The sequence below is a fragment of the Ochlerotatus camptorhynchus genome, unplaced genomic scaffold (assembly GCF_037179485.1).
Source record: "Ochlerotatus camptorhynchus isolate MF236.1 unplaced genomic scaffold, CSIRO-AGI_Acam_v1.1 ptg000149l, whole genome shotgun sequence".
In the NCBI taxonomy this organism is placed as follows: Eukaryota; Metazoa; Arthropoda; class Insecta; order Diptera; family Culicidae; genus Ochlerotatus; species Ochlerotatus camptorhynchus.
Genome location: NW_027040639.1, coordinates 1,568,157 through 1,712,335, shown reverse-complemented (window position 1 = coordinate 1,712,335; position 144,179 = coordinate 1,568,157). Strand labels below are relative to the sequence as shown.

At 41.0% G+C, this 144,179-nt stretch overlaps 1 protein-coding gene across 1 annotated transcript; it reads left to right on the top strand.

Moving 5' to 3' along the window:
• Nucleotides 1-26,362: 26,362 nt before the first annotated feature.
• On the top strand, nucleotides 26,363-143,028 carry LOC135701083 (leucine-rich repeats and immunoglobulin-like domains protein 3). Its single transcript, XM_065221796.1, has 8 exons — nucleotides 26,363-26,453; nucleotides 41,421-41,564; nucleotides 41,764-42,134; nucleotides 65,119-65,269; nucleotides 92,857-93,011; nucleotides 138,565-138,711; nucleotides 138,814-139,276; nucleotides 141,097-143,028. The coding sequence occupies exons 1-8, from the start codon at nucleotides 26,363-26,365 to the stop codon at nucleotides 141,309-141,311; spliced, it is 1,737 nt and encodes a 578-aa protein (XP_065077868.1). The 3' UTR covers nucleotides 141,312-143,028.
• Nucleotides 143,029-144,179: the final 1,151 nt, after the last annotated feature.

Sequence of the window (144,179 nt, the reverse complement as noted above, 5' to 3'; positions counted from 1 at the left end):
TAGATTGTATTCCTGGCCCGGTGTGCATTGGTAGCAGTGAACATATGAGCAATGTTTCATTTAATTGGGAAACACTCATGTCCAAAGGGATTGCGTTTTGGGCTGGAAATGCTCATATACGGTTAGTAGAGCAACCAAAATTTGTATTTAGCCTTATAACAGCGATATTTTGCAAATGGGGGAATTTTTCAGAAAGCTAAGCATTCTTCAGATACCTCTCCAGGTACCGAATAAGTCCTCTCCAGTGCAGTGGTGGTGTGGTTTAATTTTGACGATCATAATAGTTAATTGCAAAGGCAACACACGAAAATGTACGAACCCACGTGGCATGAGAAAACACGTAGGGTTATTTTATAAGTCATGTAGCAACTTCAGAGTCCATTATGAGTCAATTCCGAAAAACTTATGGGTTAAGTACCTTTTAGGGTAGCTTCTTGAAACAAGGCTTTGAAAGCCCCCTCCAATTATCTCATGAAGAAGCTTCAAAAATTACTATGAATCAAAGGTCTAATGCGATAACTTTTGGTACAATTTCAGAGGACTTATGGAGTATATCCTAAAACCTATGGGACATATGATATACTGTTTCTCATTTCTTGAACTGATTTAAGCTTGATACGGTGTATTTGAATAATTACACGACTAATTCACACAATTTTATTTTTACCCAATTAAAAAACGAAACACATTTTCCTCCAAACGCGATCCGATAGACCCTGTAAAATATTCCTAAGCCGATCTGGCTTGTAAATCTGGTTTCCTCCTCACGTTCGTCCCCTGTGTCCTGTGTGCAGTGTAAATTCCTTTCCCTTCAAGATCGTAAAAATAAGATGTAAATGTAGCATCTCTTTATAATAAGATTTCCTCCGTACTGCCTACACCCCATATAACCTTCCATTCAGCTCGTCACCAACCAACCGTGACTGCATACATTACCGCCACTCGCTGACACCACGCTGTAGTCAGTTAGTGAGTGCCAAATTCAAGGATGCCCGGGCATTTCTTATCTTGGATTAGAGGAGAGTTGCAATGCCGTAAGTCGGAGTCGTCAGAGTGAAATGGCAAGCAGAGGGCTCCACTCACGAAGGGACTCGTTAAAATGTTAAATGACCTTCGTGAACGAATGAATGAATGCCAAACAGAGAGAAGATGTGCGTAACATCTTCCGCATCCGCCCACCGTCGTCGACGTCGTCGACATCGTCGTCGTCGTTTTTGCTTTCACTTGCAAAAGAAAAGCTGTTTCGCAACGAGGAATTTATGTTGTTTTTATATGTCATTAGGACACGATTAATGTCTTTTTCAATTACGAATTATGGGCTTTTGCCGTTGCTATACAACTTTTGTGCGAATCAAGCCGACGGGAAGGCGCTCATTTAGCAGCAGCAGCAGCAGTCACCACCCCCTCGGAACATTGGTCGTTTTTTTTTTTTGTGGCATTCCTGTTCGAGAACAATTCCAAAATCTAGCTTCTGCTACTCTTTCCTTCATTGCGGTTACTGTCATTACGCAATAGGTCATCCGGCCACGAACGAACTTTCTCGATTGTGACGCACCCAAGCCTTCCACTTATCGGAGTCGCCCTCCTGACCCTAAATCCAACCGAATGGACCAATATACCTTTCCGCGCTCAACCCATGGAATGGCTGACCACAAAGTTCAGCTAAGTGCTCTGTTATACCGAGATCAAAGCGGAGAGCCTATTTAGTTGCAGAAGATTTATTACCGAACGAAAATGGTCCATTTATTGAATTTTTTTTTCGTCGTTTTGTGATACCACTTCGGTCAGTCCGACGATTGTATTATAAGTGAAAGCGGTTGCCACCGTGTCTGATGGGGTCACAGGCTGGAATTATGGCCCCGGAATAAACGATCGACGCAATACCATTCGGAATGTGCCATAGCCATAGCTAGCCAGTGTACGAAAGAATGCCATTGGTATAATGCGTTGAACTAGTGTTAAAGGTCGTACCCTCCACATTCAAGACGGCTATGTGTCATCAATCAAAAAGTGTGGTCGTAAATTGAGTTGCTTTCATCCCAATCTAAGGATATTTCATGTTGATCAAAACTATGGTTTTCTGATTTTCTAATTTAAATTTGTGAAGTCTGACGATTTTCATTATATCCTCTTCCACCCCTTTTTGAAGTTAAATCAAAACTTATATCACTCGCAATCGGATCACGTCTTCCGCATGCCAGACTCTACCGTCACCGTTTGAGTCCACCTCCCATCCCAGAAGTTCGCAAAACGAAAAACTGAATTCAATGATCACCGAAAGTTTCACACAACTAGCACACGCCACACAAAGACTATCATCCACTCCTATGTTATTTCCCCAAGCACCGAATCAAGCCACATTTAATTAAACTTTAGTAGTTTTTCATGAAACCACTAAACTTCCGATATGAAAAAAAAGAGTGGAATATCAACCGAATGCCACATGAGCACAGACCAAGCAAGATTGTGTCACACGTACACAATTTCCCGCTTCTTCTCGGCACGTTGAAGAAGCTCTGACAACCGAAAAAAAAGCCGGTGTTGAATTTTTCGCAAGTGACATCGAATCGAAAAGGAGACCTAAAAATTGGAGAGAGAAAAAAAATGTTTGGTATCGATTGTTGCATAAGTGTGTTCTCGGCAGTTTCATTCTAAAGGGGACGCAGTCAGTGATGCCATATTCACAGAATTATCTGTAATCATACAGACTATTCTGAATACTTTGATACGGATTACTGATTTGATATTACAGATTTTTCAAATAAGTGAACATATTTTATTATATTTATTAATTCCGATAAATAATCGTTTCTTCCATTTGAGCAACTTTAATTCACTCTTCGATTACCAAACCAATTGCATTTTTCCCTAAATAAAATATTATTGTATTATTTTCGATAACTTTGAAAGGACTTCTGAAGTTCAGATATCTTGATTTCGGATTTCTCATTCGAAGGAATATTAGTTTCCTTTTGTAATGTTTTATTAACTATGTTACATGGTGGCAGGTGTAGTAGATAGGGTTAGTGTGGAATAGAAATGAGTAGAATCGAGTGAGCGTGAAGCGTGATGTAAACGGGAACTAATTGGTTCGGAAATGTGTGATACAGCTAGTACAGCGGTATAAATATGAAGTAAAGGGTGTCCACGATGAAATTGCCACACTATGAAATTGCTCTAACTTTTTAACCATTGGGTAGAATTTAATGAAAATTTGGGTGGATTTAGTTCATAGTGCATTATTTACATCCTGCAAGTTTTAAAGTCCTGTGATCAAAACTCGCAGAAATTGAGTCGAAAGAACAACTCGTGCGTGATAAAATCTTGCGCATTCATCACGAGAACAAGGATCTCTCGCATCGTTCCATCGCTAAAACGTTGGGAATCGCGAATTCCACGGTGTCGCGAGTGATTAAGGGGTTCGAGGAACGGTTGACCACCGATCGGAAGCCCAGAAGTGAAGGAAAAAGTATTCCGGACAACACCAAAAATCACAACCGCGTAGTTGGGGCCTTCAACCGAAATCCGAACGCCTCCGTTAGGGATGTGGCTAAGAAGCTGCACCTAAGCCGAAGTTTTGTCCAGAAGGCCAAAACTAAGGCTGGGCTTCGAACGTTCAAGGTACAAAAGGCCCCTAATCGCGACGAGAAGCAGAACAAGTCCGCCAAAACCCGTGCCAGGAAGTTGTACCTCAACATGCTGACGAAAGTTGAATGCTGCATCATGGACGACGAAACATATGTGAAGGCCGACTTCAAACAGATCCCCGGCAACCTGTTTTTCACGGCCAAGGATAAGTTCAGCGTTCCGGAGCATGTCCGCACTCAGAAGATGTCCAAATTTGCGAAGAAATTCCTGGTTTGGCAAGCCATCTGCACGTGCGGGAAGCGGAGTGCACCTTTCGTGACCCAGGACACGATGAACGGACAGGTGTACATAAAAGAGTGCCTCCAGAAGCGGCTGCTTCCTCTCCTGAAGGCCCACAACGTCCCAACAATCTTCTGGCCGGATTTGGCCTCACGCCACTACTCCAAGGACGTGCTGATGTGGTATGCGGACAATAAGGTCAATTTCGTGCCGAAAATGTTCAACCCTCCCAACACTCCGGAGCTCCGCCCCATCGAGAAGTACTGGGCGATTATGAAGCAGCACCTTCTTAAACGACCTAAGGTAGTGAAGACAGTCGAGGAACTGAAGAAAGTATGGGTTTACATGCAAAAAACGGTTGATTCACAGGTTGTGCAGAATCTTATGGCCGGGGTTAAGGCCAAGGTGCGGGCATTTGCGTATGGACTGTAAATAAAATACGAGTAAAATGGTAAAATGAAGTTTAATAGTTATTTCTCAATCCCTGAAAATTTGATGGCAATCGGATGAAAACTCGAATTTTGCGAATCAATTTTGTGTGTGGCAATTTCATCGTGGACACCCTTTACCTAAGCTCGTTGACGTATCCGTAAACCTGGAAAGGATCCTTCCTCTCCCTCCAGCTACAGACCTATCAGCCTTCTCTCAGGGTTATAAAAGCTTCTTGAAAAAGCAATTTGCCGGCGTCTTCTAACATCTGCCGACGAAAATAACATTTAAGCAATATTCTCAGCCGGAATAAGTCGGTATCTTAAACATCTACCATGGCATAGTTAGACGTAGAAAAATCGTTTAATAATGTCTGGCATGATGGCCTCGTATACAAATTACAACGATGCTTTTGCTTTTGCTGGTCCGACATCCCTTAGGATTTGACCTACGTAACAATGTTGCGCCAACTAACTCGATCCCTGGCTGCTTGTCTCCAATTCCTCGAGCGTCCCACACTTCCTAGATCTTGCTCCACTTGGTTCAACCACCTAGCACGCTGCGCTCCTCTGCGTCTTGTTCCAGCTGGATTTGAGGTAAACTCCATTTTTGCGGGAATATTATCCGGCATTCTTACAACGTGTCCTGCCCATTGTACCCTTCCAGCTTTAGCGACTTTCTGGATACTGGGTTCACCATAGAATTGAACCAGTTCGTAGTTCATTCTTCTCCCCCAAACACCGTTTTCATATACCCTGCCAAAGATGGTCCTAAGCACGTGTCGTTCAAAAACTCCCAGTGCTTGCAGGTCCTGCTCGAGCATCGTCCATGTCTCATGCCCGTAGAGTTCTACCGGTCTTATCAGCGTCTTGTACATGGTACACTTAGTGCGGAGATGAACTTTACCCGACCGTAGGGCCTTGTGGAGTCCGTAGTAGTCAAGACTTCCGGCAATAATGTCTCTTCAAATTTATCTACTGCAGTCGTTATTTGACGTCATCAATCCAACCTCTTCTGCTTCACATTTCAGCCTGGTGTCGAACGTTCGACTGTTCTTCCGACAATGTCCACTTCGCAAAGCAGATGAACTGGCGGGACTTTGTGAAGATTGTGCCCCGCATGTTAATGCCCACACGTCTCATTAGTTTCGGAGATATTAATTTTGCTCCGCTAGATTGTATTCCAGGCCAAGTGTGCATTGGTAGCTGTGAACATATGAGTAATGTTTCATTTAAATCGGAAACACTCATGTCCAAACGGATTGCGTTTTGGGCTGGAAATGCTCATATGCCGTTAGTAGAGTAACCAAAATTTGTATTAGCCTTATAACAGCGATATTTTGCAAATAGGAGAATTTTTCAGAAAGTTAAGCATCCTTTAGGTACCCCTTCAGGTACGCAATAAGTTCTCTCCAGTGGTGGTATGGTTTAATTTTGACGATCATAATGTTTAATTGCAAAGACAACACATGACAATGTACGAACTACGTGACTCGACTCTAGAAAACATGTAGGTTTATTTTATAAGCCATGTAGCAACTTCAGAGTCCATTATGAGTCAATTCCGAAAAACTTATGGGTTGACTATAGGTACCTTTTAGGGCAGCTTCTTGCAACAAGGCTTAGAAGGCGCTCTCCAGATAGAGCAGCTTCAAAAACTACTATGAATCAAAGGTCTGATGCGATATGAGTCCGTAGTAGGCTCGACTTCCGGCAATAATACGTCTCCGAATTTCTTTACTGCAGTTGTTATTTGACGTCACCAATGATCCGAGATACACAACATCATCCACCACATCGAACTCATCTTAGTCTATTGTCACACTTCTGTCAATACGAACCCTATCGCACTCGGTTCCTCCAGCTAACAGATTCTTTGTCTTCGACGTATTCACCTTTAATCCAACCTTATCTGCTTCACGTTTCAGCCTTGTGTACTGGTCCGGTACCACCTGAAACGTTCTTCCGACAATGTCCACATCGTCAGCAAAGCAGATGAACTGGCTGGAATTATTGAAGATCGTGTCCCGCATTTTAAAGCCCACACCTATAACACCTTCTAGCGCAATGCTAAACAAAATACAGGAAAGGCTATCGCCTTGTCGAAGTCCTTCGCGTGTTTCAAACGGTTAGGAGTGCGCACCAGATATCTTCACGTAGCACTGTATACCATCCATCGTAGCCTTATTCAGTCTCGTCAGTTTCCCGGGAAAACCGTTGGCGTCCATAATATTCCATAGCTATTCGCGGTCAATAGTATCGTAAGCGGCTTTTAAACCGATTAATAGGTGGTTTGTAGAATCTTGATATTTGCGGAATTTTTGGAGGATCTACCGCAACGTGAAGATTTGGGCTGTCCACAAAACCGGCATGATAACTTCCCACAAATCTGCTTGCTAGCGGTGATAGACGCCGAAAGATGATCTGGGAAAGCACTTTGTAGGCTGCGTTGAGACTGCTGATCGCTCGGTAGTTCTCACATTCTAACTTGTCACTCTTCTTGTTTATTGGGCACTCTTTCAACTCCTCCGGTAGCTGTTCTGTATCCCAGATCCTGACTGACAGTCGGTGCAGACAAGTTACCAACTTTTCCGGGCCCATCTTGAAAAGTTCCACTCCGATACCATCCTTCCCAGCTGCCTTTTTTTCTTTTTATACAGGGAGAAATCTGTTCCCAGACACCTGAGAAGATAACTCAGGGAGTGGGGATGGGAGAAGTAGCTCTCCCGACCCACTAAACCTTACCCTGTGCTCTTGGCCCTTGCCCTCCCCGGAACCGACCGAAAGCATTACATCATGGGAGGGGGCCGGTTGCGCTATGGCGCATCACACTAGTGATGTGGTGTGTCACAGACGTGACACTCGCTACTGCACAGTGAGCAGCTGTGCACTGTTAATTGTTCACCTAAGTTCTAGAGCAGACGTGATAGCCAGCCAACTGTCCACGGCAGGACAGGGCAGATGTGACCGCTTACCAGCTGCGTGTGCTGCGTCTTGGTCAGAGTCGTCTACACTCTAAGAACCCGGTGTCACTCCTGCCTTTGCACAACGAGGGTTTGTGCAGGGCTTATCGACCTCCTGGGACGAGCTGGATGGGGCTCCAGCGTCCGTACTCTGCTGTAGTTCGTTTAGCCGCAATATCTCTCTCCCTTGGGTTCGATAATTAACGTGTCCAGGGTACACACGAGGAGGCGAACTCCTTCATGTCCCTTCCCAGCTGCCTTGTTGTTCTTTAGCTGTTTGATAGCACCCTTAACTTCACTTATCGTGGGAGTTGTTACTTGTACTTCATCCGCCGCACCGATGAAGCCGTTCCTTCTGCTGTCTTAGCTCTTCGCCTCTGTGCCATTAAGGTGTTCATCGTAGTGCTGCTTCCACCTTTCGATCACCTCACGTTTGTCCGTAAAGATACCTCCAGCTTTATCCCGACACATATCGGCTCGCATCACAAAGCCTTTGCGGGATACATTGAGTTTCTTGTAGTACTATGAACGATACAGCTGTTCCATTTCTTCGCACTCCGCCTCTTCCAGGCGACGCTTCTTATCCCGGAAAAGGTGAATTTGCTGCAGCTGCCTTGCTACCTTGCTGCAGCTACATCACCCACGCTGCATTCTTCTCGCCTAAAATAGTCTGACACTCCTTGTCAAACCAATCGTTTCGTCGATTCCGTTCCACAAACCCAATGGCACCTTCTGCTGCGCTGTTAATGGCTGCTTTGACACTATCCCAGAAGTACTCAAGAGGGGCTTCGGTCAGCTCTCCCTCTCATCCGGCAGCGCTGCTTCAAGGTTTTGCGCGTAGTCAGTTGCGACTTCGGGTAACTTGAGTCGTTCCAGATTGTACCGTGGCGGGCGTAGGTACCGAATGTTGTTGACCACGGAAAAATTTTGGCGCACTTTACAAGGTAGTGGTCAGAATCGATGTTTGCGCCGCGATAGGTCCTGATGTCGATCATTCATTCAATCAAAACGTGGTCGATTTGTGATTCTGTTTGTAGTGGTGATCGTATCGATATGGGAGACGGCGAAATTTATGAGTCTGAGGCCGTTGTCGTTCGTAAACTGGTGAGCACTGACCTTTCCGATAACCAGTCTAAATTCCTCCTCCTGGCCAACCTGAGCGTTTCGATCTCCGATAACGATTATGACGTCATGATTTGGGCAGCTGTCGTATACTCGTTCCAGCTGCGCGTAAAAAGCGTCTTGGTCATCATCGTCACTTCCTAGGTAAGGGCTATGCACGTTTAATTATCATTAGCATTAGCATCGAACAAGTTGCACAATATCGTAGGTGGTACGAATTCAAAACTATTAAGACCAGTACGGATATCTATTACTGGACAGATAGTAAGTAGGAAATAATTACTATCTTCCAGATAAGACATATCCCGCTCCAACAGTTAAGGATTATCCTGGTCACGTCCTTACAACTGGTAGGGATAGAAAAAGTATGTTAGTCCAACATTTACTTAAGAGAGATGCAGAGAACTTTACGACCCCTCATAAATGTCTCGGGAATTTAGGAATTATGTTAGTAGGGAAGGTAAGCCATAGGATACACCCAGTCAGTGTTTCTGGCAAATTTAGATTTTTTTTTTATAAATGTTGAAATTGCTGTCCAGAGCTTCTGCTGGAAGATTAGGTTGCTGAAATAAAATGAAGATATAACATAGTGAACTCACCATCGTTGTCACACCCGTAGCTAATTAAAAGGAAGGAATTATGTCGTGTTTTATCATTTTTTTTTTATTGATTGAGGGCAAAACCCGCGGGAGTGAAAATAATTTTACTACCTCTTCTCCCATAGGCCCAAAACCTCTATGTCTTGCAATCGACTAAATTAACAATAGCGACCAAAAATATCCATTAGTACCGTCCCAATGACGCGTTCATCTAGATAAAATTGATAAATAGCAGATTTTTAGCGATGGGCCCAATCTTAGATCCATAGGCCAACATTAGAGCCATTTCCCCTAGATCCGGCCAAAACAGAGTGTCACCTTCGTGGGACCAGAAGAATGTATATTTGGCCGTTGATGGTGCCGGTCGTTATGAGCGGCTTGGTGAATTTGCCACACCCACATATCGCCTGTCACACTAAGTACTTCTTGGCAAATGTATCGACCTTCTTCTTCCGGAACATCCAGGCGGAACTTGCCGACGAAAAACTCCATGCCGGGCATCTGCTTGGCGTCCGCTTTAATGTACGTCTCATCGTCCATTACGATGCATTTCGGCTGCACCAACCACTTGCGGTAAAGCTTCCTGGCGCGGGGTTTGGATGTCCTGTCTAAGTATTTCAACAATTGGAAGATCCGTATCAACGCGGCGAAGACCCAGGTCATCATATCTCCACATTCCAAATCACCAAGACTTGTTCCGTCTGAAAATAATAAGATATGCTTAATCGGCTCAGTGGTGGAATGGTCCAAAGAGGTTGTGTACCTCAGACTAACACTAGACAGCAAGCTTCTTTTGAGGGAGCACATTGACAAAACTAACACCAAGTGCAACATTCCTGAAAAATAATTACTGTCTATAGACAACTAATCCTACCTGTTATTGAGTATGGTATACCAATCTGGGAGAATTGTTCCAAATGTCATCACCTTAAACTGCAAAGGATCCAGAACAAGATCCTTAGGATGATCCTAAACAGTCCACCGCGGACTCGAAATTCAGAGATCCACCTTCTGGCTGGAATTCAGACCTTAGAAGAACGGAGAGTATTCATCATGGAATGGTTCAGAGACACCTGTCTGAGATCAGATCATCAGATCATACGTGTCTAGGTTAAGTTATACTCGTAGTTAGGTAGCCCGAAAAAAAATAACAACAAAAATACATTAAAAAACAATGTAACAATAAGACGAAAATTATTGTCTTAACAATGATTTATATTGTTACGTCTACAATAAATTTACCTTGATTTATGTTGTACAAAACAATAAATTTCATGGTAAATGGAAAATTTACAATAAAAAAGGGGGGTTGTTAAGTATCTTAACAATGAAATTTTCGTGATTTTCCCATATAGTTTTTTTTCAATAACATTATATATTATTGTTATTTTACTGTTGGTTGGCGAATTTATTGATTAAAAAAATAACAGTGTACTTTAGAGTGTATGTGTTGGTTTGACAGATCTACTTTATCGACTTTAAAAATAAATCGAAATAATAAAACCTTGCCCCGGGAAGGGAAGGGGGTGGTATGTCTGTTACGGGTGGTCCTTTTTTTACTGGTTATGGATCGAGATTCGATCCGGAACTTGTGAGAAATGCAGGCCAACTCCCCTGCGCTCGATATCCCTAGGTCACGTCTCCTTGGTGGTTGAGCGTCGTTGATAAGTTAATGCATTCGACTGGAGAGAATCGCCCATGAAATATGCTTCCACATGAGAGTTCCTTCTTGACATCTTCAAGTGGTGGAATTTTTTATTATTATTGATGATTATTGACTGCACGGAAAAGGTCTCCATTAAGCTTTAGAGAGGGTCTAGGATAAGATATGAGCGGACGTGGACTGCCTGGTTTTGAGCCAAACGAACTGTCAAAGCCAGAGCCATACGAGCAGCGCCTATCTTAATAGAGCATTTTATGAGACGTTTCTGGTTCAACTCATGAATGAACTGCAGGAGGCGGTTACCTAACGGCTGTGAGAAGCAATATCAATATCATCAAATTCTGGCAGGCAAACCAGCTCCTGTCATTTCATAAAATGGACTATTACATTGGCAGTGTTGCTGACAATCAGATTTATTTTTATTGTTCGTGAAGTAACCCACAATGAAAATACACCAATATTTAATGTAACAACAATTTTTATTGTAATAGAGTTGTTCATTATTGTTCATGATCGAATCATGTTAACAATAAAATAAATGAAAAATACGATAAAAATCATTGTAACAACATTTTATTATGTACATTCATTGTACAGCTAGGTAGCAGTTTTGCCGTTTTCGGAAGAGTACAACATTATAACAATCATTTTTATTGTCGACAATAAATATTAATGTTAGAGCATTGTTTCCACTGAAAATTTCACTGTAATTTTTTTTTCGGGAGGTTATCACATGTTTTCAAATCAATGTACAACCATAATCAACAGAAATTAACGTATTTTTACTCCTTTAAATTTGTCGAACCTCTTAACGGAATGCCAAGTGGTGTTGAGTACTTGGCACTGATGGAGTCTGGGGCCTCCCTTAGCTCAGTCGGTAGAGGCGCAGCTACAAAGCAAGACCATGCTGGAGGTGGCTGGGTTCGATTCCCGGTTCGGTCTAGGAATTTTTTGGGTTGGAAAATTTCTCGACTTCCCTGGGCATAGAAGTATGATTGAACTTGCCACACAATTATACCAATGCAAAAATGGTACAGGCATCGAAAGCTCTCAATTAATAACTGTGGAAGTGCATGTAGAACACTAAGTTGAGAGCACGCAATAAGCTAATATGCGATATGCAATAAGCTTGAAATACGAAGAAGAAGAAGAAGACTGATGAAGTCTGCAAGTAGTAGACGAAATACGCGTACCTGTCAAAAGATAAGTAATTATAACGGAATTTAAAGGAAATAAACCAACACAGTCAAAGCTCTTCGTATTGTTACTACTTTACTACTTACTACTCGTTGACGGGGTTCGTGTGATGGACTTTGGACCGTGACTAAGGCTGAAAACATCGGCCCGGTTACAACATCCAGCTGAGTGGCAAATTCGTGGAACCGTGATCGAGGCTGCAGACCTCGGTCCAGTCACGACAATGGCGCAGATGAAGTTCCCCTGAGAGGGTAGATGAAATTCTTCTGAGAGGGTAAATGAAATTCCCCCGAGAGCGTATATGAAATTCCTCCGAAAGGGTGAATGAAATTTCTCAGAGAAGGTAGTTGAAATTTTACGAAAGGGTAGTTGAAGTTCCCCTGAGAGAGTAGATGAAATTCCTCTGAGAGGGTAAATGAAATTCCCCAAGAGGTCAGATGAAATTCTCTCGAGAGGGTAAAAGAAATTCCCTTGAAAGAGTAGATGAAGTTCACCTGAGAGCATTGATGAAATCCCCCAAGAGGGAAGATGAAATACCACTGTGAGGGTAGATGAAATTCGTTCGAGAGGGTAGATAAAATTCCCCCCCCCCCCCTGGGGGCGACCCCGGCGTAGTGGTTACATCCATACCTCTCACGCCAAAGTCACGAGTTCAAATCTCACCCCCGGACAAGTCACGAATGACCCAAGAGTGTTAAAGTGACTATAATAAAAAAAAAAAAAAAAAAAAAAAAAAAAAAAAATCTTCCGAGAGGGCAGATGAAATTTCCCAGAGAGGGTAGAAGAAATTCCCTCGAGAGGATAGATGAAACTCCCCCGAGAAGGTTGGTAAAATGTACCCGATCCTCAATTAAGAAGAGTAGGAGAGGGGAAGAATGTAGAAGATAGAGTTAGTGTGGAATAGAAATGAGTAGAATCAACAATCAATACGAAACTAACGATTTTAAAGTGGCTCACTACTTGACTAGCCTATAGGTGCCAAGCGAATCGATTAACGTACCCCATTCTAGTATAAATTCCAGTACTACACTATGTTTGTTTTGATTCGCTATAAATGTTTGACAGATAAAATGAGGGTGTCGTGGATTTTCCTATGTTTCGAGGGGTGCATCGATTAGCTTGGGACCGAAGAAAGTTAAAGAGCTGAGTCAAAAAGTTGAGCTCGTTTCTTCGGGACCTTCTGGTCTTAGAGTTACCTCTATGGTAGAATCGAGTGAGCGTGAATTTGAAACTCTATCTACTACAGCAGGTACGAAAATTAATTCAATTTTTGGTTTTGTCGAATCTGTCAACAAGCCGTTTTATCAAACCGCAAACAGCTTGATAATAGTTGGTGACCGAAGAGTTAGCTGAATATTTTGGCATTTGGATGGCTTCAAATTTGAAAAAATAACAATGTATGCAAGTCGACTAAACTTCCAAATGAAAGCTTAGTGACAAAATGCAAGACAATTTCTTGACACTGACTTTTAAAAACTCGCAGTTTGTTGGAAACAGCTTTAGCTGCAATTTCATTTTTATTTGTAGTAATATTATCAATTTTACAATATTAATTACCCTACAATTTTTCAGTTTTTCCTTCGACTAACTTCCTTTCAGAACCGCACTACCATTCATACTGGCGACAACGCTCTGACGAGACAAGGAAACCTTACCCCCAAGCTCCTCCCCTGAGCCTATCCTTCGACAATGTACCTCTCTAACCTCGAGTAGTAAGCCGCGAGTATTCGACGCAACTCCTACTAGACATAGAATTAAGTGAATTTTGTTACAAACAAAGAACAATGAACTATCGGCTCCGTAAAGCTAACGCGATTGAGCCTTCCAAATAAACATACTAATTAAAAAAAAAAACTTCCATTCGTGTAAACCAATTTTAGGTTAGGTGTTTTCGATACAGGAACAAATTTATCATTGGAATGCCATGGTCACACTTGTATAGTTTTTTTATATTTATTGATTGAAGCGAATGGTGAAAATTTATACAATTAGTGTTCAGTTAATAAACTGTAAGTAAATAATTTATTACCTGATGAATTATAATATTACTTCAAGTATTACTTATGCGCGGATACACTTGTATCTATGATAAACTATAAGCATGAGCATTATATGCATATACATAAATATACATAGACCAACAATTGAAATGGCCTTAACTCCATTTTGTAAACAAACCTTGTAAGGCCATTTTCTCGCGAACTGAAGTCCGCAAAGGCAAACCAACATAATGAACAGATCAGGGGATGGATATGGCTGTCATTATCGCTTAAGTTTGCTGCGTACCGAACATCTGCAACGTTGTCAGCGGTACCATGATGTACAATGTTGTTTTGATGTTGAGTACGTCTATTCAGCTATATGTCAAACCCCTGGAACAGGTAGGGGAAATTCTCTTTAAGCGATTGTGGGTTAGGTTTGCGAACGAAGGTTTCGGTTCGCGAGAAAATGCCTTACAAGGTTTGTTTACAAAATGGAGTTAAGGCCATTTCAATTGTTGGTCTTGAATTATTATATGTATGTATATTTATGTATATACAAATGATGCTCACGCTCATAGTTTGTCATACAAGTGTATCCGCGCATAAGTAATACTTGAAGTAATATTATAATTCATCAGGTAATAAATTATTTACTTACAGTTTATTAACTGAACACTAATTGTATAAATTTTCACCATTCGCTTCAATCAACTATCTTTAATCAAATAAACTGCCTGCGGAATACGTTATTTCCATGCGAGCTCGTTATTAGCCATTTTTCGTTTCTTTCGCCTGATCTTCCGTGTCCCATCGTGATGACGTTTATTCTTTCCAGTAGGTTCGACGATGCTCATCGATGCTCGTAGCTACCCTGTGGTAACTAGTAAAGAGCCTGAATTTATAAAGAGGCGACATCTTATCCATTTGACAGGTCTTCTGCTCGATTGGAATGACTTTTCCTATGACTTTGACAAACAATCGATTGTTCCAATTTTGACATGTCTTCTTTATAAATTCAGCCTCTTTAGTAACTAGCAACCGTTACGCGCTGAAGGGTACTCGTCGTCACACACATAAAAAAAAATGTAATGTCGATCAATGTAATTCAAGCTAATGTATGAAATAATGATGTAATAGCAAAAAGCAGATACGATATTACATCAATGGATGTAATTTTGTTCGAAAATTCGATGTATATCTTACAACGTTATATCACACAACCGATGGATTGACCTGGTTGCAGCAGTTTGGATGTAATATTCAACAACTTTTTTTTCTGTGCACAATTGATACACGCTTATTCTGGTCAACTCAAAATTGAGTCGAATGTACTCATCCCAGCGGCAAGAAGGGCTACTCAAAATTGAGTAGCATTATGTTGACTCACTTTAAAAAAAAAACGTTCTCACGTAGACTGAGTCAAATCCACTCGCCGGTATTTTCAGTTGCGGGGAGGGTTTTTGTTTTGATTTGTATTCAAGGAAATGGAAATTGCCTGCTCCTGATTCATTCTACCGGAGCAGAAAATGGTTCAACACCGTTTCCCTAAGCAATTCGTACTTACCTCTGAAAGCATTTCAGCCGGTTTTGAGTAACATTTTCTATGAGGTTTCCACCGACCGCATTTTTTTTCCTAGTACAGGATTTTGCTAACTGAGTGGCTTTAACTCAGTTTGAAATTTCTTGTTTACTCAATTTTTGACAACTAATCGGACTACTCGGACGAAAGTGAGTACGATCGACTCACCTGGTGAGTAAGCAGAAGTTAGCGTGTAAAACAGAGAGTACACATTGAGAAATACTAATGAAGCTAGCTAATGAAAGATCAAACATTAAAATTAAATGAACAATCACTGGCCTTAAAAACTATACCCTGATAAAGAATTTCGTAATCTCGAACTTATAACAAATTGTAAAGAAATGTGATTATTACTTTATTAACTAAATTAACAAGACCATATAATATAAATAAAACAGATTTCTTTGTAGATTTTAATCCACCGGAAACAGATAAAAAAAGATGTTTAACGGTGAAAATACAGATTGAACTCAGAAAAGAAATGTGGCAACACTGGACGCAGTGCAAACTATCAGAAAACTATCATCGGCAAGGACCTCTCGGCAGCTGACAGCGATTCAAGTTCGGTGAGGAAGGTTGAAATCGAGGGAACGCTGCTGGCTCGAGGAGTTCGGTTGCAGGAAATTGGATTAAATTTCGATGACTGCAGCTCGACGCTCCAGCTGTGAGTACCTACCAAAGTCTGTACAAAGCGACGTGTGAGTTGTGTACGGGTAAAGTTGTTCTTTCAGTCACTAGACAACATACATACACAAACCATCGACCGGGTGTCTCTTCGCCCATTATAGGCAGGCAAAAGTTTCGGACCGGGAAATAACTTTCATCGAAGCGAAATTATTACCAAGTTCAGGAGGAAATATAAGCCAAAGAGTTATGATGAAGCCGGCAGCCGAGCAGGCCCCGAGATAGGGGAGGAAACCTACTGCTCTAGTTTGGATGCAGTAGCATTATAGTACGACATGTCGAACGTGCTGCATCGATGCTTTGGGCAGAGGGCTTCAAGCGATGGGAAAAGTTCGATGGACATCATTAAAGTAGACATCGTCTATTCGAAGGCTAGGTGCCGGAGGAAAGCAAAACTAATTTCAACTGTGCTTAATTTCAAATGCAAATTGATTTGTGGCGCTTGCTCTGGAATAGCAAATATTGATAACATTTTCAAAGTTGAACTTTTGCTGCTGAAGATGACTCGCGGGATGTCTTCAGCTGGGTCGCAGGAGTTTTGACATTTTTTTCTCGAATTTAATGTCGAATCGATATGTTTTTATCATGCTGGGATTATGAAAATTGTGCTAAAATAAGAATCTTATTGATTATAAATACTGTTTGTGCGTAAGCCCCCTGCTTCCAACTGCTCTTTCGATGCAACAGGACGAATTGACAAAAGGTCGAATTGAACTTAGAGAGATAAAATATTGAATCGACATAGCTCGACCACCCGCAGATGCTACTCCGTAGTTGCCAGATCAGTTGAGACTAGCAATCATCCTCAATGTGTAATAACTGGTGTTCTAACATTAGACAATACCAGCACAGGTCACGTCCGAATGCAGGTCAAGAAAGGATTGGATAGAAATGTGTTGATTTAGCACTAGCTTTGTTGGACTTGCACTTCCACGAGAAATCACTGGGACGTAGGATAAAAGAGTTGGGTATGCAGCAAGGTTCGTTTTGGCAAACGGTACGCTAAATTACAGTGAGGGGTTCGAGTTAAGAAAACAAAGCGACTAATGAATCTTGAATGTGGTTAAACACATTATATTCTGCTCAGTAGGTAAATTCGGGCGCTCTAAGGCCACCGAGCCCCTCACATCACATCACACCACTTATGATCGATTTGTTTTTGGCCACCATCATTCACTCCGATCAGCCAAAGGTCAAGCATGATCGCATCATCGCAAAAACTACGCAAAAACAGCGTAGTCGAGGTCATACCGGGTAACAAAGGGAAGCGAAAGCACATCAAGCACTTCAGCAACATAAAAAAACATCTACATCTGCAAGCTATTGGGCACAGTCAAGCTATTGGGCACAGAATACAAAACTATCAATTTGTAACCACCGATCAACAAAAACACATCCGAAAAACCAAAGCTTCTCGACAACCAGGCAAAACAAACCTCTCTTCTATGCTTCTCAAGCACACACATCACACTATGTGTGTGTGTGTGTGTGTGTATTCCCTCTAACCCCCACTGGCCGGCAGTGTTATTATGGAAGAACTCTCTCTAAAATGTCGCATTTATGGTCATTGTAGACAGCTTTAGTCCGGGAGTTAGAAGGTGATAGCTCTATTGCAGATCCAGCAACCCATTTCAGAATGTCTGGAGAGTCACGCCCATTCCGAGGTTACTTTCACTCACAATAAGCCCCGCATGTATGCATCACCGTTATCAAATGGATATTGGTGATACATACACACTTCCAGGTTCGAAAATATTATTTTCAACCCTGGTATGTATTTAGTGTAATTTTGATATTTTTTTTTTAATAAATGGAAAGCTCTCACCATATTCTGCTCTTCCGCCGTCGTTATTTGCTTCTTTTGGAATCCCTTGGACTTTTTCTCTAACGCCTCGTATTTCATTCCGTGCTTCACCGGCAATTTCCTTCCGTAGACCGTTCTTGGTTGGTTGGTTCTAATATGATTCCGCCTTTTTTGGTCGGTTTGATGTCCACCATATGTTATTGAATTGCCATGGTGATCTGGGACAAGGCTCACGTTCAAAGTCACTGGTCCATCGAGCGCTCCGTTTGCGAAAGGACAATGAAAGAAATACGAAAGGATCAGTTTTAAGAAGTGACAGCTTCATCAGATTCCCCAACTAACCATACTCAAGCAAAGTAAGAATATACAAGCTATATTGCGACTATATCACACACATCACACTATCACGCAAAACAAACGACGTCGAGTCATCACACCGCCTCCACCGAACAACACATCACAAACGATCAAGGCCACACCTGGGAAACAAAATGGAATTAACTTATTTACTTAGGTGCATAGTGCCAACGTGACAGATTTTCATCCTGGTGGCTGCTCGCTGCAATCCAGCGATTGCTTGCAGATTTCATTTCCACCCCTTCGTAGTGTGTAGACGAACCACATCCACTTACAACCTCAAACTAGATATAACTGTTGATATCGGTTTCTGATGACATCGACGATGAAGCTCAGCTTTCGAGATCCAGTTGCTTGGCCACCAGGCATGGATTATATACCACTGGCATCGATTGATGAAGACCTGCAACTTTTTGATTGTTCTCCGCTGATATTAACCACGACATGAATCCGATCAACGTTGTTCATTTGTCAACTTGTCACTCCCAACACCTATTTACCCATTTTTGGATAGGTTCAGTTTTTACCGATCTGGGTGGATTCTACCCAAATTTGGATGGTTTTGAAATAGCGTGTACGGTAGCGGTGCAAGCAGTGGAGAAAGTCGAAAGTTTCCAATATCTTGGCAGCCAGATAGCGTCAGACGGTGGGACCAAGAGTGACATAGGAGCACGAATAAAAAGAGCTAGGGCTGCTTTAGAAAGTTTACGAAACGTTCTCAACGTTCCAAAATTTGAATTTTCAACTCAAATGTGAAATGTGTGCAGTAATTCACCACCAGCGAGACGTGGTTTATATCAGCGGAGAACACTCAAATTCGTGCATAAATTCGCCGAAAACTCTCCCTCACTCGATCTCTCCTTAGCTCGATATTTCCCTAACTCAATGGAAATCCACGCTATTTTGAAAAGAATGCGACTTTTGAAGATTCCGGACGCAGAACCACATGCTACTGTCTTAGTAAATACCCATTTAGCTAAAAAAATTTGGCTCAATTGTATTTGGTTTTTGCATAATTTAAATTTAAATCGCACAATCCGTGAAGTAATGAAATTGGGTTGTTAGCGGAATGCTAAATAAAACAGCAAAAAAGGTTATCTTCCATTTAATTCCACTTAATTAATTTTGTTATCCATGACAGATACGTATTTCGACTACAATGTGCAGTCTTCATCAGTGTCATTCCCACTAAAGAACTTATCAAAATCTAAACCCCTTAAGTACTCATCCGCTAGGTAAAAAAGTCAAGATCATAGGTATAAAAATGAAACTACAATGTGTTGAATCGGAACCTACCTAACTAATAAAAACCAAAGATTTAAGTAAGCTAAAGGAGAAAAATCTATACAATTCTCTAATAAGGAAAATCCGCACAATCCGTCAAATTTCCAAACTTCCGAGAAAACTCCGGAAAAAACCCGGAAAATCGCAAATCGAGGCGATCACCATGGCTTTATGAGGTCTACCTTTAAATAATCCCTCCAACATACCACCTTATGACATATGCACTTTTTGAATGCAAACTCTAAAAAGTAGACGATTGATGCTTAGCTTTCAACATTGAATGTAACAAAATGCTTCAAAATGTGTTCAAACGTGCACCAAGGTCGCCAACTATGCGATAGCAATAAATGCTGTAGATCCCTAGTCAATCTCCTGACACCCCCATTGGTTCTTGGAGCTGCCGTCAGTGAGAGCAGTGGCATTGTTGATTAATTTTACTCGGTGTTTGCCATACAAAAGCAAGCATCGACTTAAATGTTCCGATCTGCACGGCTCCAGGTTGACCGGATTTGCGCCCCCAAAAATACGGAGCAGATGATGCTACACTGAACCGTGTTCTTAAGGCTTCCAACTGTTCTGTCCAACGCTCCACTCACACAGCAAAAAGAGAGAGCCTTCAAACGTGATTGCAACATTCCATCAATCACCTACCATAAAAACAGTTCCAAACTCTGCTACAGTACACTCTGCTCTCCGAACCGAATCGAAAGCTACCGAAAGCACTGCCACCCCTTCAATCCATAGAGCCCGAGCCGACCTTCAAGCATCACCATCAGTGACTCACATTGTTTGTCGTTGCACTTTTCGGTAATTATTTATTCAAAACATGCCAACAAAAACAGCAAGAGCACCCCCGGGCCCGTCATCCACCGAGGAACGTATGGCAATGATTTTCCGGCTTAAAATAATCAATATTTGTATTCGCGTCCATTATGGAAAAACAACGAACGAACGAGCCAAACAGAACGTGAAGCTACAAACAAAAAAAAAAACTGTTCCAAAACAGCATTCTGGATCGGATGCCAGCGTTTGCGGAAACAGATGGTTCTGGGGGAGGAAACACGTGAAACGATCGTTGGCCATTCTCCGTTTCATCCATTTGGAGGGATTTCTGTGCGCCACACACATTGGCACCGTCAACGGTCGGTGGCAGAAGAGCAAACTTCGCTTCATCAAACTGATAGGATTCATTTTCGGATACGGTTCGAATCGGTTGGCAAGAAAAAAGACTCCCTGTCCGTAACACAATGGAGCTTCACACCACTCCATGGTGGAGTTGGGAAAGCATACAAATGAGCAAATGCCACACAGACTATAAGGATGAACGTGATATCATAACACTCATCTCGAAGGATGGTGGTATGCACCCGGACAGGATCACCAGGTAGGTTGAAGCGGCACTAATTCAACACAATATAGCAGCTGGTAACCCTATGCAGAGGATGGCTTGAGAACGTGAAAGCTGCTCCACTTGATTGCATTCATGCGGAAGGCGGGGGAGGGGGGACGAAGGGATCGAGGTGGCACACATACATCACATTATGTTCGATTCCACTCCATTTTTCATTTTCCAAATTAATCTACATCCGCTCCGGACGACTACTGTCTACTGCTTGCAATGTATCCTTCGTTCTGCACTACAGGATGATACTAAGCTCGGATGTAGCAGCAGCATGTGCTTTTCAACATTCCACAGCCGTTTCTTTTTCGATCGATCCTCTATAGTAGCCCCCAATCCGCCGCCGGAAGAAGAATTCGAACAATCGACGATCCCTGTTTTCGTTCGTCTTTTTCTCAATCAATTCCGTCTCAGTTCGTCCGAATGTATTCGATTCCAACACTCAAAAAAAAAAAAAGAACAATGAAAATTCCAAAAGTGCGGTCCATTGTATCTCGAACCCTGAGCGATAACCGTTCGTCCTGAAGCACACACACAGGCTTAAATCACTGGTAATTGTAGCCGAATTGACTCCAACCCCCATCGCTCGTTCGTCTCCCCGGAACTTCCACGGGCGTAGAGTAGGATGTTCGCCCTACTCCCGGCGGATGAATTTCAACTGTTTCCATTCAATTATTTTATTACCCTGATCCAATTTCCAATACACCTACGTAAGAACATATGAGTTCAAGCTACCTTCTCGGATATAGACCGGCGGCAAGCGAACGACGCCTGGAATGGAAATGGGATATTTTCGGGCAACCGAATGTGAATCGATAAGCTTCAACCGTGCGGGCATCCGAGGTTGAGTGTAGAATTCCACTGTCCAACGATCCGGGTCGGTTTAGTCGCCTTCTCCTGGCAGCAATCCCAGAATAAAAAAAAAAAAAACAACACAATGGGACTCGAGCCGTGTGTTCTAATGCGATTAATCGAACCGTTCGTTAGTCGAGTTGACGATTGATTTCGTTTTCTTTTGCTATTCAGTCGTACGCGTTGAAAATGGTCGAGTGAGGTTTTTCTAATCCGATCGAACGTGTGATTTAAGGTGTGCATTGTCATCTGGTTGGGCTCACACGCCGGGAAGTTGACAGGTTTCCTCCGCATTGATCTCCGGATTACGGCTGTAATTTGATGGGCTCAATGAGTTCGACCAGGGCTAATTTGTTGTTCTTTTACGTGTCATTACTAATTTTTGGCTGCCAGGTTTGAAAACACAAGGAAAGTAGGACCGAAACAGGTTGATTTCATTTACAAGAATGCTGATTGGTATCCAATCAAATCGCAACAAATCGAAACGAATTACATTCTTATTGTTAAGACTAGTCATCATTAGCAGCAACGTGACTCCACTGCCTTGACCTCTTAGGTCTGCCTCTGTTGTTATGTCCTGTTGGATTATAAATAATTGTTTGATTGCAGATTTCGTTTCCCACCCTTTCGTTGTGTGTGGCGGACCCACCTTCACTTGAGTTTTCGAATTTTTGTCGATATCGGCCTCTGATGGCTCAATATTCGAGATCCAGTTGATGAATACCTGCAGCCTTCTCGTGGTCCCTGCTGGTGTATAACGACACAGATTTTACGTTGGAATAGAAAACCCGGATTTTGGGTGGGAGTTACTTTCTGGATTCGCCTCAATAATTTCATGAGACGCTTATAGCGTATATAGTATTCCTTTGAAATTGTCTACATTGAATTCTTGGATTTTTTCGTAGACTCCTTTTCTAATCCCAGAAAAACCTTGGAATTCTCTATACAATTATCATCGTATTCTCAGTTCAACATATTTTTTTTTTTTAATTCCCTTTGAATGTTCCTCAGAACGTACTTGGTAAATCCTGTAGAATATGGAATCCTGAAAGTTCTCCTAGGAATTCTCTAGAAGTTTCCTAAAGAACTGATCAGAATTATCGAAGAATTCTCTTCATAATGTTCTTTTCTTGTTCTTTGCGCAAAATTCCCTTGGAATTGACCTCAGAATTCTCAGGAAATTCTGCTCAAAATTCCCTTAAGATTCTCTATGAAATTTACATGGTGCTCGCTTTGAAATCCCTTTTTTTTCCTCTGTTCGGGACATAAATCCACTGCGACCAATTATTTGATCTATTGTGGTATACCCAGTGTCCTTTGTTTAGTGCATGTCGTATTACTCCATCACTATTGAGAAATGAAGAAGTAAGCGGTTTTGATACAGTTGTCATTCTTGCATTTATTGCAAGGATCCGACTTTAATTGTAAGGTCCCGCTCTTTATATCCTTTGGAGTGTTGGAACACCCTCCAAAGGCGCGCCTCTTTTGCAGTCAGAAACGTATTCCTCAGCAACAAAATCAAGTAATAACACCGATAATGACCATGCATCAGAATCCTAGTCTTAACCACTTCAAACTGGAGAACAGCGAATAAAATATTAGGAATCACGTAGATGAAAAATAAGTTAAGTTAAGTTTCCTTTTTTTCTTGTTTCAAGATCATCCTCGGTGGACAAAGCCGAATCTTTCCACTATCTTGAGCTTGAGCTTGAGCTTGATTGACCGCCCACGGTTGCTACTCTGTTACTGCCAGATCAGCTGTAATTACACAGAGAACCAATAGACGATGCTTGGGACTAGCAATCATCCTCAATGTGTAAAAACTGGTGATCTTAAGAGGCAATACCAGCGCCGGCCGCGCCCGAACACAGGTCAAGAAAGGAATGGGAAGGATTGTGTTGACATGACACTCGCTTTGATGGAAGCCGAGAACACCTCTGCACTTCCACAAGGAATCACTGGGATGTTGGATAAGATGGTTGGGTTTGCAGCAGGGTTCGTTTTGGTAAACGATAAGCTGAATTGATGTCCTAACGATCATATAACGCGAAAGAGCTTGGGACTAAACCCACGGTCTTCTGCTCAGTAAGCAAAAACGTTTGCCACTAGGCAGACGAGCACCTTTTTAATCACCGAGTTGCTGTTATTACCATGTAGTCATATTAACAAATAAAACGATTGACGAATCTTGAATGTGGATGGGCCTAAGATTAGACTCATGATGTTCTGCTCAGTAAGCAAAAACGGTTGCTCTAAGGCCACCGAGCCCCTCATATCACATAATACCGTTGCTCAAATTTGTGTAACCATTCAAACCCGGAACCAACGAAAACAACGAGTTTCGCAAAATACACGATACACAAGCGATTTTACCATAAATCTCTTTGATATGTAAGGACCTGGGACCGCGTTTTTCTGCTCAGTAAGCAGGCCACTGTAACCGACGATCTTTCAAATCCGAAAACTAAAAACTACGAAAAAGTACTTAGGCCTTCATTAAGTTCCACTTTCACGCGACGTTCAATGACAGGGTCCAATCCAGGATTACATCTGAAAAATCCAAATCTGGCCAACGCCCACCCTAAACTTAAACCTGTTCTAATCCACCTGAAATGACTAACGAATGGAAGACTTTGACTACCCAGCCATGCAATAGTCTCATTCCGTGCCTTATGGCAACTTGATGATTCTATTGCGCTCATCTTTTGGCACCACTTAGGGGAGACTTGGTCCTGTACCCAATGCTTAACTTATCTCCATTCCACTCAGCTACTCGCAATTTCTTGTGATATAGTGGGTGGAATATTATTATATGAGACAATTCAATGATAATTTCCCATTGCAGACGCCAACGAAATGACGTCATCGAGCTATCGATCAACTACCCTGGTTATCGCCTGGTACCTTATAGCACGATGCTAGAAGGCGAACCGGAAGAATCGATGAGCTACCTCTCCCTCCGAATCTTTCCACTATCACCAAGGCATACAAAGTAAAAAGGACTAAGATGTGTTCCTTTGATTACAAAACAATTTTGTTCCCGTAGTTTGAAGTAATTCGAACCAGGCTTCGATGGTAGATCTTAATGTCAGTAACGCACCACGTAAAGGTAATCTACCAAGCGTTAATGGGCTTGAAATTCCCTTTACACACTCCTTAGAATTCTTTGCTGAGAATAATATTGCTTTGGAATGTTTCTCGGAATTCCTTGGTACTCTTTTCAAAATTCCCCATGGAATGCTACTCAGAATTCCTCAGGAAAGATACTCAATATTTCCTTTGAATCCTTGGTATCAACCCAGAGATTCCTATAAATTCCCTTATAATTCCTTATAATTAACTTTGTCAAGCAGTTTTGGTGTGACTTTCTACCAGCGATTTCACAAAACTGGACCAACTAATTTCTATCTTTTTTTGAAACGCACAAATGTTGGCTACTTTTCTCGTGGTTCTAGAAGAAAAAATCTTAAATTAATGTTTTATTTCAAAGTTCGAGTGATAGTAAACGTCATTTTAACTGCTCGAATGAAGTGGGTAATTCTTCTAAAAATGCCCTTGCGACTATCTTCAATGGTTTCGATTGATAAACATTTTAAAGATTTTTATTTCTGGATCCCCTGTACCCTGCTGCTAAACGGACGCGAACATTTTTCTGTTTTCAAATTGTTCGTCTATGAGACGCTCTGCTACTTGATAACATGTTTCTAGAGAAGAGTGCGAGTGCAGGATTCTATTCTAGCTTTAAGCAGTGGAACACTTTCGTCGCAATCTCCATCGATGTAAGCAACTTAACCGCTTCTCGTCAAGATCGTTCACATTGAGCACCTCAAACCGTGAATCCGTGTTGTCCCGGTCTACTGCCAGGTATTCATCGTTGATGGCAAACATACTTTTGAATATAAAAACCAATAAATGATCCATACAATATTGGAAAACGGTCCATAAAAAACATCCAAATGGTCCATAAAACAGCGGAGAAAATCCTTAAAAAAGTGTGAATGATCCATAAAAAATATCAATATGATCCATATTTAATGTAAAATTTAGCAACAGAATTGAAAAAATGTACCGCTAAATTTCTAAAGAATGAGCATTGAAATAGTACGAATTACCCATAAACATATTGCAATTGATCCATAACACATTCAGCAGTGAACCTTAAACTAAAGAAAATGATCCAAAGAAAATCAAGTTTGCACACTTAAAAATATAGGTATGATCCATACATAGACGTATATCATTCATGTTTAGGACACTACTGCTTTAGAAATTTAGCAATTGCAAAATTTAGCATTTTTACAATTGCGTTGCTAAATTTTACATAAAATATTAATAATATTGATAATTTTATGGATCATCCACACTTTTTTCAGGATTTTCTCCGAGGTTTTATGGATCAATTGAATGTTTTTAATGGAACGTTTTTCAATATTTTATGGATCGTTTTATCAATTCTAAAGGTGCATACTTAGGGCTGTCATCGTTGATCACCGTAGCCATTTTTTATTCCCGCAGAGTTCTAGCGATTTCAACAGCAGCAGCTTGGGACAGTGGTTGCAGATTTCAAATGCCATTATTGTAAATGCGTTTCGATGTTGCCTTTGCCGAGTTCTTTGCCAAGCTTTTGCTGCAGCAGTCGGAGGAACTTGATCGCATTTTGAAAGGTTGCTCAAGTATGTCCAGTATCAGCTTGTCCAGCTGGGGTGGCGTTAGATCATGGATGGATGGATGGATTTTACTGATTGGTTGTGTTGTTCCTTCAATTGGCGACTCCAGAGCCTAAAACCTCAATATTATCATCAATTCAGCATGAGGCAATAATGTTCCATCAATCTGTGTATAAAAACCAACACAGCACGTTCTCCAGCGCTATATTTGGGTAATATGAGAATAATGATTTTGCATTTGATCCTCAAAATCATCCCCGCCAAGATGAAGATGAATGTTGATATTGACATGACAACAACACAGGCGACAACAAACCAAGACCAACAATTGAAATAGCCTTAACTCCATTTTGTAAACAAACCTTGTAAGGCCATTTTCTCGCTAATCTAATCTAATCTCTCAGCGGTGCCGGTGGTGTAGTGGTAAGCGTGATTACCTCTCACCCCAGCAGGCCTGGGTTCAATCCCAGTCGGCGTCGCCGGGATGTTCTGAGGCATAACATCTCTGATCACGTCTTCCTTCGGAAGGGAAGTAAAGCCGTTGGTCCCCAGTTCATGAGTTGATGGATCGATAGGTAGGGTCCAGGTGTGGGAGCTGCCTCCCTGGCGTTGGTAGCATTTTGGTGCTCAGCACGGAAAACAAGATCGACGGAAAACAAACAAAAGAAAAAAATAATTAAATAATCTAATCTCCTAATCTAACACCAACACAGCCAGTTCTTGAAAGCATCCTGGAAAACGATGGATATACTTCCATAATTTTTCTTGTCTATTTGATATATGTTTCACATCAAAGATGCGTCACACATATCAAAACGGCCAGGCCTACTGTGCAGCATTTAAGGGGCAAGATGATTCAGAAAACATCGGGCCTGTTCGAAGATTTAAACACGATACTTCAGAATCCAATAAATGGATGAAACGTGGACATCTCGTACCGTACGTTCCGATTTTGGTAATTATATGATTGGTTGTTTGTTAGAAGAATCAAAGCTAGAAAGGTTAAGTGATGCTCCATTTTCTTCTGACAGTGACTACTTCAAACTAGTGGAACAGGATTTTTCAGTAATTCAAGGAACACATCTTAGTCCTTGTTACTTTTTATGCCTTGTTGATAGTGACAAGACTCGGCTTTGTCCACCGAGGATGACTTGAAACAAGGAAAAAAAACTGAGTTAGTTGTCTTCATCTATGTGATTCCTAATCCTCTATTCGTTGTTCCCTAGTTTGAAGTGATTAAGACTAGGGTTCTGATGCATGGTCATTATCGGTGTCATGCCTTAATTGTGTTACAAAGGAATCCAATTTTGACTGACAAAGGGGCGCGCCTTTGGAGGGTGTTTCAACACTCCGAAGGGTATAAATAGCGGGACTTTTCAATTAGAGTCGGATCCTTGCGATAAATGCAAGAGTGGCAACTGTAAAAAAATCGAATACTTCATCATTTCTCAATAGTGATGGAGTAATGCGACATGCACTAAACTAATGATACGGGATATACTACAATAGATCAATTTACTGGTCGCATTAGTGTTAGGTCCCGAACAGAGGAAAAAAAAATGATTACCCTGAAAAGAACCTATATGAATTTCAGTTGGGACATGTTCAGATATTTAACTCTTTTGGAAGATCTTGGTGGCCCTGAAAAGTGCCGATGATAGCACAGACTTAAAGTCTTTGGAAGATGATGATGACGTGTAGGCAGCAGGATCAGCAAATCGGACCGGACAATCCCATATTCTTCGGTTCAATCATTGAGCACTCGCAAGAGTCTCGGCCCGTCTGGGGTTGAACTGGTGTCTGCGACAGGTTGGAAGGCCGCAGAATATCAGTGTCCACCCAGCTAAAGCTCCTCTCCTTTTAAGTTTTTCTCGTTTCTCACCTTTGCCTTTAACAGAAAGACGCTTAACTCTTTTTTCGGCGAATTGATGATCCTGTTTCACGTCATGGTTCTATGCCTGTTCAGATAAATTAGTACTTTTATTTATTTTCTCTACTGTGCAAAATTAAACGAGTAGAAATAAGAAGGGATGATGATACTACAATAGATCAAATTCCTGGTCGCAGTGGATTTATGTCCCGAACAGAGGGAAAAAAAAGAAGGGATGTCAGCTACGCGCTCGAATAATTGAAAATTTGGTTCTGGAAAAATAGCTGGAAAAATATGTACGATTAATCGTTAATCGAATAATTGGACTTGTAGGCATCCCTAGAAAATAGTGCAATTTCATGTTTTTCGTGGTCCTTCGAAAATGTCGAACAGCAGAATTGTAACCAGCAAGTGTAACCCAAGAACTAAAAGCGGTGCGATGCTAGTTTTCATTGCTATGACGACGACTGAATTGAGGGGCTTAGAAGCACAGGGGTGAAAGTCAATTATCTTCATCGATTTCCTCTTGTGATGACCATGGCTTCACTAACCTATTTTGCAGTATTTCTGCCATGCTCTTCTATCATCCAGAACAACAAACGTATCAATGAATGTGTTTGCCGTCGAGTAATCAACAGAAAGTTGATGAAAAGAATCGCTCAAAATCACTTGCACCCCTGCTCCAAGTTTGGTTACAAGATTTCAACTCTGGAGAGCATTGTGTGTGGTCGTTGTGGGCGCGTGGTTATGAATATGGCGATGAGTGTGCACAATTTTACGCAATTGCATCCTCGCTATTCGCACACACCCGAAGATCGGAGGCGGATACCACTTCGACTTGTATCGTATACTAACGGCTCTCTGATGACAGTGTTGGGGAAGCAGCAATGCTTCATCGACATGTTTCGTCTAGAAACGATTTGCTGATTACTGTGTTGGGGAAGCAGCATATGCATGTACGTAATTGGTGGATTTGTTAGTTATTTCGACGCTTTTGGATGATGCTTGACATTTACCATAAATTCAATAGTTTCTTGTTGAAAATCATCAGTCAAAAGCATTGTTGTCGATGCTTGGAAATATGTCTGATCAATTGGTGAAAAAACTATTGAAATTGGTCCAGGGGCAGCTGAGTTATTAACGTTCGAAATCTTTCATAATTTCGTTACATGTACCATTTTCGGTTTTCCCAAAGTGTACTCCCATACAAAAATCACAAACGTAGTCATCCCAGCCCAGAACGCGCTGCCTGCTGCCTCAAGGAAGCCCCTGAGCCAGTCAACCCATCGTAGTCGTTCTGGCCCTGTGGTTGAGAATGGTGAAGGGGTCTTCCAACCTTCTACATCAGGCAAGTATGCGTTTGTTGAAAACAGTTCTTCTCCTGATCCGTCTCTGTGTTCCAGAGTACCACCATGCTCGTTTCGGCTGATCGATCATTCTGCAGACCTCCAACCGACTTCGTTCGACCGTCTGTTGGTGTATTACCAGAACGTTCGTGGCCTGCGAACAAAGATTGATGATTTTTTCCTAATTGCCGTTCACACTGACTACGATGTCATAGTTCTTACGGAAACCTGGCTCGATGACCGCATTAATTCATCTCAATTATTTGGCAGTCTATTCACGGTATTTCGAAACGACCGCAACCACCAGAATAGTACCAAATCGCTCCTGCATCGATCCTGCTCCAGTTTGCACTTCTCTAGAGCAGCTGTGGGTCAAGATAACGACGCCTCGTAGATCAATAAGTATTGGCGCTATGTATCTACTTCCAGACCGGAAATCTGATTCGAGCAGCATTGCAAACACATCAGTTCGATTGGTACCGTGTCCTCTCGACTAGAACAAAACGTCCTAGCTCTGGTATTTGGTGACTAGAATCAGTCTGGGCTCTCATGGAACGTTCCTGCAAACGATCTTCCTAGCATTGATGTTCTTCGCTCGAACATGCCCGCATCCTGCTGTGCTCTCCTTGATGGTTTCAACCTGCATGGCTTAACGCAAATCATCTCGATACTGAATAGCAACTCTCGGCTGCTTGATCTCGTTCTGGCGAACGAAGCTGCAGGACAGGAATATTCTATCCAAGAAGCCCCACAGCCTTTGATTGCCATCGACACCAATCATCCTGCGTTGTAAGTTTTCATCAACCTATCTGTTACTGCATTCAACTATACGATAAATCACCAACTTCTGCAACGTGTGGACAATGCTCGTGACCTAGGAATCACGCTAGACTGCGCCTTAACATTTAAGCTTCATTACTCGGGCATCGTTGCGAAAGCTAACAGGCAACTCGGGTTCATCTTCAAGATCGCTGACGAGTTTCGCGATCCTGCCTGTCTAAAAGCTCTATACTGCTCTCTAGTGCGATCGATCTTGGAATTCAGCTCGGTAGTATGGTGCCCGTATCAAGCAGTTTGGATAGCGAGGATTGAATCTGTTCAAAGGAAATTTGTTCGGTATGCCTTTCGTCACCTTCCTTGGAATGACCCTGTGAACCTTCCGCCGTACGAAGATCGTTGTCAACTCCTGGGTCTTGAAACACTAGAACATAGGCGGACGATTAGTCAGGCCGTGTTCGCAGCGAAAGTACTTGTTGGTGATATCGACTCTCCTGGTATCTTGGCTGAATTCGAAATCTACGCACCCGAACGAGTTCTTTGGTCGAGGACTTTCCTGCATCTTGGACCTCGTGCTGCGAACTACAGCTTGCATGACCCAATACGGTTCATGTCTGGGCGTTTCAACGAGTTTTACGAGTTTTTCGACTTTAACTGTGCAGCGGAAACCTTTCGTCACTGTATTCAACGCAGACTCCTGAGAAGGACGTTGACTTCTACCTGATTCACAGACAACTCTATGCCATAGGAGGATAACTTTTTTTATGCTGTAGACTTGATTAATGTTCGTTGTAATTGTATTGTATTATTGTGATTCATGTATTTCGAAAAGATATGGGGTTTTTACGCCTTTTCTAGGCTTTTCCCCATCAGGCCTCATTTAGACACGTTAAGTCCGATGAAGAAAACCAAATTTAATAAATACGTCAAAACATTTGAACTGTCAAATTAACCGGGTTGCCAGGCATGTTGTTATTCACAAGCAAGCAAAGTTAGTCTGGTGACTGGCACTCTCAGCACACTAAGAAAAAATTAAAATAAGTGTGTAGGGACCGTCCCTTGATCACACTTGCTGTTAACGCTAGATTTGGCGTAAAGTCAATCGATATTTCATGTAAATTTAGGCGCAATATCGCAAAAATCTGCAAGGTAGTGTATTGACCTAAATGTATGTGCTTTCTTAAATGTACATGAACCACAAAATAATTTAATATTATAATATTTTCGTACTTTTTGAATCACCCTACAAGTGAAAACACGCAATTTGATTAAATTTTATCATCAAAATTTAATTCAGCATCCAAAAATTATCTTAACTTATGAATAAGTAGTAATTTACTTGCCCTGTCCGATTTTTGTAAGAAGGTCCGACCCGGGAAAAACCGGGAATTTAAAATTCCTTAATACAGTGGCCACCCAGGTGTATGTCTAAATTCATCTTTATTAACTATAAATTCGGATGTCAAGAGCGCATTAGAATTAAATTCACAAGTACTTGATCATTTAAAAACGCTCATGATGGGTTATTTTATAAAGAGGACCAGTTTTCTCATTCTCACATAACAGCCATTTTAGAAAGTTCTTCAAACAACTTCAACAAATAGTGAATCGCCTGTAGAAAATTAACGAATGACTACTACATAATTCTACTTATTCGAATTTGATTTAAAATGTTCGGCAAACGCTTCTTTCCACATCATTCCCTTAAAGTTCAGTATAGATCACGACCATTCGATGCAAGGATTTTCCAAAAATACATCCCATCCCCATCGGCGTCAAACCAAAAGCCTTCGCAGAAATGTAGCTTCAGGTTTTAGGCTGTGTTTGCATTTGTTAATGGTGTACAAAACCTACGTAGGTAGACGTACACATTATTGTACATCCTACGCTCAAACCAAAACCACCCAGTCATCAGCTTTACGCTCTGCCTTCCCAGAAAACAATCCTGAATCGGTTGAAAGTTTTCTTTTCGTCTAATGCCCGTAGGCGTAGCCAGAGGGGGGACATTTCCCCCTAACTTCACAACGAAATAAATTTCTTGACAAATTGTCTAAGTCTTAAAATTATGTAGGGGACATGGATGTAATGTCGGCCTAAATGCCTCTAATTTGGACCCACACATAAATTCAGCAATCGACTAAATTTTCAATAGCGAGCAAAAATATCCATTATTACCGTCCCAATGACGCGTTCATTTAGATAAAATTGATAAATAGCAGATTTTTAGCGTCGGGCCCAATCTTAGATCCATAGGCCAACATTAGAGCCATTTCCCCTACTTTTTTTTGTCAAGGTCTCCGTACCTAAAATTTTGCTTGAGATGCGGATCAGTGGAGAAGGTCATTAGATCGAACTTTATTGGGCTACTGACAGAAATATGCAAGGTGTTGGACTCAAGAAACTGCATTTTAAAACACAATCGAAGATTCTGAGGTTTGGAATATTTTGAATGTTCTTAGAATTGTTTTTTTTTTAAGTGATTGCAAGGGATTATAAAACAAAATCAGTCCACGGGAATTTGGAGCAGAAATTCTAATACATTATTATGAGAATTTCAAGATAGTTCTGAAGAAGACTCGATGAGTATTTTGAAGACAAATCCAAGTGAGTTCTAACAGCAGCAGTATTATTATAAGTAAGGATAAACACACCATTTCTTGTAGAATTTCACTACCACAAGCAGTTGGCAGTAAACCGGTTGATAAATAAAATCATTAAAATGGGGGGAGGTAGCTCATCGATTCTTCCGGTTCGCCTCTAGCATCGTGCTATAAGGTACCAGGCGATAACCAGGGTAGTTGATCGATAGCTCGATGACGTCATTTCGTTGGCGTCTGCTATGGGAAATTCTCATAGCAGGCGTTGACGATGGGACGTTGTCGAGTTGTTGAATAGCAACTATCGTGGTAGCTCACCGATTACCTGTCGATCTGCCAAATTTGGAAAGACGTCTGCATTGAATTGTCTCATATAATAATATTCCGCCCACTATATCACACGAAATTGCGAGTAGTTGAGTGGAATGGAGATAAGTTAAGCATTGGGTACAGGACCAAGTCTCCCCTGGGTGGTGCCAGAAGATGAGCGCAATAGAATCATCAAGTTGCCATAAGGTACGGAATGAGACTATTGCATGGCTGGGTAGTCAAAGTCTTCCATTCGTTAGTCATTTCAGGTGGATTAGAACAGGTTTAGGTTTGGGGTGGGCATTGGCCAGATTTGGATTTTTCAGATATAATCCTAAATAGGACCTAGATTATTTAATACACTAGTAACCTCAACTTCTGTCACAATGTTTCATTGTGACTAATCAACACTCAATGGGTAAAATATCAAATTTGCGGTAAATTTGAAAAAAAAGGGAACTTGGAGTGTAGAGTGCACTGCCCACTGGACGATTCTGAAGCCTGACCAAGTGAGTGGGTTACGGGTTTATTTGATTGTACGTCATTTCCAAGTTATATATAGATACATTCATACCATTGGCATTTTGTATTTGAGATAAGACAGAGACAGGATGCGGGGGCCCGCTTAGGGGGAGCGTAACCCATGTTATGGCTTCCATTTATTAAATAGTTCAGATAGGCTGGAAATGATAGGTTCATGGTGAGAAAATGTACCATATGGTGCCCGTTCACTGATCAAAATTAGAGAGAGAATAAGGGGATTGACGATGATTTGTCAAGTTTCATTTTGCATTTGCATATAATTGTAAGTTTAGGTTTGCTTTTGTAATTGTAAGATAGATAGTTTGCCTCAATTGAAACATTGAGTTAAACATGACGAATCATACCTCTAAAATAGTAGTAGTTACAGTGCCGCATTATCTAACTTTTGTTTTGTTTGTTTACATATAACTAATACTAATACCTCCTTGTTTTCTCTCTAATTTGTCTACTATGTCCCACCATCACGATGAGAGATGAGCTACCGTACATGGTACACGCTCATATACACTCCCAAAATAGTATGCCGCAAGTAAGTATATCACAGAGGCAACTAAAGATCCAGAAACAAAAACCGAAAACGCTGAACGGCAGATTGGTTTACAGTGGTCGACCAGGGTGTGTGCTGATAAATAACAAAATTACAATTAGGGTAGATGTACCAGTTATGGCTGTGCGTTCCTGTTGTGGTGTGTTCCAATCATGGCCTATGGAAATCCTATATGCCATGATTGGAGCACATCATAGTAGGAGCGTATAGCCATGACTGGCACATCTACCCTACATCATTATTCCATACATCAGCTTGAATTACGTTGATCGATATTACATTTTTTTTGCTGTGCACTACACCACCGGAGCCAGCAAAGTTCAACAATCCATCGTTGCTTATGCCTTTGTTGTCGTTTGGAACCAGTTTTGCGAGGTAGGTGACGATTGTGCGTATTTCTCGCGTAAATTTTGAAAAGGGCCTAGCCTGAACAATACGTAAAGAGCAAATTGAAACATTGTACGTCGCGTGAAAGTGGAACTTAATGAAGGCCTAAGTACTTTTTCGTAGTTTTTAGTTTTCGGATTTGAAAGATCGTCGGTTACAGTGGCCTGCTTACTGAGCAGAAAAACGCGGTCCCAGGTCCTTACATATCAAAGAGATTTATAGTAAAATCGCTTGTGTATCGTGAATTTTGCGAAACTCGTTGTTGTCGTTGGTTCCGGGTTTGAATGGATACAAAAATTAGAGCAACTGTATTATGTGATATGAGGGGCTCGGTGGCCTTAGAGCAACCGTTTTTGCTTACTGAGCAGAACATCATGAGTCTAATCTCACGCCCATCCACAATCAAGATTCGTCAATCGTTTTATTTGTTAATATGACTACATGGTAATAACAGCAACTCGGTGATTAAAAAGGTGCTCGTCTGCCTAGTGGCAAACGTTTTTGCTTACTGAGCAGAAGCCGGTGGGTTTAGTCCCAAGCTCCTTCGCGTTATATGATCGTTAGGACATCAATTCAGCTTATCGTTTACCAAAACGAACCCTGCTGCAAACTCAACCCTCTTATCCAACATCCCAGTGATTCCTCGTGGAAGTGCAGAGGTGTTCTCGGCTTCCATCAAAGCGAGTGTCATGTCAACACAATCCTTCCCATTCCTTTCTTGACCTGTGTTCGGGCGCGGCCGGCGCTGGTATTGCCTAATTCAAGATCACCAGTTTTTACACATTGAGGATGATTGCTAGTCCCAAGCATCGTCTATTGGTTCTCTGTGTAATTACAGCTGATCTGGCAATAACAGAGTAGCATCCGTGTGTGGTCAATCAAGCTCAAGCTCAAGCTCAAGCTGATAAATAAAATCATTAAAATGAGTGAAATCTTAGAAAATCTAAAAAAAATCCATAGCAATTCTGAGCTGATTATAAAAGAAATAAAAGTCCAAGGTGCCAAAACTCCGAGAGAGAGTCAGTGTTCACTCGGCTGTCGACAAAAGCAGGTCACTCTCAAAGTGTGCCACGCGATCGTCTGTTTTCTCGGCAGCAACCATTGTGTGGTCCTTCTCATTGTTCTTCGTCAGCAGTTCTTTCGGTCGATGCGTCGTTGACTTTGGAAAGCAACTGTTTCGTGATGAGTGTATGAGTGCTGACCAGGGTTACTTCCACTCACTTGTAATAAAAAAAAGTTTTTCATAATTATGAAATCATGAGATGGTATAGTGATAATTAGAACTTCTAAGTAACAATATGAAGACGTGAAGTATGTGTTTGGAACATAAAATCTGTTAATATTGCTTTCAGTGCGTCACAATCAGCGATTTTACGACTCGTGAGTGCTCACTCTGAGTGAACGCTCACGAATCATAAGATCGCTTATTGTGACGCTCTGAAAGCAAAGTTGACAGGTTTTATGAGTCAAACACATTCTTCAAACCCTCTTCTCGTTACTTACAAGTACAACATATCATTTTATCATCTAATGATTGCATAAATCCGAAAAATATGTTTTTATAGCAAGTGAGTAGGAGCAACCCTGGTGCTGACCACGTTTTGCGTCCATTGCTGCAATGGAAGCGCTCGGATCCCCATTGGCGTAACTGGCATACAATGAAACCGCTGGAAGTGGCTCCAGTTCTGATGGAGGAGACTTTTTCAATAGCGGAAGATGAAGTGTTTATTGTGTTGTACCTTTTGACTATAGTTTTAAGATGTATTGTATAGTGACCAAGAATCCTGGGCTCTGTAAAGTTAATTCGTTTGAGGCTTATCAAATAAATTAATAGACAACAAAATTCCGAGAGTGGTTTAAAAATGAGAATGATTCCCAAAGAATCGAACATGGATTTTTGAAAGAATTTCTTATAAAAAATTAAAACAACATCTACGGACGTATTCCTAGAAAATTTTGCGAATATTGAGCAAATCAAGGCCAACCTGCAAAACCCAATTCAATTTTTGAATCGATCTCATCCGATTTGTTTGAAACTTTGCGTAATTGTTTGTTATGGGCAATGAATCACAATTCAAATCAGATGCCATTTTGATCAGAAGTGCGGTTCCTGAGCTACAATTTATTTAAAAATGTCAATGACTCCATTTTGAATATTTTACATGATCCAAAATGGACGAATTTTAGCAAAAATGGGAAACATTGCCCATAACAAACAATTATGCAAAGTTGAGTTTTCCGATTCGTCATTTGGCGTTGAACTGCTCTAATTTGCAAAGAGTGAGAATAATTCCGTGAAGAATTTCAAGGCATTTTGAGAAGAGAATTTAAAGCATATTGGGGGAATGGCTCTAATGTTGGCCTCTGGATCTAAGATTGGGCCCATCGCTAAAAATCTGCTATTTATCAATTCAATGTAGATGAACGCGCCATTGGGACGGTACTAATGGATATTTTTTTGAATTTTGGTCGCTATTGAAAATTTAGTCGATTGCTGAATTTATGTATGGGCCCAAATTAGGGGTATTTAGGCCGACATTACATCCATTTCCCCTACTAAAGAGAATTCCATTTTTTTTAGGGAAGTGGATTACAAACTGCTTAATGGAACCCTAAGTGCTTCGATAAGCATCGAAAAGTACTTCGTGGTGTTCAGGGAAGTTAAAATTAAGGGAAGTTTAGAGACTTTAAGTAGAGAAGAAAGAAAAGCCAAGATGCTTAGGGTGGTTACTATAACTTCAGGAAAGCTCCGATTTTTTTGGAAACACTTTGCATTCAAGATAATTTAAATATTTTGAAGGATTGGTTCCTATAAATTCAGGGTAGATCTATGAATTTCGATAAAATTTTCAAAACTTCGGTTACAATCATGGAACCACGTGAATTATATGGATTAAGGAATTCAGGAAAATTCACCTTAGAGAATTCCTGATAATTTCAGCACAGACAAACAGACGTAACTCTTTGAAAAAGTTTTCACATTCAACATAGTATCTCTAAACATAGGACGTCAGTAACGACATCTCTCGGGTTTCTCGCGGAAAAAAAACTTGCGCTCTAACTCGCAAACAATATTGCATAAAAGTTCTATAAAATATATAGACACGTCAAAGCGATCCGATGCCAGCGCTGCGGCGAGTAGTTCGCGGAACTGATAATATTCAAATCAACCATTAAATGCGTGAACGAAGATACACACTGAAGTGTGTTACGTATGTTTTTCTGTGATTTCGGGGAAGTTCAAAGAACTCGAAAGAAGTTAAGAAAACTTATAAAAAGATCGGAGAACTTCACAGAAGTTCTGAGAATTCCAGGAAAATAACGGGAACGTAAGAGAAGGCTCATGAATATTAGAAAAATAAGGCAATTTAAAAGAAGATCGGAGAACATCAAGACAATTTTGGAAACATCAGAAAAATCTACAGAAGTTCAAAAAAGTTTAGCGATTTTGAATGAAATTCAGGAAAGATCAAAGACCTTCCAGACTGTTCCATTAACCTCAGGAAAATTGTGAAAACTTTGATTCTTTGAGTTATGTGGAATTCAGGGAATTTCTGAGAGTCCAAGTAAGTTCTGGGAAGTCCAGAAAGCTTCAGGGAAGATGGAATAATTTCAAGGAAATCCAGAGACCAATCAGGGAAATCCAGAGACCAAGTACAGAAGTTACCTGAAGTTCGGGAAATTTCCGAGAACTTCAAGAAAATTACAGGATCAGCTCAATGGAAGATTTTGGGAACTCCAAAGAAATTCCTGTTGAGTCGCTTTCGAGAACCATTTTCACTGGGTCGTCGTGCTGCATTCCTACAATGTGTCCAACCCACCGTAGTCGCCCAATTGTTGCGATGTGGACGATGGATAGTTCTCCCAGCAGCTGGTGCAATTCATGGTTCATTCGCCTCCTCCACGTTCCGTTATCCATCTGCACTCCACCGTAGATGGTAGGCGACACCTTTCGTTCGAAAACACCAAAAGAACCACCGGTCTAAACAGCGTCTTGTAGATAGTCAACTTCGTGCGGCGGCGAATTTTATTCGACCGGAGCGGCCTCTGGAGCCAAAGTAGGCACGATTCCCTGCCATAATGCCTCTTTGAATGTCTCTGCTGGTATCATTATCGGCGGTCTCCAGTGAGCCCAAATACATGAACTCGTCGACCAACTCGATTTCGTCACCGTCGGTCTGAACTCGGGGTGGGAGGCTAACATTGTCTTCCCTAGAACCTCTTCCTCTCATGTATTTCGTCTTCGATGCGTTGATGGCAAGTCCAATCTGCCTAGCTTCAGCCTTCAGTTTGATGTACGTTTACGCCATCGTCTCAAAGTTCCGTGCCATGATGTCGATGTCATCGGTGAAGCCAAGAAGCTGAATGAACTTCCTGAAGATTGCGCCACTCGTGTCTATTTCACCTCTTCTTACCACACCTTCTAACGCGATGTTAATTAGCAGACACAAAAGTCCATCACCTTGGCGTAACCCCCTTCGAGATTCAAAGAGACTCGATACTCGAACAACGCACATCCTTCGTCGCCTTGACGAATCGTGTTAGTTTATCCGGAAATCCGTACTCGTGTATAATCTGCTACAGCTGATCTCTATCGAATGTGTCGTATGCGGATTTGAAATCGATGAACAAATCATGTGTGGGCACGTTGTATTTGGGACATTTCTGCAGAACCTTCCGAATCACGAAAATTTGTAGCGCGGGCACCCCTGAATCCCGCCTGGTATTGCCTCATGAACTCTCTTGTAAATGATGACAGGTGGCGGCATAGATTTTGGGAGAGTACCTGCAGCAATCCAACTTGTTGCCCTTTTTGTAGATTGGACATTCGACACCTTCCATCCACTCCTTCGGTAATATCTCTTCCTCCCAAATCTTGGCAATTACCCAGTGCAGCTCTCTAGCCAGTGCTTCACCACCGTATTTTAATAGCTCACTTGGTAGTTGATCTACACCAGTTGCTTTGTTGTTCTTCAGTCGACCGATCTGTTCCTCAACTTCTTGAAGATCAGGGGCCGGTAGCCTGTCGTCTTCTGCGCGTGCTCTAAGGTCTGTTGCTTCTCTTCTCTGTAAGTAATTTTAAGATTTATGGCGAGTTGAATACAAACAAACTATACCCATACCTCAGTATCTATTAGAGGGAACTAAATTGTGCTTAATACAAGTATTTATACGTTCCTTCCTACATTGCAAATATGCACCTTAATGAAAGGGGTGCATGAATTTACCATGACAGCACTGGCAGTGTTTTGTATAGAATGTTTGGACTATTTGGACCACATTTCAAGGAAATACCATACCAGAGAAATACTTAAATTTATTTAAGAGGAGTTCTGAAAAGAACTTTGGGAAAGGAAATGATTTTAAAGAAAATTCATTGCACACATACAAAGTCCTCTAAAAAGCTCTATGCGAATTTTCAAGGTAGTTAAAACAATGACAAATGTCGCTGTTTTTGTAATAGCTTATTTGAATTAGTGATCCTTTCGGTTCAATTGCATTCGGTTTTATGCTAAATGCATTTTGCCCAATCCACCATTTAAAAACAAATCCCCCCCCCCCCTTCCATTCCTTATTTCGAAACCTGGATACACCCATGCTAATTCCTGAACCGGGTGGTCTCTTTGTCTCTCTCTCTCTCTCTCTTACTCGGTCGATGATGAGGGTCTTGTTCGACAGTTCCTTCCGACAACTTTTGCTCTTAAAGTTCTGACTTTACCCGGACCTGCTTCAGGAGCTACCAAAATCGAAACTCAACTTTTTCCATAGTCATTATCATCTCGAACTACTACCTTCTACCAGCTGGTGGTCGTTGTCGTTGCCTGCGGGAAGTCTCACCCTCGCACACACACACGCACTGCATAGATTTCGCCATTGTTGATGGTGGTGACCGGGAGCTGGTCCATCTCTATCGGTCAGAAACGTGCTTCTATTGCTAAAACGTCGGCAACCTCGTCGACAGTAGCGTGTGTGAATAGAGAGTTTTTCGAGCTCCATAGATCGACGCCGTTGCCGCCGTCGAACGTCGATTTGAAAGTGAAAAGAATTCTCTATCAGGATGTAGGAGAGTAATTTTTCCTTCTTTATACCAAATCTGTTTTTTTAACACCCCCCACCCACCCGCTCGACCTCCATCATCTCTAGTGCTGTTTCTTTCCAAATGGAAGAGAAAGTTTTGTGCTGATGTTGGAACCATGCCCGTAGGTACTTCTGTTAGTCTTTCTTAAATCGAATGGGAAATCCATTGTGACGTAGAGTTTATTCTACAGAACTACGACGTGGTGGAATTTGAAAGGATTTCCTAAATTGTATGGCCATTGAAATGTGCTACAATTTGGAAACGACTTGAAAATTGAAGGATGCCATTGTAAGCATGTTGTCTTAATTCTCGAATATAAATAGATCATAAGTATCCAGTTAATCATTAATTCAGAGCCATCGTAGCCAAACGAAGTCCATTCATCTAAGATGACGTACTCCGAACAAGCAACCTATTATGCCTGTCATTCACCATTTGAGAAGACCGAAAATTTTCATTACTTTCAGAATTTTCGCCCCCCACTAAATTACATTTCCATTTCTCTTCCCACCCAACAGGAACAGCTCCATCGCCCTCGCACTATCCGGACGGCAATTACTTGGAAGAAGACAAATACTCGCCCGGATTCCTGACGTTGGGACAAAAGTACAGCATAGCCATCGGCTCGACGGTGGTGTTGCCGTGCAAAATTAATGAGACAGGTAAGAGAAATTATTCTTTTGCCAACCAGCCCCGGTCAGCCACCCACACTCGGTATGATGGCGATGATCTTCCCAAAGATAACGAGCAGTGCCAACACACCACGGCTCGCTTTTGTGTTCGGCCCGATAGACGACAATCTGCCAGCTAGCCAGCCCGATTGCTATAAATCAGTCCACTCTTCTTTCCTCATTCACACAGAAAACTCCAGCCAGTTTGTGCTCGCGTGGAAGCGGGACATTGCGGTCCTGACGGCGGCCTCAGTCAAAGTCACCGTCAACCCCCGGATACGGCTGATGCCGGTGCAAGGTCAGTCCGAACCGCACGTGAGCCTTTCCACCGGCTACAACCTGGAGATCCGGGACGTACGGATTGGCGACGCCGGTGACTACATCTGCCAGATAGGCTCGATGGAACCGAAGGAGATTGTCCACACGCTGGAGGTGCTGGTTCCGCCCAAGATTGATTACATCTCACCGGCGAACAAACTGGACGTTCACAAGAATGCCCTGGTGCGGATGGAGTGCCGAGGAACGGGCAATCCCACGCCGAGAATCATCTGGTCCCGACGGGTAAGTCTAACGTGTGTGCTAGGGCGTGTGTGCGAATGATTTACGTGCTAACTAGGTGTTGGTATTAAATATCCCTAATGTACCCCGGGGACCAGGCCTTTGAACCTATCAATTTTTTAATGTGACATGCAACGCTTTACAAATCAACCCGGTATAATTTTTAGGTTTCATGTTTTTTGGTTCAAACTGGAGATTTTGACAATATACGGTTCTATTACCTAAGCCAATGATTCCCAAGTAATTCTAAATCTTTTATATTTGTCGAACCTCTTAACGGAATCTCTTTATGAAGAGCTTTGAGTGTGTTGGTTTGTTTCCTTTAAAATTCCGTTACAATTGCTTATCTTTTGACAGATACGAGTATTTCGTCTAATACTTGCAGACTTCATCATTGCCAAGTACTGTAGTGATATTGAATACAACTTTCTGGTTTGGCTAGATTGTTGATTTAATTTTTGGATTTTCCAGTTATAAATCAATCAATTTTGAAACTAATTCAACTACTTCTGAAACCACAAAATACGATATCATACACGTCCCCTTTAAGTTTTAATCGCATTGCAACACCACAAATCGTAGCACGTCCAACTTCTAATCCAATCGCATTACCCACCTTGTAAGCGCTCTGTCCCTCCGCGGACAATTCAACCTTCCAACCGAAACTACCATCGAATCAAATCCTCCCGCACCAAAGCTGACAGCTCAAAGTTGTCCCCCCGAGTATCCACAGTGAGACAGAGCACCGTCGACAACCATGGAAATCCATTGCGGTATCCATTTAATCTTCCAGAAAAACCAATTATTTTCCCTCGGTTTTCCAGGAGGGGGTAAACAACAAATAAGCACGCACATCCACAGCCAGCGTCAGTGTGCCACAGTGGTGGCAACACGATTCCAATTATGTAACCTCAAAATTGCAACCGAAAAACCGGCGACGGTGGTAGCGACCAGCACGTCAGATTCGCATCGCCATCATCGTCATCATCATCATCATCATCTGAGCAGAATTATGCCATCGTTCAAATGTCCCTACCACTGACTACAGTGGCCGTTTCAATCTTAATCAGCTAGCTCTCGCGCTCGCAACAGACAGACAGATAGACAAACCACGATTTGGACCGCTCGCCCATTCAACCGCCGGCCATGAATCGGACACATGAAAATTGGTCAATGGTAGCAGAAACAGGACACATTCGGACAGTAGCGAGACGGGCATAATAAACTTGAAAGTGTCACACGTGTCCTTCAATCACCGTCACGTCGGGGTGGTCTAGACAAGCCTGGATCTACATTGCTTCATTTGATGCGACGCCAATGGCAACATTCCAATGCAATCATTTTTAACACATCAACAATTAAACATTAATCTTCCTTTCGAAGTTCGGAACTAGACTCTTCTCCAGGGAATCAAAACCATCTTTATCATTTGTGAATGACATTGTTTGTCATGCCTGTCGTGCAGATCTTGTCCACCAGAACAACTTTACAGAAGACTGCATCCTTTTATCGACTTCCAGATGGACATAACACAGTATGGAACGAACGCTAGGGCCACCTAGTGAGAAAGATCCGTTCTGCATCGAGAATGTTTTGTGCATCTGCACACGGCCGTTGAATCTGACTCGAATTTGAGTTCCGTTTACTCAAATTCGTAAAAACCACGGATAAAAAAAAAACCCGACTAAAAAAAAATCTCAAATATGAGTATGTGTCAATGAGCAAGTGTTACTCATATTTCGCTTTCCACGGTAGGCCATGCTTGAAGAAGAGTGACGTGTTTGTGCTTGCGATCCGCGTTTTTTTTTTTTTCAATGTAAGGTGTTGGTGAGAAAAAATAGTTCAAGTATGGAATAAAGTGTTGCTGCAGCTGCTGAAAATTACTCCGAGTTAAGAGTCAATTAGCAGTTATGAACAAAATCTCCATTGCACTTCCAACTTCCTATCGTTCGATGCAAGTTTACATCATGAAGAAATAACTGAAGGAGGTCTCCATTAGTGAAATTTCGTAGCAATTTTTTAGAGACTGGAAAAGTTTATGATGATCACATGCTGGACTGGTCGGACTCAATTGTTTTTGTCCATTCAAGGATGCGTATTCATTATTGTGCACAGAGTGACTTTAAGAAGAAAAGTGATATTTAGTTATTGTGTGGTTGGATTCGCTGGAGGAGGAATTGTTTTAAAATGACTAGAGAAAATTAAGCATCGGTAATGCGCTCCCAGATATATTGATTGATTGATCTAAATAACCCTTTTTTGTATACATTTCATTAATCAAACATTATTATATGCTGGGTTTGGGGGGCAGCCTAAGGATTTCAAAGGATTTGTAGACTGGACAAGGGTTCGTGGATTTGCCAGTCCCTTGTCACGTGTTGATAGACGTACATCTTGTCGTTTGTCTTCCAAAGGTCTTCAATGAAGTTGATTCACCCTGCTGCAACAAACCATCAGGCAGAACTTTACAACCAGTGAAGTATCTGCAGTCATAGGTAATCCTTGCACTGATGGTGGGTTCTATTCACATCACATTACATGAGGAAGTGTCACTCATATTTGAATAACATTTACTCACATATGAGTGACATTTACTCATATTTAAGTAAAAGTTTTCTCAGTCTATGGGAGACCGTGATTTTTGGGAATTTGAGTAAACGCAACTCAAATTTGAGTCAAATACAAAGACCGTGTGAACAAATTTGCCTTAGGTAGTCAATATTTATCTCGACTGTACCATAAGATACAGGGTTTTTGATCTAATTGCCGTTCTACTATGCACAACCCGTGCTTAACCTTTCAAATCCTGGTGGATGTTTAGACGAAATGGATTGTTTCTACTACAGATGATTTCTAAATCAATTTATATTTACATATGATGGATTTGATAAAGGATCACAAATTGTTTATATTTTGATAAAAATGTGATGTCACTGATTCCAAATTTGGCCTTCAATTTCGTACGAACACAAAGTAACGTCATTGAATTCATACTGATGTTTTCTGCTCGATTGGCTAAAAATGGACGATAGGCCGAGGCACAATTTTACCCTATTCAAATGATCAGTTTTATGAAAGTCGAAGCAAGTTTTAAAAATTTTTGCTCCTTCAAGTATCGTTGGACTAGTACGATTGGTACATATTATGAAGGCGTACCGATATATGCTTGACTGATGTTTCATAAATTGAATTCTACACAATTAGGTGGTAAAGGGTGGAACAGCCAAAAATTGGTCGACTAAAATTTGGTGAATTTTTTAAATCATGCATTTAAAAAACTTGAGCACCTCTCATTTTGTAGATATGTGCGTACGAAATGTTGCCTCTAGTTTGCTTTCCCGTTTTCCATTCAGATATCAAAATGGCGTCGAAGCAAGAGCAATAGCGTATCAAAATTTTGCGTGCTCATTAGTGGAATCCAAATTATTCCCACACAGATTGACCGCGTCAGATTGCGTTATAATGAACGATATGAAAAAAACGTCAAGGCGGATTTCAAGCAGCTCCCAGGTTAAGAGTTTACACGGCTACCAGAAAAGGAAAGGTTCAAGATAAGTTTAAGCAGAAATAGTTGTCAAAGTTCCAGGCGATTTACACCTGTGGGCTGAACAGCGAAATTTTCGTGACAACTGGCTTTGTCAACCAAGATATTTATGAAAAGAAATGTTTGCAAACATGGTACTATCTTCGGTCCCAAGCTAATCGATGCACTCCTCGAATCATAGGAAAATCCACCAAACCCTCATTTTATCTGTCAAACTTTCATAGCGAATCAAAACAAACATAGTGTAGTACTAGAATTTTGACTAGAATGGGGTACGTTAATTGATTTGCTTGGGACCAATAGGCTAGTCAAGTAGGGAGCCAATTTAAAATCGTTAGTTTCCACCGGTTGGTTGTTCCGTGCTGTTTTGGCCAGACCTCGCTTCCTATCACTACGAGAAAATGGCTTAGGAACGGTATACCGCAAACAACGTGTCGATATCAAAGTAGAGAGCAGTAGAGGTTTCAATTTACTTCGGGCACTTTCTTCACAGATCACTCAATCTTCAGTTTAGTTCAGCTCATTTATTAAATTTTACTTCGTTTCATTTCATTCACTTTATTTGCAGTTCAATTCATTTTACTTTTAGGTTAAACTAAGATAATCTACTTTTATTTTTGCTTAATTTGACTTAATTTCAATAATTTCACAAACTATGGACTTGGTTCACTTTGGTTCTTCACAATCGGTTTCGTCCTCGTTGTCGTAGTCGAGAAAAAGAGAGTTTTTCCCATGCGGGATGGTCCTTTTATACAACGGGGCTATTCATCGGCGGCGGAAAAAGGAAGTAAACAAACGACAACACTATGCTGCATGAGTTACTCTGCTCCGTTGGGACGACAGCGGGGATGACATCTTGTTGGGACGACAACTCGTAGAAACTCAACGAACGAGGGATCTTTATTAAGGGTGATGATCATTTTCGACAACTAGGCGGCGCTAGTATATTCGTACGCGAACATCCTGGCCCCTTCAGAAATCACTATTTCTGATGGCATGTTGTTGTTGTTGCTCCCGTGCTGGTGATGATTGACGTTGGCGGATGACGTTTACTCTTCCTCGATGTTTACTCTCGTCAGGCGATAGAAGATGATCCAGTCCGGCAGCGAATTGATATTATGGAAAATAGAAGACCCGGTAGAGGGGTTTTACGGATATAATTTGTTGGACAGGGGCTTACCTTGTCCCTAATTAATTAGGGCCTTGTATTTTTATAATTTCAGGTGACTCCGGATGGAAACCAGTGCAACATCGGTGACGGAATTGGTTGAAACGATGACTTATTGTTGGTGTTTTGATTCTGCTTCTGGACGAATGGTTTGTTTTGATGATTTCTCGTCGGATGATGGAATCGGTAGTAAGCAAATCTTGCTAACGGGGCGAGTGTAGGTACCGTGGGCGGTGCGGAGAGTGACCACCCGTGTGTTTCTGTCTGCTCCAGGATGTAATTCTACGATCCTCGCTGTTGGCCAGGCCATAGGCGGAGTTTTTTCGTTCATAAGGAGGACTAGTTGACCCTTCTCCAATACGATTGGCGGATTGCACCACTTCGTTCTCGGTTGCAAGGTGGCTAAGTACTCCAAATGCCACCTCTTCCAGATGATTTGGAATATCTTCTGGATTTGCTGCCACTTGGCTAATCGGTTGCTTGGGATTTCGGAGACATCAACGTCTGGAACAGATTTGGGCGCAGACCCGATCAAAAAGTGTCCAGGAGTAAGCACGTCGTAATCTGTCGGATCGTCGCTCAGAAGGATAATCGGGCGTGAGTTTAAGCAGCATTCTATCTGCGACAACAGCGTCTCCATGTCGTCGTGAGCGAGTGTGCTAGTGCCAAGAACCCGCACAAAATGCTTCTGCGCGGATTGGATTGCTGCCTCCCACAGACCACCAAAGTGTGATGCCTTGGGAGGGTTGAAGCGCCATCGGATGCCGTGGGATGCACATTCGTCTGCGATAGCTCTATGGTGTTCCTTGCTTTGGATCATTTTGCGTAGCTCGTTAGCTGCACCGATGAAATTCCGCCCGTTGTCGGAGTAGATTTCGTTGCAAAGTCCTCGTCGTGCTACGAAACGTCTGAGAGCCTGCAAGAACTTGGCGGTAGTCAAATCGGCAACCAGTTCCAAATGTACCGCCCGAGTCGAGAAACAAACAAACACCGCGACGTAAGCCTTTCTGGGAGCGGCGCGACGGTGTGGGGGTTGGAGTGAAATTGGACCCCAGTAATCGATGCCGGTGATGGAAAATGGTCTGCTTGCTGTAACTCGTGAGGCAGGTAGCTCTGACATAAACTGCTGCAGCAGTTTTGGACGGGCTCTTACACAGGTGACGCAATTGTGGACGATAGTTTTTGCCAGGTTTCTGGCCCCTGTGATCCAGTATCGCAGGCGGAGGATATTGACCTGAAGCTGAGGGGCGGCGTGCAGATGCTTTTCATGCAGCGAACGAAGTAGAAGAGTGGACAAACCGTGCTTTGCTGGCAGGATAATTTGGTGCTTACTATCGAAAGGTTGAGGGGCTTGATTTAGGCGGCCGCCAATTCTCATCAGTTGATCGCTGGCGATAAAGGGTTGAAACCAACGGAGTTTGGATTTGAGCGAAACTGGTTGTAATTTTTGTAGAGTTTTCCATTCTTCGTTGTAGGACTGTTGCTGGACCAATCGGATGACGGTAGTTTCGGCTTCTCCAAGTTCTTCTGAGCTGAGGAAGGAATGTGTTGTTTGTGCAGATGGCTTGCAGTTCCGTATGAACCGGCGACAATATGCGACGACGCGTAGAAGACGGAAGTAGTTCGAAAACTTGCTCACTAGTACATCGACGAACGAAGGCTCGGTGGTTATTGCAGTCGCTGCCAGTGGTAGTTTGCGTGCTTCGGGAAGCGCAATTTCGTTTGTAATGTTGCTCGTCAGCTGGTTGGGCCATGAAGAGGGTTCGAGATGCAGCCATGGTGGTCCGCGCCACCACAGGTCGTTGTGCAGGATGGTTTCCGCCTCTGTTCCTCGGGAAATGCAGTCCGCTGGGTTGAGTTGACCAACGACATGATTCCAAGCACAATGCTGAGTAGCTTGTTGTATTTTTGAGACGCGGTTGGCGACGAATGTGACCCAAGTTGTAGGTGGTGCTTTCAGCCAGCTGAGCACGATTGTTGAGTCCACCCAAAAGTAGACTTCGCCGGTGTGGTTCAGTGATGCTCTGACCTTCTGGAACAGTTCCGTTGCGAGGAGGGCTCCACACAACTCCAACTTGTTACCAATTACTCTGGTAACATGCCTTTCCAGTTTTGAAGTCCACATGCATGTTAGTATTCTTCTGGGTTTTTTTATTCATCTTATATATATAGATTATTTGATTACATTCGTTACGCTTTATTCATTGCTCGTATTAATATTATTATTTGATTCTTTGAAACTATAATAAAAATATCGTGATGAATTAATGAAAACAAAATAATGAAGTGCTTTGTAAATTAGTGTTAAGAGTTATGTGTCCTTTTCCATCATGGGATTTGGCATCTCCTCGAGTTAGAGTGAATTGGATGGCTTTACGTGACAATCGAGGAGGCGCCAAATTATATAAAATAACTATTTGTTCGGCGCCCATGGCGATACAAAAAAAAATGGTGAAAGGACACTTAAAACAAACTGAACTAAAACCTAAATAAATATCCTTACAAATTACAAATTACCAGCAATAAAAATAAAACACATTTGTGAACCTTTGCATGTACACACCAAAAAATTATGAATTTTAATGGTGATGTAAATATCCATGCATGCTAAAATTGAAACATGCAAACTTCCTTTTCACGTAAACTAGCAACTTGAAAGAAATTTTGCTTACGAAGATGAATGGTTGCATACAATATTTAGAATATTTCATTAAATGACTCATAAATTTACACGATCTATAATGTGAATTTGTATGATATGAAACGCTCCATTTATGTGCATCATAGTGACAGAAATTTACACTACTTTTTCAAACTGTGTAGGGCAACATAAAACAACAAAAAGAAAATAAAACGATGAAATAAACACACGAATATAAAGTACGTGTTCTTAGTTTGTTCCATCGTTCAATTATGTAAATAACAAAGAAGACGGCAAAGCTCCGCAACTAAATTTTACAATCGTATTAAAATTTACACAGATAAAAATTCTGAATTTTAATTGTGATGTAAACATTCATTCACATAAACTTGTATTTCATCTCACGCAGCCGAGCAACTTGCAAACAATGTTTGCTACATTGCATGAAATGTGTCAGAACTTTACATGATATATAATTTAAACGTATATGATATGTGACGCTCCATTTATGTGCATCATATTGAACAGAATTTTACACTACTTTTTCAAACTGTGTAGTAACGCCTGGACGGTTCGCATCTCTACCTCATCATTGCCGAATTCGAGAGGATATATGGATACTCACTAACCCGCCACTTCGGGCGAAAAGCGATTTCGCCGCATCGAGATCGAGATAAAGGAAAGAGAAGGAAGGAAAGAGGAGGAAGGAAAGAGGAGAAAGGAAAGAGGAGGAAGGAAAGAGGAGGAAGGAAAGAGGAGGAAGGAAAGAGGAGGAAGGAAAAAGGGAGACCAGGCAGTGAATTTTGGATGCCCGACCAGTGAAGACGTCAAAAAGTAGCTGTGCAAAAAGATCGAGTATGTTTGTCTCCGAGTGCGGAAAAATAAAGGTTTTGGAGACCGACCGCGAGTGTGTTCCGCCACGTTTGTAAACTCCGTGATGAACACGATCAGCGAGTTTCTCCTGTTTCCGATCGAGTCATCCAAACCAGCCGTGTTACAAGGCCAGCAGTTGCCACGTTTTACCACTAGCGTGGTGGCCACGTTTTACCGATAGAAGCCAGCTGCTTCAGGATTTTGGACGAACAAGTTTTGAGTATCCTTGTGGATCCGGGTCCGACAGTGTGGCTACCCAGCTTATTCTGGACCATTGCACCCGTTCCCAGCCACGCCAGTGAAGTTTCGAGCATCCGGCAGGACAAAACTGAAGCATCCCCGTTTCGTAAGTAATGTGCACACGTAGCTACGACACGCCACCGGCTCCGCCGGCCAACATCAAGTGTCCCAAGGAATTTTGAGGACGGAGAACCACATCCCGACCGCGTGAGAACAGTACGACAACACGACGAAGACTCTTCCATCATCCTGGTCTCCGGCGTACGAGACGTGCTAGCCATTGGCCAACGAGACCCCCTTGCTATCGTTGTGCCACACGCGTTCGGTTTGGTGTAACGGATGTTTCTGAGACAGAAGTACAGTGAGTTTCCCATCCATCTGCGGGCTAAGGTAGAGTTGCAGCCAACATCCGAGGATCCTGCGATCGCTTTTCTTGGACAGCACCCAACCTCGAACAGCTGTACTCTTCCTTCCAAGCCCCTGCAGGGCAACAGGTATGACACAGAACCCTCCTTCCTATCTCTTCGCATGTAATCAAGGGCCCCAACTTTGTGTGATATGTCCCTCAATAAAATTTAAGAAAATGATACCTATTTTGTATGTTATTCCTTTTGTGCTACACGAGCCCATGCATGTCGATTTAGGAAACTGTATTGTCCACTTCGCTTTAGTGTTGGGTTGTGAGTCCGAATAAGTGGATGAGCCGCCCTAGAGACAGGTAAGAGTACCGGTGAGCTAGCCGTTTCTTACATACTCAAGGACAAAAACCCTCTAAACTTGCCGGAGCTGCACTCAATTGAAAGTGGAACCTCAAGAAAACTCAGAAAACAGTTGGAAATGAGAAACAGTTTTAAGAAAATTGACGTTCAGCATCAAATAAGGTTGATACAACAGCGGTACAAAATCTGATGGATGGTGTGAAACGTAAAACCCAACCGTTCGCATTTGAAAAACCGGAAGCCCAATCAAATAATTTTCCTGTATTTTGTTGTCATTGAACTGCAACAAGAAATGAAATTTGATCCTTTAAACAATAACATAATCAGTGTGCACTTTATCATGATTGACCAATTTTTGAACGTTCCACCCTTTAGTAAAGCTTTCCGATGACCACATTTCAGAATCTGTTTTGCCGTGATTCTTTTCGGATTCTGTATTCCTTCTAAAGTTTGGTCCACATGCAACCTGGACACATTGAACCAGGTGTTTCTCGGGATTGATTTGACGTAGAAAAATGTAATTTAATTAAAATGCCGCCATCATCTGTCGCTCACTGGACTGGTCAACTTCAGCGGCCATTTTTGTTTCCAATATTGAGCCATCTGTGCTGCATCTTGAGTTGGCAATCCAGTTTTTTGTAACTTCCGCTTGATAATTGCCAATACTTTTCGATTGGGCGGAATTGCAGGCAGTTGGGTGGATTGATATCCTTGTCGACGAAATCCACCTTATTGTCATGGTACCACTGTAGCACCTCCCGGATGTAGTGGCAGCTTGCCATATCTGGCCAGAACGTCACTGGACCTTTGTGAGCCTTAATGAAAAGTAGACCATCGTTTTGTTGATGATTAATAGCTTGGTTTTGATGCTTGCCATATCATCAGTTTCCTGACGAAAACAATCTTGAATTTGCTGGAGACTTCACTCCGTGCTGTGGCCAGATAAAACTTTTGATCGGGAACCTGCCTAAAATCGCCAATTTTCAACTTTTTCGCAATATTTCGAATTGACCTCGTCGGGTTTTCGATGTAGATGTGCAGGATCGATTTTCTTTTCTTGTCTTCCATCTAGTACAACTTTTTCAATACTGCACGTATCAAGATGAAACTTTCCCCACTTAAAACAGATCGCTGTCAAAACATTTCAAATGCGACTACTAGAGGCGCTGCTTTAGAATAAATAAAGTGTCCAGAAGTGGACCAGACTTTATTCTAAAACTGTAAGAAAATCCTGTATTCCCCGGTTTGGTGTTGGAAGGTTTCAAAGGAGCATCCAAATCCGGGTGAGGTAAATGTGTTCCTCGATAGTCAATATTTCATTCCATGATCTTCTACTTTTTGAAAACTGGTGTGATTTGATGTGTCGCATTATTTATTTATGTAGTGCCCTAAGTTCAAACAAATCAAATGCAGCTCTAATACTAAATCAAAGGGCAAATCAATCAATCGTATTATTATTTAAACCTATATCTACCATAGGCGGCCAATGAAATGTGTGGGGAAAAAGAAACCATCTAAATTTAGAAACGGCTTATACAAAAAAAATGAGGGGCCTCCCTTAGCTCAGTCGGTAAAGGCACAGCTACAAAGCAAGACCTAGCGAGTAGTGGTTGGACATAAGCCTTGACATCACGCGAATGAAGCCCCGACTTACATCCAGACCTTTGAACCACGTTCTCGAAGAAACATTTGGAATAATGAAATGTCACCACCGCCCAAGAGAATGACTTGTCCAATCGTTTTGCCAACTTAAAAGAGAACTCTGACGTACTAATGGGGAAAAATCATCATGTGAAATTATTCTATCATAAATCTCGTCTTGTTGTGCGCCCACCTTTGCGAGAGAGTCTGCCTTCTCATTGCCTGGGATTGAGCAATGTGAGGGGACCCATACAAAGGTAATCATATATGATCTTTCGACCAGCAAACTCATCTGCTCCCTTACCTTTGAAAGGAAATAAGATGAGTGCCTACCTTTTTTCATCGACCGAATAGCCTCAATCGAACTGAGACTATCCGAGAAGATGAAGTAATGGTCTGTGGGCATATTGGAAATCATCCCCAAGTTGATTGTTGCTAGCACAGCAACATCAACGGAACAAGCTTCCTGAAGTTTCCGTAAGGCGCTTGAGTGTTCATTGAAGACGCTGAAGCCAGTGGATCCATCAATGCGTGATTCATCTGTGAAAAATCTTCTATTGCAATTGACTTGTTCGTACTTTTCAGCAAAAATACGGTGAATTGAGAAAGTCGAAATTGATCTGGAACTCCTTGAATAGCCTGTTTTATGAAGAGATCATAGTCAATAGGGAAACTGTAGTTAGTAAGACATACACGCGGGGGGTGATAGCACGGAAGGCTAATATCCGATGACATATAATTAAGATAGATTCGCACGAATCTAGACTGGATGCTCAATTCGAGCATTTCTTCGAAGTTTTCAAACACAACATTTAATAAATATTCTTAATGAGAGCTCCCAGAAACGGTTCTGCAGGGGTTTTACTCCCGCTAGAACCGCTAGGCTCATATTGTTTGTTGAATGCATACAGCCAATGGCAATACGTAAACAACGATATTGAATGCGTTCCAATTTAATTAGGTGACTGTTTCTTGCTGAGAGGAAGCAAAAAGAGCCATACCACCGGTTGGAAACTAACGATTTCAAATTGGCTCACTACTTGACTAGCCTATTGGTCCCAAGCAAATCGATTAACGTACCCCATCCTAGTTGAAATTGTAGTACTACACTATGTTTGTTTTGATTCGCTATGAAATTTTGACAGATAAAATGAGGGGTTCATGGATTTTCCTATGTTTCGAGGGGTTCATCGATTAACTTGGGACCGATGAGAGTAGAGCCAAAAAGTTGAGCACGTTGCTTCGGGGCCTACTAGTCTTAGAGTTACCTCTATGGCCATACTCAAGATCTGAAAGAATAGTCGTTTTATACAGTTTAATTAGGTCTTCCGGGTGAGCACCCCACCATGTCCGGGAAATTGATCGTAGAAAGTTGATCCTTTGTTGACACTTGTGTTTCAAATACTTAGTGTGGGTACCCCAGGTGCAGTTTGAATCAAACCAGACTCCAAGGTATTTGCAGATTAAAGATTAGGTAATGTCTCTGCCCAAAAGATTTAGACGCAGTTGGGCTGGAAACTGCTTCCTTGTAAACACTACCAACTCAGATTGAGTTGCGGTGAAAACTCGATCCCCAAATTTCTGGCCCAGAAGTACAGATTATCTATAGGGAATTTTGCAATGGTCTTTGCAAGATTTCCGCACGTGGACCTCTCAGGGAAACCACGGCATCGTCTGCAAGCTGCCTAAACGAGCATCGATTATCTGAGCAGTTATCACTATCTTTGACATTGAAATTATAAAGTAAGGGACTTAAACATGAACCATGTAGCTAATTCTAGAAGTTGTCAGTTGATCTAGATTCAAGGTCTTTTGTTTTTCTGACAGAAAATTATACAAGAAATTATTTAAAATACCAGGTAATCCACTACTATGCAGACTGTCTGACAGTATGTCTATTAGACTGATGCAAAATTTGACTTTTTCGCTCCACAGTGCTTAAATGGTTTCAAATCGGGTCCTGATTAGCCTCCCAAAGTTACAACTCATTTGGTTAGAAACAGACTTCGCACAAGTCATTTGAAGTTTACATGTTAATTACTATGGGAAATCTCAACTTTTTGTTCATTGCCTTTAAGTCTTTTTCCTGGTTGAGCTGCGAAACAGTTCGATAGTCATTCTTATAAAAAAAGCTACAACTTTGCTCAAGATCGTTTCTATGTAAAACGAGACAGGAAAAAGTTATTAATTATTTAAGAGATTGATAAACTTATGACATGATCAAGCAGCTGCTCTGTTGGCAACACTGTATTTTGCAGTGTGACATAGTAGCCATGATTTTTGTGTCCTATTCAACGCCCCAGAAACACCAATGTTGCCTGCTGAGCAGTTGATTGAGCATGATCATAAGACATCAGCGCATTGAACCATTGATAACTTTTGATCCTTGAATTTAATCAAAAAGTGATCTTGAGCAAAGTTGTAGCTGGAAAAATCTCCTACAAGTACAGTTGAAAGCTTTTGAAGCAAATCGATATGGTGAATTATAGACATGAACAAAAATCTTGGTTTTACCATAGTAATTCCCATACAAACTTCAAATGGTTTGTGCCATCTCAGTTTCTCACCAAATGGGTTCAAATTTTGAGAGGTTAGTCAGGATCCGATTTGGAATCGTTTAAGTATTGAGGAGCGAAAATTTCAAATTTTGCATCACTCTAATGTCTATGGAAACAGATTCAAATGCGCCCTTAACATCCAGAAAGACTGAAGCCAATTGCTCCTGATGCGCAAAGGCCAGTTGAATATCAGATGAAAGCATCGCTAGACAATCGTATGTTCCTTTACTCTTTCGGAAACCAAACTGCGTATTTGAAAGTAGATTGTTTGATTCAACCCAATGGTCAAGTCTTGATAGGATCATTTTCCTAATACTTTCCTCAGGCATGATAACATAGAGATCGGATGGTCAGAATTGTGATCAGACGCTGGTTTCCCAGGCTTTTGAATAGCTATTACTTTAACCTGTCTCCATGCTGGTGGAACTATATTGAATTCCATAAATGAATTATATAGGTTAAGTAATCGTCTTTTAGCGATATCGGGGAGGTTTTTTAGAAGGTCGAATTTGATCATATCGCTTCCCGCAGAAGAGTTATTCGATGAAAGAAGTGCCATTGAAAATGGTTCATCCAGAGAACCGTTACTTCGAGCTGTATCCCGTAAAGTTGGTTGTGCTGGAACAGAATCTGGACAAACCTTTTTAGCGAACTCGAATATCCATTAGGAGGAGTATTCTTCATTCTCATTGGAAGATGAGCGGTTTCGCATATAGCGAGCCTTTTTTCCAATGCGTTGTCATCGAGGTTTCTCTAGAAAGTCCTCGATAAAAGTACGCCTGTAATTTTGTTTCTTTGCTTTTAGTAAGTTTTTAAGCTTTTTTTCAAGTTCAGTTGAATTTGTTTATTTTATTTTTTTTTTTTCAAAATTCGTCTTTCTGGGATTTGGTGAGTTTTGGGAAATTGAAAAAAAAATATTGTTCATGCCAAGTGATAGTGGTTCATACTAATTCGCCAATCCTTTTATTAATGTATTTTTTATTTGGATAAAAATTTTTCAGAAACGTTCCTTTTGTGCAAAAGTGCCATTTTCCATCTTCCAAGCGCAATTTTTGATCATGCCCTAATTTTTAAAAGGGTCTATACAAAATATTAGGCTCATCTTCAAAAAACTGTTGCTCTAAAATGGTTTGTCCAATCGGTTTGGCAATGATGTAGGTAATAGCTAAGAATATTTGAAAAAAAAAATATGTACATTAAAGTCTGGAACGCGCAAAAATTGGTCAACTTCAAATTGGTGTATTTCTGTTAAAACTGTATTTAAAAAAAAACCTGAGATGCTGCATTTGGTAGTTGAGTGTATATACATGATGCTATGATGAGTTTTCACCGTTTGCTCTGTAGTTTTCAAAATTACGTCCAAGCAAGAGGAATCCGACCTTCTCACACCCCAAGTTGGCAAAATTGCTGGATGTGGCCAAATCGGCCGTGACAAACGTTTTAAAGTGTTCGGGGAGCGTCTGTCGACCGCCAGGAAACCTGGAAGCAGCGGCAATCGTAATCCGGACGACGAAGAAGTTGGCTTTGAAATATAAGCGAAATCTTAACCTCTTCATCCGGGACTTCGATGGCAAGCTCAATGTCTCTCATACTACTGTGCAGTGGGCCAAGAAATGAGCCGGGTTGTCGACTTTTAAGAAGGTGTAGGTGGCGAACCGAGATTACAAACAAAACACGTCGGCAAAGCAGCGGTCCCGAAGGCTGTATACGAATCTGCTCACAAAGTTCGACTGTGTCGTCATGGACGACGAAACTTATGTGAAGGCGGATTTCTAGCAGCTTCCGGGACAGGATTTTCAAAACCATCAAACTATCGAAGTTCCCGAAAAAATATCTCGTCTGGCAGGCCATATGCACGTGTGATCTAAAAAGTTGCATTTTCATTACTACGGGAACCATCAATCAAGAGATCTACCTGGTACCTGGAAAAGCGGCTACTACCATTCCTAAAGCAGCATAATAGACCTGTGCTGTTCTGGCCGGATTTGGCGAGCTGCCACTATGGGAAAAAGGCAATCGACTGGTACGATGCGAACAACATGGTTGTAGTACCCAAAGACCACAACCATCCCAACAGCCCAGAACTTCGTCTTATCAAAAAATTAATAAATCGTCTCAAAAAAAATTAAAAAATCCATGGAAAACGAGCAGCAGTTTAAATCTAACTGGCGTTCGGCGGCGAATAATGTCGATGAGACCACTGTGCAAAAATTAATGGAAAGGGTTAAGCAGAAGGCACGGCAGTTCGGATTCGGCAAACCAAAAGTATAAACGAACATTTTTTCCTTTAAATATATGAATGGAACTAGCAAAAGAAAAATAAGAAGATTTTTGTGATATAAATTTTGGCTGAAAGAAACGATTTTTTTTTGTCGACCAATTTTCGCGCGTTCCAGTCTTAAAATGCCATCTATTGCACTATAGTTCATGATGTAAAAATGGTGGACAACAATTAAATAATAAAATTTACAATAAAAAGTACTTGCATAAAATATTTCTTAGTGGCACCATTTTTGAGATGTAGAGGTTTGAATGTTATTTTTTTAATGTTGATAAAGCAGCAGTTTGGCACATTTCGAATGTATTTCGTGATTCTCTTGTTCCAAGAATATTTTTTTCCTAAGGATCAGAAATTTTCTAAAGGTTTTTTTTTTTAAAATAAGGCAGATAGTATGCAAGCTCTATACAGATAGACAGAGTACTAAGACGTGTGGAATTCGGATTGTTTTTCGGAGTGTTTATAGCCACCGGGCTATAATAATTCAAAGTTCAGTTAGTTACTGAAAGTGTTTAGTGGCACGAGAAAGTGAAGTTTACTTTTGCCAAGATTGTGGAAGACAGAGTGAACTTATTAAAAATTGAGTAAACAAGAGCATCTGAAGGAAAGTGGATTACTGTTTGACATTCCTATAGCTTGCGTGGAATAAGCCGGCTAGCGCAAGCAAGATTGCATGCAACAACGCTTGCAAGCAAAACTTGCTCCAACCGTAGCAAGCTGCCAGTGAGAGCTCCTCACAAACGCATTGCTCTATTGTCAAGAGCAGTGTCTATCGTTAGGCGTGTGGAGAACGAATCTACTTGTTCGATATTGAACTTAACTGGACCTTTGGACGTGTTGGGTTAAAACGTCCCTATCACAACTGGACCTTTAACGCTTGGTTGAGATAGTACTAGGAGAAAGCGTAGTCGTCTCCCACTTCGGTGGGGCCGCAAAACTGTCCACCTGGACCTTAACCCTTGGGTGGTTCAGATAGAAGGTGAAAGGGTAGTCGTTACTAGTCTAGGCTAGGGCGCAAGTTGGGAAACAGTTTGAACTATCGGTTAAAATACAAAACGATTCTGAGCGTTGCACACGGATCCTGAACCTCCTGTGCTCCCTGGCCTCATGGCTACAGCACTTTCCGCACCGGGGGACCCCCTCTTGGGTGATCCACCAGACGACAATAATGAGCAGCATAGTAACGAAAATGCCCGCACTATACCAGCGTGGATGGACCGCCTTGGCTTGCATGGAGAACGTTTAATTCTACAAATGTCTGCTGTTGGCGAAAATTCAAAACTACCTGTCCCGTTCATTATCGGAAAGTCCATTGAAGATGTATGTGGAGGAAAAATCGAATCAGCAAGCACAGAGGACAAAGGAAGGAAGTACGTGCTTAGAACCAGAAGTATTCAGCAAGCGAAACAGTTAATCAACATGAAGAAACTAATCGACGGCACAGAGGTTGTAGTAGAGCTCCATCCCACTCTAAGCAGGTGTCGCTGTGTTGTGAGCTGCCACGAGGTTGTGGAAATGGCGGAACAAGATCTACTAGCGGAGCTTAAAGATCAAGGAGTAGTTGAAGTTCGAAGAATATCTCGACTAGAAGGGAAGAAAAAAATCAACACACCAACACTGATACTTACCATTGGACGAACCGTTGCTCCTAAGTATGTCTACTTTAACCCATTACGATTACCAACGAGATTGTACTACCCGAACCCGATGATTTGCTACAATTGTTGTAACTATGGCCATACCAAAACCAAGTGCTCAAACACTGCAGTCTGTAAAAATTGCTCTGGAGTACATCCAGAAGGACTCGATGACTGCGATCAGGATCCGTTCTGTAAGAACTGCCAAGGAAACCATCAACCAATCAACAGAAAGTGCAGCACGTATGTCAAGGAGCAAAAGATCATCAAAATGAAAGTGGAAACGGGAATGTCATTCGCAGAGGCCAGGAAGGAATATGAGAAACTAAACGGGGAAAATACATACGCTGGAGTGAGCGGTGTACAGGACCGGCTTGAACGTATCAGAAAAGAAAACGAAGTGGAAATGTTAAAAACGGAAATCATCAAGCTAAAGGAAGCTGCAAAGGAAACCGAAAAAGACAGGGAAATCCAAAGGCTACGACGTGAAGTAGAGCAAATGAGAACCATCATTGCGGAATTCCAAAAAATGAAGGCTGACCTAATGGAAATTAAAGCAAATCGAGCGATAACTAAACAAAAAATGGGGATATCCGAGGACGAAGAAGACGCTAACATGACAGAAGCTGATCAAGGACACGAAGAAGACATAATACAAGCGACACCTAGTAACAATAAAAACAACGCAGAAGGTAATGAAGCAGCCAGAAGACGCAGGAACGAACGTAAGAAGCAAAACTCGGAAGTAACAGCCATACGATCCCGGAGCTTATCTCGAATTGGCCAACCCGAGAAACAAAACAAAGAGAATGCCAAAAGTAATGGTGACCAACAAAGGACTATGAGAGAAAGACCACCAAAACTGAAAAATGTCTAGAAACATAAATTCAACAAATATGAAAACGTTGAATAATGACATTGGCAACGAACACGGATACGAATATCGGAATAATCAACAACATAATACAATGGACAGTAGAAATCTTACAAACGCAATGGATATCCCAATCTCATCACAAGGACGACGCAACACCGCAGGTTGGTTGGGGCAGTGCGAAGAGAAAGTAGCCTCCCCGCTTCTCCTTGGAGAAGAGGACGATTCGGGGGACGGGAGCGAGGACGTTACAGCCCAACCTGTGCTCTGTCAGTCGCCTCGACGTTCTGCCAACAAAACGGTACCAGCCGAGAACCACCCGATCGCAATCTCATCCAAGGACTAAGGACTAGCAAACCTGATCTGGACATACTTATAAAAGAGAAGCAACCAGCCATCATTTGCTTGCAGGAGAGCATGTGTTCAGCACGGAAACCACCAGCCATCAATGGTTACAGAATATTTCACAGACAACGAGAAGGAGGCAGACGAGCAGCAGGAGGAGTACTAACGGCGGTCAAAACTGAAATCGACGCTGAAGAAATCCAATTCGACACAAATCTGGAAGTAATAATAGTAAAGGTAGGTCCCCCACTCAATGTTCGTGTCGTAAATGTTTACTTGCCACCCAGAGAAGAAATCTCCATCTTTCGGACATAATCACCCAGACACCTAACTCAGTTCTATTAGTGGGAGATTTGAATGCCCATCATACTATTTGGGGATCCAGGGATATATCTTCGCGAGGACGAATCGTTATGGAGTTTATCGAAGAGAACAGCTTAGCAGTACTGAATACCGGAGAACCAACGCATGTGAACCATTCGAACGGATCATTTTCCTGCATCGATGTTGCAATCAGTTCCACGGACCTTGCAGGACAATTGGAGTGGACCGTATCCGAGGATTTCCATGGCAGTGATCACTCCCCGACCTTTATAGCTTTTCCAGGAACTACAAGGCCACGGAAAACCTTTCCTAGGTGGAAAATAGAAGAAGCCGACTGAACGTCATATCAGACTGACATCAAATTTGAACGAAAATACGGTGCGGAGGAGCAAATACAAGAGATTACTCGGGCAATCCTTAAATCAGCTGAAAGGTTCATCCCAAAAACAAAAGGATTTTTAGGAAAGAAATGTGTTCCATGGTGGAATGAAGAAGTGGCTGCAGCTATAAAAAACCGAAGGAAGGCTCTAAGAAAATTAAAATCGTCGAGTTCCGGATTGGAGGAGAAAGAACAACTCGCCAAGCAGTTTCGTGAGGCTAGAGAAGCAGCTCGTGATGTTGTATTCAATGCAAAAAAGAAGAGCTGGGTAGCATTAGCTGATACTTTCACGGTGCAAACCCCAGTAAAAGAAATGTGGAGCAAATATCGACTAATACAAGGGAAAAATAAAAACGAGATGGTCAATGCAATAGTGTGCGATGGCGAAACAGTAATAGATGATAACGGTATAGCAAATTGTCTTGGAGATAGCTTTCAAGCTATCAAGCAGAGTGGAAAGAAGCAGCGGAAGCAGAGGAGTTTCAAATCGACGAGGAAAATGATTCTGAATATAATCAAACATTTCAGTATCACGAGCTAGAAGAAGCCCTCGAAGGCCTACAGGGTTCGTCGCCTGGACCGGATGGAGTGCACTACGCGATGATTGCTAATCTACCAATAGATTGCAAGACTCAGTTACTCGAAGCATACAATAGATTATGGGTTGAGGGCATATTTCCTATAGAGTGGACACGTTCCATTGTGGTTCCTTTATATAAAGGAAAAGGAGAACGGGTCAATCCACGAAACTACCGCCCAATATACTTAAACAGTTGCGTCGGAAAAGCATTCGAACGAATGGTTAATAATCGCTTGGTGCACGTTCTGGAGTCTAATGAACTCTTGAGTAAGCACCAGTATGCGTTTAGAAAAGGTAGAACAACCGTCGATCATTTAGCTGTACTCGAGGAAACTATCAGGTAGTCACTAAATAAGAAAAAATACGCACAGGTTGTGTTTTAGGATGTAACAAAGGCTTACGATACGACTTGGAGGAGACTTATACTGCAGAGACTGAAAGATTGGGAAATTGATGGATCTATGTTACGGTTCCTGCATAAAATGCTGGAAAGAAGAACGTTCAACGTGCTGGTAAATGGCACACTTTCAAACGAAAAGAGCATGGAGACGGGATTATGCCAGGGCTCAATTCTCAGTGTAACACTGTTCCTAATCGCGATCGATACAATCATGCAATACTTACCACCAGATGTAAAATGCCTTCTACGCAGATGACGTGATCCTCATTGCAACTGGAGAAAGCTCTGAAAGCATCAGAGATACACTTCAAGCAGCGCTAACGAAGATCGAAGATTGGCAGTACCAAACAGGATATACAATATCTGCAGAGAAGAGCGCAACGGTAGTTTTTCATAATCCGCGTTCACGTAAACCCCGTCTTTCAGGAACACTGCACCTGAACGGAATCGGTATCCCTCTTAACACAAGCCCCAAATGTTTGGGAATTACACTGGATTGCTTCATGAAATTTCGAAAACACGCTGAAGAAGTGAAAGCTGTCTGTCAACAAAGAATCAACTTCATTCGTAGCATTGCTGCTAGGGCTTGATGCGGTGATAGGAACACTCTACTTAAAATATATCGCGCTACTGTTTTAGAAAAAATACTTTACGCTGCTCCAATATTGTCAGGACTAGATGAAAGTGCTTTGAAGTACCTTGAAACGACGCATAATTCGGGACTTAGAGCATTGACTGGAGCTTTTAGGACGAGCCCCGTCGTTAGCTTACAAGTAGAGACGGGAATACCGGATTTAAGAACATTACTAGAAGAGCGGACGGCAATTTTCGTTGCACGCAAAGCAAGATTGAGTGGATATCACGAAGTTCACAATGAAGAAAACAACAGTGAGAGTTCTTCAAATGCCTCGAGCGGCGAGGACGATAGCTCTGGTGAAATTTGGGGATCTGAACCGGCTAGGGAAGCGAATACCGTGACTATCAGGGGAACCAGAGTACTTCAAGAACTGAACTTGGTATTACCACCAACGAGGACTTTCACTCGAGCAAAATGTCCACCCTGGGAAAGGAAACCGATGCGGGTTGACTAAAGTTTACATTTGCTTTGTAAACAAGGGACGAGCTCTACAGAACTGCAGCGAACATTTCAAGACCAACAATTGAAATGGCCTTAACTCCATTTTGTAAACAAACCTTGTAAGGCCATTTTCTCGCGAACCGAAACCTTCATTCGCAAACCTAAACCACAATCGAGTAGAGGAGAATTTCCCCTGTCTGTTCATTACGTTGGTTTGCCTTTGCGGACTTCGGTTCGCGAGAAAATGACCTTACAAGGTTTGTTTACAAAATGGAGTTAAGGCCATTTCAATTGTTGGTCTTGATTTGAAAAAAATGAAGAACACCAAGTACAGAATCCACACGCCGATATACACGGATGGATCAAAACAGGACGGAAGATGCGGGTTTAGTGTAGTGGTCAGGGATACAATACTAAGGAAACGAGTGAATGACATTAGTAGTATATTTAGTGCCGAAAGTATAGCGATTAAGGAAGCCTTAAGCTGGGTGGCAAGCCAAGAGCGAGTGGGGGCCTACATTATATGCACGGATTCGCTGAGTGTGGTATCTGCGTTGGAAAATCGAAGAATTAAAAACCATTGGAAAGATGAAGTAACTATGATAAACAATCAAATCAGATGCAGGGGAACAGAAGTAGTGGTGTGCTGGGTTCCCAGTCACATAGGGATAGCAGATAAAGAAGCCAAAAAAGCATTAGAAGCAACCCATGTAGACATCGAAAGCGTTGACTTCAAAGAATCGAAAAACACATACAAACCACAAATGGCAAGTTTAATGGACATCGACCAGTAATAACAAGCTGCGAGAAGTAAAGCATAGCGTAGCATAGCATAGATAAATTTTTGAAATTTTGTTTTTTTTTTCGTTTTAAAACCCATGTTACTCTCGACGTTTCATGCATGGCATAAAACAATATTTTCGATTTCCTTTTTGATATTTTTTAGTTGAAACAAGTTCAAACTTTAAACCACTAAACTATGTCCGATTGAGCCCGAATTTTACGTATGAAAATTTGTTATATGGGCCGTTAAAAAAAAACATTGGCACCCTAATTCTACCAGCCTCTCATGTCGTTGAATCGTTAAATAATTGATAATTAATAAAACTTATCCCCAGGATTAATAAGTTTCACACAAATAGCTCATGGAACATTTATTTATGGAATACATTCCATCACAAATTCCCCGAAAGCCACCCCTGAACTGATTCTCATTCTTCCCACCATAGTAATCCCACAACGAGATCAGATTACGCCACCGAACCGTCAACAATCCAACCAGAAACGAATTTATTTGCTCAGGTGGAAAATTTGTATTCCCCCCACCCGGGAGCTACCACGTATGCTCCCACCTTGGACCATCCTGCGATCGACCGCCTAATCCTACTCGTTCCCTTTCGCTTATTCCACAAAATTCCATAAACCACGAAAATATACCGACGCGTTTTACATGACCGACATTCGGCCATTCGTCCCCTGCCAGGCCTCTGACCTGAGGTCGACTGACAGACAACCCGGCAGGCTTTGGTCATTCTGTCCGAAAATTCCAAACGTGCGTGCGTGGGCGAGTTTGTGTGTATGGATGCGGTCAAGTTCAAATAGCTGCCTAGTCCGGAACCGATCCCGGCTCTGGCGAATGCATCGTCGTGATGCATCGAGAAAACCTACTAACACTGAAACCATTTCTGTTTTCTCTGTTTTCCCGTAGAACAACGTCCTACCGAGCGGTGAACCGAACAAAACCGGAACCGTGTTCGAGGTGCCGCATGCCAACCGTCACACCAGTGGACATTATAAATGCACCGCCGATAATCGGGTCGGCCAACCGGACAGCAGGGAAATCGTGGTCAATGTGCTCTGTAAGTATATTTCCGTTGCTCGTTTGCTATATATTTAGCCCGTAGGTAAAGGGAGAGAACCAACCAAATGGACAACATTCACATTCGAGAGCCTTTTGGAGCTTCCGAGAACTGGAGAGCTTGTTTATCATCGAGAGGGAGGGTTTCTCTACCAACCCGCTCTCCATTTCCCATTCAATCACCAGAACCCTGTGATCGAGTGGGCACCTTTGTATACGCAAAAAGCGATGGTGGCGAGCTTGTGGGAATGATTGTAAATTTAATCATAACAATGTGCAGTCTATTCCAGCAGAAGAGTCGGACTCTGTGGTTCGCCATTTCCAATACTCGGGATGACGATGACAACGACCATTGAACGGGTGCTGCCTAGCTGGTGATGGTGGAGTGGGAGGGAAAACAAAAGGAGATTGCTTTTACCCTTTGGTCAGCAGTTATATTATTGTTGATTCCGGTCGAAACCTAATTTTGGGGAAATAGATGAGGGCAGCAGTTTCGCCTTGCTATCGTTACAGCTGAAATCAAAAGAGTAAAAAAACGATATGCGTTGCAAACAGGAACCGCATCGAACTGTATTGCTGTAGTCAATGAATCATGGAGCAAATGTGAACTGAATGTTAGGAATGCAAAAAATTGCAATCAATTTATAACATGTTGATTGTTATTCAGTGGAAATTTAGTCAAATTTTGATATTAATACACCCGAAATGAGAACACTGCATGATTGATTTCCGTAATACGCCATGGTTGCAGAAGACTTAAAAATTTAGATTTTTACAAAATTGGAATCTTTTACCTAAAGTGTATTAAAACTTTTCCCAGAAGTTTATAATTAATTATCTGTTTGTTTTATTAAATGCTGTCACTTTTCGTCGTTAGAAAGTGGTGCCACGCTGTCAGTAATTGTGAAATTGAAACAATCCAACTTCAATGCAGAACATATCCAGATCCAATGCAAATCGAAGCCAAATTCAATGCAAACCAAATCCAATCTAAATTAAATCTAAGTCATATCCTAATCTAATGCAAATCCAATCAATGTCTAAATTCAAATCAAATCCACATTAAAATCCAAACCACAGACTATTCAAGTCCAACCCAAATAGAGCCAATTAAAATCAAACCCCTCTGCAATGGATCGGTTGATGTTTGCAGAAGGAATTGGACGAAAACTTTGTGGCAAAATTTCACAAAAAATCACAGAAATAAGGTTGAGTATATTTAGGAAAACACATTTTTAACTGAGCTGGGAGGAAATTTTATACCTATTAGGGTGGCTCATCATGATCATTTTTTCCAGAACAATGCTTAATTTTATTCCATTTGGAGTCCCAAACAGCTGTGCAAAATTTGGGGTCGATTGGTTATCCCAAGTAACATTTCAAGTTTTATTGTGGTTTTAAAGCATGCTACAAGTCTAAATTATGGTCTACAGAACCATCATAAAACCAAAATTGTTACTTGGGTATAACCCGGCTTTCCGCATTGCGTTTGAAATTTGTATGGAAATTGGTATGGGAAATCCTACTTTTTTGAATTATCATTCCTTGGGACCACAATTTTGCTTGAACCATGCAATTAATCATGTTCAACTATGGCCTAAAACTTTGCCGAAGGATGTACGGTGCTAGAATATCACAAAAAGAAATTATAGCTGTCCAAAGATCGTTGTTTGGAATTCAATTCCACAAATCATTTTTCCTGCCAACACTGCCAGTGTACCAATGAAAGTCAGATTCCAAACTGAAAAAAAAAATCGAAGTTTCTTATCCTAATTGATAACTGTCCTAAGGTTCTCTGAACTTCATCAAATTTCTCTAGACTTCCTTGAACTTAACTCATAACTTAACAAAATTTCCCTCAATTTTCCACTGAAAGAACTTAAGCTTTGATCTAGAAAATTCCTGTTATTTCCCTGAAGTTTCCGAAAGTTCCTTGATGCTCATGGAACCCCCTTAAAATTTCTAAACTTCTTTGAACTTCACTGGACGTGTCTGACGTTTTCGTTACTTTATAAAGTTCCCCAAATATTCAAGATGCTTTATCAAGTTCCATGACGTGCCAGTAATTTTTTAAATACTCATAGAACTTCCCTGAGGACCTGAAAATTTTCTTGATTTTTTTGGAAAATTACTAAAATTTCGGGTAGGGGAAATGGCTTGTATGTTAGCCTATGGATCTAAGATTGGTCCCATCTGCTATTTATCAATTTTGTCTAGATGAACGCGTCATTGGGACGTTAATAATGAATATTTTTGGTCGTTATTGAAAATTTAGTCGATTACTGAATTTATGTATGGGCCCAAATTAGGTGCACTTAGGCCGATATTACATCCATTTCCCATATGTTCCATAATTCCTCGGAGCTTCTTGAAAGTTCCTGCAATTATTCAATGGAACTGCTCTGAAGTTCTTTGATCTTCCTTGAAGTACTCATGACGCATTTCGCGCCAAATCGAATCGAAGCTGGTAACACCCTCTCAGATTTCAATGAAATTTGCTGGATGTGTAGACTTTGACTAAATAAGCACTTTTGCATACTCAGTTTTTCCAAAATTTACTAAAATTTACTAAATTTTTGAAAAACTTAGTAGGGTAGAGAACTACTTCGGCCTAATCGCCCATTTTGGGCCTATCGAGCAGAAAACTTCAAATAAATCCATGATATCAGAGTTAACAAGTCAATTATGCGTTTGGTACGATACTTTAGCTAACAATCTACCGAACGAAGTCAATGAGAACGCGTGATATGAAGGTTTGCACCCATTATTCCCAAAAACAAAAGAAGCGCTCCGACCGAATCAATTTTTATCTTTATCCGATAGGCCGAAGTGAATTCATTAGCATTTCAGTTGCGTTTCAATGCGTTAGGCCGAGTTTAAAATCCGTAGGTCGAGTTTGGCGTCAAGAAGCAGTGTTAGACTTTTGACAATATCTCAACGATTGGTTTCTCTTTATCAAATCTTACGGTACGTACGGAAAGGTAAATAAATTTGGAAGCCATCAGTAATAGTAACATTCCGTTTGGTGCTAAACTGAACTAGATTAAGAAAGACTAAGTGCGGGTTATGCTTAATAGGCCGGAAATGGGGTAGTTAACCCTATGCAAAAGTGCTTATTTAGATCATTGAAATCTGAGAGGGTGTTACCAGCTTCGATTCGATTTGGCGCGAAATGCGTCATGAATACTTCAAGGAAGATCAAAGAACTTCAGAGCAGTTGTAACATTTAAGACTAACATTTGAGAAAGGCCAAACTTTTTCTGCCAATTTAAAAAAAAAAAGGAAAAATGACAACTTCTACAAAAATGTGTGAAATTGTCCAAGTTTTCGAAAAAAATACTGAAAAAGATTCCATTTTAAAATTTAAAGTCAATTGAAAAAATGGCCATATTTGATTTGGATGAAACTTTGCCTCAAGATAGGTACACAAGTTCTTTGGACATCCCTGAAGATCTCGGTACATTTCTGAAGTTTTCGGACATTCCCTGAGTTTCTAAGAAACTTCTTTGGTCTGTTCAGATGTTCTTGAAACTGCCCAATTTTCTTTAAAATCTTGGTACTGAACTTATATAAATGAAACTGTCGTCAAGCTTTCCTGAAAAACTTTGGACTTCTTTAAAGTTTTCAAAATAATTCTGATGTTTTCTAAATTCTGCAGGAGTTCTCTGGGCTTCCTTGAAATTCCCGGAACTTTCTTTCAACTTTCGAAAGTTTCACTAAATGTTCCCGAAGTTTATGAAGCTGCCCTAATTTATAGAATTTAACCTTTACAGATCTGTAAACATTTCGGCTCCAGTGGTGTAGTGGTAAGCACAACTGCCTCTCACTCCAAAAGGCATGGGTTCAATCCCAGTCGGTGCTGTCGAGATTTTCTGAGGCATGAAATCTCTGATACGCCTTTCTTTGGATAGAGAGTAAAGCCGTTGGTCGATAAGTTGTGATGGGTTGATAGGTAGGGTCAAGGTGTAGAAGCTGCCATGGCGTCGATAGCATTGGAAGCAAGGAATCAAAAATATCTCCAAATGACAAATCAACAAGCGATCAACGAACCAAATAATAACGCTATGTCAGAAGTGGAAAACAATAATGATATAATCTTCACCGTTCTTTTTCATGACAAGCAGCTCGTGCGACCCAACTCATTCGGGGCGGTAGAAGGAAACGAGCAAATTGTTGGCAAGCTGCTTCACGAAGTAAAGCCGAAGATGATACACGTGTGTTAATGGGAATGTCTTTTCCCGATTCATATCAAGCTATGTCCTCATCCGTGTATATTGCAACAAAGCAGGCAAGCAATATATCATTATCCTTCTACCATTCGGATCGAGCTTTGTTACAGAGCGAGTTTGTCATGGTAGTCGTAGCAACCGTTTTGTCTGTATCGTTGGTTGCTTTATGTGTTTGGATTCGCTGATTGGAAGATAAAAGGAAAACAAATCAAGGAAAAAATCAAAAAGATCCCAGAATTTCTGGACTATCCGGAATTAATTGAGACTGCCGATAAGATCTCTGAGCTTCCGTGAAGATCTCTAGACCATGCTTCTTTAATTTTTTACATATTTTCCTCAAGTCGTCTGGTTATCTCTAGAATTATCTTGACTTCCTAGGACCTTCTGCAATTTCCCTGAAGCTGATAGAATCACCTCGAAACTTCCCTGAAGTTCCCGAAATTTTGCAGAATTTCTCAGAATTTTCCTATTTATCCCACAGTTCATTCATGAAACTTCCCCGAAATCCCTGGTATTTTCTTACACTCCTCGAAACTTTTTGCGCATCAGACTTTTATCTATCAATAATTTCACATAACCGTTATGACAAATCTTCAAGATGGATTTTTAACCCTTTCAGTTCATTTTTTTCCAAACCATATTTTAAGGAAATACTAACGCTTTGTGATATAATACGGCTTTTTGAGTACAAATACCTATAAACAATCGGGATGTTCTGGCACGTCTAAATTATTCTGGAGTTCAGATCAAATGATAAACCACAACTTATATCTGATCAACATATGTAAACAAATTGATATAGAGATTTCTTTTATATGGATTTCTCAGTCTAGGGTAATCCACACGGTCAATTATGTATTGCCCGACGTTCCGGCCGTTTATTGTGGCCTTTTTCAAGGGTAAAACAGTCTACCATTTATCGAAACAAACAAAATTTAACGACAAACGGTAGACTGTTCTACCCTTGAAAAAGGCCACAATAAACAGCCGGAACGTCGGGCAAGCATAACTGACCGTTTGGATTACCCTAGACTGAGAAAGCCATATAAAAGAAATCTTCATACATACCAGTCGAACAATCTTACAAATTCTTATAGATTATGCACATCATTTTCATTGTAAACCCATGTGTATAATATGTTCCAGGTACTCCAAATTGTCCAGGAGTTCAGGCTATTTGATCTACTGGATCTGTCGCGGCCTGCACGGCGTTCTGCCTAAACATGTTCATTGAGTTTTTGCGCATCACTTATAATCTATTTTTAGGCATACTGATAAAATGATTGCGCATCACTAATAATCTATTTTGATGTTTATAAGATGCTCAAGGTTCTCCAAATTATCCTGGAGTTTAGATAAAATAATTTACCAGATCCAACAGTGACTGATACAATGCCTTTAGTTACGAAATTATTATTATTATTTAGCTTTATTAGGGAGGCTTTCAGCCTTGGGCTGGTTCGCCTCCAAAGTTACGAAATTACTCCAAACAGATTCATAGAGATTATGCAGATCATTTACGATTCAATTTTATATGTATAAGATATTCTAGACACTCCAAATTTTCCTGGAGTTGTCCTGGAGGCATGTACTATGTCTTCAGCAATAGCACATACCCGAACATGTTAACGACACGACTGGACAATTACTCACTGACCCCACTAACCAGCTGAAACGATCAACTTCTTCAAGTATTGACCAGACATCATTGAAGACCAAGGAATCAAAAATATCACCAAATGACAAAATGACAAGCAAAATAATGTACAGAGCTTTTGTAGGTTTTGTTATTAGCTAGAACTTTTGTTAACAAATCAAATTCGTATCTTTTATGCATGACGAACCAGAGCGAACAGAAGCCACTACTGTTTTTCAGTGAATGTATTTTACATTCACTGAAAAACAGTAACAAGTTCTGCCCGCTCTAGTTCGTGATGCATAAGAGATACAGATTTGAGTTATGAGCAAAAGTTGTAGCTAATAACAAAACCTACAAAAGCTATTTACATTATTTTGCGGAATGCTGTTGATGAAAAAAGTTAGAGGCAAATGAATGTAAATGAATGTATTAAATGAATGCGAAATGATTTTCCATGCCTGCAAGCGATCAACGAGCCGATCGATAAGGCTATATCAGAAATGGATAGCAATAATGATATAATTTTCTTCCCTTTTTATCAGGCAAAACTGCCTTTGCAATATAACTTGCTCGGGCCGGTAGAAGACATTGACTAAATTGTTGGGAAGCTGCCTTACGAAGAAACGCCGAAATAGGTTACAAGCGTTTTGTCTCTATCGTTGGTTGCTTTATGTGTTTGGATTAGCTGTTGAAGACCCTAGAACACCTTAAGCACGTACCGATTGAAACGTAAATGATGTGCATAATATCTATGAACCTGTTTGGAGTTGTTTCCTAACTAAGGGCAATGTAGCGGTCTTTGTTGATCTGGTAGATCATTTGATTGGAACTCCAGGATAATTTGGAGAACCTTGAGCATCTTATAAACATCAAAATAGGTTATGAGTGATGCACAAAAATTCTAAGAACATGTTTAAATACGTGCCATCACTGAGGGAATCACACAGGCCTTGGTTGATCCAGTAGATCAAATAGTCTGAACTCCTGGACAATTTGGAGAACCAAGATCAGCTTATGCGCACTCTTTTCATTGCGCTATTTTACACAAAATGCCTCGAGCATTACGTAATCTGAAATAATGCTTCGTAAAAAATTGCTTTTGATATTTTCATCAAAGTAAATCGAAACTTAAAGGGAATTCTAAGGATTAGTTCTGACTGGAATTCGATATTAGTTTTGAGGAGAACTTCAAGCTAAATCTATAGAATGATTTCAAGGTAATTTTCAAGACCATTTGATTCGTGGTAAATGCTCAGTAGATTTCCAAGAAAGTTCTGAGGAGAATTCAAATGTGAATAGCTTCAATCTTATTCAAAGGAGAATTCCAATGTAAGATGAGATTTCAATAGATTGTAAAAATAGAGTGTGGACAGTAGATAGAGTGCGCATGCTCAAATCTAGACTATCATTTGAAAGGGGCAGAAAGCCAAAATGTCAATAAACCACAATATAATATAATATAATATAATATAATATAATATAAACAATATAAACTGCGAATTATATTGATTTTAATATGCCAACGTTCTGATTATGTAGTTTTTAGTCACGCCCGATCCATATGAAATGCGTCCGATTGATATTTCACGTGTAAACAACGAACAATAAGAAGACCAAAAAAATCTCCGGGCGCAATTAATCATTTTGTCAAGCTTCTACATTCATGTTTCATCAGATGTCACTGTTTGTGGTGACATCTATTGAAAATTACTCATAATCTGTTTTCCGTTAATTGTTCGCAGAGGAATGTGCAGTGCAAAACATGTCTGGGTACCTCTATATATGCATTTAGATTAATATTCGTAGTCCCTCCTTTTTTACACATTCTGCACACAAAATAGCTCACTTCCTACCAGCGGAACAGCGCCATCTCTGTGGAAAATGGCCAGACGATATGATTAATTCCACTCTCACCAAATTTGCGAAGGAAGAATCAAGGCGGAACAACAAACAAAAAATCCCGAGGGTGTATTTCCACGGCGCATAAACAGTGTTGGCAGTTTAAAGGGTGGATGATCTGGGGGTAACAACATGCAAGAAATTATCAGGGCGTATGATGTTTTCTTCTCAATTTCACGGCAAAAAAAAACCCTTTTTTAAGAATTTTTAGTGATGCATGATGTTATGTTACACTATTAACTATACAACAAAGCATTAAAATCATCCAGAAAGTGAGAAGTCATGAAATGGGATTAATTTTTTAGGTCATTAAAATTCGGAACCAGTTTTCTCGATATGGTGATTCTGGATTTCCACCCTTTTCAAATGTTAGTCTAGAAATATCATCTACATACCTAAGAGGAAGAGGAGACAACTGGCTTCTTTTTGCCTGTGACGTGTTCTTCTTCTCTCACGGAAACGACCGTGCAGAAATTCTTTCATTATGAGCTACGCAGTCGACTGTCAAAATACAAGAAAATAGATTCCCTTTTGTAAAAATTTTCGCGTTTCTATACGTTCGCCCGACCAATCAGGCACTGGTTCGCATTCGACAGAAAAATGGTTCTGGTCGGCACTGGTGGTGTAGTGGTAAGCGTGATTTCTTTCTCACCCTAATGGGTCTGGGTTCAATCCCAGCCGAGGTCGGTGGGATTTTTTTCTGAGGCATAAAAATCTCTGGTCACGTTTTCCTTCGGGAGGGAAGTAAAGCCGTTGGTCCCGGCCCATGTGTGTTGAATGGGTGCGATATCCTACGCAGGTGTGGAAGCTGCCTTCCTGCACATTCGATGGATGACAATCGATGTCCGTCGTTGATTGACACTAGATTGCGGAACAGAGACCGACGTTAAATAAAGGAAAGAAGAAGAAGAAGAAGAATAAGAAGAAGAAGAAGAAGAAGAAGAAAAAGAAGAATAGTGGTTCACAAAAGTCCCCCTATTGTCTCCTATTTCTCTAAGCTACCTATTGATCGCCGATCGAGGATCCGGTAGGTAGTTTACACAAACTTCATACGATACCATTTTGTATATGTATGTAAATACAGTTTAAATTAAGAAATGATACGAAACGGACGTGCGGTCGATAGTTCTCCACTTGTTTGTTCCATTATCTGTGCGGTCAATCACCCATCCTCTGTGTGATCTAACTCGGGTGAAAATTTTACAAGTAGGGGAAATGGCTCAAATTTTGACCTATGGATCTAAGATTGGCCCCATCACTAAAAATCTGCTATTTATCAATTTTATCCAGATGAACGCGTCAAACGGACGGTACTAATGAATATTTTTGGTCGCTATTGAAAATTTAAACGATTGCTGTATTTATGTATGGGCCCAAATTAGGGGCATTTAGGGCGACATTACATCCATTTCCTCTATCTCAGATTTTCATCATTCAGACCTTGGTGAGAAGGTGGAAGAGCGAAGATGACTACTTTTTGGAAGATTACAATAGTGTTTCCTAGACCCCAAAGGTCTGATGACCCAAGTCCCCGGTCTATAATACCTAGTTTGCGCATCGGACTTTGGTGCATTTTTTTATGATTGCTTAACAGTAACGAAGAAAGTCCATGGGTGCCCGGCAATAACGCAAACAATATTGGATAGGAATTGTGAGGAGAGTTGAGGGGTACCCACATTAGATCCGTTTGCAGTCCATTGACGTAAATTTGACAGATAGACAATAGATTCAGCTGTCACTGTGTCGCAATGCATCTGATCCGGATTCAATGCCAGTTGCCCTTTGCAGGTGACTTTTAGGAGAATTTTAAAAGAATTTTGAAATACTATAATTTCAGATGAATGTTGAGTAGAATTCGATGGAAGCTCTGAATATAAACCGAAGGAGCTTTCCAAGGGAATTCATAGGAGAGCCTTAGAGCAATTCCATAGAGCATTCCAATGCCATTTCTATGAGAATTTCATGGAAACTGAAAGTGGATTTCCATGAGAATTTTGAAGCATATTTTGAATAATTTTTGAGCAGATTTCAAATGTGATTTAAGGAACAATTCCATCGAAGTTTTAGAGAAATACTTATAAAATGCTGAGGGAAAAATTCCAATTGAATCAGAAGAATACTGAGGAGAATTTAAAAGTAATGATGCGTCAATTATTAGAATGTGAAGTGCAGAGCAAATTTCTAGAGTTTTTCGAAGAAAATTATGTGGGTTTTACCATAGAGAGTCGGAGTCACAAGATGAATTTCTTTTTTTTATTTTAAAGAAATTCTTAAGCAAATCTCAACAAAATCCTGTGAAAGGTTCCAAGATAAATCTGTTTGTAGGTGAAAATGGCTATTTTGTTTCTGTGGAATTTTTCCGTGCTTGCTCATCTATCGTATAAAATGAACACTTTAAGTCTGATATTTGATGTTAAGCATCTCCAACTACATATAACGTAGTCAACCGATGTATGGCAAAAATGGCTACCTAATGGGGCCCTAGGCTCCCATTAGCTCAGTTCGTGGGGGTCATTTGGCAAAGGCGCAGCTGTAAAGCAAAACCATGCTGGTGGCGGCTGGTTTCGATTCCCGGTGCGGTTTAGGAATGTTTTTGATTGAAAAATGTCTCGACTTGGCAATTGACTTTAGATATTGCTCCGGTACTGAAATTCATTGAGTGACATTTATATTGGAATTGTGTGTGCTGATACTGACATCAGGGGTTAGTGAAAGTATTGAACATATTTTGCAGCACTGCTCACAATTAACAGCTGAATTCTCAAAGAACAGCAAGTTGAGAGCCTGAGTTTGTTCGTCTGATTTAGATTTTTCTGAACAAATTAAGAGTAAAGACTTATCTCGATGTCAATCTTTGACTAGATTCCAAACACGATAGAAAAACAATCAAAAAATAGTTTCAATTTCGTCGGAGAAAAAATCAATTCCAAACGGCCACCGGACCTTGCCCTTGAGCCCAAAAATATTCCATTCCCCAACGTCCGTGCCATGCCTTAAATGTCACTTAATAAAATTAGTCATTTTCCAGCATCGCTCGAAATGGACTGTTAAAATGCCGTTTTTCTCGAAAAGCCCCATACATTTTTCAGCACAGAACAGCTCTGCGTAGCTCTGCTACGCCCATAAATCCTATTAATGTAAAAAGACGTTGCATACTACATTCAGACCAGATCACTATAGATACCGACCAGGCATCAGCATGAGCGCACTACTGTAGGCCGGCAGTCGGTTCTCACCATAAAATATTCATCTCGTTTCGCAATCCTAGCCTCGCACAGTCTGGGTGTGCCTATTTACGTTGGCCTCAGTTTATCACAATTCCGGGATCGTTCCATATTCCAGCGTCACACACACACTTGGGACTCTGCAGCGCAACATTTATATACGAGGGCAAGGTCTGCTTTCTCCCCATCCAGTTAGGTACTAGCAGAATGAATATCTATTCACCAGCAACCCATTTTCCATTTTTGAATTTACTCCTAAAGGCCATTATCTAAATTTGAAGTTCACAGGCACATCCGCAGCCATATACAGAGAGCAAACCATCATCGTCGTTGTCGTCGTCAGAAATTTTAAAGTCCAATTTCGACCGGATAGGTCTATTCCCCTTCCCCCTCATTCGTCCCAGGTAGTTAGGGTAGGCACTTCAAAACACTATCTCACACCCCATTATTTTCATACTCACACAGGAGGAGAAAAAACATTGGGACCCAACTGTATCTCGGAACCAGGAGAAGGACTCCACAGCAGCAAACATAATAATGGCATCAAATGGCCCGGAAGTGCCGTTTTACATTTTGCTCACTGAGCTCCGGGTACTGTTGTTGATGGTGTAGTTGTTGTTGTTGTTAAAGGGGTTTCCCGTACGTAGGAAAATGCTAGATCATACCTACCAGTTGAAGGAGATAAATTTTCATCTCAAGTGCTCGGACACACATTAGTTAACTTTTCCTGGCATGCCGGAAACGGAGTGCTCAATTGCATCATCCAAGTCAGTCAAGGTGATACGGAGAGCGTGAGTGTGTGGATATCGGATGGTCAACTTACCAGACCGTTTAGAAAAAAATTCCATATATATTTCTGCGATTTATAGTGCACCCGTGGTAAGCGTAAGAATTGACGAAAATTTACATGAATTAACTTATAATTCTAGATGAAATATCGCTTCACTGGAAACATTGTTTACAAGCTCAACATATTCTCAGTTGAGTCGCAGAAATTTAGGTCAAATGTTTTTAATTGATTTATTTGACACATTTTTTTTTTTGCTATTTGGGTACCATTTTGACGTATCATGATTATCAATTATATGTAGGGTGTCCCAGAAAGTATAAGCACACTTTCAACTAACCGCCATTTCTACCCCGAGAAAAGTGCCTCTGTTCGAGATTTTGCCAAAAAACTGAGACATCGAAGAGTAACGTCCAACATGTCAATACAAGAAACGGGCATAAAACGTTCAAGAAGCAGAAAAGCCAAAACGGAGTCAGAAACAAACCGAATCCATGCAACCGAGGGCTCGGAAGCTATATGATAGCCTGCTGTGTGGAGGCCAATACTACACAGTCCATAATGGTCAGGAAGTTAGCGATGCCGATAAGTCAAATTTTGTAAGAAGGCGAGACGAAGGAGACGATGAACACTGAAATTTACGTTCGGGAGTGTTTGGATCGGCGTCTGCGGCCCATGATCCGTCAACAATGCCCGCTGTCAATGCACTACTTGAAAGACACGGTAGCTTGGTACAAAGCAAACAAAGTGCAATACGTTCCAAAAGAGATTAATCCTCCGAATTGTCCGGAGGCCTGACCAATCGAAACTTTTTGGGCTCTTTGCGAGGGATATCTACGGAAACACTTTAAGGCAGTGAATTCAATCGAAGAATTTGAAAAAGACTGGACAAAAGTGGCCAAAATTATCGCCAAGGAATCTGTGCTGAAGCTCCTTGGCAGACGATTAAAGGAACCGCGGACTATTTTCATCCAATTGAAAGAGAACACTACAGAGAACATATATATGAAATAAAAATTAGAGTTCATTAACATAACGTAATACACCGTGCTTATCCTTTCTGTGACACCCTATATATTGTATACAGCAGATGTTGTAAAGCCAAAATGATCATTCCAAAATGGCTATAAAATACCAAGAAATGCCTTCAAACTACGTAACTCCGTGTAATAAAAAAACGATAGAACCGCCTAAATCTATCTATTTATATATATAAATGAATTTCTGCCTGTCTGTCTGTCTTACCCTTATAGACTCAGAAACTACTGAACCGATCGGCGTGTATGCAGGAGTTTTTGGGGCATGGAAAGATTCTTATGATGGTTAGATACCCCTCCCCCTATGTAAAGGGGGGCTCCCATACGAATGAAACAGAAATTTCTGCATAACTCGAGAACTAATCAAGCAAATGGATCCAAATTTGGCATGTGGAGGTATAAGGAGATGTTCATAGGGGTTAGCCCCTTAGATAAAGGGGGAGGGGGCTACCTACAATATAGCATTCTTTTTTATTCGGCGCATGCACTCAAGCTTATATTGAATCCCGAGCAAGGCCGGGCACTAAGCTAGTACCTTATAAAAAGACCAGGCTGAAAGCCTCCCTCATAAAAAAAAACTTCACCCAGAGAATTCTTCCGTCCCGTGTGGAGTTCCCAGTACGTTTCTCTTCCGATGACAAGATGAACACTTCCGGGAATACTGAACTAAGGATATGATAGCTTCACATCCGGAATCTTCCATGCCGAAATGTCAATCGGCGTTGTTGGCAGCTCCGATGACGGCTGCTTCAGAACATACTAAAAACTGCAATTTCATCGAGATCGTTCGATCTCCCGACTCGATGGTTCCGGTAATGGCACTACTGACTTTTTGTGTGGATGATCCGATGCATGCAACGGGCACATTCACAGTTGATCGGCGACAGAAGAGATTCTTAGCCAGTGGTTTTGAAATGAAATTCGACATCGATGCCGAATCGAGGAGAGCTCAGGCCTTGTGTGTTTTTCCGTGATCGTCGATGATGTTGAGGACAACCGTTTCCAGCAATGTCATGGTGCATGCAGTTTGGACTGCCATGCTGACTTGGCAGGAGCCAGAGGATTCAACGATTTGTGACGTGGAAGGAAGCCGCTGTTGAACCGCAGATACCTTTGCCGGAACGGGATCGTGCAGAAGCGAGTGATGCTTCTGGTGAAAAGTACGGCAAGTAAATTTGGAACCAAACTTTTTGGACTGGTGACCGAAGCTGAGGCAGTTACAACACAAGAAACACTGGACAGGATCGTAGCAAATAATTGTCCGAACAGGAAAGCGGACATGGGTAACTCGGAGCAGATGTGGATGGCTGACACTTTATGATTGAAACTCTTCTGTGGATTACCGGCCACCTTCGCTGAATGATGATTGTCTGATCCGACGGAGTTGAGAATACGAACCCGTTGGTACAGAAACTCGATCAGCTCGCACGTAGCGTTGCATGATCCAAGAGAAGCTGTGATAATGGCAAGTCCCAGTGATCTACCGGTTCATCAAGTTTTGCTAGGGTACGAACATAGCGTTGATAACCAACCCATGGATGCGTGTCGCACACTCCTGCCTTTTTTTTTATACAGGGGGGACTCTGCTCCCAGACACCTGAGAAGATAACTCAGGGTGTGGGGATGGGAGAAGTAGCGCTCCCGACCCACTAAACCTTGCCCTGCGCTCTAGGCCCTTGCCCTCCCCGGAACCGCCCGAAAGCATTACATCATGGGAGGGGGCCGGTTGCGCTATGGCGCATCACTAGTGGTGTGTCAGACGTGACACGCAATATCTCTCCCTTGGGTTCGATAATTAACGTTTCCAGGGCACACCACGAGGAGGCGAACTACTTCATGCACACTCCTGCTTAACTGCTGGTAAATCATACAGAGCCTTACAGAGTTCCTTCTGCAGGTACTTGCAGCTGTCGTACCACTAACTGTCAACCTGAATGTCCACAGATTCGAATGGTTTCTTGGCACTGCCTTCAAGAGACTGGAGCAGATACTGAAGTCTAGCGACCGTGGGGATGTCATCGTTTACGTGGACCATCGACGTAACTGTATCCTGTAACAACGCGAGAAGTCACTGTTGAACTTAGGCAGGTCGACCTTGGGTCGAAGGTGAAAGCTTGGTTGGTGTTGTTGTGAAGCTAAGATCGAATCATTAAGTGTCGGATGGTTACTACCGCCAGTGCGCTTTGAAAATAAGAAACCTTTTGCCTGGCAGCACCGCTGCTCGAAATTCACACGTTCATTGATGTGCGTGTCCAGATTCTCCGAGTTGTCCAACTATCTCCTGGCAGTCCATGAAACTTACATTCAGCTTGTCCAGTGATTCAATTCGAACACACAGTTGAACGGTTATCCACTCGATTCACGGTCGTCTTAACTACAAAGTCACAATAGCAAATAAAAAAGGTACCAACCAAGTCCCCGGCGAGGTGACAGATAACCTTAGTTTCACGTATCCACCTGAGTACTGCGAACTAACCCAAAATGCTTGTCATCTGGGAGCCGAGTCAAACTGTCAAACGGGAGCCAAACATTCAAAGGAGCTCAGAAGTCACGTAGGTAGTTACTGTTTGAACCACAAGAGTAAAGGTGTTGCCACCTACTGAAAACAAATTAAGAATTATAATTATGAAACTGTCGGAACATCAACCTTAGTAGGCGTATAATGTAAATCATCGAGCGTGATGCTCGACAAAGTGTTTTTATTTGATATTAATAATGCCAAAACTGGGCTCAGCAACAAGAATGTAATCAAACTTTATAAGAGTCATGTGAGCTTTGTGGGCAGGTGCACTCCCATCACCATGTATACGTTATTTCTGGAGCAGAGGAGGAGGAGCCAAGAGTTCATTTGACAGCATGTATATATAATTTCGTGAGCTGTTTCAGCAAAACATTTTGAAACTTCGGAAGATTTTCAAGATGTTTTCTAGCTCACTTGAAAAATAAAATCAGCTGAGTTCGCAGTACTCAGGTATCCACTTGCAAATCGTAGATGTCGCCACACAACATAAACAAAGGGATTGTCCTTCACCACCGCAATGGTATTTCTCTATGGAAAACCAACTTTTTGTTTCACCATGTGTGGACGTCATACAACAGGCAAGAATGCCATCTGAAAGGAGCGAATTTATGATTTTCGTGGTGAAATGAAATAAATTCATACTAGTTGAACCGATTGATTGAGTTTCATCTTCTTATATCATCGAATGGCAATACAAATACTTTGGTTTCTTCAGCTATATTTTGCTCTTGAAATTGATCAGCCTTCAGATTGTTGCTTTGAGCATAGCTGTGCGATGATAGGCCCAAACGCAATGTGGGCGGAAGCGGAACGGAAACGGAATATTTGACAGTTGTCACAAATGACATCAAGATGTCTAACTGAAGTCGATTTGGTTCTAACTAGAAACACTGGAATAAGAGACCAGCGGAGAAGAAAAAAAACATGAATTTGGCAACAAGATAAACATCAAAGCAATCCTGGCATCACTGCTATTTGTAACTGCTTGCGAGTAACTTCGCCAATGCACCGACGAGCGAGTTCATGAGTGATTGTTAAACGATTTTAATACTCCTCCCTAATTGAAGCATTTGTAAACATTGCAGATTGGAAGCGCTGTTGACAGTTCGATTGGAATCATAACAGTGTCTTCACTGTTATCTTATTACAGTGTTTCTAGTTCTAACTAGTTTTCAATCCGACAAGTAGGCTTACGCAGATCGGGCTCTGCCACTGCCGTTCCGCTTCCGCTGTCGTTGCGCTTAGGCCTGAAGGCTTACCATGGACCGAATGTATAAAACATGTTAACTTTTCCGTGTTTCTCTTACGGGGTAAATAAAGTAAAAAGTTTGAGAGGCTGAAATTGAAAATTAGTCAAATTTAATAAAATACAACATATTTAGCTTAAATGCAATTAATGTATTGGACCGACTTACAAAGTACACCGTTGTACTAACATTGTACCATAGAGGTGTTGTACTATTTTAAGCTAGTACCTCGAATTGTACATTTTGCAGTACTAGCTGAGTATACAGTAATCTCCCCACTCCGGCTCTCGTTAATCCGACGACTAGATAATCCGACATAATGGTCTCTTATGGAGATTTTTAGAGTGTTAGTTTGGTAACATTGTTTTGTATGGATTTGACAGTCTGATTATCGGATCAACCTCACTAATCCAACCACAAATATGTCGGATTAGCGGGGGAATACTGTAATAATTACGCTCTTTGTTTGCTTTCTTTGTTCATCATCAACGATAATAGCAATAGCATCGCAATCACCGAAAGTATCCGTGCTCAATTCTCATTTGTTTCGATCAATTCGATGACAATCACATATTTTTGTTTTATCAATAATATGTTTAAGAATTTGGCTCTGTTCTGCTCAAAGACATACGAAACTACATAAAAAAAAGTTTGAATGAATCATGAATGGTGAAAATCAAAATGACATTTCTCGCTGGCATTATTGGACTTCGTATGTCACTAATGTTAGTTTTGACGTCGGACTTAAACTTGTTATTTACTGTACATCATTTCTGCATTCGCCCTATTCAGATAACACTGAAAATTGTGAGTTTGACAAAACCACCAGCACCAAATTGTCGGAGTACACTGGCAATATACTGGAGTTGTCAAGTTGCCCCCGGGTTGGTACCAACTTGCTTATGATGTAAACACGGCTACTGCTATCCACATACAATAATATGGAACAGACTCGCCGAGAGCAATTATGGAGATCGGATGCTTTCCAAAAGGGCTCGGCGAAATTACGCCAAGTAGTTGCAATGGTGCCAGTGAGCGTTGGCGTCCAACAGCGTCGCCAAGCGATGCTAGCAAGCGTTGATTGTGGCAGCGGCGTGATGGCGATGCAGGGTCATTCACCACCATACAAAGGCCACGTACGATGCAAAATGGCCAGGGACAGTTTCCGATCTTCTATTCCAATAGACTAACACACACGCCGTTGTGCACTCTCAAGCGCGAATTAGTTTGTCACACAAAATACACGCACTAACAGTTTGCCGACGGCAGAAAGTGTTTCGAACGATTTGATCTTGTTTTTCAGCCGCGATCGAAACACTAGAAGCGATAGTCACTACCGTGCACCCAAATACCGTCACAAGATCGTATGCGCTAATGGAATTAACTCCCACTGCTGCCGAATAGTACCCACCTTGGCACTATCCCCACGCGCGAAGCGAAAGCACGAAATAGGCCCTGATTGAATAAAAATCTTCTTCTCCACACCACTGAGGTTCACCCGTCTTGGTAATACCATAGAGGTAACTGTAAGACTAGAAGGTCCCGAAATAACGTGCTCAACTTTTTGGCTCAGCTCTGGTACTCTCTTTGGTCCCAAGCTATTTAATCGATTCACCCCTCGAGACATAGGAAAAACCAATAACCCCTCATTTTATCTGTCAAACTTTCATAGCGAATCACAACAAACATTGCGTAGTACTAGAATTTCGACTAGAATGGAATACGTTAATCGTTTGCTTGGGACCAATAGGCTAGTCAAGTAGTGAGCCAATTTAAAATCATTAGTTTCGTATTGATTGTTGGTAATACCCCACAAAACTTTGTTCGCACAGAAGAGCAAATTTTGCCAAAAAGCAATGGCAGCAACACCGATGACCAGTGCAGCAGTTCTATCCGGCTCGAAGGACCAATGTTGACAATAGACGTCTTGCCGAACTAGAGGGACTTTTTTCGCTAGTGGTTAACTTTAACTTTAGTGGTTATTTACTTAGAAACTCATAATGATTGAAATTTTTATAAACTTTCCTTGCCAGCAAATAATTTATTTGCATTGATTTGTATGCTGGAAGGACTCAAATATGTAGATTGAGTCCTACAGGACATTTTCCAATGATGGTTGCTCTGCAGGATGTGTCAGTGCAACCACCCTGCATTGTTAATAATTTTAATATATTTTTTAAAGTTTTTCTGCTTTTTTCTCAATTTATTTTAAATTTTTTACATGAATTGCAGGTTGGTATGGTATAGGGTAACAAGTCGTACTAAAAATGTACTAAAGAAATTTGCTGCAGGGTGGTGTGGCGCAGGGTAACGGGGCTTGTCGTTCGTGTTTGGCTTGAATGCCTTTCAGTGAAGTTTGACTCATTAACATGGATGAGTGGATGTGAATAAATATCGAAGGATATTTCAAAAAGAAGCAAACAAATTATTTACCCTTTGTAGAACCTTAACATTAATAATCATGCTATGACCAACAACCAAAAACAGTGTTTATTTCCTCAATGTTGTGCCCAGAACACAACATTTCATGAAATATCAAGCGTCTAATCCCTAAAGAATGATCGAGTAATATTTCAAGTAAAAATTCGATAAATTTATCATATTTTTTTTTTATAATTTCTTTTATTTGTACAGGCTCAATCGAATAAACTTTACAGAGCCGAGTTATCCTTTGCGTTATACATTATTACTGTCTTAAATTTAAAGTTAAATGAACTGGAGTTAGTGGAGATTTACCATTTCTTTGATGGGAAAATGGAAGAAGGAGGTTTGAAATGTGGTTTACGATACAACTATTTGATTAATCCTAAAGCATGAAATTATTTCTATTCATCTTGAAAACAAACATTGAAAAAAAAACCCCACACGTACAAAATACAAACTAAACACAAGGTTAATTAAACTTACAATCTAAGGTTAATATCCTTAAAGTAAACATATATGAGTTTCATAAACTCCAGATCGCGTCTAGCCAAAATATCCCGAACTGGAACATTAGGTTGTCTACCTCGAGCCCGAAGGGAATCATAAAAATGTGATCTGACTCCACGATACTCCGCACAAGACCAAAGGATGTGATCAGCGTCCTGGTAACCTTGTCCACATTCACAGAGATTGCTGTCTCCCAACCCCACACGGAACAAGTGAGCGTTTAGACAATAGTGATTGGACATGAGACGAGACATCACGCGTATGAAGTCTCGACCCAAGTCCAACCCTTTGAACCATGCAAACTTTGACACCTTAGGGATAATTGAATGTAGCCATCGTCCCAAGCTCCCTTCACTCCATTGATGTTGCCAGCTAACGAGTGACTGCTGACGATAAATAGAGAAAAATTCACTATAGGCGATTTGTCGATCATAAATGTCGCCTTCCATAGCGCCCACCTTCGCAAGTGAATCCGCCTTCTCATTGCCCAAAATTGAGCAATGCGAAGGAACCCACGTGAAGGTGATGATGAAAGAACGCACGGATAAAGCACTAAGCAGTTCTCGTATTTAAATTTATCATATGTTGCCAATAATCGGAAGGCACTGTATTATTATCTTTTTGAAAATCGTGCAGCCTGTATGTACTCTATTATTTTTATATATTTGTATAAATTACGTTTTCATTGAGTTTCTGGAAGTTTAAAAAAAAACATAAACGTGAACTATATTGCTCTAAGAATTAAATTCATTGAATTAATTTAGCCTAATCCCTACCTATTGAACCACCCCAAAAGTCCCTACACAGAAATTCCAAGAAAGCACGTCAGCTTACTTTGCTTGACAGCATCGGTTTCAACATTATTTTCAATATAACAATCAGGTTGCTATGTGTATATAAGATATTGAGCAACGTGAGTTACTCAGAGATACTCAAAATTAACTCCGGTGCCCCCAGAGGCTAGCTCATTAGAGAGTAAACATCAAACGAAGTAGGCTGAAGTGACGTCATCAGAATCGTTATTGTAAATAGTGCAGAAGGAAACATTTTTTTTCCTCCGCTCTCGGGTTTTCGACGTGCTTCACGGGATTTGAATTCATCCGAGTTTTGGCAGATGGTGGCAAACCCGGAACTCAAACAGCTCTAAGAAATTGCATGTGATGTTGTGGAGGTTCCTGATAGCTTCGTATACCGGCAGCTGATCCCCTTCCCTGACATCGAACATCCAACACAAGCTTGAGCATCGGAGCCGATCCCTTTAATCTTACGGTACCCGATGAGATCCTACGAGGTGAAAACAAGCGGTAGAAATCCGTTTCTTAGACAGGAATTTGCTGCGGCTCAGAAAATCATCACCAAGCCAGGCAGGCCACATTCGAGGGCAAGAGGTAGCAATCAGTTTGATTTTTAAACCGGTGAATTCATTGTTGTTGCATTTTCCTTTACATTTAATGTGGTTATCATGAACTTTATCTGACCGCAGGTGTATAATTTTCATTAGAAAAGTTAGAAAATTGCTGCAGATTGTTTATTGAAATTGTTTGTTTATTTCACCGATTCTGATGACGTCATACACAGCATGACAGGAGCGAAGTAGCTAGCCTGTAGCTAGCCTAACGTAAATAAAATACTAACAAGTTAAAATTCGTTAAAAATTACAATAGAATACCATTTAGATTTTAACCAAATTAGTCCGAAAAAAACTTCAAATGTTCACAAATCAAGACCAACAATTAATCATGTTTTGTTGTTTTTGACATCATCCACATCCAGAGGGCCAGTCACTTCGAATATATGGGAATGGTAGGAAACCATTTGAAAATGCATGGAAATTTTCAGTTTTTATTCATTATCCACTTTATGGGCAGTTTTAGATGCATAAAAATTGCACGAGTACATTACTATGGTGATAAGGTAAACACTCGTTTATTTGTTTCCTTCTGTGAAAGCATGTTTAGTCACAAATCGTGGATTTTCTGATATTCTCCATACTGCAAAAATGACTTTCCTACCACTGGAGGGGCGACATCTCTCGGATCTTCAGTATAGCTACTACTCAAATCATATAATTAATTGAAATGGCCTTAACTCCATTTTGTAAACAAACGCGATAAAATGGCCTTACAAGGATTGTTTACAAAATTGAGTTTAGCCCCATATCAATTGTTAGTCTTGAAATGATCTGAACACACAGGAGTACTAAAAATAGAATAAAATCTCAAAAATGGCCTCAAAATGCTAAAGTGGTTTTTATAAACGTTAAAATGTTCTGATAACCTCAAAATCGTAAAATCGTCAAAACTGGCCTCACATTCGCAAAATTTGCCTAGAATTATCAAAATGGTCAAGAACAGCGCTCGAAATTATCGCTCAGCTGCAAGATAACCGACGCATCACTCAAGCTGCTTTTCGCAGAGCTGTGAGTAGACAATATTTTCATCTCTTATTGATGAATGTAAGCAAAGGTAAAACTGGCCATGCGACACCTAGTTTTCAAATTTGCAATTACAAAACTGATGATATACTAAAAAATATTTCATACGATTTGACAGGTAGCAAAACGTCATTATCATTTTTCACATCATTTCCATCTGCTGGTCGATCGTCACGTAAATTCATTCATCAATTTTGAATAGGGACCACTAAGGATTTCTTCCAAATTTGTGGCACATGTCCAGTTTGTAATGATTCATTGATAAGGTCCAGCAAGATGTGGCCAATGACATGAAAGCAAGCTTGAATAACTCTAGCATTAACATTATCTACTCCAGCCTAATTTTCTTAATGAAAAACAAATAACTCTAAGTTCATCTAATGTAATCGGGTGAAAAACTTCAAATCTGCAACTACTATTAACTGGCTGTTTTATTTCGTCAGGTTCATCGACCAATTCAACAGATTGATTAATCAATGAAACACTATCTACGAAATAATCATTAAACTTAGCTGCAATTACTTGTTCTGACTGTTCTAATGTGCCATTAAAAGTTATGGACCGCGGTTTGCAACTACTAGGTTTTAATAAAGATTTCAAAATTTTCCATAACTCTTTGCTGTTGTTTTGATGCTGATCAATCTTCCTTTGAACATATTCACAACGAGTTTTCTTTATCGATTCATCTTGAAAACAAACATTGAAAAAAAAACCCCACACGTACAAAATACAAACTAAACACAAGGTTAATCAAACTTACAATCTAAGGTTAATATCCTTAAAGTAAACATATATGAGTTTCATAAACTCCAGATCGCGTCTAGCCAAAATATCCCGAACTGGAACATTAGGTTGTCTACCTCGAGCCCGAAGGGAATCATAAAAATGTGATCTGACTCCACGATACTCCGCACAAGACCAAAGGATGTGATCAGCGTCCTGGTAACCTTGTCCACATTCACAGAGATTGCTGTCTCCCAACCCCACACGGAACAAGTGAGCGTTTAGACAATAGTGATTGGACATGAGACGAGACATCACGCGTATGAAGTCTCGACCCAAGTCCAACCCTTTGAACCATGCAAACTTTGACACCTTAGGGATAATTGAATGTAGCCATCGTCCCAAGCTCCCTTCACTCCATTGATGTTGCCAGCTAACGAGTGACTGCTGACGATAAATAGAGAAAAATTCACTATAGGCGATTTGTCGATCATAAATGTCGCCTTCCATAGCGCCCACCTTCGCAAGTGAATCCGCCTTCTCATTGCCCAAAATTGAGCAATGCGAAGGAACCCACGTGAAGGTGATGATGAAAGAACGCACGGATAAAGCACTAAGCAGTTCTCGTATTTAAATTTATCATATGTTGCCAATAATCGGAAGGCACTGTATTATTATCTTTTTGAAAATCGTGCAGCCTGTATGTACTCTATTATTTTTATATATTTGTATAAATTACGTTTTCATTGAGTTTCTGGAAGTTTAAAAAAAAACATAAACGTGAACTATATTGCTCTAAGAATTAAATTCATTGAATTAATTTAGCCTAATCCCTACCTATTGAACCACCCCAAAAGTCCCTACACAGAAATTCCAAGAAAGCACGTCAGCTTACTTTGCTTGACAGCATCGGTTTCAACATTATTTTCAATATAACAATCAGGTTGCTATGTGTATATAAGATATTGAGCAACGTGAGTTACTCAGAGATACTCAAAATTAACTCCGGTGCCCCCAGAGGCTAGCTCATTAGAGAGTAAACATCAAACGAAGTAGGCTGAAGTGACGTCATCAGAATCGTTATTGTAAATAGTGCAGAAGGAAACATTTTTTTTCCTCCGCTCTCGGGTTTTCGACGTGCTTCACGGGATTTGAATTCATCCGAGTTTTGGCAGATGGTGGCAAACCCGGAACTCAAACAGCTCTAAGAAATTGCATGTGATGTTGTGGAGGTTCCTGATAGCTTCGTATACCGGCAGCTGATCCCCTTCCCTGACATCGAACATCCAACACAAGCTTGAGCATCGGAGCCGATCCCTTTAATCTTACGGTACCCGATGAGATCCTACGAGGTGAAAACAAGCGGTAGAAATCCGTTTCTTAGACAGGAATTTGCTGCGGCTCAGAAAATCATCACCAAGCCAGGCAGGCCACATTCGAGGGCAAGAGGTAGCAATCAGTTTGATTTTTAAACCGGTGAATTCATTGTTGTTGCATTTTCCTTTACATTTAATGTGGTTATCATGAACTTTATCTGACCGCAGGTGTATAATTTTCATTAGAAAAGTTAGAAAATTGCTGCAGATTGTTTATTGAAATTGTTTGTTTATTTCACCGATTCTGATGACGTCATACACAGCATGACAGGAGCGAAGTAGCTAGCCTGTAGCTAGCCTAACGTAAATAAAATACTAACAAGTTAAAATTCGTTAAAAATTACAATAGAATACCATTTAGATTTTAACCAAATTAGTCCGAAAAAAACTTCAAATGTTCACAAATCAAGACCAACAATTAATCATGTTTTGTTGTTTTTGACATCATCCACATCCAGAGGGCCAGTCACTTCGAATATATGGGAATGGTAGGAAACCATTTGAAAATGCATGGAAATTTTCAGTTTTTATTCATTATCCACTTTATGGGCAGTTTTAGATGCATAAAAATTGCACGAGTACATTACTATGGTGATAAGGTAAACACTCGTTTATTTGTTTCCTTCTGTGAAAGCATGTTTAGTCACAAATCGTGGATTTTCTGATATTCTCCATACTGCAAAAATGACTTTCCTACCACTGGAGGGGCGACATCTCTCGGATCTTCAGTATAGCTACTACTCAAATCATATAATTAATTGAAATGGCCTTAACTCCATTTTGTAAACAAACGCGATAAAATGGCCTTACAAGGATTGTTTACAAAATTGAGTTTAGCCCCATATCAATTGTTAGTCTTGAAATGATCTGAACACACAGGAGTACTAAAAATAGAATAAAATCTCAAAAATGGCCTCAAAATGCTAAAGTGGTTTTTATAAACGTTAAAATGTTCTGATAACCTCAAAATCGTAAAATCGTCAAAACTGGCCTCACATTCGCAAAATTTGCCTAGAATTATCAAAATGGTCAAGAACAGCGCTCGAAATTATCGCTCAGCTGCAAGATAACCGACGCATCACTCAAGCTGCTTTTCGCAGAGCTGTGAGTAGACAATATTTTCATCTCTTATTGATGAATGTAAGCAAAGGTAAAACTGGCCATGCGACACCTAGTTTTCAAATTTGCAATTACAAAACTGATGATATACTAAAAAATATTTCATACGATTTGACAGGTAGCAAAACGTCATTATCATTTTTCACATCATTTCCATCTGCTGGTCGATCGTCACGTAAATTCATTCATCAATTTTGAATAGGGACCACTAAGGATTTCTTCCAAATTTGTGGCACATGTCCAGTTTGTAATGATTCATTGATAAGGTCCAGCAAGATGTGGCCAATGACATGAAAGCAAGCTTGAATAACTCTAGCATTAACATTATCTACTCCAGCCTAATTTTCTTAATGAAAAACAAATAACTCTAAGTTCATCTAATGTAATCGGGTGAAAAACTTCAAATCTGCAACTACTATTAACTGGCTGTTTTATTTCGTCAGGTTCATCGACCAATTCAACAGATTGATTAATCAATGAAACACTATCTACGAAATAATCATTAAACTTAGCTGCAATTACTTGTTCTGACTGTTCTAATGTGCCATTAAAAGTTATGGACCGCGGTTTGCAACTACTAGGTTTTAATAAAGATTTCAAAATTTTCCATAACTCTTTGCTGTTGTTTTGATGCTGATCAATCTTCCTTTGAACATATTCACAACGAGTTTTCTTTATCGATTGTGAATACTTATTACGCGCGATTGTGTATCTATTCCAATGATTGTCATTATTATTGTCATACATCATAAACGAATGATAAACAAAATGATAGAAGTATTCCACAAATGGTTTGGATGATACTCGAAACATATATGGCATCTCTGAGTACTAGTTGTCTCTCACATAATGCCAGGAATCTAGTCCCGTACGACACAAGCTCAGTTTGGGCTTAAAATTGGGTTCTCGGGAAGGGTTAAAAATCATAATCACTGGAAAAATAATACCGAAAAGGAAACGAAATTATCGGCTGCCACTACCGAGTGAAAAGAAATTATCATGGCTACTTTTCTCGAGCGAATTACTTTGCTTGAACAAAGTTCTCTCGCTCTTTGTTTTAACTTTTCATTCTCTATACGGGTGAAAAGTGCCGTTTTTCTTCTCACATCAGCGCTAATTTCGATCTCTGATCAAGAACGATGCCAAAAAGGCTTTAACAATCCCTAGCGCGAGTTGGCATTTCTCACGATAATCTTGAAAAGAAACACTCTCATAATAATCTTGAAATGTCATAATAGTTCTAAAGATACTAAAAATGATATCTTCAAATTGACCTGAAAACACCAACAATATTAACAAATTCATCGAAAAAATTGACGATGAAATTTGTTAGAGATTTGAGGACACCAAAATATTGAAGGGAGTAAGATTCCGTTAAGAGATTCCAATTAGTGTAAGAAATTTTCAACGCAACGTATTTGTCTGAATTTCCGCGATCGATCCATCTAAGGGCAGTCTGCGACCCACCGGTGAGTCGTGACTCATAGATTGAGAAACGCTGTTCTAGAGAATGATTAGAACAGTGAACATACATGATTTTATCTACGACCGTAAGTTGCTTTATTGATTATTTACAATATCAACCTAAACCATAATGCAAAAGGACAATTGATCGATTCTTTTTATAGATTTTTACTTCTGACAATAACTTGATTTCAAATGTCTTTACATGTCGGAAATGTCTTTTTATAGCCGTGGAGATTCAAATAGGAGGTCAATGTTAAATTGGACCTTTTGGTTAGTTCAATCAAAATCCTTACCTGAAAGTGAACATATCCGCAATTTAAATTAAAACAAATTGTACCACTGTATGTAGGCTTATCTCTCATTGTTCCAAGGATGCCTTCCCGTCGCTACTTTGCCACTTTTCACAGCCTGCAACGAAAATTTGAAATCACATTCCTCGATAAGGTATCAGGTATGCAAGAGACGTGTACCATCTCCCTCCACAGCCGTTCAGCCACTCGATTTAATCACATCTCCATATGGAGCCTAACGAAAGTCCAAATGGGATAAGTCGAACCTACATCGACCTTCTCACTGTAAATGAAACACAGCACGTAGTTCCTACCGGGTTGAGGTTTATATTCTCAACTTGTTCTGTCAGATTCTAGAGAAACTTCCCACCTTCGTTACGTTCCCTGAATCACCAACCGCATCACCGACGGCTGGCTGTCCCACCGGGGAAAAGGCCTCCTCGACATGTACAAGATTAACCACAAGCTCACATAAATTGTATCTTATTCCCTAAACGACGTACTTTTGTCTGTTACGTGTCCTTTCTCCTAGCTCCGCATCAAGCCCTGCCGCCCAACCGCAAATTTCCCCCCAACCGGGAATCATGTTTAAAGTGCTAAAAACTAACCCCATTTTCATTCTACTTTCTCTTTTGCAACTGACCACCACCAACACCACCAAACAGACCCACCGGAAATCGAAGTGGAGCAGCAAACCGTTCACAGCGGTGTCGGACACGAGGCCCAATTAGTGTGCATCGTCCATGCCGAGCCGGCACCCAATGTGATTTGGTACAAGGAGACGACCCAGCTGGGCACCACCGAGCAACACTCGCAGCAGGTACGTACCGACCGAGACCGAGGCTTTTTTCACACCATCGCATATCTTCCCCCCCCCCCCCCCCCCCGGACCTGCTCCTTTGCCAATTCCGAAATCCAACTCGCAACACCTCACACCGGTGTGGTGTTTAGTTTAGTCAACGAGCTGCTAGTTGTGGGGGGTGGAGTTTATCACAGTATGTCTGTAGAGATCGGTAGAATGGGATGGAATACAAAATTGTTGTTGCAACCCGGTTTAGACGCGTCTGTGGTCAATTGATCCTATCTCCTGCTCTATCCGGGAACGGCAGCATGCACCTGCAATCGGACGTGCCATGGGTGCAAAGGCAGTGTTGGATAGCAGTCGGTAGGTACCTGCGTAGATTGAAACGCGCCGTGGGATACCAGAAATCTGCAACTGGCAGTTTTTGGGAGATTGGGCTTTGCAAAGGCCGTTTGAGATTGTTGTAAAAGTGTAACCTATTATGTTACAATAAACAATGCGCTAGACAAAAATGTGAAACTGTCGTAACATGCTGCGATTGATAAACAACAAACTGTTTGAATGTTGTTCTTCGATCCATCCAGCTGCTCAGTAAAAACTCTTGAGCTCATAACGTTATTCTTTGTGGCCTCTTTTTAAACACGGTCAGCCCACTGTAGTCTGCCACATTTGAAAGCACTCGCAAACTTTATGTTCATAATCTAAATGTTTGCACTGCGAAATTTCAACATTTCCAGCTCCTGGAAACAAGGTGTCCTTTCGAAACCAGACTTTTCAGCCAAGTGCCTCGACAACTCTCAAAAACAAAGTATCGTGGCCACCGCAGCAGCGTAAATGGTGTTCCATTTTTAACCGCCCGCAATTATATTAACTGCTCCATACAGGAACATATCGTTTCGCACCCACATGGTGAATGAATGGGTATAACCTAGCTCCCTCACAACCACCCTCCAAAGCATCCAACGATCACATTCAGACATTGGAGCACGTGTCTCCGCGCTACGTGCGCGAACGAGTGAAGGAGGTCATAACCAACGAAAAGAACATAAGAAGCGCTACTGGAGAGGATGCCACTTGAATCTAAAACATTCAACTCTTCCGCTTCCCCTTTTGTACGACTGTATCGTAGGAAGACTACACAGCAAGAAAAGTGTTGTGAAATTCCGTCTATCTCATGTAAAATTTTTGCCAAATTGTTGTGAATTAACAGGGGAAAAACGTGGCCTCTACATCATTTAACATGGAAGTCTACATGACTTGCATGACAAGCTTGTAAATTTACATGTTTGAAGCAGTTACATACCAAAAACTGTTAAATTAGATGCACAATTTTTTATCGTTTGTAACAATTGTCGTATATAATTTTCATTATTTTTTTAGTGTGGCAAGCATCAGCCAGACAAACAGACAGACAGGCAGGGCTCCCGGAAAAGAGGGTGTCTGGCATTTTTATCCACCACATATCCCATTCACCGTCGCTGCTGCCGCTGATGCCACTCTCACTCATATAAAATATGGCGAAAACTAGGATGCCGCTTATGAGCACCCGTAGGGGAGATGGGGGTAAAATGCACATGTCAAGGAAGAACCTCGGTTAATCAACAAAGTGAATCGATATTAAAGTTCAATGTCATCCAAATTTTGAATTGTGTTATTGGCAAGAAATTACATTTGATATGCTGAACGAAAGTTGCTTACAGGGTTGCTTCCACTCACTTGCTATAAAAAAAATATTATTCGGAATTATGCAATCGTTAGATGCAATAATGCTATGTTGTACTTGTAAGTAACAAGAAGAAGTAGTAAAGTATGTGTTTGACTCATAAAACCTGTCAATTTCACTTTGAGAGCGTCACAATTAGCGATCTTATGATTCGTGAGCGTTCACTCAGAGTGAGCGCTCACGAGTTGTTAAATCGCTGATTGTGACGCACTGAAATCAATTTTGACAGTTTTTATGTGTCTTACATATACTTCATGACCTCTTCTTGTAACTTACAAGTACTAATTAGTATTATCCTATATCATGATTTCATAATTCCGAAAAACATTTTTTTTTATAGCAAGTGAGTGGAAGTAACCCTGAGTTGCTAAATTCTTGAAGTAATGAAATTGGTTTGTTGGCGGAATGCTTAAATAAAACAGCAAAAAAGGTTATCTTCCATTTAATTCCACTTAATTAATTTTGGTATCCATATAGATACGTATTTCGACTACAATGTGCAGTCTTCATCAGTGTCATTCCCACTAAAGAACTAATCAAAATCTAACCCCCTTAAGTACTCATCTCTTAGGTAAAAAAGTCAATATCACAGGTATAAAAATGAAACTACAATGTGTTGAATCGGAACTTCCCTAACTAATAAAAACCAAAGATTTAAGTAAACTGAAGGAGAAAAAACTATACAACTCTCTAAATATGATGGCTACCAAGCCTTTGGGAAGGGCAGAATACCCGCTTCGATGCATGCGGTCAACAAGTACCCCCAGAATACGGACCGTCTTCTTCAGTGGTATGGGCTGGCTTTGAACTTTAATAGGTGGCCCGCTGACACAGTGCCGGGATGGACACACGTGGCACCTGACGCTTTTCGTGGCCGAAAGCTGGAAACCTACTGCGCTGGCTCACGTGGCTACAGCGGAGACTGCTGCCTGGGCCTTGATCCTGTTGCGTGCTGCTGTTGGGCCGGTAGTTACGATAAGTACATCGTCTGCATACACGAAAATGTAAACATTTTTCGGCAGTCCTCCGAAAACTCCGTTCATGGCCACAAGGAAGAGGGTAACGGCGATACCTGAACCTTGAGGGACGCCCGTCTCTTCTCTGAAAAGCTGGGACCTCGTGTTGCCAACTGCGACTCTGAAAGAGCGATCGGTCAGGAAATTTTTGATGAAGTGGACCATGGGTCCACACAGCCCCCAGTTGACAAGCTGCTCTAAGACGCCGGGCGTCCACGTCCTGTTGAAGGCCTTCGATATATTCAGCGAGACGATCTCGGTGTGGAGACCGCTATCGTTGGCACTCTTGAGGATCTCCCCTAATGTTGCAAAATAAGTTGACGTTCCGTACCCTTGACGGAAGGCGTGCTGTCGATGGTCTAGAAGGTTTTCGGTGTCATGCGCCGTTTTCCACTGAGGGCGTTGACTTGCCTCCATAATTCGGCCGAAGACTGTGACGAATTCATTCCTTCCAGAAAGTCCATCCAGCTGGTTCGTTTGGCGACACGGATTTCTTGCCGGCATTGATTGTGCGACTCATGGTAGTGACGGAGAGCGTCCTCGCGATCGGGATGTCCGATAGGAAAGCGCTTTACACGGCGAAGTGCTTTACGCCGGGCTTTAACGGCTTTCCTCGTATCTTCATTCCACCAGCGTAGCGCTTTTCGCCCCGGAACGCTGCTGGTCTTTGGGATGGTTGCTGTTGCTGCTTCGTATACCACTTCTGAAAAGTCTTCAATGCTGTTCGGATTACGCTGTAGTAACAAGGACTGAAAGGCTTCACCATAGCTATCCCAGTCCGTTTGTTCATAGCGCCATCGGTGCCTCCGTGTTGTCATCGGGAAGATGGCGGTCGAGATTTGAACTTTGATGGGGTAGTGGTCACTACCATAGAGATCAGTGTTCGCGCTCCACTGAGTTTTTCCGGCAAAGCAGCGGCTGACAGCAGAGACGTCGATGGCAGAAGTATGCCGCCCGTTAAAGTACGTGAGCACACCGTCATGAATCACCATGTCTTCCTTCTCGAAAATATCGACCAGAGTAACACCTCGAGGGTCGGAGCGGGGGCAGCCCCAGCTTGGGTGGTGCCCGTTCAGATCCCCAACCAGGATGCGCGGTTCCGGTAGTTTAGCTATGGCTTCACTGAGTTGATTGTGCAGGTTTGGCAGCCGTCCGCATGGCAGGTATGCACATGCGACGGAGATGTTCGCCGGTGCCGCCAGCTGGACACCAAGTATGGGAAGCTCGGAGTCCATATCGACAACCTGGAAAGGTATCGTCTTCAAAACCCCGATGGCCACGGAGTGCCGGAAGTTGTTTCCCCGTTTAGCTGTCCACGTATACTTACCGCCTAGAGAGCGGTTCATTTGGTCTGTTGTCGCTTTGTTAGTTTCCTGGAGTGCAATGACCCAGGGGGGATCGTCGTGGCAAAGGAGCTCTAGATCACCAATATGGTTCAGGAACCCGTTAATGTTCCACTGCAGGATTAAGTTTACTGGCTTAGGCAAGGTAGGAGTGGGGTACGAGCGCGCTGTGATTGTGGAGCTAGTGTCATCGCGACGGTGACTGCCACTCTGGTCGACGGGTAGATCTATATCGTAGGTGTCCGATCCATCGTGATAGTCGGAGCCAACTGACAGATTGATGTTGTATGCTGAATGAGACAGAGCCCCACTAAGGGCAGGTGTAGAAGTTCCACCCACTCAGGGCAGGGATGACCCAACAGAGAGAGAAGAGGTATTACATGGTGGCGTACTGGGTTTGGCAGCTTCGGTCGTTGGTATAGCAGCGTGTTTGAGTCCCTCGAAGTCCTTCGGGGAATGGGTCGATGAGCCCTTGTCCATCCCGATACTTGAAGCAAACTTGACTCCTTCGTCGTCCATAGGGAGATGAGCGTTTCCGCCCTTGTGCGTCCCTCTTCCAGACATCCCCCGGCGAAGGGAGGTTATCGTCAGATCCGGTGTGGAAATGGCGTCCGCACCGACGGGGCCTCAACTACCGGGGGCTATCGCTGGGCTCTTCTTTGGTTTCTTCGTTCGCGGGCCGCAGAGGTGATCAGGCAGTTCCGGTGGGGTTATGACGTCCGCACTGCCGGTGCCCTGCGTGCCTGAAGCACTCGTTAATTCGACTGGTTGGCTCGGGCGCCGAGGGGTGTCCGAAGATTCCGGTTGGTGTATAGCTTCCGGTTCAACGGTGCCCCGGCTACCCGAGGCCAAAAACAGACACGGTTGACGGTGGCTGGCAGTTGATGGAGGTGTTGAGGTGACCATTAGAGTTGTCAAGGTGAATAGCGAGGGTCGAGGTGCCGTTGAAAGTAGTCAGCGTATAACGTACTACTTCCACTTTTCTTTCATTTGCGTGGCTTTTGGCGAGGTACAGGCGAGAGTCGATCTTTGGATTTTGGGAGCTTGGGCTATGCGAGGGGGGTGACCAGGAGGGTCTAGCTGGCTGATGAAGCGCTTCGATGATTGCGGTGTTGAGGGCTGTTCAATAGATGTAGCGGGAGTCGATGGCATGGGGGTATCTTGTTTGCGGCTGGTTTTTAGGTTTGGGCTGTTTTCTGGCGTGATGGTGGCATCGCTGCTGGATCCCGACGAGATCGAGCCAGCACTTAAGACGGTGATGGAATCGTCTGCTCTCTCGGGAGCTTTCTGCGACATGGGCTGAACTTTCTCCGGGATGGTCCGCGAAGGTAATAACGGGGCTGAAGGTAGGACGACGGTCGGCTCGAGGACGATCCTTGTGGGGGTCTATATGTTAGATTCCAGCTGCTGTACTTTCTGTTGCGTCTGTATCATAACTGTCATCATGGTCTGGACCATGGACTCGAAATATTTGGCTTGTCTCTTCATCATCGCCGCAATCGCGTTCAAAGACGGATTGACTGAGGCAGCGCTAACTGCGGCGGCAGCGGCAGTGTTTCCAGAACCATTCAACTGGAGTGCGGCTTGCAGCTGGGCGATAATAGTGTCCTTTTCTTTGACCGTGTTCGCCAACTCATCGATTTTCCGACTCATTTCGAGGAGGGCGTTTTGCGTGCTTGCGTTTGTGACATTGGCAAAGGAGTTGCCTCCGTTGCGTTGTTCGTACATTTTCCTTGCGTCTGGATACGAAAGACCTCTGTCCAGTGCTGCACAATTTCGACAATACACGGTGATACTCAAAATTCTGCTTTGGTCACTCGTTTGAGCTAACAGTAATCGTCAAGGCAAACCATGTCAATTGTCAGTGGCATTTTTGTCAGTGATGAACATGTGCTGATTTGTTTATCAGCTAAATTTAAAATGAAATTAAATGGCTTGAGGAAAACAATTACATGGAGCCATTAAAGTGAACAAGCATCTACGTCCTGAACAGCTTGGATAACAATAATGTGACTCAGAATGCAAGAAATTACCCTTTCTGTTACTAGGTGAATCTTTGTCATTGACGAAAAAATGAATAAGATTTTGACTAAGATTTTTTTGAGGATCAAGTCTATCATTGACTATGTGAAAAACAATTTTGTCAATATCGCGCAAAAGTCTGTCAATGACAATGACAAATCTCAACACTGCCTCTGTCCACCTTGATGCGTTGAATTTCATTCTCCCGTTTATAACTCGGGCAGGAGCGATTAGACAGTCCGTGGTACGTGGCAGATTACGCAGCTCTTGCGGAGGGGTTCTCCGCCGCCAAAGTTGTAGTGTCCAGTCCTCAGCCTCGAAAGCACTCTCTGATCCGGTAGGTTTCGGAGGTCCGTCCATGCCTCCGTGGTTCCCTTAATCTTCCGGACGAAAGGCTCTCGGGTGCTGAACCACTGGTCGGTCCAACCCTTCTGCACGGTTGTCTTTATCCATCGTCGGAGATCTTGGAGGGGAACTTTGTCCGTGAATCTGGGACCCGACGGTCCAGTTCCAGCGAGTTGATCGACTGCCTCGTTTCCGGGTATTCCGCAGTGACCGGGAATCCATGGTAGCCTGAATCCACGGGTGGGTGGGAGTTGCTGAACATAGTTCCTGGATTACGCTGAAGGAATCTGTCAAGATAAGAATTGGTTGATTAGCTGGTGACGTGGCCGCATGGAAAATTGCGGCCGCTTCTGCCGAGTAGATGGAGCATTGCGGCGATAGGCTGTTGCTGGTGAGTATGCCACTTCCGGATACTCCGATGCCAACGCCCGTGTTGGATCGGGAACCATCGGTGTACCGGTGAGTATATTCGGCGTAATCGGTTCTAATCAACTCTGCTACTGTGCGACGGAGGGCCGCGGAGTTATTTCCTGTTTTAAAATGGTTCTTTATGTGGTGATCGACTCTGATGCTGGAAGAGAGCCAACTCTTCTTTCCGTGCCAGTGGGTCCTAGCCACCGGGGGGAGAATTCTTCCAGGAATTTTCTGCCATTTTCTGAGGAAGATTCTGCCATTTCCTGAGGTCTTGGCGGCGAAAGATGCGGCTTTGTAGATGGTAGCGTTGATAATGCGGTACCGGAAAGGTAGAACTCCTGCTTCGACACACGCAGAATCGGCGGGGGTGGAAGGTAGGAGGCCTGATATGATCCTGATGCTGCTGTTGAAAGTTGGACCGAGAAGCTCAACCTGCTTCTCCTAGTTGATGCATGTAAGTTCAGTTCCGTACAACAGAACCAACAGATTTTTGGAACGATGAGGTCTGGATATGGTCCGGATCAGATTGACCCTGCTTCGACAATCTTTCTTCACCTGATTGAAGTGGAGCACGAAAGAGAGCGTGCGGTCAACAAGTACGCTCAGGATCCGAACGGAATTCTTGACGGGTATAGCTTGATCGGCAATCTTGATGGCAGCCCCGCTAACCCTGTGTCGTGACGGGCAGACGTGGCATCTGACGCTTTTCCTAGCTGAGAGCTGATAACCAGCAGCTTCGGCCCATTTTACGACGGCTGTGACCGCGGCTTGCGTGAGGTTTCTGGTGCGTGTTGTGGTGGGCCCGGACGCCCACGATGAGCACATCGTCGGCGTACACAAGGTGCGTACGTTCTTTGGCAACTGGCTGAAAATCTTATGATTCGTGAGCACTCACGAATCGTGAAATCGCTGTTTGTGACGCGCTGAAAGCAATATTGAATTTATTTTCCTGTGGATAAATCAAATATTAGGATCTTGTCATCTTTCTTATGAATTGTTGATATACGTCTTGAATTGATTTGCATCGTTTGTCAATGAAATACAGTTCTTCAATGGATTTATTTCTGCTCAGTAAATATTCCAAATGTTTCGTATGCTGCTGAAGATGCCATTTGAGTTCCTAGAATTTATAAATAGTTATTAATCATTTTGCAATTAATATTTTTAAACTTACTTTCGTTTCAATTGGCAACATCGAATAAATGATCGAACTGCTCGCAATATACCGCAGTGCCCAAACAGTCTTTGGGAAGTTTTCCTGTATGATCATAGGAACGCAAACCTGCTGCTACTGATTGACTCAATGTTTGAGCTGCTAGACCGACATTCATTTCAGTGAATTGTGCCAGTTTGATATGCTGATACTTCAAATCAGGTACTGACCTGGGTTGTGTTTTTACATCTTCCCAGTATAAGTCTATGATGTGATCGAAGGAGCATATTGATTTTTTAAACACTGCATTGTGCTTCAACAAGTTATTCCTAACGGATTTTTGGAGATGTGGAGCATCATATAGACAGTAGATCCTTTGACCATGAATAACTACGTATGGTTTTGAAATTGTTATCTTAAATTCCTTTTCAAACATGGACCTATTTGTAGAATTCTGGTCACACACTATTGCTTAAGTGATGAACCCTGTTGAATTGATTTCTGCTATAGCTGCATCGAGTATGGTCTTCATTTGTTTGGCATCTAAATTATGACAAAAAAAAAGTAGCCAATGGCCAAACTTGAGTTTGCTCGAACTTTTATATGTGATTCCTCTTGTCCTGAAATCTTTGTTGGAAATCCAACAAAGTAGACTGGATTTGAGTTGGCTATATACGACAAGTTTTCCGTGATTGACATTTGATCTAAAAATATTGTGACCAATCGTCCGTCTTCTGGCAGTGCAGCTGCTTTCAACCTTAATAATTTGATGATATTTTCCGAGATCCCGTCTTTAATTTCGATTTTCGATAACCATTTCTCTATTGTACTTACTGCTGGAAGCGAAAAGTATCGGCGCATTTGTCGGTATGCTTTCGGGGAACAGTAATGGAGCACAATCGCCATGATCTTTGTATTATCTGAATAACCTGCTCCTCGACATTTTCGATTCTGGTTACGTTGAATTTCACTTAAAAGTGGATCAATGAGCTGGCTGGGTGTATTCGTATAACTTTGTTTGAGTTTCTGAATGTCATCTCGTAGAAAGTGTATCGTTGTTCTTTTTTCACTGGCATATTTTTGAGATTTTCGAAGCTGCCTGTCATCTCCTCTTGCGCGTGATTATCCTTGTTAGTAAAATCACTTTCCACAAAATGACTATCACACACCAAGCTATTTTGGGTCATTTCATCATTTTGGCAAAATTGTTTCCAAGACGCGAAAGATCTATTAAGAATTATAAAAGTGTCTGTTAATTCTTCAAATCCGTTTTTGGTGATCATATCTCATACCTGTTTTTGCCGGACGCTTTGAAGAAAGATTTTGTAGATATTCCTATAGTGCCATTTGTGTGTGTGTGTTTGTTTTTGTCTATCGCTGTAGTTCAACGTTACCCCGTCGTCGATGAAGATGGCGCAGCTATCTGTCTCTTAAATTTTGAAAGAGTGAAGGGGGTCTGATAGCAACGTTGCCAGATATACCAATTTATCGGTATTTATACCGATTTCCAAAATAGATACCGATATACAGATAAGGTTCCTCAGAATACCGATTTTCAAGATTTTATACCGATTTATACCGTTTTTTTTTAATAATCAAAATTATTATCGCCTGCCCGTGCTCGAATTTCGGAGAAAATTTTTGTGAGAGACTTGTATCTTTTTGAATACCTCATATTTTTTGAGCCTTCAAAATTCTAAACAAAGCCTTATGCTTGATACTTTTTCGACTAATGTTTGCATTTCCTCACCGTTTTTGGTTACCCATCAATCGAGAAATAGTCGATGGCTCTTCCCGGTAATTCCTAGGAAGTCAAGATATATTTTTTGAACATCATATATCTTCCGGAAGTTTTTATTCATTTGTAAACTTCCTGAAGTTTCGTCCAACTTTCCCAGGAATTTTCTTCTACCTTACCTTGAAAGCTTCTTCAGCCTTCGCTCGAATGATTCTTTCATCTTCTCCCGCCAGTTTTTTTAAACTTTGCCGGAGCTTCAAGGATGCTATCAGATTTTTATTGCGGATCCATACTAGCTGCAGGCATATTTAAGAAGTTCTGATACTTCAAAAAGTCCAGATTTTTGTGTAAGTTACGATAAATTAAAGACAATTTCATTAACTTCTGTTAAAATTCGAAAGCCTGGAAATTTCAGAAAAGTCTACCGAGCTCCAGTGAACTCAAGGAAACATCATAAATATTTTGAAAGCTTCACAAGTCCAAAGAAGTTCAGGAAAATTTAATGGTTTTCAGGAACTTTAGTGAAGCTCAGAGAACATCAGGACAAATCAATTAATTTCAATGAAATTATAAAGGAATTCCGAGAAACGCAGGTGATTTCTGAAAACTTCAGCAATGTCCATGCAAATTTAGGAAACGTAAGGGAAGTTACATGAACATAAGATCATTGTGAGAACATTTTATGGGAAGTGCTATGCTTTTTAATGGCAGTGTCGATGAACTTTTAAAAATTAAAAAGATCGGGGAGATCAGAGAACTTCTATGCTGATGTTATAATAAATTCGAGAAAATTGTGAGAGTACTAATGAGTATTCGTAATCTTCAAGAAAGTCCAGAGACCTTCTAAGATGATTAGAAATATTCTGGTAGTCTTATTATAATCAAGGAAGTTCCGAGCGCATTGAGGATGACCAAAAAATTTCAAAATAGTCCCTAATTTCAGGAAATTTTGAAGAACTTTTAAGGAATTTCGAAGAATTATGGAATATTCCATTCCTGCATTTCAGTAATGTTCCGAAAATTTCATTTTTTTTCTCTTTCATTCGGAATGTCCTTGTTTCTTTCGACTGTTCCGTAAGCGCTCTGGCTTCCAACTTTCTTCAGATGGTTCTTCCAATCTACCTTAGGAAGTTTCTGCCAGCGTCTCCAGGAAGTTTCAGTCGACTTCTCCAGGAAGTTCAATTCATTCCTCCAGAAATTTCTTTCGTCTTCTTCTGGGAGTTTGACCATAAGTCAAAGGTTTTTTTGTTCGACTTCTATTGGAAGGTTTTTCCGAGCTTCTTTTGGCTTTACCTGGAAATTGCTACTTCTGGTTTCCGAAACTTTTCTGGCTTCCTTTGGATGTGACATTCGATTTTATTTAACTTAAATTTTTGCCACAAATTTCTCAATTCGTGTCTTGGAAGTTTCCCGGAGGTTTTTCCAGCTTTTCTCGAACTTCATCCAGGAGAACTTCTTTCGTCTTTCTCTGGATGTTTTTCAGCTCCATTCAGAAGCTAATTCAAACATTCCCCGGAACTTTTTCCGGAGTTTTCTTCTAAAATTTTGCTTTGATGAACGGCTTTCTCAGTATTAAAACACTGCAACGACTACGATGTAATCTGCCCGACATTACGGCCATAGGTTGGGGTTTTTTTTTCAATGGAAAATATTGTTTGTCGTTATTGTCAATAGTTTAGCCGTTTTTGTGGCTGATAATCCATATTTTGGTTTCGTTTAATGATATTTAATTGAAAAAAACTACTTGGTCACAAATTTGATCACCACTGGAGGGCAACGATAATTTTAAAACATTAAATTAAAAACATTAAAGAGTGCTTAAGACTGAGAAAGCCGTCATAAAAAGCAATGCCCCTCAAATCCCAGTCGCCACCATCGTTAAATTTTTCGCTTTCAAAAACGGCAATAATATAAAATTAAATAAATAGTAAATACCATTCCGTCTCGCACGCTGAGCCGATCAAGTCGCATCGGTCTCGTTGTACGACACTATCATTTAGTTTTGAGTTTTTCCCCACGCGAGGGTTTTTTCTCGCCAAAGTTAATTGGCATAGTGTTTAGACGACTAGTGCGCGAGTGAGGAAGCCGTTAATGATATGCCGAGTGCTTTCATTACGGTCCAGCTTTAACCCAGCATCATCGCAACATCATCAGCAAAATCATCACCACTATCGGTACATCACCCCACCGATAGCAACAACGAAAGAGCGTCATATTGCCTACCGAGTCGACCGAGGCACACCAGCATCGAGGTTATTGACTCTGCAGCAGTTGGATCAAACAATTATATCTCTCCAGTCTGCTGCCGCCTCAGTGCGTTAGGTATAAATCGTGTCGTTTGTATTGTTCTCGCCAGTATAGCATCTTCCTTGTTTCCCTGGTCCAATATTAGATTGGTGTTTAATTAGGGTGATCCAAAAATCCAATTTTGTTTTTCGCTTGATTTTTTTTTTTCTTGATTTTTTTTTTATTATTATTTTTGTATTACTTAGGGTGATCCAAAACTCTGTAAATAGTATATAATCATTATTTTTTTTATTTTATTTATTTTTTTTTTGATTTTTTTTTTCTTTGCATGTATTACTCGTTAGTAGAGTGAAACTATATATATATATATATATTTTTTTTATATTATTTGAAATTACTGCAATTATTTGTAATTTTTTTTACAAAAAACACCATTGCGGCGATATTTAACCGCAATGGATGAAAATGATAAAGGCGGGGGATGGTCGCTTTCCATCTCAGACGACGAAACTCTTAATTCCACCTCACACGAAAGTCTCGAGGAAGTTGTGGAAATGGAAACCCTTGACGTTCCAGTTGACTCGCTCTCCAGCAAAAATACTGGAGCATATCCCAAGAAAAGGTATCGCCCACAACCCTCTCCCCCACCATCTCCTCCTCGTCCACCTGCACCCCCCACACCATTGCCCCCAAAAACCTCTGCGCTCCCCCGCCTAAAGGCTTACCCAGAAGCCTCGAAAGGCCCATGGGTTGTTTTTTTCCGGCCCAAACAAAAACCTTTGAACATTCCGAGGATCTCTAAGGATCTAACAACACATTTTTCGGCCGTTACCGATATTTTCAAGGTAACACCAATAAAACTGCGCGTTACCGTTGATGACCGGAAGCAGGCTAACCAAATTGTTGCGTGCGAGCTTTTTTCATTGGAATACCGAGTCTACATACCCAGTAGTGAGGTAGAAATTGAAGGAGTGGTCACCGAAGCGAGTTTGACCAGTGATGATTTCTTGGGTCCCGATTCCTTCGGAATCTTTAAAAACCGTGCTCTGCCGAAGGTGAAGATATTGGACTGCCTTCAAATGCAGTCAGTATCCGTAGTAGGCTCCAAAAAAACTTATTCCTTGTCAAACTCGTTTCGTGTGACGTTTTCGGGTTCAGCGTTACCTCACTACGTCGCTATTGGCAAGGTTCGGCTGCCTGTACGCCTGTTTGTACCTCGGGTAATGAACTGCTCGAAATGTAAACAACTTGGTCATACATCGGACTACTGCTCGAACAAACCACGCTGCGATCAGTGTGGCGAGCAACATCAAGAGGGCCCTTGCGGTGCTCCACCAAAATGCGTGTACTGCAAGGAGAGCCTGCATACCCTGACTAACTGCCCGAGGTATAAACAGCAGGGAGAAAAACTTAAGCGGTCTCTGCAAGCTCGCTCCAAGAGAACACTAGCAGAACTCTTGAAGAATACCGCTTCATCTTCTCAGACCACACCAAAAAACAGTAACACGTTCTCCATTTTGCCAGTTGATGATCTAGACTCTGACTCAGAGGGCGGTGAGGGTAGTCCATTTGTCTTTAAAGGCAATACGAGAAAACGAGCAAAACAACACACCACCGAAAAGCCTCGTAAGGCCACTCGTACGGACCACCCTTCCACCTTGGAAAATTCAAGAGGTAACGGAAATACACCGAAACCCATTCCACCGGGTTTTAAACCTTGTAATTATGACAAGAACTTTCCGTCACTTCCAGGATCATCTAAAACCCCAGATGTCCCAGTTTTTCGGCCAGAAAAGCAGCTGAATAATCAGCAAGAACATGCCCCCATGTTCACGTTTTCTGGTATTGTGGATAGCTTCTTCAGTATATTCAATGTCTCTGACTCAACGAGGAGCATTATTAATTTAGTGCTGCCAATGGTGAAAACTCTTTTGAAGCAACTAGCTTCTAGGTGGTCCTTCCTTGCATCGATCATATCTTTCGATGGATAATTCTCCGAATGAGGTCGGGGATATGATCTCTGTTCTTCAGTGGAACTGTAGAAGTCTTATGCCAAAACTTGACACATTTAAATTTTTAGTTAACAACTCACTTTCTGATGCATTTGCCCTTTGTGAAACATGGCTCTCTTCAGACAACGATCTTGCTTTCCACGATTTCAACATTATTCGCCTTGACCGCGCAGATTCGTATGGAGGGGTGCTTCTGGGGATCAACAAGCTCCATTCCTTCTACAGAATCGATCTGCCTTCGGTGACAGGCATTGAAGTTGTTGCATGTCAGGTTAATATTCGAGGTAAATGCCTCAGTATTGCCTCAGTATATCTTCCACCGCGAACTGCGATTTCTCGTCAAAGTTTCTCGGATATCTGCACGGCTATGCCGGAGCCACGGTTGATCTTGGGAGATTTTAACTCTCACGGTACAGGCTGGGGGGAACTGTACGACGACAACCGCTCAACCTTGATATACGACATGTGCGACTTCTTCAAAATGACAATTCTGAACACCGGGGAAGCAACACGAGTAGCCAAACCTCCAGCAAAAATAAGCAGATTAGACCTCTCACTTTGTTCGAGTTCACTATCGTTGGATTGCTCGTGGAAAGTAATTCAAGATCCCTACGGTAGTGACCATTTGCCAATCAAAATTTCTATTACCAATGGTTCATCTTCTACTCGTTCGGTCGACATCGCGTACGATCTTACAAAAAACATTGACTGGCGAAAATTCGCGACCGCGGTTCTTGATGCCAGCCAATCGGTTGACGTACTTCCTCCGCTGGACGAGTACTCCTTTCTCGCGCGTCTTATCATCGATTCTGCGCTGCGAGCACAGACGAAACGTGTTCCGGGTATTTCCGTCCGCAAGCGACCTCCCACCCCGTGGTGGGATAAGGATTGCACTGATGCGAACAGCGAGAAGTCCGCCGCGTTTAAACGGTTCCGCAAACACGGCAAGGTCGGGGATTTCGAGCGGTACACCGACCTCGAGAAAACTTTTAAGGACTTAATTAAAGCAAAAAAACGCGGTTACTGGCGTCGGTTCGTCGATGGTTTGTCGCGAGAGACTTCCATGAGAACACTCTGGAATGTCGGCAGGAGAATGCGAAACGCGTCATCACCGATTAACGAAGACAAGGAGTACTCGGACAGTTGGATATTCAGCTTCGCGCGGAAAGTTTGCCCGGATTCGGTGTCGGTTCAAACCAACGTTCGTGATCGTCCGTCGGGTAATAACGAAATAGATTTCCCGTTTTCGATGGTGGAATTCTCACTTGCTCTCCTTTCATGTAACAATTCAGCTCCAGGAATGGATAGAATCAAGTTCAACTTGCTTAAAAATCTCCCAGATGTCGCGAAGAGACGCTTGTTGAACTTATTCAATCAATTTCTGGAGCACAACATTGTTCCGGATGACTGGAGGCAAGTAAGAGTTATCGCCATTCGAAAACCCGGTAAACCCGCGTCGGATTATAACTCGTACCGTCCCATCGCGATGCTGTCCTGTATACGGAAATTGTTGGAGAAAATGATTCTTTTTCGTCTAGACAAATGGGTCGAGTCGAATGGTTTACTTTCAGATACGCAATTTGGATTTCGGAGAGGCAAAGGAACGAGCGACTGTCTTGCGTTGCTTTCAACTGAAATTCAACTGGCCTATGCGCAAAAACAGCAAATGGGTTCAGTTTTCTTGGACATTAAGGGGGCTTTTGATTCTGTTTGTATCGATGTCCTTTCGGATAAACTCCACGATAGTGGGCTTTCACCAATTATGAACAACTATTTGAGCAACTTGTTGTCTGAGAAATATATGAGCTTTTCTCATGGAAACTCGACAACTTCACGAATTAGTTACATGGGTCTCCCCCAGGGCTCATGTTTAAGCCCCCTTCTTTATAATTTTTATGTAAAAGACATTGATGGTTGTCTTGATGAAAATTGCTCGCTAAGGCAGCTTGCAGATGACGGCGTTGTATCCGTTATAGGGCCAAGTGCACCGGACCTGCAAGGACCATTGCAAGATACCTTAGACAATTTGTCTACTTGGGCTATGAAGCTGGGTATCGAATTCTCTCCGGAGAAAACTGAGTTGGTTGTTTTTTCTAGGAAGCATCATCCTGCACAGTTACAGCTTCAACTAAAGGGTAGAACAATCACTCAAAGTATATCTTTCAAGTATTTAGGTGTCTGGTTCGATTCCAAAAGCACATGGGGAAAACATATTGCGTATGTGAAACAAAAATGCCAACAAAGAATCAATTTTCTTCGTACAATCACTGGAACTTGGTGGGGAGCACACCCGGAAGATCTGATCAGGTTGTACCGAACAACCATCTTGTCGGTTCTAGAGTACGGAAGCTTCTGCTTTCAATCCGCGGCGAAAACACATATCCTGAAGCTGCAACGGGTTCAATACCGTTGCCTCCGAATCGCGCTTGGCTGTATGCACTCGACGCATACGATGAGCCTCGAAGTACTCGCGGGTGTTCTCCCACTGACAGATCGTTTCGCGGAACTGTCCTTCCGATTTCTTATCCGTTGTGAAGTAATGAACCCATTAGTAATAGAAAACTTTGAGAAGCTGCTCGACAGAAATCCTCAAACAAGATTCATGAGTCTCTATTACGAGTACATGACGCTGGAGATTGGCCCTTCTTCATTCAATTCCTCTCGTGTTTGCCTCCAAGACTTTTATAGTTCCTCTGTAAATTTTGATCTGACCATGTTGCAAGAAATCCGTGGAATACCAGATCACCATCGATCGATGGTTGTTCCCTTAATTTTTGCAAACAAGTACCACCATGTTAGTAACAATAAGAGTTTTTTCACAGATGGGTCAACTATAAACGCTTCCACTGGATTTGGAGTATTCAACGAATTTCATAGCGCCTCATATCAACTGCAAAAACCCTGTTCCGTATACGTTGCGGAACTAGCAGCCATATTTTACGCAGTAGAGCAAATTGCCTCACTACCATCTGATCACTATTTTATTTTTACTGATAGCCTTAGCTCGTTGGAGGCTATTCGATCAATGAGGCCGATGAAGCACTCCTCGTATTTCCTGACCGAAATCCGAGCAAAATTGAGTACTTTATCTAACTGCTCCTATACTATCACCTTAGCTTGGGTCCCATCTCATTGCTCAATTCCGGGTAATGAGAAAGCGGACTCGCTAGCTAAGGTGGGCGCTATGGAAGGCGATATTTTTGATCGACAAATCGCCTTTGCGGAATTTTTCTCAATTACCCGTCAGCACGTCCTCACCAACTGGCAACAAAAATGGAATGAGAGTGATCTGGGAAGATGGTTACATTCTATTCTCCCACAGGTGTCGAACAAGCCATGGTTCAAAGGATTGGACATGAGCCGTGACTTTATACGTGTCATATCAAGGCTCATGTCCAATCACTACTCGTTAGACTCGCATTTCTTCCGAATCGGGCTCGCAGGCAGCAATTTGTGCGCTTGTGGTAGTGGCTATCACGATATCGACCACGTGCTTTGGTCATGCACCCTACATTGTGTTGCTAGATCCGAGTTATCCGCATCCCTCAGGGCCCGAGGAAAACAACCTATGCGGCCCGTTAGAGACATCTTGGCGAGCCGAGATCTCGAATATTTTAATTTAATTTATGTGTTTTTAAAACGGATCGATCTGAGGATTTAGTAGTTAGTGTCATCTTGTGTTCCCCCAAGTTGTTAGCTGCCCATCGGTGTACCCCCATGTTTGTCTTTTTCGTCAGTTGGTCGCTTAGTTCGAGATAAAAAGCACATTGCTCTCCAAACCTTGTGTTCTCAATCCCTACCCTGCCATCCATTTGTTACGATTTGTTACCCCTAACCTCGAGATAGCCGCGAGTAATCGGCCCCCGCTTTACTAACGTTAGTTTTAAGAAATATTGTCATCCAAACAATGAATATCGGCTCCGCAAAGCTACGGCAAATGAGCCTGGAAAAATAAACGCATTTAAAAAAAAAAAAAAAAATAGTAAATACCGATAAATACCGATTTTTTAATACATTTGATACCGATAAGCTTAAAAACAATCTGGCAACGTTGTCTGATAGAGGTACCAGACATGTTTTGCACTGCACTGTCCTCTGCGAACAATTAACGGAAAACAGATTATGCGTAGTTTCCGATAGATGTCACCGCAAACAACAGCAGTGATATCTGATGGAACATCAATGCAGAAGCTTGACAAAATGATTAATAGGTTGAGAAAAGGGACTTACATTACCCTTGCTCTACTCAGCTACGCGCCCTACTACCGTCATTCATCGTCGGCTGATATTTTGTAAACCATCTCATTCTTCCGTAATTTTTTGGCTGTTTTTACTATTCCAATGGAATACCTCGGATGACCTACTGAAGCTGAAAATCAGAGGCAAGGCGTTGCACTTTCTTGAAATTCAGAGCACTAATTTACCTTTGGTTGTTGCAACTTGTTCACCCGTCACAGGTAATACTTACAGAAGACGTATCGTGCAAATTTAACTTAATTTTAGAGAGCAAATCTTCGTACATTGTTGGCAACAGGCCATTGGTTAAAGTGTTCCTACTTGGAAGAGTGTACGAGGAACATAACATCTGTACAAGTTGCTTAAACTCGACATCTTCTGCCAAAGAGAGTGGATGGTACTCCTTGCAAATAAAGTTCAGCACTTGAATATCGATGTTTCGTCGTTTGTTTACTGGAAGAGGTTCAATAACTTCCACATAGTTTGTGAGCAACTTCTGAGAAACTGGTTCAATCGGACGCATGGAAGCAGCACATGTAGCAGCACTTCCACCCTCACTTGATGCAATTTGCGCGTTGCTCTCACGAGAAATACTCGATGAAGAGCTCTGTCCGTATCTTGTCTCGGAAACATCGTCTTGGTTAATGGTGCTGCTCCTGTCCATAGGAATCGAATGTTGTTTGTTTCTCAAATGCCGTTTTAAATTTGCACTGGAACCGGAAGACGTAGACTTCTCTGACGTTTGTGAATTGCACAAGTCTTAGTGCAGAACTTTGGGTAAATTCAAAGGTTTTCTTGCCCTATTACTTATAATTTACCCCAAGTTCTGCACTAATACTTGTCCATTTCACAAACGTCAGAGAAGTCTATTGCTATTGTAGAATATATGAAAAAGGTCGAAAGGGACAAAAGGTCTAATAAACATACCAGTAGAGCTATCAAGCGGAAAGATGAAGGATGTACCTAACAACTTACATCAATCAAACCGTTAATTGGTGGTTATCAGCCAAAATTGTTTTTCAATTTTATATATTTCAAATAACTTTCATTAAACAGATTTTTGCTTCCATTCACATAGTACATTTAAAGTGCAACGTACAAAAGCCATTTTTCACCATCATACCAACTAGCAGCGGAGATACAAGGGGGCGCATTTTGCTCGCTATGGTCATTTTATCCCCATTTTCCCCTTACCTAAGGGTGGAAACCGTGCTGGAAAATCCCGACATTTAGTATGTGATGATGATGGTGACATTTGACTTGCCATATTCAACTTTAGGTGGTGGTTCATTTTTAGAGCAAAAAGCGAGGAGAAGCTAAGTGGTGTGTCATGCAATTTGCATACGTGCTAGGGGGAAATTACGGCTCACTTTTCATTTTTCACTGAAAGCCTCTCGGTAATTTTAATTTCAGTAAATTAATTGTTATTCAGAGGTAAGCTGCTCGCTTTCTTCTTTTTTTTTTGTTTTCCACCACCACTACGCGCAGTTGTCGCACCCGTTAATCGTTTTACGAGGCACCATAATGTTTAATTTAAATGAATAAATAGGCCGACCGCTCGGCTTTTCACTCGCAATTAAGGTGAATAATGGGGAATATCGTTGGAAAAATTAGCATACTTTTGTACCTTCGGATGGTTTTTCGCGGAAAAGTGGAAATCTCGGCCTTTGTTCCACGTATTCGGAGAATTTGTTAACAAAGGAAACTCCCATTTACAAGCAAACAAATCCAACGCTGCAAAATCAGGGACGACGAATGAAGAAGGAAAGAAATTCAATTGGACACGTCCTCCATACGGACGGGTAAGGAAATTGAGCACACAAACTGGACCCAATCAAAAGCGGTGAACGTCCGTCGGTTGATTGGTTGGTAGCTTCGGCGGTCAGAGTGCAATTCGATACGATTGAACGAATAAACATACGAACGAACAAACGGTGAGCATGTGCGATTGTGTACCGGGTGCATGATTGGTTTGCACCTTTCTTTGGGTAAAAAAGGATGTGTTGCTACCTTTGATTGTCAAAATCTTTCGCGTTTCATAATCTAGATGGATCTTTTGGAAATGTGTTGGTGCAATAAATACACATAACAAGTGCAAGGATTTTGAGGATAAACGGAATTAGAAGTGACGTCTGAGACAAATACTCCCTTTTCTGTAAAAATATTAACTGTAAAATAATCAAGTAATTTTGAGTAAGCAATTATAAAAAAAGTATTAGAAACATAAATATCATAAAATTACCCTATTCAATATATTGTTTCTATGAATCCTGATGAATGTGGGTGTCTTAGTGGAATACCTCCATAAAGATAGGGAGAAGGATTAGTAATTTCCATTTAATTCCACTACCTTATTTGCTTATCCTTGACAGATACGCGTATTTCGTTTACAATGTGCAGACTTCTTCAGTGTCTTGTAATAAGAAGACGAAATACGCGTATCTGTCAAGGATAAGTAAATAAAGTAGTGGATATAATGGAAATTACCAATCCTTCTCTCTATCTCTAATTTTTTTTTTAATATTTTTTTATCAAAAATATAAAAAAAAATATAAGCTGGACACTTAAAAATTAACAAAAACCGAAGAACAACAACTTTTGGTCAAATTTAAAGCGTGAGTCATTTTATGTCTGGACTAGCAATGGGCGATCTAGGATCGAATCACAAAAGATCGATTCTTTTGGCTCGATTAATCGATTTTTTGAATCGATCTCAAACACGACAAAAATTGACTGGATCGATCCTTTTCATTCGATTTTTGTATCGATCAAAAAAAATTCAGTGCATTTGCATTTGCAATTCTATATTGATTTTTTTTTTGTCTTCACCTTTGCACATCACTTGCCTTGAACATAAATTCTGCAAACAACCAGTGTGACAGTTCAGTAGAAAAGAACGAAAATCGTCATAGGGGCATATCGGCAGAATAACAAAATTTTCTTGCATCAGCCTGTTTTTCCGACGTTCTGTCGATCCTTTTCAAGCATGGGAGAAAATCTATTGTAAATATCCCTATGTATACCCCATTGCTCGAGACTATTTATCAAGTGTTCCGTCAGAGGAGCTATTGTCTTAAACTGGTGCAACTACATAAAATCTATATCGGCTCAATGCAAAACGCATGGCTCAATTAGACTTTTTTGATCCCACTCGGATAAATTTTGGGATATTTGAATTAAGTACTTTCCGTACTAACCTGCTTTTACACTCCGACCATCTAATCGTTTTGTTTCATATGTTAATTTTTCGTTTTTTAAATCGTTCATTTAATACCAATAAAACGAATATTATAAACTATTAAATCAAAATCATTCACCTAATCAAGTATCCTGAGCAAAAACTTCCACATGTCAAATGAAATCAAAATAGTAATTTACTATATTCTCATCACGTAGGTATGTAACACTCACAACTTTTACTGCGTACGTACTACACAATTTATTTCTAAATGATGTCAATCATCACACTAAATGACTATTATAAGTGAAATGTCATAACAAGATAGCTTATAGAACGAAATATCGACTTTAGATTGAACTTGGCGTTAATCTTCACCAACTTTCCTATGATCCGTTATATTTGAAACATTTTTGTGTCATTTTGAAAAATGAATCGATCCAAAAGATCGCTTCAAAAAGATTGATTCAAAGTGATTGATTAAATCGGATTTTCAAAAAAAAATCGATTCGCTTAGATCGATTCTTGCTTCAAGATCGCCCAATGCTAGTCTGGACGCACTGTTTATTTTACTGCAGTGCACTTAGCGGTTGGATCTGGAATGTTTAGACACCAGTTTGTTTTGAAAAGTGCTGAAAAGTTCGTCACGATTCATTTTGATTAAAAGTAGTTATGCTTGATGGAAGCCGCGAACCAAAAATTAGCTTTGGACACCCACTTGGAAAATCCGACGTGGTCAGGTTCAGAAATCGCGAAGTCGTTGAAATTGTCTAAATCGACCGTGCGCAGTGTTCTCAAACGAATCCGTGAGATCATAGCAAGCGTTATAGTGGAACCAAGGATCGGAAGCTGCATTTGAAGGTGTTGAGAACGGTTAGGGCAAACCCAAGGCTGTCGGATTATGATATCGCCAAGAAATTCATTGCCAGCCAAAGCACCGTCAGAAGGATTCGTCAACGAGAAGGATTTCGATCTTTTCGGGTCAGCAAGCAACCAAACTGAAGCAGAATGTAGTGCCCGAAAGTTGCACAATGAGGTACTTACAAAGTACGAAGGGTGCATCCTCATGGGCGATGAAACGTAAGTGAAGATGGATTATGGGTAGCTTCCTGGACAAAAGTTCTATAAAGCCACTGGTCGAGGTGATGTCCCTAGCAAGTTAAAATTCGTTTTTGCCGATAAATTTGCAAGAAAGTTTATAATCTGGCAAGGTATGTGCAACTGCGGACAAAAAATCCAGGTTTTCGTGACAAAAAAGACTTCCCAAATGTACAAGCAGGAGTGCCTGAAAACGTACTTAATAAGGCTCACAATGGAACTGTAAAGTTTTGGCCTAATTTGGCAAGCGGAGAAGTTCTACAGTGGTATCGAGACAACGGGGTAGATTCCTTCGAAAAGGACATCAATCCACCCGTGTGGTCGTTGGGGGCGTGTGCGTTCGAATTTGGCGATGAGTGTGCAAAATGTTACGCAATTTCATCCTCCTTATTCGCACGCGCCCGAGGATCGGAGGCAAATGCTACATCAACATGTTCCGTCTAGAAATGATTCTCTGATGACTGTGTTGGGGATGCAGCATATGCATGTACGTAATTGGATGATTTGTTAGTTATTTCGACGCTTTTGGACAATGCTTAACATTTACCACCATTTCAAAAGTTTCTGGTTAAAAATCACCAGTCGAAATCAATGTGGAAAACATTTCTGATCGATTGGTGATAAAATTATTGAAATTGGTCCTGGGCCAGCTGAGATATTAACGTTCAAAATCTTTCATAATTTCGTTACATGTTACCTTTTCGGTTTTCACAAAGTGTACCCCCATTTAGAAATCACAGACGTGATCCTACGTCAAAAATGACTTGCCACATACCATCTGAGGTTTATATGGAAATTACTATGGGAAACCACTTTTTTGTTCATAAGTATCTAACAATTCAACATGTCGCTCTGCTTTAAAAAATGATAACAGTGTTGAAAAACGATCTATCGCAAAGTTGTAGCTGAGGGGGATGGGGGCAAGAAGACTATACGGGCGAGATGGGCCACCGTGCGTGGGGCATAATACCTATTAACGCAATCTATTTTTTTTACAAACTTGTTGAAAATGCTTCTAATATGCATCTCCATTAAAACCGTATCAAAACTCAATTACTTGTCTAAGATAATAATGGAAATGTAACATTAGCTCAAAATCTCTAGAATATTATAAGATATGCAGTTAAGAAAACAAGCATTGCATTCACTGTATTACATTTTACTGATCCGCTGGTTCTTCAGCGAGCAATACACGTAACTATTGCTAAAAGAACTTATGTTTCTTTTTCACATGATTCCTGAATGTTATTTTTTAGTGAAAATCTGTCAAAACGTTAACTTTTACTAGGGTACTCAAATTGCCCCGTATGGTTGTTGATCGGAGCAAAAACTGAAATTTTTCAAACATAATAATTTATTGAGTCTCTCATATTTTATCCATATTTTCAACATTGTTTATTATCAAACATATTCCAAAGCATGAGCATAATCACAGCTATCATACATTTATGAATGTTTTTCATGTGTTATGATGTGTTTTTCTTAGGGAGACCATATTGCTCCTATCTACCCTAGAACTTTTTAACAGTGCAATATGGAAAAAGCCTAGAAGACAACGATCAAAAAGTTATAAACTTCAAATGGTTTGTGCCTCAGTGTTCACTCGGCTGTCGACAAAAGCAGGCCACTCTCGATGTGTGCTACGCGATCGTCTGTTTTCTCGGCAGCAACCATTGTGTGGTCCTCCTCATTGTTCTTCATCAGCAGTTCTTTTGGTCGATGCGTCGTCGACTTTGGAAAGCAACCGTTTCGTGATGAGTGTGTGAGTGCTGACCACGTTTTGCGTCCATTGCTGCAATGGACGCGCTCTGACCCTCGTTGGCGTACAGCAATTTGCCATACAATGAAACTACTGGAAGCGGCTCCAGTTCTGATGGAGGAGGCTTTTTGGATAGCGGAAGATAAAGTGTTTATTGTGTTGTACCTTTTGACTATAGTTTTAAGATGTATTGTATAGTGACCAAGAATCCTCGGCTCTGTAAAGTTAATTCGGTTGAGCCTTATCAAATAAATAAATTAATAAACAAATGGTTTGTGCCAAGTTAGTTTCTTACCAAATCAATTCAAATCTGGAACCGTTTGAGCACTGTGGAGCGTTATTTTCGGCATCTTCAGAACTTTAGCCAGCTTGGAACCGGACCACTCCGGATTCTCCAGGCCATGCTTGGCATACACATCTTTGGTCACGAACTGCTCATTTGCAAATAATTTTGCACGCAGTTGACAAAAAATAGTTCTGTTTGAAGCAGTAGATCAGTGTTGGCTAAAATCAAGATCAGAAAATCAAAATCAGCAATCTTTCAAGATCAAGATCACCTAAAATCACACGCCCCAAGATCACAAGCTATCATCACCACGAAAATCACACGTGATTTTCGACCAATATCAGCCGTGATTTTCGATTCTCAAAATCAACCAGCATCAATATCAACCAAGATCAAAATCTTCGAAAACCATAGGATTAGAACGTATGTGAAATTCTAGAGTTTGGGCAATTCCGAAATTCAAGTCAACATTCCGGATGAAATTAAAATGGTGGATTTCAACCCTAGATGGCTCCCACAAATCCAAGATGGCTAACCAATATCCAATATGGCGGCCCCTGGACAGGGAATATGCATCTAAACCCATGCAATATAGGTATCTGCGGAATGGGCTCGATGATGGGAAGTGAAAAATTGACATCCGCTGCCATTTTGAAATCCAAGATGGCAGACCAAAATCCAATATGGCGGCCCCGGACAGGGAATATTCATCTAAACCCATGCAATATGGATATCTCCGGAATGGGATCGATGAGGGGAAGTGAAAAATTGAGATCCGCTGCAATTTTGAAATCCAAGATGGCAGACCAAAATCCAATATGGCGGCCCCGGACAGGGAATATTCATCTAAACCCATGCAATATGGATATCTCGGGAATGGGATCGATGAGGGGAAGGGAAAAATTGAGATCCGCTGCAATTTTGAAATCCAAGATGGCGGCCCCTGGACAGGGAATATGCATCTAAACCCATGCAATATGAGTATCTACGGAATAAGCAAGATGAGGGGAAGTGAAAAATTGACATCCGCCGCCATTTTGGAATCCAGGATGTCAGACCAAAATCCAATATGGTTGCCCTCGGACTGGGAATATGTATTCAAACCTATGCAATATGGTTATCTGCAGAATGGGCTCGCTAAGTGGAAGTGGAAAATTGACATCCGCCGCCATTTTGGAATTCAAGATGGTGGATATGGTGGCACCGGACAAGAAATATGCATCTAAACCCATGCAATATGAGTATCTACGGAATAAGCAAGATGAGGGGAAGTGAAAAATTGACATCCGCCGCCATTTTGGAATCCAGGATGTCAGACCAAAATCCAATATGGTTGCCCTCGGACTGGGAATATGTATTCAAACCCATACAATATGGGTATCTGCGGAAAGGGCTCGATGAGGGGAAGTGAAAAATTGGCATCCGCCGCCATTTTGGAATTCAAGATGGCCGACCAAAATCCAATATGGCGACCCCCGGACAGGGAATATGCATCTAAACCCATGCAATATGGATATCTCCGGAATGGGATCGATGAGGGGAAGTGGAAAATTGACATCCGTCGCCATTTTGGAATTCAAGATGGTGGACCAAAATCAAATATGGTGGCACCGGACAAGAAATATGCATCTAAACCCATGCAATATGGGTATCTACGGAATGGGCTAGATGAGTGTTGTTCTCAATAGTAGTGTAAACAAACCACTGTCAAAGATTTTCGATTCCCAACGCTAGAGGCGTGCTAGCGGCGCACTAGGGGCGTACCAATTTACTTTTAGTCAGGCGTTATTTCAAATTTTGCATCAGTCTAATGATCATAACTCCTTCCATGCGGATCTCAATTTTATTTAAAAGCTCAATATTCTCGTGAAAATCTGTCTGCAATAAGGCAAACGTTATCGTACATACATACCATATGGGTAAAATTTCTATCCATATGATGTTCGACCGCCAGGTTGGCAGTCCGGTCATACGACATTAGAGGCTGATTTTCCTGATTTACTTCAACGACGTGAATCTAGTAATTGAGGGACCACGATTATCTTACACAGATGACCTGTCCAAATGCTCGGTTATCTCTTTTTCGCGCATGTTCATGTGTTATGTTCAAGTATGTTTTGTTATGCACTGAAATTGAGCGCGTCAGCCAAGTTAAGGACCTAGGTGTGATTTTGGATACACAACTCTCTTTCAAGCAGCATATCTCGTATGTCGTCGACAAAGCTTGCAGAATTCTACGGTTTATATTCAGGATTGCCAAAGACTTCAATCGTTGTACTGCTCCTTTGTCTCGCTCCATATTAGAATACTGCTCGGTTGCCTGAACTCCTCACTACAACAACGGTGCCGAAAGAGTTGAGTCTGTTCAGCAACGGTTCCTACGCTACGTAAACTGCCGTGGACTGATCCCTTCCGTTTGCCTATCTACGTAAGTCGTTTGCAACTGATCCATCTGGAGCCTCTGTCGGTCCGAAGAGATGCAGCAAGGGCATTGCTAATTGCGGATATTTTGCAAGGACGCACCGATTTCCCTATTCTCTTTGAGTAAATGGACATCAATGTTCAACCCAGAGCCCTACGGAATAATTCAATGCTGCCATACAGCGAACTAATTTTAGCATGTTCAACGCAATCGGTGGTTTACAGAGATTCTTCAATAGGGTCTCCTCACTAATTGACTTCGACCTGACTCGCCAACTGCCTCGCCGGAGGTTTAGTTCTTTTTTTCTAGATTAGTTTAGTCTGTCTAGCAATGTTCCTTTTTTTTACGAGATGACTATTGATGTTTAGTTTTAGTACTTTCCATGTTTGGTTTAGGTTACATCATTGGGGCCAATGACGCCTGTTGATGTTTAGTTATAAATAAATAGATTAGATCCATCGAACGACTGCAACAAGTCCGGGATGGGTCAAGTGAGAGAACAAAGGTTCCATAGAATTCAGACGATTAATATGATTGTTTAATTTGTCGATGAGGACTGATAGAAACGTGTTCTTAATATTAAATAATTTGAATCACTAGTTGAAGCCTCGTAAAAACTAGTTTGCTAGTGATTAATTTTGAATTCACAGTATCAAATGAACCTGATTTGTCCTCTATTTAGCTTCTTTCTCTCTGTACGGGACATAACACCACTGCAACCAGTATTTTGATCTATTGCAGTATATCTCGTGTCCTTAGGTTAGTACATGTCGTATTACCAACCGGTGGAAACTAACGATTTTAAATTGGCTCACTGCTTGACTAGCCTATTGGTCCCAAGCAAATCGATTAACATACCCCATTGCAGTCGAAATTCTAGTACTACACAATGTTTGTTTTGATTCACTATGAAAGTTTGACAGATAAAATGAGGGGTTCGTGGATTTTCCTATGTTTCGAGGGGTGCATCGATTAGCTTGGGACCGAAGAGAGTACCAGAGCTGAGCCAAAAAGTTGAGCATGTGTCTTCGGGACTTTCTGGTCTTAGAATTACCTCTATGGTATTACTCCATCACTATTTAGCTTACAGGTTGTACCCCTGTCTCAACAGGAACGTTATTACAGAGAGAAGAGTATTAGAACACCTGATTAGTGATTAATCGGGTCCACTTTATTGTGAGTTTAAATATGAGTAGTCGGCATAGACGATGTAAATCATCTATTTAAGCTATGAAGCGTCGGCTGCGATCTTTTCTCTAATTCCTTCCACAACACCATAAAAGACCAAGCCAGCAATCGATACCGCCATAGTTTTATTACCATCATCAATCTTCAATAAGCACTGCTATCAGCTATATTTGTCTTTGATGTCTTTGATCATTCTTTTTTCATAAATTTTGCATCACCAAATAAGGCACTTCCCCTTGCAGTAAAACCATCAAACCAAATCCACCGGACAATCATTTATGCATACAGTGCTATCATGTGTAAAAATAATGCAAAATATATTGGAGCCTTTCTATGGAATTCAATAGCCTCTATCTTGGGGAAAATATCACTTGCATCGCTAACCTCACGACCAGCGACGACGACGGTGGCTTCACTCTATCAAATAGGAACATAGTGCCATTATTGCGATGCGTGGCGGTCCAACCAAGCCTCCCACCACCCTCCCTCTCGGCACACTGAGTCGAGAACAGTGCATATATAAATAGCCACAATCAACATAATGGAAATATCAATTTACACTTGGCTGGAATATTGAATCGTCATCGAGTCGTCCCGACCGGGCTGACCTCTTTCTCGTAGCCGCGTCGTGCCACATCGTCATATCTTTGTTCCACACATTGTAGCAGATGCCGGTAGTTGGAGCAGGAAAAACAATGTTGTTTTCCATATTTCTCCACAGGATAATGGAAGTCGCACGAGTCCCGCTGTAGATAGAGCTATCTGCAGTCTCTCACATATGCCCCGAGGGGACTTGATGATGGTGGCGAAACTTGGCACACGTCCTCTTGGTCGTTGCATGCTGCATCCATGGGGCATTTGGCTTCTTTTTTATTCAACGCGCTCAGCTCCTCCGCAGTCAGCGTGTGTGTGTGTATGTGTGTGTAGAGCTTGTGGTCAGCACTGGATCGGTGCAGGCTACTGGAATGGGTGGGCGTCGTCCGACGGATGAAGGAGGATTTGCACTTTCAATTTAATTTACGTTGAAATATGAGAGCATTAATCTGCTCCGGAGGATGCGAGGGATGCCGAGCGAGTGTATTATGAAGGATTATGGTCTAATAATTCATTAGAGATAATAGAGTGTGGCAGAAGCGACACGATGGGATGGGGACGTGCGCGAGGATGACAAAACAACGACGTTGTCTGGTATGCAACATGAGCTTATTCCCAGTCACTAGATGCTGTTGCTATTCGTAGACATCGCTGTCGCTGTCTGTCTCCATATTCGACGACAAGAAGTTGCATCCAGGAGATTGTTTGTTGTATCGACTAATATGACATTGTATCGAGTTAAGATCGTTCACATAAACCTTTATCAAAATGGGATTACATGTCCTTACATCATGCTGCAGCAGGGTACGTGACCTTGCGAATGGCACTCGAAAGGCGCGTGTTAATGCGAAGTACTGACTGAATCCAATTAGCCTTAAAGCTCCATCGAAGAAGAAACGATGGCGACGACAACGAAGGCGGAGATTGCTATTAAATTAAATTTCTCAACGATAAAAGCCATACGTACCTAAACTATGCGCATATGAATACACTATAATATCAATAAACTATAAATTGCTATTTGCTGCTCTGGCAGGCAGCGTGCGCTACGGAGCCTCAGAGCAAACTTTCTCCATTACCTGCGCCGCACAGCATCAAAAGCGTTATTAATTTGTTCCCCTTGCAAACCTACAATTGCCACTTCTCCATGATCGGTTAAAGGACCTTTATTAAAAGTTCCAAGTGCATACATGTACAATAACGCAATCTTAAGAACTTCCGAGCATTGCAACCTCCTACGTGTTTGCTCACTATCTTTGGCCGGTCGGTCGGTATGGCTTCTTGACTTCAGTAATGGAAAATCTTACTGCTGCATGGAACGTAAGGTTGGCCAGTAGAGGTGGATCGTGATGATGGCGGTCGGTAGCGGTGGTAGAACATGTGTACAGTAATTATAAGCCGGCTCGTTCACAAACTTCTACTTACTGGGATTGGAGCTATGTGATGCACGAAATCATTGCTCTTCTCGAAACTAGGTACCCCCTTACAAATGCCAATAAATGAGCTGCTGCAAGGGCAAGGTTGCCAAACATATTATTTTGCAAAGGTTAGATAGAGTGCTTCATTTTGAAAAAGTGATAAATTTATTATAGGGTGGCCTAGATCGACCCAGTTTCCCAAAATATGAGTCCATGCAAAACATAGTAAAGATTGATGAAGGCTTAGAGGTCGCGCCAATGGATTGATAATCTAAATAGAATCGGCTCCTCCAGTTTTAGTCATTTTCTAGTGGTTTTCTACTATTTTATAGTCGTGAAACAGCGTTAAGGCTAGTTTAGTGTTGAAGAAATAATAATCCAGAGCCTTTGTTTTGCCTACTAAAGAAGAAAACTTAAAAAGTGTAAACATTTGTTTGAATGATTTAGTAACAGAAAATGGCGTTGGCTAGTGTTCTGTTCTTTTTCTACGTCGTAGCGCTTCAAATCGATCGCTTGTCTTGCAGATCTGGATTTCTAGGCGATTCTGAAAGGAAGTTAGAAACACAGTATGGATAAGTAGGAAGAAATCTGCACGTCAAATCACAGAAGCTTGTAGAGATACACCTAGTGGGGTCTGTTCTCTGAGAAACTTTGCGATCACGTCGAATCAGGTGGACTCCGCAATAAACAAATTGAAATACTCTGTTTCCAGTCCGACACTTTTCAACATATCATTACGGAAACGTAGTTTTCCCACAAGCTGGAAAACATCGGTCATGTTCCCCGTGTTTAAAAAGGGGGATCAACAGAACATCGAGAATTACAGAGGAATAACTTCGTTGTATGCTTGTTCGAAGGTTTTCGAAATCATAATAAATGATGTACTTTTCGACTCCTGCGAGAATTATATTTCTACGGATCAGCACGGTTTCTACCCCAAAAGATCAACATCTACCAATCTCGTCCAGTTTACTTTGTTTTGCATACGCAACATTGATGCTGGTGCTCAGATCGACTCCGCATACACTGATTTGAAGAGTTGACCACGGAATATTACTGAAACGTCTAGGAAGAATTAGTGTCTCTGCGGATCTTGTTAGCTGGCTTGGATCATACCTTACGGATCGTAGCCTCACCGTTAATATTGGATTTGAATCTTCGAAACAATTTTCAAACTTATCTGGCGTGCCACAGGGTAGTAACCTGGGTCCTTTGTTATTCTCACTCTTCATCAACGAGCTTTCTCTCGCACTACCATCTGGCTGCCGTGTGTTTTACGCTGATGACGTCAAAATATACATGATCATTAAAGGTATCGAGGACTGCTATGCTCTACAATTGCTGCTGAATAGTTTTGCTGATTGGAACATGCTGACGTTGAGCATCCACAAATGTAACGTTATATCGTTTCATCGCAAGCTCAACCCGATTACGTATGATTATTCAATTAATGGTCAGTCCCTTGAGCGTTGTCTTCAAGTTCGTGATCTTGATGGTGTCATCGTGGATTCAGCGCTGATATTCCGAACGCACTACAATGATGTTATCTGTAGAGCCAACCGAAAGCTGGGATTTATGTTCAAAATATCCCGCGAACTTATCGATCCTCTCTGCCTCCGGTCTCTGTACTGCGCACTGGTGCGATCGATTCTGGAATCCAACTCTGTAGTATGGTGTCCGTACTAGTCAACCTGGACTGGTAGGATCGAAGCAATTCAGAGAAAATTTGTGAGATATGCCCTACGACGCCTTCCGTGGCGAGATCCGTTAAATCTACCACAATATGGAGATCGATGCAGATTATTGGAACTGCAGACGCTTGAGCAGAGACGGAATTACGTTCCTGGATTCAGCACTGACCTTCCGATCGCACTACAACGGTATTATCTGTAGAGCCAACCGACAGCTGGGATTTATGTTCAAAATATCCTGCGAATTTACCGATCCTCTCTGCCTCCGGTCGCTGTATTGCGCACTGGTGCGATCGTAGTATGGTGCCCGTACCAGTCAACCTGGACTGGTAGGATCGAAGCAATTCAGAGAAAATTTGTGAGAAATGCCCTACGACGCCTTCCGTGGTGAGATCCGATAAACCTACCACAATATGGAGATCGATGCAGATTATTGGGACTGCAGACACTTGAGCAGAGCCGGAATGATGCCCAAGCCACAGACAAACAGACGTAACTCTTAGAAAAACTTGTTCTTGAATACATAGTATCTCAAAACATATAACCTCAGTAACGACATCTCTCTGGCTTCTCGCGGAAAACAAGCTTGCTCGCTAACTCGTAAACAATATTGCATAGAAGTTCTATAGAATATATAGAAACGTCAAAGTGATCCGATGCCAGCGCTGCGGCGAGTAGTTCGCGGAACTGATAATATTCAAATCAACCGTTAAATGCATGAACGAAGATACACAATGAAGAGTTATGTCTGTTTGTCCGTGCCCAAGCGGTGTTTGTAGCTAAACTTCTCACAGGAGAAACAGACGCACCAGTTATTAGGTAAACTTAACATTTACGTTCCTGATTACTGAATGATTACTTCGCCAACGGAACTTTTTGCTGCTTGAGCCCCGCAACTCCGATGATGGAGCTGATAGAATTTTATTTTTTTATGTTTTTGACTACAGTTGATATTTGAAGCCATGTTCACTTTATGTTATGTTCACGGATGTGCTTGTTTTGTAATGTTTGTACTGTATTGTGAAACGATATGGGGCTTTTACGCCATTAAAATTGGCTTTTCCCCATCACATTTATTAAGACGACAAAAAGTCAGATGAATAAATAAATAAATAAATAAAAAAACACAATTTTAATAAAAATGTGTTAACTTTTACTCTTAAAAGGGTATTTAACTGTTACCGTGAAGCGTAGGATTTGTTTTCGTTTTGTTGTTTCATCAACTACCGCTTTTGGAAACTGAGTAGAAAATCGTGGGTTTTCTCCAACTCGGGGGCAACTTGACATCTCCAGTATATTGCCATTGTACCCCGAAAATTTGGTGCTGGTGGTTCTGTCAAACTCACAAATTTCAGAAGTGTTATCTGAATAGGGCGAATTCGGAAATGATGTACTGTAAATAAAATTTATTTATTAACAAATAAAAGTTTGAAATGCATCTTATTGTCGCACGCCCGCCAAACCGGACACGCGACGTCCGACGACAAAACTAGTATTAACGACATAGAAACTCCAGTGATCCAAGCGACTGATATCGGTTTGATTCTCAGTAGTATGTACAATACATAATCAGTTTATGAAACTTTTTTTTATTTGGTGTATCGTATGTATTTGAGCAGTACATAACCAGTAGCATATGATTTGTAAAACAAAAATGAATGATTGTCATCGTCAAATTGTTTCGCTTCCTATGTCTCACGGCACAAATTTCTACTCACAACATTCTTCCCAACAAACAATTTGAATTGATCAACAGCTGAATAAGCTATTTTTTATCTGAAGGTGCTTACGTTTGCCTAAATAAGCTCTTATTCAACATTCAATGTTTGTTGGGTTTTTGACGGTCTCCTATTCACCAAGAGTGTTTAAATCTATCGCTAAGTTTCTATTAAAAAGGCGTAGGTATAAAAACAATTTTGTAACTTCTTTGTGGATAGAATTCTTAATGCTTCCAAAGTTGTTAACATCCCAACAAACAATTTGAGTTGATCAACAGCTGATTAAGCTATTTTTTAGCTGAAGAAGCTTGTGTCTGAATAAACTCTTATTCAACATTCAATGTTTGTTGGGATGTTCCTCAAGCCAACGTTTTAAATAAAAGTCTATGCACATAACCTGAACTCCAAGAAAGGCTCTGATAAGTTTACAGATCTGTAGAAAATATCATACGGGATTCGGAAAGTTCTTAGCACTTCAGGGCAAGAACTTGAGGGAAGTTCCAAAAAATTTAGGAAATTTCAACGAATTTCAAGAAAATTTCAACGCATTTCATGAAAATTCCAACGGGTTTCAAGGCAATTCCAATTCATTTTAAGGAAATTCCAACGAAGTTTATGGAAATTCCGATAAATTTCAAAGAAATTCCTACGAATTTTAAGAAAAATCCTACAACTTTCAAGGAATGCCAAAAATTTCAAAAAAATTCCAAGGAATTTCAAGAAAATTCCAATGAATTTCAAGGTAATTGCAATGAAATTCTAACGTATTCAACCCAATTCACACAATTTCAAGGAAATGGCAACAATTGCAAGGACATTTCATGAATTTCATGAAAATTCATACGAATTTCAACAAAACTTCATTGAATTTCAAGGAAATTCATCAAAATTTATAGAAAATAACTAAGAATTTCAACAAAATTCAATCGAATTTTATGGTAGTTCCATAAATTCTTAAAGAAATTTCAACGAACCTCAAGGAAATTCTTAGGAATTTTAAGGAAATTTCAAGGATTTTCAAGCAATTTCCAACGAATTATAAGAAAATTCAAACAATTTCAAAGGAAATTCTTTCGAAATTCAAGGAAATTCCAATGAATTTCAAGGAGATTCCTATCCATTTCAAGGACATTCTTACGAATTTCTAGGAAATTCATTTCAATTTCAAGGAAATTCCAGCAGTTTAATGGAAATTCCAACAAATTTCAAAGAACAATAACTTCATGGAAATTTTTCGAATTTAAAGAAAATTCCAACTAATTCAACGAAATTCCCGATGCAAAAAAGATTGTGTTTTGCTGTGGCTAGCTGCGCGCACGCTGAGTAGATAGAAAGAAGATTGATGATGATTCTGAAGATTTCCTGCAAAAAGATGATGAGCGATGCAAGTAGATGCGACAAATGAAAGAAGATTTTTCGAAGATTGATTCGCTAGTGTGAGATTTTTTGAGCATCTAAACTTGAGATTTAGATGTGCCACCCACCTCGGAAATTCCAACGAATTTAATGAAATTCCAACAATTTAAAGGAAATTACATCAATCTCATGAAAATTCATACTTTCACTTCCAAGAAAATTCTACCGAATTTCAAATGTATTCCACAAAATTTATTACAAATTCCTACGAATTTCAGGAAAATTCGATAAAATTTTAAGGAATTTCCATTGAATTTCAAAGAAATTTTAACGATCTTCAAGGAAATTCCAAATAATTTCAAGGAAATTCCTAAGAATTTCACGAAAGTCCGACGAATTTTAAGAAAATTTCTATGAATCCTTCGAATTTAGAAAAAAAAATCCAAATGAATTCAATGAAATTCTAACATATCCAACCAAATTCCAACAATTTCAAGAACATCGCAACAAATTCAAGGAAATTTCAAAAATTGTAAGAAAATTCATACGAATTTTGAAAATTCTTAAAAATTTCCAGAAATTCAAAGTTTCATCAAGTTTCAATGAAATTCCGACGAAATTTATAAGAATTTTAAAGAAATGTCATAGAATTACAAGCAATTTCCAACGAATTTCAAGAAATTCCATTACATTGTATGGAAATTCCATCGATTTTTAAGGAGATTCCAACGAATTTAAAGGACATTTCTATGAATTTCTAGGAAACTCCAACAAATTTCAAGGAAATTTTAACGAAAATCATGGAAATTCCAACAAATTTCGAGGAAATTCCTATAGTTTCATGGAAATTCCTACGAATTTCAAGGACATTCCTACGAATTACAAGGAAATTCCTATGAATTTCAAAAAAGTCCTACGAATTTCAAGTAAATTCTTACGAATTTCAAGTTAATTCCTACGAATTTCAAGGAAATTGATGATTTTTTTCAGTTCAGTTTCAGAAATTTTGCATATCAGAAGAACACATACGGCCTAGGGAAAGCCTTCATCATCGCACAACTATGATCAAAAACATAATCTGAAGGCTGATTATATTCAAGAGCAAAATAAAATACAAGACAGAAACGTATTTTATTGCCATTTGATTATATAAGAAAATGAACCTCCATCAATCGGTTTCAATTCATTTTGATTTATTTCATTTCACCACGAAAATCATAAATTCGCTCTTTTCATATAACATGCTTGCCTGTTATTTGACATCCACACATGGGGAAACAAAAAGTTGATTTCCCATAGAAAAATACCATTACGGCGGTGAAGGACAATCCCTTTGTTTACGTTGTGTGGCGACATCTACTATTTGCAAGTGGGTACGTGAAACTAAGGTTATCTGTCACCTTGCCAGGGACTTGGTTTTCTCCCAAGCTCATTCTAAATATAAATACAATCATTATAATGGTCGCATCACCTGCTTAAACGAATCTTGACCCATACCCTGCCGTACCATCCAACTCCGTAGCCTCTATGGGGGCATTGGTGAGTCGCTGGCCTCTTATCAAGTAGATGTTACATCAACAATATCCTTCCTTTCCCCGTAACGGAGACGATGGGCGTGACCGGCAATGGTAATTATCATGCTTTTCTTGTTCTGAATTCTGTTTAAAAATCTATTCAATTCCAAATAGTTTTCCTTGAGCAATCAGAATAAGAACGTTAAAGTATATACACTGGAGTCACTTTTTACGCGTTTTTGTTTACGCGGTTTTTTTTACGCGGTTTTTTTTTTTTACACGGTTTTTTTTACGCGGTTAGTGCCGCTGAGTCGCAATTTACGCGGTACGTTTTTAACGATTTCTCAACAACGATACAACCTATCGACTTGATTACAATCACATTATCCGTTTCAAGCTATAGGTAATCGAATTGCATACTTTTTGAAAAATCACAATGTTTGGTGTAAATACAGAAATTTTTAAAATTTGTCTATATGGACCATAACCTGCTTTAATAACGAATGGCATCAAAATCCGATTTATAAAAAATATTTAAGCATGTGAAAAATCAAAATCTCGGTATTTTTTTTAACGCGGTTTTTTTACGCGGTACGTATCCCCCGCGTAAAAAGCGACTCCAGTGTACATGACAATAAGGCTGTCCACGAGACAGTTGCGATCAGCTGACTTTTTTTGTTTACCAAGAACTTTTGACAAACCACAGTAGAACTGACAGTTCACTCTTATATGAATTTCTGCTTTGTTTATGTTTACATTCAGCACCATTAACACCAGATCACTCACACACTCTTGATTTCTAGCAGTCAGTTCCACTGAGAAACGTCTCTTAGATCACCTTATTTCCAGTAAGCAATCTAGGGGCTGTTCATAAACTACGTAGACAGTTTAGGGGGGGGGGGGGGGGGGGCTTGACAATTATCCAAAACATATTATTTCCAAATCTGGCACGTATATAGTTTTGAAATTTGTTCAGCTGTATTAAAGGGTGATACGGTCAAAATTTGGTCAAGGGAAAACGCGTGTAAATCGGTGAAATCGTTTATTTAAAAAAATCAAATTAAATTTCTTTTTCAAGTTCAATTAGTATAAAATTCAGGAAAAATATTCAGTTAGGCTTCTGCTTTTCCAAATCCGAATTGCCGGGCCTTACGCTTGACCCCTGCCATCAGATTTTGTACAGCCACCTTGTCCACCTTCTTCGCCGCAGAAAGCCAGTTTGCCTTGAACTGCTGCTCGCCCTTAGCAGTTTTTTTGGTCTTCTTTAGGTTCCGCTTGACAATAGCCCAGTATTTCTCAATTGGGCGGAGCTCTGGCGTGTTGGGAGGGTTCTTGTCCTTGGGAACCACCTGCACGTTGTTGGCGGCGTACCACTCCATGGCCTTTTTACCGTAATGGCAAGATGCCAAATCCGGCCAAAACAGTACAGAACAACCGTGTTTCTTCAGGAAAGGCAGCAGACGTTTATTCAAACACTCTTTCACGTAAATTTCTTGGTTGACAGTCCCGGAAGCTATGAAAATGCTGCTTTTCAAGCCACAGGTACAGATGGCTTGCCAAACCAGATATTTCTTTGCGAACTTTGACAGTTTCATGTGCTTGAAAACATCTGCTACCTTTCCCCTTCCTTTTGCCGTATAAAACTCCTGTCCCGGAAGCTGCTTGTAGTCGGCTTTGACGTAGGTTTCGTCGTCCATTACCACGCAGTCAAACTTCGTCAGCATCGTCGTGTACAGCCTCCGGGATCGCGCTTTGGCCGTCGTATTTTGTTTATCATCGCGATTTGGAGTCACTACCTTCTTGTAAGTCGATAGTCCGGCTCGTTTTTTGGCTCGATGCACGGTTGTAGACGATACACCCAGCTTATTTGCGGCATCTCGGAGAGAGAGGTTAGGGTTTCGCTACCGGCAACTCTCTTTGTCGTCTCAGCGGCTTCCGGTTTTCGATTTCCCCCCGATCCAGACTTCCTGGCTGTCGACAAACGTTCCCCAAACACTTTAATTACATTTGTAACGGTTGATTTGGCAACTTTTAGCGATTTTGCCAACTTTGCGTGCGAGTAGCTCGGATTTTCGCGATGCGCGAGCAACATTTTGATACGCTGCTCTTCTTGCTTGGACGGCATTTTGACAACTGAAGAGTGAATTCCAAAATCAAAATAGGAGCAACATTCTACACACACACACCTTCAAAATGAGGGGTGTTCAGGTTTTTTAAATGCAAAATTGAAAGAAATACGTCAAGTTGATATTGACCAAATTTTGACCGTATCACCCTTTAAATCGATTTGAATGGACATTTCTTATCAATTTTGTTTCGAATACCTCTTGATTCATCTGCTGGGGCAAGCCAGCTGTACTCAAAGTTAATATTTTAGCTCCGAGTAAATTTGAGTAACTCATAATTACTCAAGAATGATCAAAGTAGTCTGGCCTTATGTATATTCATCAACAAATACAAACCACAGTGTGAATAAACATTATGTGTCAGAGGAGGAGGAGTATCAGAATTATTTTATTATATTCTTGATACAAATCCTTATTTAATCAATTGAATTCATTCACAGAATGAAATCTAAGAATTGTGCTTTGAAGGGAAATAAGGTAAAAAGTGCCATATTCGAATATGGCCTAACATGATAAATGTATCCGTATCACCCAGCTAGACGTAATTTATGAGGCCTTCATGTGCTTGGCAAATCAGAGGTTCTGCACGTCTACAATTGCAAATTGCATCATCTCAAATAGGAATGAATAAGTTGAGAATTCAAGATGGATGAGAGCTTGATTTGGTTTTATGGAAACTTAAAATTTTGAATCTGGCTATACGATGATAATGTATTGCATTCTATTAATCTCGGGTCGAACCTAGTGGCAATTATAAATGCTTATAGTTAAATTTTCTGAAAATCATGATAACCAGTAACCAAATGGATTATTTTTCTATACTTCTCTGAATGCCCAAGTATTAGTGCAGAACTATGAGGTTACTGCCTCAAAGTTCTGCACTAATGCTTGGGCATTCAGACAAAAGTTAGAGAATACTATTTCAAAGTATTCAACTTTCGAATATTCAAAATGTGGTCAATGTAACCAAATTTATCATATTTTGAATCTGCAAATGGTATGGTCAACGTCGACCGATAACAGCCTGCACTAGATTTGGATGAGAACGGCTTACAAAGGATTGTCACGAAGCAGTAGGAAGGTCATGGGATCTATCTATGGATGATTATCCAGTGTAAACCACATTTTTTCTCTTTATTTATACAGCTCTTCCACTTAGATGCCCACATTCATCAAGATTCACCTTTCAACAATGGGAAGCTGCAGAATTTAGGAATATTTATCACCGTTGAACGTCTTTCTTTGACAGTGGGGGAATAAACACAACCAGGTTGCTGTGTTACCGTGCATCGCTTGTTGAGCAACTCGAGTTACTCAGAGTTGCTCAAAATCAACTCAAATTTTACTCATGATCAAGAGCTGTCTTGCCCCCAGGCTGGCAGCACTTACTGGCCCTTACCGGCGACCAACTCATCTGCCCGCAAATGCAACAACGCCTAAATCTCAAAGCTCTCCGAACGTCCCCTCGAAAATGCAATCGAGATATGTATAAGAACAATCTTCAACTGGAACGTACTCACCAAATCAATACATCCGGGAGCAAATTCCCGATGCTTATTTTTCTCTCGCAAACCCGTCGCTCATTGAGATCGATAGATGCGCCTTTATTCCGCCGTTTGCTCTGATATGATTAATTTACTTATTAAAAGCTTTATAAACGTTGACTGTCTTCCTGATTCAGAACCAGAAGTTTGATCTAATAACGAACTGAATAAGTGTAATTTTCACATATATTGTCGCTTTAATTCGACTGTTTTCAATTGCTTTAATAAAATGCTTTATTAGACGTCTTATAAATGTTTCCTAGCTCCATTATTAGATTTCATTGCATTCCTTTACAATATTGCTGTATAGAGGTGAATACAGTCAGCAAAATAGCTCTTATTCCACTATGCGTCCAAGTTTTAGTTGAATGCTTTGTAAATGCTTTATAAACGACATATTAGATTCATTATTCCACAACACTGCCCAAAAACAATTCAGAGTCACAAATAAGCATATAGATTGAATAAATGCTTTATAACAGTGTACAATGCTGAATAAAACGGGTTGTCAAATAATGGCTCAGAAAACCTCATTGAGATCGATGATGCGCCTTTATTCCGCTGATTGCTCTGATTTGATTAATATACTTATTAAAATCAATACAAACGATGACTGTCTTCCTAATTCAACACCAGAAGTTTGATCTAATAACATATTGAATAAGTGTAATTTGCACATACATTGACGCTTTAATCCGACTGTTTCAATTGATTTAATAACATGCTTTATTATACGTCTAATAATTGTTTTCTAGCTCCATTACTAGATTCCATTGCATTGCTTAACAATATTGCTGAATAAAGGTGAATACAGTCAGCATAATAGCTCTTATACCACTATGCGTCCATGTTTTAATTGCATGCTTTATAAATGCTTTACAAACGGCGTATTCATTCATTATTCCACAACAGTGCTTCAGGGTAGCAAAAAAAAAAGAAATTGGTAGCATAGTGGCTACCGTTTCCGCTTTCCAAGTAGAAGGCCGCGAGTTCAATCCCAGCCTTAACCCTTTTTTTTATTTATGTTCTACTCCTAATTAATTTAAATCGCAATCATAAATCGTATCACTCACGACAACCAATTCATAGATCTATAGAAAAGAATAGCATGTGTGTGTATGTATGATTATGTATGTAATAAATTCGACAGAAATAATGACACAACAATCACTAACGAGAACAACCCTGCTCTGTGCCGTTCTTATTTTCGGATTAAATATCCCGTAGTTGAATAATCGCTTAATAAATGTATAATGATGTAATAATTAAACATTATTTCACATGAGAATCAAGCGTCTATATACACCTTTATACCATAGCTGTTTAAGGAAGCACAGATGTGTCTAATAAACGCTGAATAATCAAAAATTTGATCGAATAAGCTCTGTTACAACTCTTGTAAGTCGAATAAAAGCTTATCGACATACCTAATTCAACACCAAATATTTCGATGTTGTGGTTGAATAAATTCTCCAGATTTGTGTGAACAAAGCCTGAACAGAAGTTATTATTAAAAATAGTACAAGTATTATTAAGCATGAAATGGAATAAAATCGTTAAGAAGTCGTTTCTTCAATAGGCAATTGTTTGGTGGGTTGTAATTGATTATTGACAATTTATCTGAAATTTGGCCATTTTGGATGTTTTCAAAATGGCGTATTTGAAATGTTTCTAAAATTGTTTGCCAATGTTGAAAATAGAAATAATGTAAATTTTATGATAATGTAAAGTAAAAATTTCCTCTGAAAATGAAATAATTTTCCTCCATCCTTTCATTTTCAGAGGAAATTTTTATAAACAAACTAAAGGCGCTCCTATGGGCAATCCGCTTTCTCCTTTTTATGTCAATTGTTCATGGTATAGGTACGTGGATGACATCTTTAGCATTGTCAAAAGGGAAGATTTATCAAAAACTTCGGAGGCCATAAGCAACGTTCACAAGGACATCAAATTTACTCACGTAGAAGAGAGAGACGGCAAACTCCCCTTCTTAGATCTTCTCATCATCAGGGAAACGTCGAATCCCACCGGTGCCCTTAGATTTTTTCGCAAATTTTCTCACACACACACACGTCTCTTACCGATGTTATGTGCTTACCTCTCAGTATGTTCAAACTTTCTTACGAAAAGTGGTCAGGTTTTGACCACTTATAACTCTGTCAATAGCCGATGGATGTTAATTCTTAACAAACCAATCTATTGAAATTGTTTTTCTACGTATCGTCTAAAATTAACAATTTAGCAATTTATCAAAATTATCACCTATTGCCTGCAAAAAGCGCTTTTCCGAACACAGATCTCAAAATCGAATTCCATCTTATCTCACCGAACGGTCGCCGATCAGCAGCAGCAGCAGCAGTGCTTTCAGCGCGTGGCGTTGTACATTTTTCTCCAGTATACAACGAAAGGCTCCCCGCAAGCAGCTAGCTAACAAGGCTGCCTGGATTCACCGAAGAAGGAGGAAGAAGCCGCATCGCTACTGATCGAATTCAGTTGCTCGTCGTGAGCCGCTGTGGGCCATCTATGCCAAGCGCGTCACCCTTGTTCCAAACAACATACAGCTCGCCAGCCTCATCCGTGCTGAACACCCTAATAGCTCAGAATTACTCAACCATCACGACGAAACGGTTCTTTTCAGGACCAACATAAATTATTTGTTGTTCAAGAGTTAATTTTCATAGAACGTTCGATCGCCTTGCTGCCAGCCACATCACCCCCAAAGCTCTTTGATATTGTACCCAAGAACAAAACGTTTGTGGTAAAATGCGTCTAGTATTGAAGTGTTACATACAAATTCTCGCAATGACCGATTACCACATGACCGTTTCAATTAACCAGCAACACTTCGAATAAAATTCTCCAGGACGCTAGAGAAAAGCAAAAAAAAATGGAATTTATATGATTGATCGCGAATATCTCACGCAATTGAAATTTCTATTATCTATTGAGTAAACCAAAAATTCCGTGCGTTTTGTGCACAAAAATGCGTAATTTTGTCATCAGAAAACGAGGCATTTCCGTGATGGGAAAAAGTGGTTCCCCTAATACAGTCGCCGAATATGAATACTGAGAACGTAATCCTACGCAGTGTTAGCAAAATCAGAAATCAATTGATATTTTTCCGCTCTCATGCGCTCACAATATCACGCGTGATATTGGAACAAAATATCATGCTTGATATTGATTTTACAAGCTCCTTTAATATTGCGAGACTATTCACAACGTGCAAAAATCAAGCTGAGAGTTGACTCGACACAAAAATGATTCCATTGCACATCGTTTTTTTTTTTAAGAGAAAGCATAGTTTGCTATCTCTTTTTAATCTTCACCGATGGGAAAGGGACTGTTGCAAGCCGTTATGGAAGTTTCGGTTGCATTCAGGTGTAAAGCCAAAATCATGTAATTCAATCTCACCACAGTTTGGTGAGATTTGCAGTTGGTGAGTTTTGTTAGCTTGATATTCTGAGCTGTGCATGCAATACCAACCGCAGTAGTTTGCTTGTTGATTTTTGTCTACGAAAATCAAGCGTGATCTTGGGCGTTGGTGAGATTTGATTTTTTGATATTTTTCCAACACTGATCCTACGTCAAATCTACGGTTGTGTCTTGGATACAACCTCTTACTTTTTTGTTCACGTATCCATAAACAAACCTATGAGCAAAATTTCGGCCCATTTTGTCCGATAATGGAAAAAAAAACCATAATAACAAGAAAACTAATTCCTAGTATGCCTGCAAATTGCTCTTTATACAATCTAACGCGACTAAACGGCTAATATAGAGCTTCCAAACTTTATAGGAGTGGAGAACTTAATCAAACAAATACTTTCACTAGGTAATTGTTATTTAAAAGCTCAACAAGTCTACCATTGCAACTGTTTAATTAATAACAATTCCAGGGCTGTTACAACAAGCACGGATTTCGCGATTTTCGCGGATTTGTCGCGGATTTGAGCTTTCAGTCGCGAAAATCGCGGAAACATTAAATGATGTCGCAAAAATCGCGGAGGGACTGATGTGCTGTCACAAAAATTGTGGAATTCATTGTAATCTTTCCGTCCCGGATTATTTTGCTGTCATCAATTTTGCTGTTCATTTGGCTCTCACATTTTTACCGGTTCAAACTAAACACCCTGCAAATAATGGAGAAATGATCTCAATTCCATAAGTCGTACCGGATTTACACGGAAATTCAGCTACAAAGCAAGTCCATGCTAAAGACGACTGAGTTCGATTCTCGTCCGGTCTTTTAATTTTTCGGGTTGGAAAATTTCTCTACTTTCTAGGATAGGCATAGAAAGCTCTCAATTAAAATGTGAAAGTACTTCAAAGAACACTAAGTTGGAAGCAGGCAAAAATCTAATATGCTATAAGCAATAAGTTTCAAATGCCATGTAGTAGTATACAAATAGTATTTTTAAACAATGAAAACAATTTTTTTTTTGTCGTGGATTAGTATTTGAAGTCGTGGATTTCTTTTGAGAAATCGCGGATCTAATTTAGAAAATCTTGTAACAGCCCTGCAATTCAAGGGAAATATAAATTGCGATAACGATACTCTCAAGGCTATTAAGAAAATATCATCAATACACAGGCAAACATTAGCAGCATACGGCAGTCTGCAGTTGGGAAGTCAAAACAATGTAGCAGACTTGAATCGAACCTTGAGCGATCAGATTATTGAGTCGGTGATTTGTATTCAAGTCTATCGATGCTTAGCAAGTCTAGCCCCGTGTAGTACGACAATCATAAGCCACGGTTGTCGAGTACATAACCAATGCCTATGAAAGCCGTGACTTATGAAATCAAAGCATTTCAGGTTCATAAGCCATACCTTATGGAATTCTTAAGCTATTTTGTCTCAGTGCACATAAAAAGAAGTAATACAAAATAAAAGTTCACCTTCTAGAACTTTCCGGACTTTCTACACCAAACAAAAAACGAATAACAGAACCACATGTCATTCTATGACACACACAATCTATGTAGGTATCTAACGATGCATCTCGAATAAGTTATTCTCTGAAAATGTGGCAACCCTTTCGCAACGTGTAGCCGATCCGTATGTGTGTATCCTGAAAGTGGCAAACGCTCGGAAGGAGATGATGATGTTGCAACATCCACCTGTGCTGTGCTGCCCGGCATCCTCAAATGCTCATACTTTACGTGTATATCTTCCCGTGCAAGAACGTACGCCTAGGCAAAGAGAAACTTTAATGAAACTTTACTGCATAATGTTGAAATTTTCTCTGCTTCATCTCGTTTCGTTATAATTTAATTAATTACGCTCTCGTTCTCATGTGCTGCTTCGTCTGCCGCCCTGTCCTTTTCCCTAATCACCCTGGCTCGCCCTCGTCCCTAGGTGTCGTATAACCGAACCGGCTGACTAATGCACATCGTTTCTCTGTCTCTCTTCTTCCGTTTCCACAGATCCGAGGCAACAAGCACAGTCTCATAATCCGAAATGTGACTCGCACCGATCTCGGAAACTACACCTGTCAAGCCTCCAACACCCTGGGCAAGGACCGTGGCACCCTGAGCCTGAGCGGTCTGCCAACGGTTTGCTACTTTGAATCGGTATGTGGTTTTAATTAAAATTTAATACGTTCCCGCCTCGTCGTATCAATCATGTATCCACAATTACTTTTTTTTTCATACTAATTTATCAACTTCCCACAGCCGACGATAAGCAGCTACCGGGACCAGTACAACATCTCCTGGACGGTGCAGAGCTACTCGCCCATCGAGGAGTACCGTCTGTTCTACCGGCTGCAGTCGGCGTCCAAGAGCCACCTGCTCCACTCGAACACCCACGACAAACCGCTGGATAATCACATCTATTCGCATTCCACCTACGGATCGCACAGTGGCGGCGCCGGTGGGTACAACCCCGGGGGCCACATCGGCAGCGAACAGTGGGAAAACGTCGTCATTCCGGAGATGATGGCCAGCTACAACGGCATGCGCGGGGGAATGTTTTACAACACTCCGTACAACTACCAGCCGGGCATTCGGCACCGGATGAGTTTCCAGCTGAAGAACCTCCAATCGGGAAGCAACTACGAGGCACGGGTCCAGGCCCGGAACGAACACGGCTGGAACCGGCTGTCGAGCATATTCCACTTCTCCACCCGGTCGGAAGGTGAGTTTGGGAAAGGGGGGGGGGGGGGGTGTTTTTTGTCACTCATCGAGCTGGGTGTCGTCGTTCTTCAAAAAATATCAGTGACAGCGATGGCATATTTCCGGAGAACTTCGAGATTAGAGCGTAATTTCTTTTGTAAACAAACACTTTGACGATTCCTCGCGAATTAAAGCTCAATCTAAAAAACTCACAACACATACAGGTAGATGAATGGTTCCTCTATCATTTGGAATAGTTTGTTCACAAAATTGTTCTTTTATTCGCGAGAAATCAGCGATTGACATGTTTGTTTACAAAAGACATTATGCCAAATCTCAAAGTTCTCCGGATTTAATGCCCGCTAAGTGAGAAATACCACCAATGGCGCAATGTGTCTGATATATTATTTCTAGAGGAAACAGCCCTATTGTTGCGGTACGTTAGCAGCGTTAGAAGCCTATTGTTGTGTATGGAGACCTCCATACACAACAATAGGCTTCTAACGCCGCTAACGTACCGCAACAATAGGGCTGTTTCCCCTACATAATGTTACCAACAATCAATACGAAACTAACGATTTTAAATTGGCTCACTACTTGACTAGCCTATTGGTCCCAAGCAAATCGACTAACGTACCCCATTCTAGTATAAATTCCAGTACTACACTATGTTTGTTTTGATCCGCTATGAAAGTTTGACAGATAAAATGAGGGGTTAGTGGATTTTCATATGTTACGAGGGGTGAATCGATTAGCTTGGGACCGAAGATAGTACCAGAGCTGAGCCAAAAAGTTGAGCTCGTTTCTTCGGAATCTCTGGTCTTAGAGTTACATCTATGACGTTACTATTACTAAAAAGAATTAAATGTAGAAATTTCTTCACCGCTAGAAGCAAGATTTGAAAATCTCCATACCGCAAAACTGGTTAATTCACCACTTGCGGGGCGACATCTGTCGGATTTGATGGAGGAAACTAATACCAACCGGTGGAAACTAAAGATTTTAAATTGGCTCACTACTGGACTAGTCTATTGGTCCCAAGTACATCTATAAGCGTACCAAATCTAAGTGAAATTCTAGTACTACACTATTTTTGTTTTGATTCGCTATGAAAGATTGATAGATAAAATGAGGAGTTCGTGGATTTTCCTATGTTCCACGTTTCTTCGGGACCTTCTGGTCTTAGAGTTATCTCTATTGTAATAGCAGGCATACTTTTTGGCTCAGCTCTGGTACTCTCTTCGGTCCCAAGCTAATCGATGCACCCCTCGAAACATAGGAAAATCCACGAATCCCTGATTTTATCTGTCAAACTTTCATAGCGAATCAAAACAAACATAGTGTAGTACTGGAATTTATACTAGAATGGGGTACGTTAGTCTATTTGCTTGGGACCAATAGGCTAGTCAAGTAGTGAGCCAATTTGAAATCGTTAGTTTCCACCGGTTGGTATTAATTCACAGCAAAGTATTGCCAAGGGGCGCTCAAATGGCGATTAACTATGAGTTCTTAAAAAGATACTGGTTCAAACAAGCAAATGAAAACAAAAAGTTGAGCACGTTTCTTCGGGACCTTCTGGTCTTAGAGTTACCTCTATGTTAATACTGTGAGCAACTTGTCATCATTTTAACCATGAATCACAATGCTTCATCATTTGAATTAAATCCTTTATGAAAAGTAATAGCTCCGACCCGTTGTTGACAGCACCTGATGAAATCAAGCAAATTTCCGCCAGTCAGGAAATTTCCACTCACATAAACAGACGCCTTTGCTTATTACCCGATCCCGAAAATAGCCTACTTTGCTAAACGTTCGTTTTTCTTCTCCCCTCCCTCCCTACAGACATGGAACTGGAGCCGTCAGCTCAGCCGGCCGTGCACGGTGCTGGCCTGCTAGACAAGGGTCTGCTGGGCCTCGGCAGCAACGACGCGGCAGCGCCTTATTTTCATAAATCATCGACTTGCGGTGGTCTGCTGCTGGTCCTGTTGGCCGTGGCCGTTGCGATGGCGGCATCGCAGCAACTGCCGCTAGCAGCCGGCGGCGGCTTATCGGCATGATTTGCATTGTTTCCGTTTTCCATTCCAATAAATCACTAGGCGATCTACGCACCTAATTAAGGCTAAGAATAACAGCAAACATACCATTCAAACCCGATATTCCGAAATAAGAAATGAACCACCACCATCACACCAGCCAGTTGAGCCGCCATCAACCACCTCGTCGCCGCGCCATCGCCATCATCACAATCAAATATACACGAAACTCTTCAGCTGGAATTATAATGCAAACACACGATAGGGCAAAAAAAACTAACGGTCGTACATACTCAACTTTTCCTTAATTTTCGTGTGCAACTTAAATCACCCACAATTATCCGAATCTCTGTCCCACACCAAAGATATTTCACAATTTTGAGGTTAGATTCCCAACGGCTGACAGCTGACTTGATTTCCCGTACATAGTAGCCATATTTTTTGTACCAAAGATGTAGAGAAATTGAGAGAAAAGGAAGACGAAACAAGAGACTTTAAGGTAAACAAAAACTAACGCAAAAAAATAAGCGAATGAGAAAAGAATGACAAAGTTGTGTTAGAATGAAAATAAATGCATATTTATTGCGTCAGCAAACGATAGAAGGTAACCTTATTTTCAAAATTGTGAATACAAACACCTAACGTAGAATGTAAACATCAACTCATCAGCAGACAGCGTGTTAAACAGATGGCATGTAAAACGAGCCGAAAGGGTAAGATAGTCCCAGTTTAGTATGGTGTCGAAAAGTTTCTGCATTCGGAAGAAGACAACACATTTTCTGGGTGTAAAAATTAGAACGTCACGACGAAAGTGCGAAGACAAGTGTGTTTAGAGTTAAGATTGATTCAGTTTAGTCTGCACAACTTTTTATTCCTCATACATAGAGTTCCATGCGAACGTTATAATTCCAAAACAGAAAGCAGCCATCCTTTGCTTTTTTTCCAGTGACACACTAAACGATTGAATGAATTCTATTACTTATAAGTCTCAAAAGACACACGTAAGCATAAGTTAAGTAATAAAATTTTATAGTTGAGTAAGGTAAACAAAGGAAAAACATCAAAATAAGCGAAACTTAACCATAGGCCTTTCTAATCACACGGAAAATATTACACAGAATGTCATCAAAGGCAGCCAGCACACACCGCATGTCAGTCCTAACAGCTTGATCGAAGAAAAATCTCTGTATGTGTGAGCAGCAAATTTTAAAATCAACAACAAAATCTACCATTTTACCGCCGATTAGTCACGAATTGATATTTTCTGTAAATAGCAAATTTCACCTGAAAAGAGAAAAACAAATATCATCAAACCGTCGAAAAACTTTGTTGGAAGCATTGCCAAAAACCTCAGAACAAAGATGTAATTAACTTAATCCACACTAAATCAATGCTTGAGTAAAAAAAAACAAAAACAACAACCATCACAGCAAACACACACAAACACACGTAAATCTGATTGATTTCCATTAGTTTGTTTTTGTGGGACCATATTAAATGAAAATATAATAAACTGATGTGAAAACATACAAACCAGAAACGGGACGATAACGGCCGCCACCGCCATTGGCAGTTCTGACAACCATTCACTCCGTCTCCCGCCTCCCCTTCCCCCTCCAATCATGTGTTTGTGTGTTTGGAACCAGGCATGCAAAACAAATTGATAATTGATGGATAATTACAGCGTGTATATCGATGGATGAACATGCAAAAACAACATCAAGACGAACCAGCAGCAACCGCAGCAGTTTTTTTTTTGTTTACTCTCTTGTTCTCATAAATACAAAAAAAGCACTCTACCAACTCTGCATTGTATTGCATTATTATCAACTCGCCATGCCATTACAATTTATCTGATTTTCCACTGCACTGAAATTATGTCACCCACCCTCCAAGACCTACTGTGCTTCTCTGTTCTCTCGCCAACAAAGCTGCTGCCATGTCACCTCTTCTACAGTTTATATCACCTCACTCTCCAAGAGAACGAAAGTGAAAATACGCACTTCACAAATCCAGAAGTAAAGCGCTATAATGAAGTAATAAACGATGCAAAATATCGAATTTAAAACAAACAAAAAAACCATCACCGAGAACATGCATATTTGCGAGATGAACCGAAAGCTGACATGGCAGCGCGTTCTGACATTCTCATTCGGCAAGATAACAAACGAACAAATTGATTTTATTGCGAATGTTCCCCTGTTCTCCCCCGTTATCCCTGTCGGTGGGCTGAAACGCGATACCGTGGTCCAGCACGATCGATGAGACTAGCTCATAATTGAGTCGAATGAGTAAATTTTTCCTCGATTTCCCTCAAAAATCGGCTCAAATATCAAGAAAATCGATGAAGTTTACGAGTATATACTCAACTTTTTTCAATTTTGAGTCGAATTTGACTGAATTTTGAGCTACTCTCATCGGCCGTGCGACAACAGCGGGATATCGATCTGGCTTTTCTCCTGACAAGGTCACACATTCCCGAAATGAGCTTTCGAGCATCGAACCGGTATTAATCCTCGCTTCAGGGTTGCTTCCACTCACTTCGCTATAAAATATAGTATTCGGAGTTCTGAAACCACTATAATGATACATAAATTACTACTTGTAAATTACAAAAATAGATTGTGAAGTATGTGTTTGGTTCACTCAGAGTGAGCGCTCACGAATCATAAAATCGCTGATTGTGACTCTCTGAAACCGAAATTGACAGGCGTTATGTGTCAAACACATACTTCACAACCTCTTCTTGTAACTTTCAAGTACAATAATTTCGTAATTCCGAAAAACAATGTTCATAGCGAAAAGATGGACACAACCCTGCCTCGCTTCCTGGAATCGAGAATTTCCGTTTATTTACTCGAAACATTTTTCAGCTCGCCATAGATATATGTA

What these genes read in the sequence shown, in the direction of transcription:
- LOC135701083 (XM_065221796.1), top strand. Translation starts at nt 26,363, where the DNA reads ATGCGTTTCGATGTTGCCTTTGCCGAGTTCTTTGCCAAGCTTTTGCTG. An exon ending in AATCGTGGTCAATGTGCTCT is followed by an intron (nt 65,270 to 92,856) that starts GTAAGTATATTT and finishes ACCACCAAACAG; the next exon opens with ACCCACCGGAAATCGAAGTG. An exon ending in CCGAGCAACACTCGCAGCAG is followed by an intron (nt 93,012 to 138,564) that starts GTACGTACCGAC and finishes CCGTTTCCACAG; the next exon opens with ATCCGAGGCAACAAGCACAG.